We start from the raw sequence: 144,179 nt of genomic DNA, 5'->3' as shown, positions 1-144,179 counted from the left end.
GCAGGCTATTTTCTTCTGTCTGTCTCTCCTTTGGGCCATTGTGATGTAGAGCAAGAGTCTTTCAAGCACTAACATTTTGTTCTGCCAAGGCAATGTGGTGTGTAATTAAGAATTGAAGTACCGAGTATCATTACTACAAAAATTCAAAGAACAGAAAGAATGATGGTCTCTGAAACGACAGGGGAGGAAATGATGAAAGATGGAAGAAGGAGGACTCCAGGTGACTGCAAAATACTTAGTGTTTGGATTTATAACCAGAGTCAACTGTGCCCAACCTGATAATCACCTTTATGTTTTATTTCATATGCCAACAGTGATGCTAGTAATCAGAGCCACTTCCAATCAAATCCATCACCTGTTTCATTAAAGGTGGAGTTTCCAGAGAAATGCAGGACATATGTCTTGTTGGAGAACAATGCACAGACAATGACTTTCTGCCCAACTTATTTTCAAGAGGAAAGTTGCTAGTATTTGAGCTGTCCTTTCTGAAAGAACATTTCTGACAATTTGCTGGAAAAGAATAGGAGTATTTCAAGCAGTTCTTGGCTGTAGAAGAGTTCTAGTTGGGTATTCGACTTGAGTGATTGTGTCTGTCCCCCAGAATTGTGAGCCTCCCCACTTGTAATCAGAGAGTTACACAAAGGAGGGTCTACTGAGAGTGGCGAGGAATGTTTGCTACCCACTGCTGCTCATCATTTTCCTTGACAGATTCAGCTCATCATTAGAGGCAAAGGCAACATTCCCTGTAGTGTTGAGATTTGAATTCATGAGAATAGCTGCTATTGGCAAACATCTTAAGTGTTGAAACAGTTGTCTACTTGCAGTCCCAGAGAAACACACACGCAGGATAGTGATATTAATAAAAGGCAAGGATGTCTTTCCTAGATTCCAGCTCTATATTACTAGAGCACAGAGAAATTCATGTGGTGTGAGAGACAATATGGGAGAGAAAAGTTTAGGTTTTTATCTGACTCCCTAAGGGTAAAGTGCCATAAATGGAAGAGTTGGGAATATATTTTGGTTCTGTTAGAATACTTCAGTCACTTGGATGATGCTAAAGTTTTGATACTAAGAACCACTCCCCTCCCACGTGGATCTGTTCTTGGGGATAGTTGAATTATTTTGTTTTAAAACAAAATTGTATGATTTTTAACCATTTAACAGTTTTCACATGTGTCTTTAACCTTTTCTGGTAGGTTTGCTTGGAGGGTTCTTTATATGGTCAAGGAGTGAAAAATGAAAGCAAATGATGAAAAAAAAGCAGTAAGATAGGAGCCAACTTGTAAACAGTAAACTTGATTAAGTTGGTACACAGGGAGTTGGTACATGGTTAAATCAGTACATTCTCTTTGCAGCAAATAAAAAGCCAAGGATCTTTACTTTTCTGACAATTGGATATGGAAATGAAAAAACAAAAACAACAACAACAGAAACAAAACAAAAACAAATCTGAGTTTCTGTTCTCATGGAAACAAATAAATAGAAGGGAACGTCTGCAGATTTCTTTGAGACATAAATGACACTTAAGTCAATGACAACACTGCTGTCGGGGCTGAGTCTTCAGAAAAGAGAAAGAGTCTGAGGGCAGGAAAAAAAGTACAGGTGTTACAGACACATGGTTTGCACTTGTGGGATCCTAGTTAGATCCCCAGCCCTTTCTCCCCCCACCTACCCCCAACACACACTAGCACCAACGATGGAGCCCTGGAGACTTCTAGCACCTTCGAGCCCCTTCGAGTGTGGCCTTGCTGGGTGGTCCTCAGCAGCAGCAGGATTGGGAAACTTCGCATTCTCTGACTCCTACATTGCATCCTCTAGCCTGTTTGAATGTCATTAGAAGTGACCCCAGAATCTCTGAGCACTTATTTGGAGCATCTCTCTCAAAATAAGGGCTGTCTCACACTAGTAATAGAATAGTAATACTTTTTACAAAAGAATAGAAGATGAAGATTACTTGACTTTAAACATAAAATTCTGACATGAATTACACTTGTAGGATATAATTCATCAATCGTAAACTATTTGCATGGTAAAACATGACCTTCTAAATACATAGGAGGAATAGAGTGACTAATTCAAAGACCTTACTATAAAGAATGTCTGACTGCAGTTCAGGATCCAGAGGGAAGAATTTTCTGTATGATCATAGCATCACAACTACTTTTATGTTCCTTATCTTTCATCTGCTATAGGGAATGTTCCTCTTTAACCATTCAGTAAATTTTTTTATTGAGTGCAAGAGATGTTCTCATAGAATGATGGGGTACTTTTTTGTCATTAGGGAATCCAACGCAAACACTTTGCAAAAATATTTTCGGACAAAATTTCAGATTTGGGGGCCAGAGATATGGTACAGGACAAAAGGCACTTACCTTGCATGTTCTCAAGGCCGGTTCAATCCCTGACACCACATATGATCCCCCAAACACCACTTGAAGAGGCTCCTGACCATAGAGCCAATAGTGATCCCCCAAAGCTAAAAGGTTAAGGCTCCTCTGGCACATCGGTAATTATGTGAAATATCGTTTTAGTTCAGATGATCTTCTTTAGAATAATAAACAAAAACTAAATATGGGTATCAACTTAAAGTTATCCCTTCAGATAGAAACAGTCTTGAAGTGGAAAATATGAAGGCAAAACATTTTTGCTTACTAAAATATTCAAAACATTTTTATCTTAATGGTAAGAGTATTTCACTGTAACACTATATCACTGTCATCCCATTGTTCGTCGATTTACTCGGGCGGGCACCAGTAACGTCTCTATTACACTCAGCCCTGAGATTTTAGCGGCTTCTTCTTACTCATCTTTCCCAATGATTGGAGGCTCTTTCAGGGTCAGAGGAATGAGACCTATCACTACTGTTTTTGGCATATAGAATACGCTACGGGTAGCTTGCCAGGCTCTGCTGTGCGGGCGGGATATTCTTGGTAGCTTGCTGGGCTCTCCAAGAGGTATGTATATATCTGTTACTGTATTTGGGATATGACTATGCCACAGGGAGCTTGCAAGGTTCTCCCGTGCGGGCAATAGGCTCTTGATCGCTTGTCAGGTTTTCCAAGAGAGAGAACTAGGTTATAAGATGTCTGAGATCTTGGTCTTATAGTCTCTGGATGTTGGCCATTGGTGGGATTACACGGTGCCGAGGGCAGTTTGTGGGTGTGGCTGCCAAGCTACTGGCAACTGGGGGGTCTGGGTGGAGAAGGCCCAGTCCCAATCTTAGCAGGCTTGGAGATCTCAGCCCCAGGTCTTGCACACCTGGGTTCCTCTGCCAGTCCCTTCATGCGTGAGGCTCGTCTGAACGTGTGGAGAGTATTTACAGTAAGGGTATTTGCAGATGGAAGTTCATCCATATAAGAATTAATATGTCATTCTCAGAGGCTCTGCTTGGTGTCAGAGAACTAAAAAACAATTGACTTTTTGGGGCAAGATTTAATAGTATACTTACACTATTTGCATTAGTATATGCACATTTTGTAATTGTATATATTATTTTTTTCTAGCTTTGAAAAGCTTTTGTAGAGATTATGGTGTCCCAATAAATCATTTTTCTAATAACTCTATAAGATATAGAGCATGTACTGATCACAGAGAGGAAAGTCTCGAAAACACTTAAAAGGATGGCTTTGTGATTTGCATTGCATATCCTTCCCTTAGCTTCACTCGGTACTTTCGCCATCTCTGGGAGATGTTAATATGCCTTCTCTATTACTTATGTTAAACTTCTGTGTGTACATGAAAGAAAAATTGAGCTGTATTTTCCTTAGTTCTGTTCCTACATAAAACATGTTCCGTGGGTAATTCTGGGGCTACATAGGACAGTTTTCCACAGAGGAAATAAAGCATGGCTTGGGGAAAATGCATTTAGAGGTCCAAACAATTTAAATCAGTAATTTGGCAAAAATATAAACACATAAGCAAGCACACTGCAACAAAATCACTATGCAATATTTTGTCAAACAAACAAGCAAACGGAACCTCTTCTGAATAAAGGATACAGCTGTTAAAGTGAGTTTGAGCAAAAAGCAGAGAGTAAAATGAAATGATTTCTTAAATCTTAAGTTGGCACGTAGGATTGATGAGATGCTGAAAAGGAAACAATGTAGCCAATGTGATCCTGTAGATTTCCCTCCCAAGGCAGGTCAGCGGGGATTGACCACTACCAACATCTGCAATTATTCCTGGGTTTTCATTCACCCACGCCTGGTGTATCTCAGTTCCTCTCGCGTTTGTCTTACCTTATCATTTTCAGAAAAAAAAAATTCAAGTGACATTTTCATTTTCCACCTGGAAAATACCCTGCCAAGGTCTAAATGCATACGATCCAGGGGGTCTTTTTCTTACTCATAAAGAGACAGCTTTGCCAGTTCCTTTCTTGCTGTAAAACACGGGTCGCTGTTTACCTCCAATCCAATCCATTCTTTTTTATTTCTCACTGTTTCCCAAGCGTTTGACAACTAAGTTTCCGACCATTTCCCTGCTCTCAGCTCTGACTATTTTCTTCTTTCCCAATACCAACTATTTTGTTGAAGTTTTAATTTGACAGCATCTCTAGGTACTATGTTCTACACCATGTTGCAATTTCTGTAGAACAAAGCACCCACAACTTAGTGATTTAAAGTTAGCATGCTTTGTTACTGCTCACTTAGTACAGAGGTACTCAGACAATGCTCTGTGATCAGCAAGACCAAGACCCTCTGATCTCTTTATAGATGGTGTTATCTCTTCTCTCTGGCCATCAGAGAGGCATTTCTTTCTCTAGGGTTGCCTGGCTATAGATTACAGTTCTGCTCCACATAGCCCCTTGTCCTCTAAACTAGCTCCGGCCCTTCTCTGGAGAATAAAAGATTTCTTGGAGGGAATACAATCAAGCCCTCCTTCTTGAGTCCTGGGTACAAGCAAGCTGGACTGCTTGGGTCCTGGATTTAGAATAAGTGCGCTGGCTTCCTTTGACTTCTGTTGGCCAGCACGTTTCTTTATTTTTTATTTTATTGAATCACCGTGAGATAGTTACAAGCTTTCATGTTTGGGTTACAATCACACAGTGATCAAACACCCAGCCCTCCACCAGTGCACATTCCCCACCGCCAATAACCCCGGTATACCCCTCCCTTTTCCACCCAACCCCTGCCTCCATGGCAAAGGCCAGGAGGATTGCCCCATAGCCTGCTTCATGAGCAGAGGGGAGAAGGCAGTTGGAATAGAGAAGGGGTCACTAAAAAAATGATGGCTGGAGGAATCAATTGGGATGGGAGACGTGTGCCAAAAGTACATAACGGACCAAACATGATGACCTCTCAGTGTCTGTATTGCAAGCCATGATGCCCAAAAGTAGAGAGAGAGTATGGCCAGCACAATTCTTAAGATCAAACTAAATTAGGGGCTGGAGCAATAGCACAGCGGGTAGGGCGTTTGCCTTGCACGCAGCCCACCCAGGTTCGATTCCCAGTATCCCATATGGTCCCGTGAGCACCGTCAGGGGTAATTCCTGAGTGCAGAGCCAGGAGTAACCCCTGTGCATTGCCAGGTGTGACCCAAAAAGCAAAAAAAAAAAAAGATCAACCTAAATTGAAGCAAAGAAAAAAGTGACTCTCTTTCAAGGGCAAGAGACTGAACCACAGGGATAATGGGAGAAAGTGAAGTCAAGTCAACATTTACCCAGTTTCCTGTTCTGAGGATGAACAAATGAATGAATAAAACATAGAAATGCATGTTCCACCAAGAGTCAGAAAGACCTGTGTCATAATGAGAATGCTCTCTCCATTTGAATGATTAAAATAAGTATGTTTGTGAAAATTCATTACTGCTAAGGGTATTCTGTCTGCATCAACTTTACTCTGTATAGTATGGCTGTTTAAGATGGATGTAATGCTTTCTTTTGTTCTTTTTTTCCCATAAAATATGGTGAGTGAAATAAATGGCAGGAATGAAATTTGAATGTTGCCTGCAAAAGACAGGTGATCTTTTGTTCTTATTTGTGTTTTTGACATTTCATAAAATATAGTTGGTATGCATCTTATTTGAATTCCCTCTTGTTTGAAAATCATAGCATGAGTTTTCCATGACAATATTTCTACTTATTATTTTAAAAATATAATAAAACAAGTGACTAATAGATGGCATATTTCTTGACTAAAAGCAAAGTGAGCAAAGGAGCAACTCTGCTTCTTTAGCGTGTGGAACCTCACAATAGGCCTGTGGTCTTTTTGTATCTTTGTTGTTTTATTGTAAAAAATATTAATTTTGCCAAATTTTATATTATTGCAATCAGTTAAAGGGACATTACTTACAAAGGTGTAGATGTTTACATGTTTTAAGGCTACCATGTTTCTATACCACATGTTCATCCAGAGTGCTAATTTCCCTTCACCTGTCTCCATTGGATCTATTTTTGGCTTTGTTTTGGGCCCACACCCACTTGTGCTCAGGTCTTAATCCTGACTCTGAACTCAGGAACTACTCTTGGTGGTCGTGGGGAACCACACAGGGCTCTGGAGGTTGGACCCAGAACAACACATAGCAAGACAAGAGCCCTGCAGGCTATACTGTCAGTCTGGTCCCTCCATAGGACCTTCCCCCATTGGTGACCTTAGTCTGTCATCAGAGTTTAAGGATTTGCTTTGTACTGTCTTGTCAATTCCCTGACTTTGATTCTTTAAACACCACATATGATCTGATCTGATCTGATTTTCTAGTCATCTTTATCCTCTGACTAATTTCACTTAGCACAAACCCCTCCAGTTCCATTAATATTGTAGCAGAAAACAAGAATCTATCTCTTCTATAGCTGAGAAATATTGCAACATTTTCATTCCTGATATTTTCTTTGTGAGAACCCATCTTCTGTTTTTGAGATGAAATCACACCAGTTTAGAGAAATATCACTTTTTGCTATATGATTAAAAAATAAGAATGGATATCCCATGAAGAGACATATAATCAAATAATTAGAAAGTTAGAGATTGTCTCCATTTTAAGTAACTACAAATTTATTATATTTATTATTAGAAAATAATTGAGAAAATTATTGAGAAAAATTATTGTTAAGAAAATTATTGAGAATTTATAAAAGTATAGGATGATCATGTATGCTTATACTACTTGCTTCAGAAATTTAAGGAGCTCATTCATTTCTTTTAATAGTCAAAGTTTCAAAACCAACATTGACTCATTCTATTGAATAATCCTTGGGGTTTAGTCTTTCTCCATCATTAAGCCACAATTAGAAGTAAGGTACTAGACTGACTGTAAATGCATTTCTACTGTAACCCTCAAGGCACCATCCCTAATAACTTAGCTTGTTGCTTCTCCACCCTGGCTACTAAAGAATAAGCTTCCGGCAAAGTATTCAGGATTGAATTTCCCAAGACTAGCCTATAGAGTATTTTGAGCTGAAGTCAATTGAGGCACTGCAGATTTATGAAAGACTTTTGCCATTCCTTTAAACCTAGAAGAATTAAAAGATGAGGCTGTAAACCAGGATTAGAGTTTTGGCATTTGCCTTGCACGCAGCCGACTCAGGTTTGATTCCTCCATCCTTCTTGGAGAGCCCAGCAAACTACCAAGAGTATCCCGCCCGCACGGCAGAGCCTGGCAATCTACCCATGGAGTATTCTATATGCCAAAAACAGTAACAACAAGTCTCACAATGGAGATGTTACTGGTGCTGCTCAAGCAAATCGTTGAACAATGGGACGCCAGTGCTACAGTGCAGTGCTACGTGAAATTGCATTTCTGTCAGAGAAAACGATCTAATAGCAAGGCAATATCAAATTATGAAGTGTCTAATTTTGTGATGAGACTTTCCCCTTCTCTTGACTTCAAAGTCCAGACCCTTCTCCCATTCCTTAACTTAGGATGTATTCTCGCCCTCCTCATCGCTTTTGGGACCCACAACTATATAAGTTTCCACATGTATTTAAGTACATTTGTGGTTTTTTTTTCTCTCTCTAATATGTTTGATGTTAACTTGATTACCTGACATGTGTGAGCAACCTAGAGGGATGAAGAGAAATTTCCTATCCTCCCTAACACGTCATATTATAATCATATGGGCAGCTTTTAGCAGCTTTCACTCTATGAGAATATTCCCACTAACATTCTGTTTTAATTGGTGTAAGATGAGGCCATCATTATGTTCTAAAATGATCCCTAGGTGATTCAGTTGTTCAGCCCAACTTGAGAATTATGACTAGCCATTACTAGTCTCTCAGTGAATCCTACTTTGATTAAGTTGCAGTTAATATTTTTAAAAACCTTAATTTTGTTTCTGAGTTCACTGACACATTCTGAAACAACATTTCATTCAGAGTTCTCATGTGTGCACAGATCATCTTTTCTGATAATGGGTTATTAAGTTAGGTTATATGAGCTGAGCAACCCCATGACAAAGATGTAAAGGCATTGTATGATAGGATGTGCTTTGCATAAAATTGCTTCAACTAATCATATTTTGAGAGCATAATTAGCAGCCTGGGGAAAAATAAAGATAGCTGTAGGTTCTAATGCAGCATCTTCAGGCCTTAATCTCTCTGCTATGGGAAATCTGAATAAATGTATGCTCCTTTGGGGTTGGTCAAATCAAATAGTGGCATATATTATTATTCAGCACTTTTGATGAGTTACCATATTAATTAAATGTTACAGCTAAAGGACATGCTATGCAAATGAGTGGAATTTTTTAATGTGATTTTTTAATCTGACCATCAAGTTCATAAACAAGAAGTGACTCTTGTTGCTTCCCATTCTAGGTCAATAAAACATTTTCCTGTTAAGTAGAACATGCACCCAGACATCTCTGAAACATGCATGGACAGCAGCAGTAGTTAATTCAGCCCATTAATATTGAACTCCTCTTATGCAGAGTCCCATGAGCCCCTCCAATGGATACACAGAAGAGCTCAGAATACCAGAGTTTCCCCAGTTTCTGATGTCATTGTTGGAAGGGAACATTACTTGAATGTGCCACTAAGAGAAAAAGTTGCAGATTAAAACACAGTTGCTATTGTGGCCAAAAGTCTTGGGAATAGTTTACAGTAATGAAATTTATTCAATGCGTACTATGTACTTGGCATTGTGTCAAATTCTATACATCACAGCAACTTTATGAAGAATCATTAGAATTCCTAATTTATGGAGGGGTGAAGTCACATTTAGAAATTAGGTTAAATCCCTTCCCCCAGTTTCTGTTCTATGTGACTAAAAATCAGGCTCCCAGCATTTATATATTTACTTATTTATTTTTGCAACAGAACACTCTACGGCACAGAGAAAGAACTTTATTTTCAAAACTTTATTTTCAAAATAGTATAAAGTGCCAGGTTTATGGAGGATATCATGGTCCATTGGAAGAAGGGTATTTAGGTCAAACTCTGGGTACTTAGACAGATCTGATGATTTAAGTATCTTTGAGAATCGGTTTTGTCAGAGCATCGTGCTAAACACTTACAAAGACAGTGCTTGCTAATTTGCATGGGTAACTGAATTATGTGAGGAATCTGAAAGTGTTAGAGTGGGGAGAATATTATAAATCCTTTAGCCCAGCTTTTAGAAGAAGGAACAGGGAATCCAGGAAAGTCAGTGTACTTGCTGAAGGTCACAGCAGAAACAGCACAGGGTGACTATCTCAGATCTGCTTTGGACACTGCCATTATTTACAGTTTTTTAACCTGTAAACATTATTTACAGGTTATTAACGTCATGGAAATGGTAACCCAGTATTTAGGCAGAGAAAAGATGCTACTGGAATGTTTATTTTAGGAAGACTTTACTACTGGCCATGTGCAGATTTGGAGCAGAGGGAGAAAGGTCCAGGACTATTATCTATGTCTACTGATCCTGGAGGAAGCAGTTCATCACCAAGACCACACTTAGTAGTACTTAGAGAGATTCGTGATTGTTGGGACTAGGGAAAGCTGCTACTAGCCTCTAGCTTGTGGCTAGAGTCTAGGGGTGAAACCCCCGCAAATAATTATCTGACTAGAATGTCAAAAGCCCGGCGGTTGTCATGAGATCTGAAACATCATTAGTTTCATTAGTTTGGATCTACATTTAGTAATCAAAAATATCATTAAGATCTGGACTAGGGCAGTGGCTGTAAGATGGAGATCAAGTTTCTTCAGTCATTACCTGTGTCTTGGGATCTAGTATTGTGCCAGTAACTAGGACGTAGGCAGAGTCTCTTGCCCCCATGCCTGGCTGTCTTTACTGAGGCCCCTCGGAGGGGGTGGGTTGAGTTTCTCTCCCTGCCCAAGCAGAGCCCCAGCAGCCAAAGACCTCCAGTACCCAGCCACAACCATGCTCAAGGCCCCTCTCCACACATTCGGATGAGCCTCATGTATGAAGGAACCGGCAGAGGAACCCCGGTGTGCCGGACCCGGGGCTGAGATCTCCAAGCCTGCTCGGATCAGGACTGGGCCTCTTCCGCCCATACCCCCAATTTTCCAGTAGGTAGGCAGTCACACCCAGAAACTGCCCCCAGTGCTGTGTAATCTTATCAATGGCCAACATCCAGAGACTATAAAACCAAGCTCCCAGGAAGCATCTTATAGCCTAGTTCTCCCTCTCAGAGAACCTGGCAAGCAATGGAGAGTTTCCTGCCTGCACAGAAGAGCCTGGCAAGCTCCTGGTGGCATATTCATATGCCAAAACCAGTAACAATTATGGGTCTCATTCTCCTGACCCTGAAAGAGCCTCCAATGTGGCACCGTTGGGAAGAACGAGTAAAGAGAGGCTTCTAAAATCTCAGGGCTAGGACAAATGGAGACGTTACTGAGACTGCTCAAGAAAATTGATGATCCGCAGCCAACAGTGAAAAATCTGGGCCAGCGGGCATGGCAAGCTGGAGAATGTTCCAGACCCGAGACCAGGTCAACAACACCGGGGTGCCAGACAGAGAAGGTGCAGCCACCCCGCCTTCTACAGATGGAGTCCTGGCGACACTGAGCTTCTACTAACATGGCTCCAGTATGTGGGACTGGGACTATTTCTCCAAACCTTTCCTGATATAAAAAAAAAGCTGCTCAGGAATGCTCCCCCACCCCTGAATGGCCATTATCCCAGAGGTACAGAAACCAATCTCTAAATGCAATGGCTGCTGGACGATATACTCCTTGACTGTGAACTAAGCTATGGCCCGTACAGCCCCAGGAGGGGAAGGGTGTTTGTCCCTCAGCCTTTTCCCCTTTGCAACAGCATGGAGACCGCCACCTTTCAGAGCCAATTGGACAGAGAGGTAGGAGCTTGCAGTGATCGGACTCATGGGGAATTTCACGATTAGAGGGGCAGAATTGGCCCTGCTCCCAGCCAAAATGAGACCCCGAGCGGCTGCCCACGAACAATTCCTCCGCTTCTGAACAGCCATGATCCCAGAGGCACACAAACCAATCTCGGAATACAGGAGCTGCTGGCAGAAATACCTCTGGACTTCATTACTAAAATACCAGAATCCCAAAACTGGGTGGCCACTTTCGCAACCATATAACATCATATGCTCTTTATTATCAGCAATAGAAAACATATGTTCTAATGATACCATTTTGACAGGTCTAATTGTCAGGGGAAAAACTTTAAATAATAATAGTGGGTTTTCTGTAGAAAATTGAATGCAATCAAACTAAAGAGAGAGTAAAGTGAAAATCATCTGTCACACAGGCAGAGAGGGCATGGGAGGGGGGTATGCTGGGGTTATTGGTGGTGGAACATGTGCACTGGTGAAGGGATGGATGTTTGATGATTGTATGACTGAGACTTGATTCTGAAAGCCCTGTAACTGTTCTCACGGTGATTCAATTAAAAAAATAATTTTTTTTTTAAAAAAATTGACGATCAGGATGATGATGATGATGATGATGATGATGATGATGATGATGATGAACTAGGACGTATTGGTATACAATGATAAAGCTATGGCCAAGGCAGCAAGCCCTGTTGTACCTCGGCTCACAGCATACAGGGAAATCAGTACTTAGTGAATTGAGTGAATTAAGTATAAGATTAAAGGGCTTAAATGGTGGGACTTCATGGAAGTTAATGTGATTTTTAATCTGACCATCCATTTCATAAACAAGAAGTGTTCAATTACAGTCCATCAGAGACACTTCCATTGGATCCCTCACCTCAATGGCACTGCAAGAGGAAGAATGACCATACCCAACTTCCTGGCCTGCCAGGAAGTTTCCTATAAGATACAGTTCCAGACAACAGAGAAGAACTGCCGGGTTCTAGAACACTCAATGCAAAAAGAATGACTCAGAATCAGGAGCATGGAAACCATGGTGGCCTGATCACAGTACATGTGGCCAGTCATGATTTTGTATCCAGTAATGAGAGCGAATTGCCTGGAAGTGTCAATCCGCAATCAAACAACATCCACTGGTCCTAGAGGAAGTGCTGGATGATGTAAACATGACATTAAATGCTGCGATGGTGCTTCCCGTGTGGTGCAGCGTATGATTAGAATTTGGGGTTCATTTACCTCCTTCTTCAGTGCTTGCCATTGTTTATAATGGCATGCACAGACACACACACAAATGCAAATGCACAGCCCCACACTCATATTCAATTATATAATTTATTTACATATCAATAACTTGTTAGAGAATTGACTGTGGCTAAGAATTTATTTATCAAAAGCCTCATACTGAAAGTATTTCTGAATTGGGCATTTAGTTGAACTTGTGTTCTTGTCTAAGAATGTTTAAAATCAAAAATCAGGATTTGTAGCATTTTTAAAAGGAGATTACAGTAACTAAAAGCAGGAAAAAGGGTTTCTCTGAATCAGTCTTATTTCTTAGTGGAAATTGGCTTTGAAGAACAATGTGAGTCCTCTGATTTTATGGTATTTATAAAGATCGCATCTCTCCCAGGGGTAGTAATTAAATAACAGAGGAAAATGAAGATGATCAGGAATTAGTGGTGCACACGGAATATATTTATTTCTCTTCCTTTAGAACACATTTACGAGGTTGACTACAGCTGCTATGTAGTAAGATGGTGAATTGGTGCGGTGTTTAAAATGTTTAATGCACAATTTACCTGTGACATGATTAAACTAACAGCAAATTAACAATGTGTACGGAGAAAGAGAGAAGCAAGATGATGTAGGAGTGAAGAGAAACCCTCTCCCCACCCCTTTGGGTTCTTTCCAGACTAGGCCAGCAATCAAATGTGCATCAAGCAGACTAGGAAGGAAAAAGAACCAGTTGAATGAACTGCTTATGGAGAATTGACTGAGATATATCTGGACTAGAAAATAGAATGGACTGGAGTCATAGCACAGTGGGTAGGGCATTTGCCTTCCCCTACCCATTGTGCTATGGCTGACCCAGTTTCGATCCCTCTGTCCCTCTCAGAGAGCCCGGCAAGCTACCGAGAGTATCCCTCCCACACGGTAGAGCCTGGCAAGCTACCCATGGCATATTCGATATGCCAAAAACAGTAACAACAAGTCTCACAATGAAGATGTTACTGGTTCCCGCTCGAGCAAATCGATGAACAACAGGATGACAGTGCTCCAGTGCTACAGAGAATAGAATAGGGTACTGGGGCTTCAAGAAAAGAAGAGGGGGTTCACTTGGTAAAAGACTCAGAGGATCTCTAATTCTCTGATGGAAACTTGGCTCTGGACACATATGATATTCTCAGTTTTCATTATGGAAGGGAGTGAAGGGGGTGATCCAGGTTCTTCTGGAGCCAAGAAGGTCTTTACACGGTTTCTCTTAGCTGGACACAGTCTACACACCCAAGTGACCATCTCAGGAACCAGCCACTGTGGACATAAGACTCCAGTCACCTGACCTTAAATGTTGGTTTTTGCCTCTTGTACAATGAGCTAGTGTTTGAGGGCAGTTGAAGTTCATTGTGATAGTGTCTGGGATGAATTTAGAGAATGTTTCTGTATTTCCCATAGGGCCTAACAAACTTTATTATAATGTCACTTGCTCTTGTAATGATAGAAAAACAAAGATGATGGCTGCATTTCTAGGGAATTCTGTGGGTAAATATAGACCCGGAGAATATTTTCTAAGTTATGGATTTGCTTCAGTCTTGCCTGAATACTTGGAAGACAAATGCAGATCGAATTCCCCTACTTAATCGAATGATTATGATCCTTTGTTGACGAAAAAGGTGAGTTGACCTGCTATTTAAAATGTGGAAACAAGTATCAAGTCACTTGATACTTCTCTAGCGGACTGGACAAGGGAGAGGGTAATTGAAATCGGGAAAAGCAAGCAATTAATTCTATGGTTCATCAAATCACTAAATCCCCCTCCTATTTTCTCGTTTTTTTAAGATTTTAAAACAAAACCCATGATAATCAAAAGGCTTCCCTCTCGTAAATTAAGCATGTAAAACCACATCTGCTTCTCTAGGATAATTAGTACATTGACATTTAAATCAATTGATGAGAGCGCGAGCTAGTGCTATTAGTTAATTAATAATTTAAGAAAACACACGGTGAGTGCTTATTAAGTCCCAAGAAGCAGACCAAGTGCTGGGTGTTAGCGAATAACACAGAGTCAGGAGCCCACGGGGCCTGTGGTGGGCCCAGACCTATGAGCCGAACCCCCAGATTCTGATTTCCACCTTCTTGGGAAGTGAGCAGTGCACAGCTGTACCTAGAAATGCTGCCACTTCAAGGGACTCGGCAAGGAAAGCTTTAGACACTGAGCACTGTTCCAGCATATCACAGTGTCCCGGTCCAACGCAGCATGTCCTTGGAACAAAGTAAGCAAGAGAAGCAGCTTCTGTTCGGCGCATTCTGCTTTGGAAGCCCGGAGAGAAGAGGGATGTGGCGAGAGTGGAGCGTTGAACCAAGTAGGAGCACGGAGTCTGCGCCAGGGTGAGCCTGGAGCCCCGCAGCAAGACTTAGCTTGACTCCAGCGCAGTCTGGCTGTAGGATTCTGGCTGTGCCGGTCGGGATGCTCCTGAGATGGGGCAGGGAGATGGGCGCCCAGTGATTCTGCAGTTCGGGGTGCAGCAGGCTGGTCTTGGGTTGCTCGGTTGGACCCAGAGACAAGACTTCACTCCTGCTCCACTTTAACCTCCGCAGCTCCTCTTTGGGGTAATTAGCCAAAGGATTCATGCAAGTGGGTACTTGGCTTTGAAAATATGTAAACAAATGGAAGAGAACCATGAGTTGAGTAAGGACTTGGTCTGTTAGTATATGCTATATTATATTAAGTATGCCAAGAAAAATAGCTCAATATAATAAACATAAAAAACACATAAATAGGATAAATGTACATACACATAAATACATATAAACTATATATATAAACAAAAATTAAGTTAATTTTTCTTGAGTGGCTACTTCTCAAGAGACTAGCCCCTCTACATGTGGCCCATTGGCCAAATTATATATATATATATATATTTTTTTGCTTTTTGGGTCACACCCAGAGATACACAGGGGTTACTCCTGGATTACTCAGGAATTACTCCCTGGCGGTGCTCAGGGGACTATATGGGATGCTGGGAATTGAACCCGGGTCAGCCATGTACAAGGCAAGCGCCCTACCTGCTGTTCTATCGCTCCAGCCCCTATAATTCATTTAAGACTCTATTTATCCTGCAAAATGGGGACTATATGGGTATTTGTCTATGGTTGAGAGAATTCACTAAGTGCTTAGGACATAGCTGAGTACTAAGGAAGCTCCCACTCAGGATAAGATTGTCTGCGGGTGACCCAAGATATCTGTGGCATAAAGGAAGATTTGGGTTATTAGAAGATGGATGGAAAGATATCAACATCAATATTGTGGTTTTGATATTTGAATATCGAGTTTGTTATAATGGCAGAGCTTTAGACAGAGAAGCTTTGTGAGTCTCCTCACAAATGAAACTAAAGCTATAATAATTGATAAGTTAATGAGCATAGTAAGTTAAAAGCCACTCTCTTACACTTCAGGATCATTTGCAGCATGGGCTCGTCGGAAAAGGTGAGGAGGGGTAGAAGGTCGCTGAAGGCCGGGCTGTTGGGAAACCTCCATCTCTAAGAATAGCGCAGGGTCTCCTGTTGCAGGAGAGAGCGAGAGATGGATAGTGGTACCAGAGCTGGGCTCTGCATGCTGGCCTTACCTAGGAGGGGACTCACATGCCACATACCCCTGGGAAGTGTCAATGAGGGGAACTGAGTTGTACAAAAAGGAATCAGAGCACTCTCATGGGGATCCATGATGTTATGAGCACCTTATTACCACACCGATGGCATGAGAGTGATACAGAGCATGAGGGGGTAGAAGGAAGCCTCAGTAGGAGTCTTGAAATAGAACCCTGAATCGAAATCCCCCACAGGTGACTGTCAAGAACCATATCCAGAGAGTCCCTTGTCCTCCCCATAAGCAGGCACCCAGGTATAAACTCAGCAGGTGGCCCAGAGAACCATAGAGTAAGACAAGAAGACTGGACATTATCTGTTATGGACATTATTTATCTATCGATTAATTTAATTTGGGAGCCACACCTGCCAGTGCTCAGAGCTAACTCCTAGTTCTATGCTCAGGGATCATGCCTGATTGTGATCAAGAGACCATATGCGGTGTTGATGATCAAACCCTGGTAGGTTGCATGCAAGCAACTAAACCCTAGTACTATCACCCTTGCTCTGAGACTGGCCCTTTTAATAACCATTTTAATGCAGCCCCAGTCCATCACAGGGAAAATAAACCAGTTTGAGGCAGATGTTACTGCAGATTAGTTAGGAACTTCCCCAGATCCTCCACTTAGACTCAAGAACAGAGGTAGTAAAGAGAATTTGCAAGTCTTCTTTTTAAAATAGCAGGCTTCTCAGGAATATGATGGAAGGAAGGAAGCAGGGCTGATGGAGAAATAGCCATGCAGAAGAAATCCAGCATCACTGATACCTTCTCTCAGTGAACCAGAACTCAATATAAAGATGTGGTCTTGAACAAGTAGTGTTACCCCGAGTTTGTTTATTTATAATCATTGTGAGGATTCTCCACTTCCCTTCCATCCATGACTCCTTCTGGGGCCTGAGAGAGAACACAGCGGGTAAGGTGCTTGCCTTGCATATGGATGACCCAGGTTTGATCCCCAGCATCCCATATGGTCCCCTGAGCACTGCCAGGGTCAATCCTCAGTGCAGAGCCAGGAGTAACCCCTCAGCACCATTGGGTGTGACCTCCCCAAAAACAAAAAATTCAACGAAACCAAACACTGATGACTCCTTTTATGAGAGAGGGGCTCCTGAGAAAGTTACAGAACATTAAATAAAAGCCCCTTTTGTCAAACTTTTCATGTTTGATGGGCTCTAATTGGATGCCTGCATAAAGCGTGAGTGCCCATCCTGTTTGGACATGGATTAGCCATTACTTTGAGGTCTCCATGTAGCCTCAAAGGTCCCTCTCAGAGTCTGGATCCTGCTATGTGATATTTCCAACATTGTTTTTGAATACAGAGGCCTTGCACCCAGCATCTTGTCGAAATTATGAGAACTTGGGATTTTATCTCATCTAAGTCCCCCAGGAAGACTACTGTCCTGTGAAAGGAATCAGAAATGGTTCTAACCTTGAATGTTCTTTCTGAGCCCCTAGGCATTTCTCGGAAGTGGCGAGCTTGCTCTTCAGAAACTCCCCTTGGGCAGGTTAGGAGATTGCTAGAACCTTCCTAATTAGAAGGAAACTGAGAAGTCGAATCTGCAGATAAAAATTGAAGGCCAGGGCTGGAGACAGTGCAGATAGTGCTGGCCTTGGACATGGAGGACCCCGACTCTGTATATGGTACTGCATACGGTCCTCTGAGCATCACCATTAGTGATCCCTGAGCACAGAGAGAGGAGAAAGCCTTCACCACAGCTGGGTGTGGCCCAAACACACTTCCACCCCTCCCACCACACAGACTCACAAAATGAAACCTAGATGCACTGAGACATTGGGAGAGCACGGAATAAGCAGCAGGTGAACCTTGAAATAGTCCTCCTGGGGCTGGAGTGATAGTGCAGCAGGTAGGGTATTTGCCTTGCACACGGCCAGCCCAGGTTTGATTCCCAAAATCCCTTATGGTCCCCCGAGCACTTCCAGGAGTAGTTCCTGAGTGCAAAGCCAGAAGTAACCTCTGATTGCCGGGTGTGACCCAAAAAGAAAAGAAAGACAGAAAGAAAGAAAGACAGAAAGAAAGAAAGAAAGAAAGAAAGAAAGAAAGAAAGAAAGAAAGAAAGAAAGAAAGAAAGAAAGAAAGAAAGAAAGAAAGAAAGAAAGAAAGAAAGAAAGAAAGAAAGAAAGAAAGAAAGAAAGAAAGAAAAATAGTCCTCCTGGCTCAGCCTAGAGCCCCCAGAACCACACACTCAGAGGTAGGCAACCATAGGTGGTCTCAAAATACATGCTTTGGGGCAGGATTTCAAATTCACTAATTGGGTCCAACATTCCTTTTATAGACTTCCATTAGAGAGTAATTACAGGGAAATATTGAGCACACATTGTTAGAAAGTGCATGAGTGCACGCAAACATACGTGCACGCACGCGCGCGCGCACACACACACACACACACACACACACACATAATAACAGAAAGGAATTTTGACCAGACTTAACCCCATTGTCTAAGTGCTTGATTTCCTGGGAACACACAGTCACTACTTATCAAGAATCAAGGAGAGGTTTACTCCTGTGGGGATCTGATGAAAATGAAGGCAAGGAATCAAGTTTAGATCTCGTTCCAAAGAGGGAAAGTGATTTGATTGATGGGTTCACAAAAAGCAAACTTTATTGCAGGAGGGAAGTGGCTCCAATTGAGAATTCCAAGGTTTTATTGGAGTTCGGGAAAAGTCGAAGCTATTGATGCTAGAGGTTAATGTCTGTCACAGTCTGGGTATTTTGCAATGACTTTCTTCACAGCATGTTCATTTTAAGAATAAAGAGGTCTTTACGGTTAGTGGAAGTTTAATGAGAATCACAATGGCCCCCCAGATGCTTACAACCCATTTAAATAACCCATAACCTCTATGTTTATCGTGAGGGGGAACGTGCCAATTTAAGGGATTGCAAACATTTTTCTGAAAAAAACTTTACAGTTTCCACAGGCATTTTCGATAATTTTCTTCTGCAATTTATAGATCACAGAGTGTGCGTCACCATGGAAACAACCTCTGCTCTGTCTCTTACTCAAAAACGTGAGTGAGAGACCTCGGGGACTTACCCCTGCCAGCACATAATTTTCAGTCCTGTTTATCCTTCAATATCTCCATCTTTTCTTCACAGTCTAGCTGGAAGGTAGGAGAGAAGGTCTGATGAAGAAGGCAGAGGAGGAATTACCTCAAAAGACCAACGTGTCCTAGAAAGTGAATCAGGAGAGCCTAAAGAATAGGAAGAGTTATAGCGCTGCAGACTCGTTAACTACTCTCAATTGCTTATTTCTTTGCACTTCACCGTTAGCAGGAGGCTTGTTAGACCACACTGCTACTTTCTCCTTTATAGTCTACTGATTCAATAGGCCTGGGGTTGGGCCCCAGAATTTGCTTTCGTAGATTGGCCCAAGGGAAGCTGATTCTGCTGATCCCTAAAGAGAACCACTGGGTTAAGCATCCTGTGAAACATATAAGAGGCGGAGGCTCAAGCAGCCATCACATAATATTGACCATTTTAGCTTGTGTGAGGTGTACAGTTCCATAGCATTAGTGACATTCACATTGGATGACCATCACCTCCATTCATACTCAGGAACTTTGTGATTTTGGTTTGGGATCACACCTAGCATGACTTGGGGCTTCCTTCTGGCTCTGGGCTTGCTTTGTGCTCGGGGAGCACTCCTGGCAGTGCTCTGAGAACCATATGAAGTGCCAACGGTGGAACTTGAGTTGGCTATGCGCAACATAAGTGCCTTACCCCGTCTATGAGCTCTCTGTCCCTGCAGAATTTTATTTCACTTTAGGGGGGTGGGGGTTGCACACCTGGAAGTACTCAGGGCTTACTTCGTGCTCCATGCTCAGGGATTAGTCCTGGCAGTGCTTGGGGATCATAAGGAGTGCCAGGGATAGAACATGGATGCAAGGCAAACTGTATTCTCTCTCTAGCCTCAGCACAAATGGAAACTGCAGCAATAAGGAATAATCACCTTTTTCATGCTCCCCCCCCACCAGTCCTCGAGCCCTGGCATCTAGCATCCGAAACAGTTTTCCTTTCTCAATGAATCGGATGTCTCTTAGATACTTGATAAAATGAAATCCATATTTACCCTTCATGACTGGTTTAGTTCACTTACCACAGATTGTCAAGGTTGATTCATATTATAACAAACTTCTGAATGTTCTTCCTCTTTCAGGTTGTATAATGGCCCGTGTGTGTGTGTTATTGTGTTTATGTGTGTGTGTATGTGTGTACACTGTTTTGCTGATCTATTCATTCTTCCATGGATATTTGATCATTTTAATTTAAATATATGCTTTCAAATCTTTTATATACATAATCAGAAATAGAATTGCTTAGTCTAAGCATTTTACATGCATGGTTGTACTTCACCCTTAGGAAAAATTTACTTGGGGCCAGACCAATCATAAAGTGCATAGGGCACTTGTCTGGCATGTTCCCGACCCAGGTTTTATTCCCTACATGGTATCCTGATACCACTAAGAGTAATCCTAGAGTGCAGAGACATGAGGAACCCCTGAGCATTTCTGGGTATGATCCCCCAAAAACCACCACTGACAAGAACAGAAAAAAAGATTAAAAAATGATTGGTTCGAAGAAAGAAAGAAAGAGAGAGAGGAAGGAAGGAAGGAAGGAAGGAAGGAAGGAAGGAAGGAAGGAAGGAAGGAAGGAAGGAAGGAAGGAAGGAAGGAAGGAAGGAAGGAAGGAGGGAGGGAGGGAAGGAAGGAGAGAAGGAAGGAAGGAAGGAAGGAGGGAGGGAAGGAAGGAGAGAAGGAAGGAAGGAAGGAAGGAAGGAAGGAAGGAAGGAAGGAAGGAAGGAAGGAAGGAAGGAAGGAAGGAGGGAAGGAGGGAAGGAGGGAGGGAGGGAAGGAAGGAAGGGAGGAAGGGAGGAAGGAAGGAAGGAAGGAAGGAAGGAAGGAAGGAAGGAAGGAAGGAAGGAAGGAAGGAAGGAAGGAAGGAAGAGAGGAAGGAAGGAAGGAAGGAAGGGAGGAAGGGAGGAAGGAAGGAAGGAAGGAAGGAAGGAAGGAAGGAAGGAAGGAAGGAAGGAAGGAAGGGAGGGAGAGAGGAAGAAAGGAAGAGAGGGAGGGAGGGAGGGAGAAAGGAGGGAAGGAAGGAAGGAAGGAAGGACGGAAGAGAGGGAGGGAGGGAGGGATAAAGGAGGGAAGGAAGGAAGGGAGGGAGGAAGACTCTTGGACTGGAGTGATAGTACAACAGGTAGGGCACTTGCCTTGAATGTGACTAACCTATGTTCAGTCCCTGGCACCACACATGTTTCCTAGAGCTCACTCTACCCCTGAGCACAGAGCTAGGATTAACCCTGAAGCAACACAGGTGTGACCCAAAAAGAAAAAAGAAAAGATATACTTTGATTGCATTTTATAGATGAAGAAACAGACACAAACATTCACCAAATTTTCCGTAGGTCACAGAGCTGGTAAGGAAAGATGACTGGCTCTCAGACAGGAGCCAGACACGCGGCTGTCTTCTCTACTTGAATAGAGCCTTTTATTTTTCATGGACAAAAGCATTGATGCAGATGTAAATTTTCTACAACATCAGTAATTACCTTTCTAAAATAGTGGTTAGCATGGGATCACACATAAAAGAATATTGTTAGGAGGCAAAGCGAATTTTTCTTACTAGTTTGCTAATTTATGTATTTCTCTTTTGAATTCTTTCTGGAACTAAGTAGGCCAAATTGTTTAAGAAACCTGCCATTTAGGGATCAACATAATTGTCGATTTCCCAAAAAGTTCAACTCTGAGCGGTCCGAGTGACAGGCTGCCTGTGGAGGAGGGTCGCCCTTTGTGGAATCCGAAGAGCAGACTCTGTCCATTTTCATATATTCAGTTTAGTAATTTGACCAACTTATTGAGAAATTTTTGCAGTGAGCTTCCCATCGACTTAAATTAGCAGCACAAAACCACAGTCTGAGGAAGAGTTCTCCACCCAGCACTCAAATGAGACCGGGTATCAATGGACTAGAGCTGAGAAAATATCAGGGCGCCATTTAAGACACCAGTTCTCTGTGTTTCTAGAATTCACCTTTATTCTTTGAGGACTGCCAATTCCATTTCTAAGACTCAACAGGTTCGGTGTGCTCAGAGCATGTGAGGTATGAGGGCTGATGAAGACGGAAGATTAAAATAATTCAAAGGCATGAGGGCATCATTAATTGTGGTTATTTCAAATATGTCAAATTAGAGGCACATTTATCTTTCTGGGATTGGTGGGTTTTAAAACTGAAAAAAAAATTGTGCAGGAAAATAAATATTTCTATTCCTCAGGCTCTGATCGCAGGTGTCATCCTTTTCCTTGCTCACTTCAATGCTTTCAGAACATTGAAGGACTGTTAGAGCATCGCTGCTTTGATAAATTAAAGGCAAAGATTAGGTAAAAGAGACATCAGAGAAGATGAGAGTATATGAGAAAGGCCCTTCCAGCTCTTTGATCTGGTTTCTCAAGCCATAAGATGCTGTAATCATACTAGAAATTTAGCAAAGAGAAGAATTTATGTTACACAAACAATGAAATGATGGGCACCGTGTATGCACGTGACGATCTTGATAGTGTTCCCCCATCTCTAGAGTCGCCAGGTCTTCCAATTGTTCCTTAAATGCGTAAATTTTTTCATCTGATTTGTGTAATTCTAGGACAACTGCCAATGATGGGAGATTCTACCTGTCTTCTAGAAAATACTCGTTTCTTCCCTAAATCACCACAGGCATGGCTTTCCCTTTTATTTTAGTGTGACAATTAGGATTGATATTTCACATATTTGAATATATAAATTATTATTAAATAACAAGGAGTTCTTATAAGAGAGCCCTTATGCTTCTACTTTTACCTAAATGTTCTCTCCATTTCAAAGATCAGTGATAATAAATTAATGCAAAGGGAAAGAAGAAAATTAAAGATATATGCCATATCTTTATTTTTTTAATTTTTTGGAGCATGTTACCCCAGCCCAAGGGAAGTAATCACTTTTCACATTAATTTCTTATATGAAATGGCTTTAAAATATTTTCCTTGTATTTAGCTCTAGACCTAGGGGTTTCCATGCTGCTATTCCAATAGCTTGAGATCCCTTCTTTATATCAACATTTGACTCAATCTTCCTTTCCATACCTAGACATTCTCTTTTAATTGCTAAACTCCAGTGACTCTTTGATCAAAACCTGATTTCACTAAATAACTCTATCTTGAAGTTCTCAAAATATTTAGGATTCTGCAGATGTTTCATACAAGATTCTTAAATATAACTTTTAAAGCTACAGTAATGTCTCTGCTAGGGAATCTTAATTATTTCTTTTTGCTCTTCCTTAAAATATTTGGCTCTTTGAAGTCAAGATGATGCCTGAATATTTATGATGTTCTCTTTCCTATCACTCAAAGTTCTTAGGAACATAGAAAAGACACACATACTGGACTCTTTAGCAAACCAGATCTTTATGGAAAGACAACTAAATAGCTCACAGGTTCCCTTGTATCTAATGATTTAGAATTGGGAGGTCTCCAGAAACACAATGACCCACATTTTCTAACAGAGCCAACTGCATGTTTATTCAGGATCCGAGAGGCCTATTTTGTTCATCCACTGCTTCAGAGATCAGTTCTATCAAGTCCTTACAAACTTTCTATAGGTGACGTCATAGACAAGACATTTCTTGTCTTGAGTTTTTTCCATTTTACAAACAACTTTTAAATTTCACAAGGAGAAAGTATCCCTGGAGCATAGGTTGAATACCCTAAGAAGAACACAGTGCTATAGAGAAACCAATGCCCGCAGGTTAGCTTTAAGTCCTAGATTGGAGAACAGATCTTTGCTCGTCCTTATTATCCAAGTGGACAGTTTCAGTTTTGATTTTATTTAGGCTCCCCAAACCATCCTAGTGGGATGTAATCTTGCTAGGTTATATGTCAGTGTGACTTGTGAGATACGATGTAACCCATCATGGTAACTAAGCCAATTATTCTAATTCTCTGTTAACTATGGTAACTTTCTTTTCTGCCCTATTTTAGCAACTACCATTAACTTCCCCCAAATGAGCTATTCTCAAGTCTTTTCCTTTAGGTTTTTATTTAAGGGAAACCAATGATTAAAATTAAAAAAAAAACACATCTTATTTATCTCATTACTCCTTTTACCTCAGCTTATAACTCAGTCTCCTTCTTTTATTACTATCTTTTGAGCAGTTACTCTAGAGATTGAAGCATGCATTCTTGATTAATTAAAGTCTAATTTAAATTAGTACTTTGGAAAATGAATGAACAATGGGACGACAGTGCTACAGTGCTATATCCTGGTCAATATATTACATTATTTTGTCCAATCAGTGATAACCATTTTTAGAGAAAAAACTTCTCTAAGAAAGGGGAGGATTGTTGTAAAGCTCCACTGCATGTTAAGCAGCGTTGGTGTGTGCCTTGTGTTCCTATAATGACATAAAATGGACAAGGGAACCAGGAAGGTTGAAATTCATCACCAATGTACCACTTATCCAGACACTATTTTTTAAAGCTGTTGACAGGTACCGAGTATTTATGTTAGTCTTGCTATCTGTGTATCACTTTTCTCCCCAATATTTTATTGCTGTATAATACAGCATAAAATTTGCCATACTGTATTCAGTGGTATGCAGTCATTAATGATGTTTTGTAGCACTATCACTTTCCAACTTTATAACTTTTCATTTCATAATACTGAAACTGTATGCCAAATAGTGGCTTACTTCTACCCACACACCAGTTCTCTGTTTTAATTTCTGCTCTCCTGCCTTTACTATCATTTCCCTTTTGCCCAACACCACTTTTATCATTGCATTTGAGAAAGACTGTGGTGACAGATCCACTCAGCTTGCTTTGCCACCATTTTCTGAAGGGTATTTCTATTGGGTATAGACGTTAATGTTGACTTATTTTCTTCTAGCATGTTTGAGAAATAATGAGAAATGTACTTTTTTTCTTTTATTATTTCATGTTGCTAAGTCAGCTACTATTCTTACTGTTCCTGGGATGAAGATAAAACATAATAGTTTCTTGCTGTACTTTAGGAATTTTCTATTTTTGTCCTTTACCAGTGTTGGATGAGGTTTTCTGGTAACTGTTCTGCTAGGGTTCAGAATACTGAGGCTTATGGTTTCTTGTTTTAATTTTGGACAATTATCTGACATTATGCATGCATGTCAGAATTTTAAAGATGCCCAATTATCTTATCTGTGACTTATAGTAATATTTTTATAATAAATTTTACACGCTGCTACATTCTTAGTTCTTTCCTTGTCATCTATTTACTTAATCCCCTTGCAAACTATGTCTAAAACGCCATTATATCCAACCACTCAGAATTAGTTCCAGTTTTGTATTCCTAGAATTTTTACCTTACACTTGGTTAGAATCTCTAGTTCTCTGCCAAACTCTGCACTAGTTACTAATACTTTGAAATGTTTAATTACCATTACTTCAAGGTACATAATTAACATTTTTGTGACTTTTTCTTGGCATCTGTTTTTATTTTGTGAATTTTCATTGGTTCTTCCTTATCTTTTTTATTAAGTGCCAAATTAAATTTTAATGAATTTTATATACTTAATTAAGAATATATAAAAAGGATTTCCTAAGCCTTAGGAGGAACAGCTGGTATGATGAAGCTCACCTTCCTGTAACTGAGAATTGGGTAGGTTTTAAATGGCATCTCTGTATCAGTAAGTGCTAGTTTTTCATTCACCTCCATGTGCCACTGTGTGGAGATTCAGCAACCTAGTGGTCATCCTTATGGATTGGCCAGGACATGTATATTCTGGAAGGGAAACCCCAAACTAGATTTTGCTTCCATCTCATTTGTCTCCCTTTGTCCTATCTTCACTGTATCACTGTCATCCTGTTGCTCACCGATTTGCTCCAGTGGGCACCAGTAACATCTCCATCGCGAGACTTGTTGTTAATGTTTTTGGCATATAGAATACGCCACTGGGAGCTTGCCAGGTTCTGTCATGTGGGCAGGATACTCTTGGTAGCTTGCTGGGCTCTCCGAGAGGGACAGGGGAATTGAACCCGTGTCGGCCATGTACAAGGCAAACACCTTACCTGCTGTGCGATCGCTCCAGCCCTGTGCCACACGGTTGACACACGGACCCTGTCCCATCTTATTTTTTATAAATATATATTTCCTCAGAGGTAGCTAGCTGTGTCTTTGAACAGTTCTGCTTCTTTTGTCCAGTAGTTCTCAGGGCCAGTGATGAGTGTTCCTCTGTCACAAACTAGTCTACAATTACCTAAGCTGAACCTCCCATCCATCAATGGTAAAAACTGAGAGAGATTTGATAGTGTTTACACGCAAGATTTATTAAAAGAATGGCTCTGTGGCTGATTTTGCCTGTTTCCTTAAATCTTACTCCCTTTCCCCAGATAGAGAGCCAGCCTACAGAGTTCATTTGATCTGAGTGTTCTGGCTAAAATGCCTGCTGGATATTGATTCAGAGATCAACAAGGTGATAATAACTTCCATTTTTGCAAGTGTTGTTTGCTGACAATTAAGGTGTTCTTTGTTTAGAGTAAAATAATTTTGCTTCCAAATGGTAGAGGAAATGTGGATAGTAAAGATAGTAAAAATTTACAGTAAGAATTGGCAAAACTGCAGAGCGGGAGACTAGATAAAGCACCATGAGATTGCTGGAAGATGGAAAAAAAATGAACAAATATAATTGCTATAATATTTTCATAGAGTATATTAACTTGCCTTTGGGGAGAAATAGTGTTATTGCACAGAACCAAGGACATTCTCCCCCTACCAAATAAACAGATAAATATTAAAACAAAATAAAGCCAAATCAAAGCAAACTCACACAGGTGCAGTCCAAATTTTAAGTTGTAGCTCACTTAAATTTTCAGGGAAAAAATATGTGTCGAAACTTATATATTTTAAGGAGCTATAATAGAAATGCTCAGATCAGGACTGGGTCTCTTCTACTCAGATCCCCCATTTTCCAGTAGCTAGGTAGTCACACCCAGAAACTGCCTCGGCACTGTGTAATCCTGTCAATGGCCAACATCCAGAGTCTATAAAACCAAGCTCCCGGGAGAGAGCCACTCAGACTCTCTTGCCCCCATGCCTGGCTGTCTTTACTGGGGCCCCTCAGAGGGGGTGGGTTGTTTCCCTTTCCGCCCTGAGCAGAGCCCCTGCAGCCAAAGACCTCTGAAACCCAGCCACAGCCATGCTCAAGGCCCCTCTCCACAAGTTCGGACAAGCCTCACACATGAAGGAACCAGCAGAGGAATCCAGGTGTGCCGGACCCGGGGCTGAGATCTCCAAGCCTGCTAGAATTGGGAATGGCCTCTTCTGCCCAGATACCCCATTTTCCAGTAGCTAGACAGGCACACCCAGAAACTGCCCTCGGTGCTGTGTAATTCCATCAACAGCCAACATCCAGAGACTATAAAGTCAAGCTCCTGGACATCTTTTAGCCTAGTGCTCCCTCTCAGAGAACCTGGCAAGCTACAGAGAGTTTTCTGCCTGCATGGGAGAGCCTGGCAAGCTCCCGGTGGCATATTCATATGCCAAAACCAGTAACGATGATGGGTCTCATTCCTCTGACCCTGAAAGAGCCTCCAATGCGGCACAGTGGGAGGAATGAGTAAAGAGAGGCTTCTAAAATCTCAGGGCTAGGACAAATAGAGATGTTATTGAGACCGCTCGAGAAAATTGACAATCAACAGGATGATGATGAATAAAAATCAAAGAAAATGGGATCGATGTGAAAGAACAGCAGGTAGGCATTTGCATTGCATGTGGCCACCCAGGTCCTGTCTCTGACACCCTGTATGGTCTTCTGAGCACAGTCAGGAGGAACCTGACTTGGCTAAGTGTGGCCCCAAACAAAAACAAAACAAAGCAATAAAAGAAGTCAAAGAAAATTAATTTCCTTATTAAAATTGTGTTTGTGGAGTGGATCTGATGTGTTCACTCACACTCTGAATTTTTTGGCAGGCAGATAAACAAGAAAAGACAAAAGAACACTGTAGGGTGTCGAATTCCCACAATCAGAACTCATGCTGGCTTCCATCTTGTCTTTCTCCAGAAACCCAGGTCATATATTAGTTATTCCATGTAACAATAAAAAGATGTTAGCTATTAAGTGATGGCAAAATACCAACATCCAATGTGTTCTATTGAGAAAATTAAGATTATAATCAGTCTTAACTTTGAAGAAGATGAAAAAGAAAGAAATCCTGGAAAGAAAAAAAGAGAACTTCTTTTCTGGTGACCCATAAAGCAAAGAGCCAGGAAGAAAAATAAAAATTCTATTTATATGTAGAGACACAAAAATTTGTGATTTGGTTTGATTGATTATAAATTAATAATTTTATTCAGATAAATTGAAAGGGTTATTAGAGACTATTAATTTTGTTAGATATTTGCAAAATTTTATAAGGATACAAAAGGATACATTTGAATTAAACACACAAATGCAACTACTTACCTTTGTTAAAACTAAAACATTATCAGGACTTCAAAAATACCTGATTAGTTTCTCCTGGCTATAACTCGGGCCAAAAATAACCATCATCTAGGTTTCTAATTCCATTGATTAGCTTTTACAGTTTTAAATCCATATTAATGTGCAAATCAATATATTCTTAACTTGTGCCTATATGATGTGTATGAGACTTATTTATAGTTGCTTCTTATAATATAAATGAAATAATTTCTATTTGTGCATATTATTGCATTATATAGCTATACTATAAATTATCTATCCTACATTCAGTAAGTATTTGGTATTAGAGTTATTATCAGTCACATAAACATAATTTTACATTTTTTTTCTTTTTTTTTTTTTGCTTTTTGGGTCACACCTGGCGATGCACAAGGGTCACTCCTGGCTCTGCACTCAGGAATTACCCCTGGCGGTGCTCAGGGGACCATATGGGATGCTGGGAATCGAACCCAGGTTGGCCACGTGCAAGGCAAACGCCCTACCCGCTGTGCTATCACTCCAGCCCCAATTTTACATTTTTAATCTAGATATTCTGTGCATTTCTGTTGATTCACTTACTAGTTGAAATTACATGTGTTTTGTAATATTTAAGATTAACATTTGGTGTATGGGGCCAAATAATTGTTCAATGTGCTAGCAACCAATTCCTTCTAGAGGCAGAATGTTCTTCTATTATTATGCTCTCCTACATTCTCTCCAATGAGTCTCCATCTCTCCAATTTCCTCAATATTAGTTGTAAGGCAATTTGCATTTCTGGATGATTAATGATGAAGATCATCTTCTTATTTACTAATTGGCTTACTTGTTGCTCTAATTTGTGAAGTGTGATTTATTAAGATTGTTGATCTATTTTGGATGAGTCCTTTGTTACATATTGCAGATAAATTCTATTCTCTGAATTGCCTTTATAATCTCTGTATCTTCTTGGTATGTGAATGCATGTGATATTCTACTTATCCATCCTTTCCTGCTTTCATGCTTTTATCTCAAAATTCCCTATTTTCTAAATTAAAGTAATTTTGATTGATAAGATTATATATGAGCCAGGTATGCAGTATATTGCTACCAAGAGTCTCCACTCCGCCTTCCACTGTGACATTGGCCACCTGCTTCTACTATTTCCATATCCCAACTCCTTTTTCTTTATATAATGTAGGAGCACTGCTATTTATTCAGCCATTGATTAAGCCAATTGAATTGGGCATAAGCTCCACATTACTTTTAATTTTTAATTTAACAATAGCACAGCGGGTAGGGCATTTGCCTTGCACGCCACCAACCCAGGTTCAATTCCTCAGTCCCTCTCAAAGAGCCTGGCAAGCTACAGAGAGTATCCCGCCCACACAGCAGAGCCTGGAAAGCTATCCGTGGCGTATTCGATATGCCAAAAACAGTAACAAAAAGTCTCACAATGGAGACGTTACTGGTGCCCACTTGAGCAAATCGATGAACAATGGGAAGACAGTGCTACAGTGCTAATTTTATAAGCTAGTTCACAATGTTTGATTACATTCAATATTCAAACACCAATCCCACCACCAATCTACCTTCCCACCACTAAATTCAGGATTATTTCCATCCCAAACTCCAATCCCTGTCCCAAAACACAACGAAATAATATATTTTGTATTGTCTGTTATGAAGACTTGCTGAACATGCTTACAAAAAAGTGTTCATATAGGAAACAGTGTGAAGATTGTTCTATTTTAGCAGGAGCCATTAAGACATTCTATAGGATATGACTAACATCTTGTTAAAGTTTGGGTGATATGCGCTTTGGTATATATATCTGAAAATATGTATATCATACTGTCATACTGTTATCCTGTTGCTCATTGATTTGTTCGAGCGGGCACCAGTAACATCTCTCATTGAGAGACTTATTGTTACTGTTTTTGGCATATCCAATACGCACGGGTAGCTTGCCAGGCTTTGCCGCATGGGCTCGATACTCTCGGTAGCTTGCCGGGCTCTCCGAGAGGGGCAGAGGAATCAAACTCGGGTCAGCCGCGTGAAAGGCGAACACCCAACCGCTGTGCTATCGCTCCAGCCCATGATTTGTTGTCTACTATCTGAACCCCATCAAGGGGTGGTAATTATGGAGAATGGGTAGGGAGTGCTTTATGACGTGTTGCATAGCCACAAAAGTGGCTGTATGGTCCAGGAATATGTTTACTCATATGTGAGGCTCGGCTTGAGTGCATGGGGAGCAGCCTTGAGAGTGGCAGCAGTTGGGTTGTGGGGGGTTTTGGCTGTCGGGGCTGGGTCCCTTGGGGTGGGGAGGGTTCTCACCCACCCCCCTCTGGGGCACCCCATGTGAAACAGCCTGGTGCGGAATCTGGTGACATGGTTATGGGGACCTCATGTTATGCTCCCTTTGGGGAGAAGCAGCTGTGTGATCTGGATGGTGGCCGATGGTGAGATTATCTGGTGCCAGCAGGAGGTGGCTTATGGGCATGACCCCTGGGTCACCAGAGACTTGGGAAAGTGGGCAGAGGATCTCCACTCCTGGTCCCATTGAGCCCAGAACCCAAGGTCACAAAGTTCTGCATCACCTGGGTTCAGTAGGACTTCACTCATGCATGAGGCTCAGCCCGAGTGCATGGGGAGCTGTCTTGAGCATGGCGGTGGTTCGGTTGCGGAAGTTTTTGGCTGCCAGAGCTGGGCCCCTTGGGGCAGGGAGGGCTCTCTACTCACCCCCTTCTGGGGCACCCCTGTGAAGACAGCCTGGCACGGGGTCAGGACATTTTGCAGTGCTTTCTTTCTAGAGTTTTAGTTTATAGTCCCTGGGTCTTGGCTGTTGATGAGATTACATGGCACTGGGGGCAGTTTGTGGGTATGACTGCCAAGCTACTGGAAAACTGGGGACCTGGTGGGAGGAGGCCCAGTCCCAATTCAAGTGGGCCTGGAGTTCTCAGTCACAAGTTTCCGCCTACATCTGCGCTACAGGCCCTGACTGCTTCCTTTTATCTCTTTTGAGATTTAATGGTCTCTGAAATAAGGCCAATAAATAAGCTTGTATAGCTGAGCCAGAGGTGGTTTGTGGGTGTGTCTTCCACATACCTAACTTTTGGCCATTTAATTTCTTGGTAAACTTGGCCCTAAGTTGTTGGGTTCTGGCCAAAGGCACAGTAGCAATTTTGGGGTATCTGGAAGTCTGAGAGCACCATCAGGCTGCTGATGCACTCACCCTGCAGGTACAGGTTGACCTTCTGGCAGCACCATACCCCCATCCCAACTCCTCTGTGCTATGGTAAGCTCTGGTAACAAGCAACCTCTTCTCTGCATCTAAGCATTAAAACAGTTGTTATAGTTTAGTGTTGAGTTGACACTTATGATATTGGTATAAGCATTTGTTTATGTTTTGATTAATTTGTTTGTATCTTCTACATAGGGGAGAAATCATAGAGATTCATCTTTTTCTTGTATATATTTAAGGCATTCATCATGTTACTTTGCCATACACCTATAGCATGAAATTGTTACCATGTTCAAGTTCCCAGCTTGATTGTTCCCTGATAACAATCATTTTACTCCCTGTTTCTATGTGTCCAATAGGTCCAAAGGCCAAGAGAGCAGAACAATGTAAGGGTTTATTAGCAGGTAAATGGGTTAAGAAATTATATATGCATAAATAGACAGTTGTAATAAATGCTATTCAACCTTGAAGAAGAAAGGTATCTTTCCATTTGCAATAACGGGGGCGAATTTGGAAGTACTGCTCTTTGGATTGAATTGAAGAAAATTTAACCTGTTCCAAAGTCATAAAGGAACTTCTTACCTATTAAAGGGCTCTGTGACAATTTTCTCATGTGTCCTCCACTCTTTTGCTATAGACCACAGTTTTCAACTTTTTTTTCAGCTTATTTCGAACTATGGATGATCATTATTTCTAATGTTTAATTTGAACTAAAAGTCTTTGCTCAACTCTTAATTAAAAAAAAAATAGATGTTGTACTTTTTGCATGCAAACATGTAGAGAAGCTAGAATATAGTGCTGAGAACTGGGTTCTCCAGAGAACTCGGTAACTAGGTTAAATTTCCTGCAGAGTTAAGGGAGACATCACTATGTGAGCAGGGTTTACACAGTCTCCCATGTGGATTTGGCTTTGTTATCAGACCTGATCCATTATCTGGTCATTGCTCCTACCGGTTGTTTATTAGGATTCCTTCCTTCTCAGTGGACTCAGATTGTTTTTCTCTTTCTTGTGTTGTGAACTGATGAAACTCTGATGCTCCTCTTAGATATTTCAGAGGCAGTCGCTACTTAACCTCTCGCCCTATGACAAAAACTTGCAGTTAGAACTTGAAGCAGGGTTGCAGCTCTGTGCCTCTTCCCTTTCCTTTAGGACTTGTCCCCTCAAGTCGGCTGCCTTCACAGGTGGGATACCCTTCTGGGGGAACTCCCCAGTGCAAGGCTGTCAGGAACGCTGCCTAGTTGCTATTTTCTGCTCTGCTTGTGTCCAGCTATTCTACACTCCTCGCACCCCTTCCAAGGCTGTATAACAATCTGCAAATCCCACACTAGGGCTGTCTTGTCGAATGTTGCACTCGCTTCTCTTGCATCTTCCTTCTCTCCATATTTTTGGCTCCACGAGTTTTAACTGCCTTTATAGCTCCCTGGTACCTGCAAAAATGTGTTTTTTATTGCATCTACCTTTTCTTGGCGTATGATTTGGTCAGCTGCAAACTAATCCATCATAGCCAGAAGCAGAAATCTCCAATTACCACACTCTTGAGTCCAAAAATAAAGCCCTAAGCGTGAAAGAGAATGATTGATGGAATAAAATTACCATCCATCTAAAATATTTAAGTAAGTGTATGGCCATATTTCAAATGAGATTATTTGCTGATTTGATCATTCAAATGACTCATGAAGTTTCATTCATTTGATCCCTCAAATTTCCAATAGGTAAGATGCCATCTGAAAAGCATTAGTATATATTTAATCCAATCTAGTATATGTTTATTTCACTTAAAAGAAATTCTAATGAATAACACATCTTGCCATGACATGCACTTTCTTGACTAACTCAATCCATAGCTGGTATTTATTATGCACAGACACTTTAATCCATGTTTTCATTAAATACAACTTGTGAAATATACAATAGGATTACTACTAAAGGAATAGAGGAACTTCTTCAAAGAGAACTTGTTCAAAAGATTCATATGGTATTTGACCCAGCAACACCACCACTGGGAATATATCCCAGAGAAGCTAAAAAGTATAGTCGAAATGACATCTGCACTTATATGTTCATTGCAGCACTGTTTACAATAGCCAGAATCTGGAAAAAACCCGAGTGCCCTAGAACAGATGACTGGTTGAAGAAACTTTGGCACATCTATACAATGGAATACTATGCAGCTGTTAGAAAAAAGGAGGTCATGAAATTTGCATATAAGTGGATCGTCATGGAAAGTATCATGCTAAGTGAAATGAGTCAGAAAGAGAGAGACAGACATAGAAAGATTGCACTCATCTGTGGAATATAGAATAACAGAGTAGGAGACTAACACCCAAGAATAGAAGAATAGTAGAAATAAGTACCAGGAGGTTAACTCCATGGCTTGGAAGCTGGCCTCACATTCTGGGGAGTGGGCAACTCAGAGAAGGGATCACCAAGTATAATGCGGTTGGAGGCCATGCGGGGGAAGGCTGATGCGGGCTAAATGTGGTCTAGAGTCTGAACACAGTGGCCACTCAACACCTCTATTGCGAACCACAACACCTAATGAGAGAGAGAACAAAAGGAAATGCCCTGCCACAGTGGCAGGGTGGGGTGGGGGGAGATGGGATTGGGGATGGTAGGAGGGATGTTTGGTGTACCGGTGGTGGAGAATGGGCACTGGTGAAGGGATGGGTTCTCAAACTTTGTATGGGGGAAACATGAGCACAAAAATGTATAAATCTATAACTGTACCCTCATGGTGATTCACTAATTAAAAATAAATAAATTTAAAAAAAAGATCCATATGGTAACCAGACAAGCCAAAACTCTAAGTACATTTGATTCTACTGACCAAGTATCTACCCATTGTCCATCTTAATAAATTTAACTTGAGTTATAAATGGAAGGGAAGATTACTGGGTATGAATAGAAATTGAAACAGGAATAGAAATAGATGTATAGGGTGTTCAGAAAGGAGAAATGAAGCAAATGTTTTCACCTCTGCTCATCAGATTCTCAGTCTATTATAGTCCTTTAATCATCTGAAATCTCTGCTGGGAAAGTCAGCTCTGATGACTTCAGCTTCCGGAACTCCAGCTGCCCCTGTGTAATACTGCTTGTTAGTTCAATAACATGGAAGTTATGATGAAGGGTGAGGGGGTCCCTGTGATGATCATATTGTTGGACCTGGGAATGTTATTAACAATTTGCAATATAAGCAAGTTGTTTGCAGGTGGGGAGAACACGGAGTGATCATACCTAATCAATGGAAGCATGGAACATTGGAAAACACAGATGTTGATATTAAGAATCAGCCATTAGCCTACCATTGGCCTGATGGCCCTCACATTCAAGGTCAGGAAGAATGGCCTCAGTTTATTTTCTGATTCTTTGCCTCCATTTTCACTAAATATGGGCAGAGCTTGAAAATCTTTATATGTGAATGTGTGAATATAAAGAGTGTTTGTTTTGTTCTTGTGCTTACATAGTAATTGGATGCTAAAAAAAATCTTGGTTTTTTGTTTAATGTTTAATATTTTTTTAATTTAAAAATTTTTTAGTTATTAAAGAGTCGTGATTTACAAAGTTATGGATAGTTGCGTTTTAAGCCTACAATAATTTGATGCCAATTCCTCCACCAGTGTCAACTTCCTCCAACAGTGTTCCCAGATTCCCTCCCCATCCCAACCCCTCCCCCACCCCGTCTGTCAACTTGACAGGTACGTTACAAAGATTCAGTGGTTGCCATTTAGGTCTCATGTTATGTTGAGTCTGTGTTTTGGGGATATGGCTACATCCCTTACTCATATCACTGGAATAACTGAAGCCCCGATGCCTATTCACCCATTACTTCTTATTCTCTTCTCCACCCTCCTTGATTTCTTTCCTTCTCTGTCCATCTCCTCTCTAAAAGCTGGATTCAAGGATGTTCTAAGCATCTCCCTTCTACTACATTTCCCAACCTTTATTCTACACTCCACAGATAAATGAGATCATCCTGTGTTTGTCTTTCTTCTCTTGACTCTCTTCATCCAACATATCTTCCACTTCCAACTATGTTGCATCAAATTGCATGATTTCATCGTTCCTTGCAGCTGCATAGTTGAATGCTAAAAAATTCTGAGTCTGATTTTTTTTTGTTTTCATCAAAAGTTTCTTTAAATTGCATCCGTGTTTTTCAACTTTTCTCTGACTGTAGCCCCTCCTGACTTTGTTTTCTTCCTGTGCTCCCCTCCTCCAGCCGGAGGGTATCCTGATTTCATGTGGTGACACATACTTAATAGGAATTCGTGGGACTTAGAGATTATGCAGACTGACCTAAAAGATACTGGGGGGAAAGGAAAGAAATCAGTACTCACACAGTGCATTAATGATGTGAGAGCATTCGGGGGATATCTTTATAAAACTCTCTCTTCAGCTCTTTCAATGTGTTATCTCTCAAATTATATGTTGTATGCACCACCACCCCCATCCCAATGTCTAGTAACCAACGAATTCTACATAAAATGGGACTTAAGGATTTTTGAATAGACAAGAAGATTGGGGATATAAAAGGACTTAGCAATACAGAAGACTTCAGCTCCAGTAGCTGTAGTCTCTAGTGTAAAATGAAAACCGTATTTCATTGAATTTGCTTTTGTTTTGTCTCAGTGGGATGGTTTCCTGGCTTATTGTTCCAGTGAGATACTTTTGAGGGGTCTTCAAACTATATTCTCACTTCATACACATATAAAGATTGTCTTTATTTGTATAACAAATTCAAAGTGAATGAGAAATGATTCACTAAAAGCAAATACAAAATAATCTTTAAGAATAACTACAGGCCCACTTCTGGTTCACAGGAGTTTACTGCTGAGAGATATGTATTTTATTTCCTAAAATGAAAATAAATGTTTGACTATTTACAAGGAAAAATAGCCAGATTCTTTATTAGACCAGTCGAGCAATGCTACATTTTACTATCAATGCTACATTTTGCTTATAAACAGCAGGACCATTCTATGAATATGTAATTGGGACAAACACAATGATATCAAGTCAATTTTCCAGTGCCCCAGTATTAGTTTTCTTAATAGACAGTTCCCAAAACTAAATGGACTATGAGGGAAACCAGGGCTAGATTTTATTTGTGATGTGCCTGACCTATGCTTTGGAATCCACCTGCATCCACCTATACCCTGATCATTTGGATTTCAGTGAGAAACACCACGATTAAAATTACTTTTAATTTTTTTATTTTAATCAAAATTTTAATTTCAACACCCATATACAATTAATAGCTTCAACCTAGGATAATACAGGAAGAAATAGTCTAAATAATACAATTAATTGACTTTTCCTTGTTTATTATAAAGGCCAGACTGCTATTTATTCATCATCATCATCATCATCATCCGGTTGATAGTCAAATTTCCCGAGCGGTCTCAGTAACGTCTCCATTCATCCTAGCCCTGAGATTTTATGTTTTACTTATTTTTTTAACTTATTTTTTTAATTGAGTCACCGTGAGAACAGTTACAGGGCTTTTAGGATCGAGTCTCAGTCATACTATGCTCAAACACCCATCCTTTCACCAGTGCACGTAACATTACTTTTTAGATCTTACTGGTTAACAATGGGGAAATCTTAGGACATAGGAATATAGTTAAATTCCAGGTGTACTTATAAAAATTGAATGCTAGAAAAATCTGAGTATGATTCTATTTGTTTTCATCAAGGCAACATTAATTACATTAGTGTTTCTCAACCTTTCTCTGACCATGGTCTCCTGATGTTGTTTCCTTCCTGTGCCAAGCCTCCCCCCAACACACATACCTCCAACTCTCTAGCCACTGTCTCCAGCTGGTTGATCTCCTAGTTTTATGCTAGGGGCCCAATTTATGCAATTTTCACCTGTGGCCCTCTTGGGGCAATACGAGACGTGGTTGAGAATAGCTCGTCTACACAGCTCTATGTGGTTGAGGGGTGCTATTTTGAGCTGCTTTAGAATATACGCCCCTCCTCTGTCACACCACCAAATTATCAACATTCCTTCAGCCCATCCTTTGGACCCCACTTCTCTTAGGTAACCTCAGCTCTGCTGTCTGAGTCTAGAGGTTTATTTACATTTAGTTTTGTCTATTCTCTCCCTTTGCTTCTTGGTTATAGCCCAGAGAGATCATCTGAAGTTTGACTTTCTCTTGATTTGTTTCGCTGAGCACAGAGGTTCCCATACTTATTTGGTATAATGCCCCCTCTTCAGAAAAAAAAAAAAATCACCCAGCACCTCCGAAGTCTGTTCTCTTTAATAAGTTGACCGTTTCATGTTCCACTGGTGGCTCACTTGAATGTGGTTTAATTAACACAAATCGAAGCTCCTACAACACTGTGTTAAGTAACAAACAGAAGGTGCACTCCCATCTCCCAATCATACCCTAGGTCTTGGGGCTGGAGCGATAACACAGTGGGTAGGGCATTTGCCTTCCATGCGGCCAACCCAGGTTCCATTTCCAGCTCCCATATATCCCTTGAGAACCGCCAGAGGTAATTCCTGAGTGCAGAGCCAGGAGTGACCCAAAAATAGAACAACAGCAACAACAACAACAACAACAAAAGCATACCCTGAGTCTTCCTGGCTCATTCTAGCAAGCCCTCCATATCCCCCACCCTGCCCCCGCCCTTGCCTGGGATCTGTATCACACACGCTTGGAAGATACTGAATTGCTATGAAACCAGCATGATAAAACTCTTCATCATTGTTCCAAGACTGGGTAATATATTTGATTGGTTATCGGTTGAGTTTAAAAGAGTGTCATTGCATAGAGGGATTTGGGCATTTACAGACTCAACTGGAGGGAGCTGAAGGGACCGCTTCTGGTCTGACCTTCTTGATGAATTCTCAAAAAGTTTCCTCGTGACAATGCAGGGCAGTATTGGAACTTGAGGTGCCATGGCACTCCCTCAGGTCGTTGGTTGAAAAGCCACATGTGTGCGGAGCCATCAGTTCCTGATTTCGTGATTTGGGTGAGAGCAGCAGTAGGTGTGCCTCCCGGGAGGGGGGGGGCTCCTGTTTTCTCCACAATTGCAGAAACGCACAGAGGCAAAGTCCTCTGGAGGCTGCCCCACACCCCGGATGGACAGAGGAGGCTGCTGGCCCCGGGCATGACTGCAGCTGCCCCACGACACTGCCACACTGAGAACTGGCAATGAAACCTGGATTCCACTGAAGTATGGTAGCAGGTGCTGCCTTTGCGGCCACTGGAAGACCAGGTTTCGAGCTTGTGGACATGATAAACTTTCCCAAGGGGGCCATGGTGCTGGGCGACAGCTTTCAGTAGATTCTATACACTGGTCTGTCTCTATTTTCAGCCTAGGAAGAACATAGAAAGATGGTTAAGTGGCTTATTTCAGATTTACCTGCAGAGCAGATATTATTATTATTATTATCCTAAAAGAACAGGGACATCTCTGTTCCTTCTGGGTTTTCCAACTGGGTGGATTATAGAATTGGAAGTGAACATTTCAAATTGTTGCTTGATCTCCTTTCTTTCTCACTGGGTTTTGTTTTAATGAATTCTTTATATTTTTGAGGGGAAAATCAGACCTACAAAAATGTCAGCATTTCTTTGAGCTCTCATACCTGTCTTCATCCGGATCATCTATCATTACCGTTGTTAACTTTGCTTTCTATCTTCTTTCTATTCAACATTATTTTCGTGCTGGTAGAACATTTGAGAGTAAGTGGTAAGATCAAGACCTTTCCCCATTAAATAAGTCAGCATGATTTTCCAATGAACACAGACATCTCTTTTATAATCATAGTGAAGATGATCAAGTTTAGGAAGTGTAACATAAATTCAAATGCTATTATTATTCCTCCATATCCAAACTTTGCCAATTCCCAATATATTATCTGTACAGCAACTTCTTCTTTTATCCTAACCCAAAGTCCAGCTTAGGTCATACATTTAATTGTTTCATCTCTTTCTGGGGTCAAGGGAGGGGAAATTAACTGGGACACTTTTCAGACTTTGATTTGATAACATTGACATTTAGGGGGCATCCAGATTGATTATATTAACAGTTTGTCTTAGGGTTTAATGAACTCTCTCCCCATGTTACAATTTAAATGCATATTTTGGCAGAGTGCTAGAACAGGAGGTGATATTTCTCTTTCTTAGTGAATGGTACCAGGGTGCATCTGAAGTCACTTTATCCTTTGGTATTCACACACACACACACACACGCACACACACATATGCACACGCACACGCACGCAAGCACACACGTGCGCTTTTTTCTTTCCTTATTGGTAAGTTCTCTGTGGTCAGAAATGTTGAAACTACATAAACATCTTGTTCTGAAAACAACTTTATCCAATGCATTTAACCACCACGGATGACTGTTTCTGCCTTGGTCATTTCTTTCGAGTTTCAAATGGGTGTTTTCTCTAGGGTCCTACATTTACAGATATGGCATTCTATAAATAGAGACTTTCTTCCCCTCCTTTTTGTTGACTGATATTGTTTACTACCTCAAAGAATTCTTTGGTAGAAAGGATCTAATATTATGCCAACAAAGATTTAAAATATGAAATAACACCAATTACATTTGATGCCACTCTTTAGGGAAATGCAACTCAAGTGCCCGAGCCATGCATGGTCTGCTTGAGAAGAAGTGGCAGAAAATTCTCTTTCTTGATCCATGTTGGACTGGCACGTGGAAGGAGAGCTCCATGATTGCCAGCTCTTGAAACATTTTCATGCATGCAAGGAACATATCAGAAACATGGACAGATAGGGAAATTCAGCTGTGACTCTCTGGATCCAGAATAGTTTCTGTTTTTTGGGGGGAGATGCGCTAGGTCTGTAGCAAGTGACATGTTTTTCTTTCCAGTGCTGAGCAGTTACTGCTTCATTTTAAATATGCAAATATACATACAGAAGATCATTACGTCTATTTAGAAGCTCAGATTCTTAGATTCTTTGGCTTACAACTTTGTAGATTTATAGACGACTTTGAATAGTGACATCTGAGTTATTAGCAAAGTGTAAGTAAATGATTATAATGATTACAACAACAGCATGCCCATTTTGTGATTTGCACACATACAACTGACCTTAAACTCTAAAATACCTAGAGCAATGGGATTCTGGTTTCAATCTATTAAATGGCAAGCTCTGTGTTCAGTTTTACTGTGTGATTACTATTTTCTTCCCTACCTGCTGCTTTTTTTGGGTCCATACCAACTGTGCCAAGGGCTTACTTCTAGCTCTATATTCAGGGCTTACTCAGGGGATCATATGGGTGCCAGAGATCGAAGCTGGGTGACTTGTGTACCAATTAAGCAACTTACTTGCTGTACTACTGCTCTAGCCCACGAGTAGTATTTTCCTTCATCATATAGGATGAATATTCATTACCATACCACACTAAAAAGTAACCTAGGTTATAAATACAACAATTTCTCTTCCCCATTCCTTTGGTTACCCGTATGATTACCCAGGGTGGTACATACTTGGTTGTGTGTCTCACACACTTTTGGTTACAGTGTGCTTGGAGATTACACTTTGTTGTGTAGTCCTGGGGACCACAAATGTCAGGATCATCCACATCACACTTGGCATGTAGATGGCCCCAGGGACAGCATTCCTGGCCTCATGAATGTGAGGCAGGACTCTGCCACTGTGCCACATCCAGAGGCACAAAGGTGGTTTTTACTTGTGTGTGCCACATCTGCCTGTCTGGGAGGAGGTCATCAGGGCTGTTGGGAGCGTTCAGGGCGCCACGCCGTATTGGGGATCTAACCCAGGATCCTACGCATCCAAGGCACATTCTACTGCTTGGACCACTACCCTGACCCGCTAAAGTTCTTTTTTTTTAATGTTACTAAACACACCTACACTGGATTGTGCTGACTTTATCAAGAAAGGTAGATAAGATGGTCTTTAAAACCAGCAAGGGAGGGTTTTAATGGCTTTTAGATGGTTATTTGGTTTAACTTTGGTTTTCAGTTTTGTTGTATTCCCCCCCCCCCTTAAAATAGTTCTGGGGCTTCATCTGATATTATTGCAGGGATCTGAGAGATGGTTCAGTGAGGAAGGTGCTTGCCTTGCATGTTGCTGATCTGGGTTTGGTCCCTGGCACCCCAGAGGGTCCCCCGAGCCTGCCAGGCATGATCTCTGAGTATAAAGCTAGGAGTAAGACCCAAGCACAGCCAGTTGTAGCCCCCAAACAAGCAAGCAAGCGAAAAAAAAAAGATAGCTCTGTGGTCTAGAAATATGCAACATAAAAGCCATCTTCTTTTAGCCTTGAAACTTCAGTACAGACATATGCATGTAGTTAAAAGACACAATAATACAACAAGGGAGCAAACTGAATCGAAGGCAAGAAATGAACCGGATCCAATTTAAGACAAACTATGGAGATGTTGATGAGTTGTGTTATGAACACAACCCCCCTGCCCCCCGCACGACCAGCCTTTGATTAGCACTCTCTTGTTACATACATCAACTCTGAATCGCTTTCCGAGTCAACAATGTCCATGAGAAGAAAAAAAAAAAAGAAGTACGCTTATACAGCAATTTGGTTTGGGCAGTATTTTTCTCTTCAAACTACTTGCATAGTAAATTCCATACAGAACAGAGGACAAGGCAAATGAAAGGAGAAGTTCACATCTTAGAGTCCTTCAATCCTTGTTTTTTTTGACTATTATGGGAACAAAAGGGGACACTTGTCTGGTGCAGTTTAGTTTCTTGCATGACAGAAACTATTTCATCAGGAAAATTCATAAATTTGTTATAGCCATGACAGATCATTTGCTACAGTTTCATTAATCAATCACTCTGGAGAAACTCAGCCACATGATCTGTTTCTTAAAAGTTTAAAAAATTTTATTGAATCAAAATAGCTTTTCTCCAGGTAAAATCAAGGTAATATTGTTTTTCAACACTGTGGCATGGTAGGAGCATGGGCTTAAACTCCTTCAAATGTTTGCCTCCCCTCCACCCAGTATCAAATCCCCCTATGACTGGCAAGTGGACCACCCCATTTTGCTCCACCCCGCACTGTCCGGCAGCCTTAATCCTGGTGTAAAAATATAAGGCTTCTCTTTAGTCTGTTCATTTGCTTTGGCCTTTCAGATTCTGAGGATGAGCTGAATCATCTAGCATATGCCTTTCTTTTTTATTTTTCAGTTAACATAATTCCCACAAGTTCTATCCATGTTGTCACAGATGACATGATCTTGCCTTTTTCTTCTAATAGCCACATAGTATTCCATGGTGTGTGTGTATGTGAGCATGTGTGTGTATATGTGTGTGTTCGAATTTTGGCTATTGTACATAGTGTAGCCCTACACATAAAGGTGCGTGTATTTTTTTTTAATTTAGTGTGAGAGATTCCTAGAAGTGGAATTGTTAAATCACATGGCAGATCAATTTTTAATATTTTGAGGGTCCTACATAGATTCTCACCCAAGGTAAACAAAGGCTCCGTTTTCTCCACACCATTCCCAACACTCGCTTTCCGTCTTCTTTATATAGGCCATTGTCATAGGTGTGAGAAACAAAGATGGCTGTGATTTACATTCTCTTATAATAAGTAATAACCAGCTGGGTTTTTATTTATCTATGGACCATTTCATGATCTCTTTTGGAGAAATGTCTATTCAGATTGACCCATTTTTTAATTAGATTTTTGTTTCTTTGTTTTTGAATTGTTGAGTCAAATGAACTCTTTATATGTCTTGGATATATCAATCCCTTGTACGATGCATGACACATAAATATATGGTCTCCCGTTTAGTAGGATGTCTTTTTGATGAAACTTCTGCATGTTTTATTTTGCTGTGTGGATGCTTTTTAGTTTGATGTAGTCCCAATTGTTTCATTTTGCTTTTCTTTCCCTTGGAATAACTCAGCTGTAAATCTTATTGTGTGTAAATACAGTCTTGGGCAAGTCTCAAGCAGTCAAAATCTTCCAGAGGCAACATCTTCTATGTAACCTCAAGATGCAAATTGAAACTTACAGCTGCTTATCTCCAAATGAAAATAAAACAAATCAGTTTTGTCAATTTTCCAAATATAGTCTTCCCGGCAAGCTACTGAGAATATCCCACCCGCATGGCAGAGCCTGGCAAGCTCCCTGTGGCGTATTTGATATGCCAAAAACAGTAACAAGTCTCACAATGGAGACATTACTGGTGCCCACTCAAGCAAATCGATGAACAATGGGATGACAGTGCTACAGTGCAGTGCAGTCTTCTAGAGTATTGATTGTTAGAGTGCATTTGATTCCATGGTGATATCCTGATGTTACAGAATTATAGTAATAACAACAGCAAAAAGTATTTTCCTATATACTTGGCTTATTTGTATTTATATATATTTATATTTTTGGTTATATTATTTATTATATATGATATACATTGTTATTTATATTATTTATATTATTTTCCTATATACTTGGCTTTTTGCTAATCTTTCTGGAGAGGAGGAATTTATGCATTTCTCCACAAAACTCTTAGTTGAGTCTATATTGCAAGCAGATGAATTTGGGGTTTTAAAAAGCTGGGTTATACCCAAGATCATTCAGGAAAATTCAAGTTTCACATCTGAACCTCTAGGGTAACATTAAGTACATGAAATTAATAAGCATTTATTTCTTCATTTTTCTTAACCTATTCACTTTGTCATACCATGGAATTATTTTTCATTTGACGACAGCTTGAAAAATAGAAGGAAAATTTACTACCAATGTTAAGAGTTCTGTGATATGTGATCATGGACAGAACTCTCAAATATCATTGTTTGGTAAAGAAACAATCTAGTATTTCTATAAAATGTTTTTAAATGATAACAGTAGCCATGAAATCAGATTTGCTGCCATGAGTTTTCAAACAAATCATAATCCAGGTGTTTCTCAACCTTTTCCCAGTTGGGTCCCCCTTTCTAACCCTGTGTGCACCCTCTCCTATCCCTCCAATTGTACCCCCCACCTGTGCCATGGCCCTATTTATGCATTTTTACCTGTGCCCCCCTTGGAATATCCTGGGGACCCTCGTGTGGGTGACATATGGCCTCTAGTTGAGAAATGCTGATCTGAATGTCAGTTCAAGAATTTGGTCTTTTATTTTCTAACATAATTCTTTAAAGCTGAAATGTGTTAAGGTTTTATGTAGTACAAATTATTTTAGTTGTTTTTGTTTCATTTAAAACATGTGTTCCTGGTGATTTTTCTATGATGGGGCATAGGTGTAAATATGTACAGGAACAAAATAGAAAAGTATAACTAAGTGGACACCTGTAAATGGAAAATAGATGTTTATCAAGGGAAGATACAAAAAACCTCTATCTTTTACTCCTTTGTTGTGTGCCAGTTAGAATGAACTTTGGTTGAAACTGATTTTTGACTTAATTTCTTCACAAAAGAATACTTTTTGGGGCGCTAACATATTTGAGAAGTCACTTGTCTGCGCGGCTGTGCATGAGTGTTCTTCACAAGTTCTTGTTTCATTTCTGTGAAGCTTCTACATTTGCCTTTTTTAAAATTAAGAACGTTGAGATAGTCGGCCTCTTTTTTTGAGATTTTTTTCTCTTTTGCCAGTTCGTGAATTAAGATTCAAACATTGAGATTACGGAGGAAAAGAAAAGAAAGTGGGCAGAGCACATGCCGTCTTTCAGCAAGGATGCTGTAGGAGTGTGGCGAGGAGATTATTGGGAAAACACTGGCGCTTGGGAGGGGAGGTTACTGGTGTAATGTTCCTTTAGGAGGAATGCTCTTCTTTTAAATTTACAAGTCATTTCCTTCATTAAGGAAACTGGGAATGTACGAGTTTTAGGTGAATTTCATCAGAAAACAGAACATTTGACACCCACACTATAATGTGCGACACCCCTCCCATCTTTGTGCATCTGAATGTTCTCTTCTATGAGCCCGACAAAGGGAACTGTTTGTCATCTCTCAAGTTATTTCTATTCCAGATCCATCAAGCAGCTGAGAATTGCAGACATTGATTCATCAATGACTTTATCAATTACACAATACTTTGGGATAGTTAGTTTCCACGGTCAGACCTGCCTTTAATCTTTTTTTCCCCCTTAATCTTTTAGAGAGAAGGTTTTTTTTCTGTCTCCAGAAGAGGCATTTCTATTTTTCATATGTCTCACCTTCCTCTCTCTCATCCCGGTCATGAATGATCACAAAGAACGAGCAACCAATCTAGGAGACCCAACCTTGTGGCCCCTCTTTGTGCTATGAACTCGCTTGAGGATAACCACAGCAAATTCACCCGCAGAGAAGATAATGATATCTGTGCAGCGAGAGACCCATGGCTTTAGAGGGACAGGAGACTCAGAGCCACCTCTGTCCCCAGAATAACCTATCCTTCCAAGCACAAACCAGGAAATATTTTTTATTTTGTTCTTAGATTTTGTAGGCGCTCTTTCTCATACAGCTTTTATTTCACCATATGCAATTTGGGTTATATTGGGGTCATCCTTTCAGTAAAATGAAAATAAAGCCCTCAAAATTTTCCTTGCTGAATTTCTAGACCAGTAAACCAAAATCTGTTGGAAAATAAAATGTCCAAGCATCGTTTATTCATTGAACACACTTTTGATGTAAAAATATGAGTCACACATGTAGTCTAGACCTTTTCTGGGAGTTGTTTATAATTGAAAGAATGCTGGAAACAACGCAGAGTCATTCAGAGGGTGAATGAAAAACACTGAAGACATCTGAATAGTAGTCCTGAGTCTTAGGAAATACAACCCTTAGCTGAATCACAAAGGCACGCAAGGGAAACAGAGCCTTGCATGCATTGGAGAAAATGTAGAAACCTACTTGGGTTTCTAAATTTTCAGTTGTCTTCTTGGTTATGCTTCTCATATCGGGTGATAGTAGAACAATGACTTAATAGGCTAGAGTTTCTTCATGCAAATTTATTGTAAGGATTATAGGATTTATTTCAATTTGGGGTGTAGAAATTTAGAACTCAGTGGCTTCTACCACTGAATTTCAGAGATCTCGAGGCTCACTTGATTGAGAAGCAAAACAAAACTTTTTCTCATTCGGAATTAACTCATGGCAGAAGACAAGGAGCTTGAAGAGAGGGACTGGGACTGATGTCCCCATGGGTTGCTTCATTTGCCTTCAGTGCCGGAACAGAGGGCAGGAATGGGTGATAGTGATGCCAGTACCATGTGACAAGACTGCAGGTTGCCGGCCTTCTCTTTTCTGGCCTTCTTCATCAGATGGAAGATTTGTCTCTACTCACTCTGAAACATATCTTCCAATGTTAGGAAGGACTTCTTGTCCTCAGTTCAAATGACCACCATATGAACTTTTCCTCGTCCAGTCTCCTGAAAGTGACATCATTAAAGGTGGGGTAAAGTGAAGAAACCTTTCCATAAAATATGGGGGATTATTCCTATCAGAGGAGAGTATTTAGAAGACCTTAAAACAGGGAGTTATCCAAGCATCTGGGTTTCCGGAAGATGGTTATGAGCTAGCCACCATTAAACATAAAATTTAATGTGTATTCTTCAATTTTATGGTGAGATTATCCTTTTCAAAGGAAATAAGATTAAATAGCTCTGGTATTTTTTTCACTGCATAGCCTGAAGTAAAGCCAAAGTTGAGAAAAGATCTCCCTTGATTGCTAGAAATGGACCAGAGTTTGCATTTTCCCATATGAAAAGGCAAGTGAGGTATCTAGGGTAATAAGTACCATACATTACTTTTCTTTTTAAATTTATGGTGGTATGTGGTATATTTGCATAGAGTAAAACTCAGGGATTTTTACATATATAGCACTGTAGCACTGTTGTCCCATTGTTCATTGATTTGCTCAAGTGGGCGCCAGTAACGTCTTCGTTGTGAGACTTGTTGTTACTGTTTTTGGCATATCGAATATGCCATGGGTAGCTTGCCAGGCTCTGCCGTGCGGGCGGCATACTCTCAATAGCTTGCCGGGCTCTCTGAGAGGGGCAGAGGAATCAAATCAGGATCAGTCATCAAGGCAAATGCCCTACCCACTGTGCTATCCTATAGCCACATAACACCACCACAATAAAGAAGTAGTGACATAATCCTTACAGCTTTAGTCATAGTCCATGCCCTCTCTCTACTTTCTTGGCAAACACCCAGCTGATTTCTGGCTGCCTCAAAAACATGTTTTCCAGAATGTTAAGTTAATGGAAAGTTATAGCATGTAGCCTCTCACTTACCAGCATGCTCTGAGCTTCCACAATGGGTTGCTTGCCTCAAAAGTGAATTTCTCCACATCACCAAGTATAGGCATACTTGAATTTTTCCATTCATCCATTAAAAAGCCTGGGTTGTTTCCAGCTTTTTGACAATTACAAATAAAACTGCATCCAATATTTATGTAAGGTTTTCATATGGACTTAGATCATTTCCCTTGGATAAAGACCTAAGTGTGATATTGGTTGCTCATCTGTCAAAACCCTTTACAAAGGACTATACCAATTTGCATTCCCACCAATAATCTGTGAGAGTTTTATAGACTTCACATTTTTAAACAAGGACTTTCTATCAGAAAATTAGAATAAAAACATAAATCTTTGTGGCTATAATAAGTAAAATTAATTTGAAAGAGCATCTATATGTAGAGAATAAAACCAAGATTTTATACATAACTTTTATTCTGCAAATGAGACTGCATGGTAATTATTGTCTAATTATTAGAATGTATAATGTCAGATTGGGAAAGTCAAGAGATGGCTTTGTTTGTCCTGATTTTCCTTAAGTTTCTACCAGGGTGGAATGAAACCCCTTATTTTTAATTTCTATAGGTAACAGGTGGGCTGGAGCAATAGCACAGCGGGTAGGGCATTTGCCTTGCACACAACCAACCCAGGTTCGATTCCTCTGTCCCTCTTGGCGAGCCTGCCAAGCTACCAAGAGTATCTCACCCACACGGCAGAGCCTGGCAAACTACCTGTGGCATATTCAATATGCCAAAAACAGTAACAACAAGTCTCACAATGGAGACATTACTGGTGCCCATTTGAGCAAATCGATGAGCAACGGGATGACAGTGACAGTAACAGTGATAGATACCAGGAGAATATGGGACACTTGAGCTTTAAGAATTCTAAAAATACAAATTTATTTCACTTTGGGCAAAATTTACCTATCTAGTCCTTAGATTAAGAAACACATATGAAGCTTGTTGACAGAGATTTCTCGTATTTTGATGACTTTTCCTACTGAAGGAGAGAGTACATTAAGTCGTCCTTTCCCTCCTTTATTCCTGAGCATTAATTGAAGTCCTTCTCTTTGTAAAGGACTATGAGCATCTTGGTGGCAGGAAGTGCTCGCTCCCAGAGGAGATCCCTATTTCACACCTCTGATGCATAATTACTTCTGTCCTTTCTAAGTTTTCAGGGAAGAATAATGGATAGCTTTTGCCACTGAAGATCTTCATGTAAGCAGGAACTATTTTGAGTCCTTGCTAATAGAAATTCTTCCTTGAGCAGCAGAGGACATATGGTGGAGAATATCAAACAGATTCCTGAGGAATGAGCTTCTGTCTTGTCTTGTTTCATCCCGCTGCCAATGATGTTTGTATTTAGTCTCTTAGGAATTTCATGTTATTATCACATTTTTTTGCTCCCTTTTTCCCCCAGATTTCTTTCTCATTCCCTTAAAGCGGCTTTCTGTTCTGTCTCAGGAAGAATAGATTATAACCATTTCCTAAAACATGCTTGTGTTTCATATGAGAAAATTATTTCAATGAAGGATCTATTTCCAGTGAGATAAAAGATAGTGCTTCAAGATGTTTCTTGTTTAAACACTTCTCATTCAAAATGCCTCAAACTTGATTTTTTTTAATCTTGCCCTACATTTCATTAATTTCCAGATGATAGGTGTTGAGTGGCATTGAGGGAATAACTATTTCCATCTGTTATATCTGCTGTGGGAATATTCAGCATCTTAGTTACCATCTTCAACAATAAACACAATGACTTTTAAAAGAAGTAAGTTGCATATGATAGATTTTAATAAGGTTTCAATTCCATGTCATGTAGAACCAGTAGTTTTCAACTACCAGTCCATGAACTGGTACAAATCCATTGCAAAAGGTTGACAACAATTTGTCTATATATTACTGCCTATCTGTGGGCTGGTATGCAGGAAGATGCCAGCCTACAGGTGTGAAAAGGTTGAAGAACCCTGATGTAGACTATGTCAAGTAGGCAAAGGCACTGATTCTTATATTACATGTTGGTTCTTATTTTTTAATGACATTTTAAAATCTAATTCAGGATGTCAAACCTTGCATACTGCAGATATGGGACTATCCAACTTATTTTTCTTTTCTTTATACCCCATTCAGAAGGAGAAAAACCAAACCAAATCATAGATAAAGGGAAAGTCTCTAGAGCTTAGAAAATATGGTTCTTGGTGCTAACCCTACCACTTCAATTTGTGCTTTTGAATTCTTTAACTTATCTGGGGTTGGATTTCCAATTTGGTAAAGTCAAAATATACCCAATGCTTATGGTAAGTGAGACATCAGTGAGTTAATATGGAAAACATTTGTTTTCCTTGCGCATGGCAAGCTCTGCATGGTTGTCAGCCTTCTGTCCCCTTCCACGTTGAGTGATTCGACTCTTTACACTCTTAGAATTCTGTCAACATCCAAGACCTAGATTCTCTTCTTCATCCCTGAGGACATATGAAATATTTTATAAACCAGCAACACTTCCTTCCAAAGAGAAATTCTGATGTTAAAGCATCAGAGAACACATGAATCCCATATTAAGAAGCATTTCTGTCTTCCATGATGCTCACCAAAGTGACATAGGAACCCCACGGGGGGCTGGGGGAGGTGTGTCATCCTCATAGTGCTGAGGGGAGCCATGAGGTGCTGAAGATGGAGCCCAGGGCCTGTCACACACCAGGCATGTGCTCCATCGCTTTAGCCACATCCCTGGCCCACAAACAATATTTCTTCTCATGTATTTTTATTTGTTACTAAAAACAACTGACAAAATGTGGTTGATGTAAGGAGAGTGAGAAAGACCCTATTGGCAACTAATGATTAGGACCCAGGTATCGAATCCTTCCCTCCCTCCGTCCTTCCCTTCTCTTCTTCCTTCACTCCCTCCCTCCCTCCTTTCCTTCCTTCCTTCCATCCTTCTCTCTTTCCCTGCTTCCTTCCTTCCTTCCCTCCTTCCTTCCTTCCCTCCCTCCCTCCCTCTTTCCTTCCTTCCTTCCTTTCTTTCTTTTCTTTCTTTCCTTCTTCCTTCCTTCCTTCCTTCCTCCCTCCCTCCCTCCCTTCCTTCCTCCCTCCCTCCCTCCCTCCCTCCCTCCCTTCCTTCCTTCCTTCCTTCCTTCCTTCCTTCCTTCCTTCCTTCCTTCCTTCCTTCCTTCCTTCCTTCCTTCCTTCCTTCCTTCCTCCTTCCTTCTTCCTTTCTTTTTCTTCCTTTCTTTTTCTTTCTTTCTTTCTTTCTTTCTTTCTTTCTTTCTTTCTTTCTTTCTTTCTTTCTTCGTTTCTTTCTTTCTTTTCTTTCTTCATTTCTTTCTTTCTTTCTTTCTACTAATATTCTCTGCTTGATATAATTTTGTGGCAAGTTTTATATGAGTCCATGTTCTCCAGATTTTAGTACATTGGGTTAATACAGCATCTTGAGTTGTTAGTGGCCCTGGAGTGGTAAGGTAGGGTATAGTTTGACTGCAAATGATTCTGGGTCTTAGCTTAATCCATTGGCTCCCAGAGGGTAATCTCTTTGGAAGCCATCAAAACTCATATGAACATTTTGTCTAAGGATTAAATAGGTGTTGGTGAGGACAGTGTACAGTGTACAGTGGAGTACAGTGGATAGGTGACTTGCTTTGCATGTGGCTGATTTGGGTTCAATCCCTGGCACACTATATGGTCCCCTGAGTCCTACCAGAAGTAATTCCTGACAGCACAGGTAGGGGTAAGCCCTGATCATTGCAGGGTGTGAAGCAAAAAAAATAAATAAATAAAGGCGGGGGTGGGGTGTTTGTGTCAGGGAGATAGTGAGCTCTAGATCTTCAAGGGCTGGGCAGTTCAGGAGCCAAGCCCAAGGCAGGCACATGCAAGGCCTTGAGTTCAAACCTGAGTACCATGTGACCTCCTTTCTTCTTCCCAGCACTGTAAGGCATGACCCTGGTGCTCCCCAACATTCCTGGAGGCGGCCTCTAAAAAACACATTAAAATGCCCTATTTGCGTGCCAGGTGAAGAATGAAATGTTATCCACAAAAATATTAGGAAAATGAAGCATTTGCAGGTTGATTGTATAATTGCTTCAGCTCCTCACTCTGCCGCGGATTCCTTGGAGCTAACAGATGTAATTCACACCTGGCTCAGGTTTGAGTCTTGAGCAGCCAGGGAAAACGGTGGAGGTCATGGAGCCAGAGATCATCCTTGGCCAGCGCTACTATTCTTCCCGGCAGATGGTGCAGCCTGAGCAGAGGCAGGATGGAAGCGAAAGGAACAAAGGAAACAATGATCCACAGCAAGAGTAAGCGTCGGGGATGGACTCGTGCAAAATCAACTGATGAATTTGTTCTCACCTACAAAAAAAGGACTACTGATTCTTAGACGCCCACGCGCGCGCGCACCCACACACATGCACACATACACACACACACACATACACACACACACACACACATACACATGGTGTTTATTTTAATGAGTCTTCTGGTCACTTGGGGTTTGGATGATCCAAGCTGGGTTCAGCCAAGCAGCTGTGCTTTCATCTCTAGTTCTAATCTGTTCCATGCATCTTGCATCCTTCTTGGATGATGGTCTCTAGAGCTTGTTCCCCTCCTACACAAAGCTGAAACAAAAAAAGATCAGTGAAATTGCACAAGGCTTCTTTCAAAACCTAAGTCTGTCTAACTCACCTTTCTGCCAATGTATCGTGACCAAAGATTTTAACTGTAGACCAGCTATCACTTTGCTATAGCCTTTGCCATCATGAACCCAATTCCTTCCTGCCCCAAAGGAGCCCATAATGACACTCTGTAATGAGACTCATGAAAATGGCCAGCAAACCACTGTAGGAATTGTCTTTAGCCCTAAAATCACTCAGCGCCCAAATTCTCATCCCATGGCTGCACCTTGCACACTTCAACTTCCACCTTATTTCCTTTTCCTCAGCACTGTCACAAATACTGAGCATTTAGTGGACGGAAACTTTTTGCTATCTCAGGTGAATATTAGCAATGCTTCCAGGAATGCATCTAGCAAAACAATTCTTTCTGAATTGTGTTAGATAAGATCTTGAGCAAAGATTCTGATTCGCGCATTAGCCACTTTAAAATGTGGTTGACAATGTTGAGTTCATCTTTGCAGAAGGAATTTCAAAGTAGAAATCCAAAAAAAATTGGAGCTATTTTTAAAGTGCCTTTTCTATTCCATCTGATTTTTCATCCTTGTTATTGGCTCTAAAATGATGTCATATGCAATCCACGTCCTACAAGTGTAAATATAAATGAAACCTCATGAAATTTAGCATGGCTCATTGAGCCACAAGTAAATGGCTTTTCTCTTTTTGGTATTATAACAAATTAATTGTCAGTCATTTGCCTAAAATATCTTCTCTATTTTAATTCACGAGTGATTCATTTTTTCCCCGTGTCTTTTTTAGCTGCTTTATGTTCATGGTGTTTATTACAAGTATAATTGGTGGCCTTCCAAGTCCCCCGTGGTGCCTCCCCTCCCTAAAGCACTCCAGGTTCTGGGCCCTCATGCTTCATGTATATCACTCCTCTCCGGGAATTGCCACAGCTCATGTTGCAGTTTCTCTTGGGGAGTTAATTCTCTTCTTCTCCATCACCGTCTAGTGTCTTGCCATGTTGAATATTCAGCGTAACATCACTTTGCTCCATTATAATGATGACCTCGGCATGAATCTTTTGAGCAAAAAGAAACAAATACACTCAGTACCCTGACAGCGGGAGATAAACACCACAAAGATTCAGGCAATTGCCAGCACATCTCCTGAAAATAGAAGAAAATTGCTGTATATTGCATCTTTTCCAACCAGCATGATCGATATCTTCAGGTTTTGCATACTCCAGACCTGGGGATAATGCTCTGACCTATGGGTTCTGGAGAAGATTTTGAAAATTGAGAGTGGTCCCAAGGCCAAGAGGGGTAGCCGGAGCAGACCTCAGCGGAGGCACACGCAGCTCTCTTTACAGTAGAGGTATCTCTAAGAGAAACAGACATTGGATGGTAGTTCTGGGAAGACACAGAATCGAGTTACTGTACTGGCAATCACTGGGAAGATTACACTGCTGCTGTCTTCAGGGGGCAGAGAAAAACACACATGGCATTTTCTGTGGTATTTTCTGTGCCAGGTTTTATTTCTCAATGCCATTTTCTGCCTGATGACAGATCAGACAGGGTTATTAAGACTTGACACACTAGAGAAAACAACTGGTCTACCAGACCAGCCAGTCAGACTAGTGAAAGGGCTGTTGGATGAGAGGAGAGTTTCTATCAGGGGAGGTAGGAGAGGGAGAGGGTGACCCCGTGGAGCTCTGAATTCATCTCTAGCAATAGTTAACTGTAGTCTATGCCTGTGTTTTCCCACCACTGGTCTATAAGCTCGTGCCAGAAAAGATGTTAAAAAGTTGAAGAAAGGTCAGCTCTCCTACTTTCTCCCAAACATTTCTCTACCAGCAGCCTGACAGCCTTGGTGATCTTGGAGACCCTGTCCCAGGAGGGAAGGAAGACTCTGTAAGAGAGCAGTAGAGCTTGGTGGGCCAAATTGTGCCTTTTCTGATTCCATTGTCCCTCTGAATCACCTTTAGTCTTTTTGCTGCTTTGAGAGAGTATAGTAGTTGACAACTGTTTCCCTATTGGAGGGTCAGGGCAGATCTTTTACCTCACAGTGTGCAATAGCCATGTGAAGGGGGTTCCCATTGTGCCTCGGTGGGATCTGTGTAGGCTGGAGTTTGCCCAAAATTGTGTCCTTGCTTGCTTCTTTGTTACTCTTCAGCCTGAAAGCCTGTAGCTCTAGGATACCCAAGAGAATAGCTGATTTTGATTTTGTTAGCTGACTTGTTCTCTTGCAAGGGAGGGCTATATACTTTGTGTATTTGTGTGTGAGATCCCAGAGGTTGAACCCAGGGACCCATACCTGCAAAGCACATGTGTTATCTCTGAGCAACTTCTCTGACCAAGAGCCACATAATTTTACTAAACTTTTAATTGTGAAATAAATTGAGATTTACATACACGTTGCAATGATAGCGGTGAACATTTCCCACAGCTTTTACCTAAATTTCCAATTACCATAGTACATTTTTTTTAAAACCTAGGAAATTAACTTTGTTACGGTACTATTAGGCTACAGATTATTTTTATTTTGCCATCTTTAATTTTTGTTTATTTGGAGGGGGCACACCCAACGGTCCTTGGGGGTTACTTCTGGCTCAGAACTCAGGGATCAATCCTTGCAAGTCTTGGGGGCCATGTGTGGAATTAAACTGGGATAGGCAGCACGCAAGATTAGCATTTTAAACCTTTAACCAGCCCCGTCTGGATTCTTAGATTCTCTAGTTTTTAAGAACTCTTCATTTCTAAAAAGAAGAATTCTCTCCCAGTTAAACTGGGGTTCTTTTGGAGAAAACATACAAAAATGAGATGATCTCATTGAATCATCTCAGGTGTGTGTGATATCAACATGACTTTTCAGAGGTTATATTGATCTTGAACAATGCCAGATTACTTTCTTCACTGCAAAATTTCTTTTTTTCCCCCATTTCATACCTTGTTCTCTGGAAGCTAGTGATTAAAATCAGACCACACTCAGTGGGAGGGAACATGTCATACCTGGAGGAGGTGTAACCTCCCCTGGTTGAGAAGAATCGTTTGGAATTCTTTACAGAAAATTTAACCTTCTCTCAGGTTTGTTTTCTCATTTATTTATATCAAACTTTGATCACAATTTGATATAGTAATTTGCGTTGTTTATAATTTCCCAGTGTCTGTCGTTGGGTATTCTTTATGATTGACACTTAAGATTTTTTGTTATTTTCCTTTAGCAATTCCTTACTTTCTGACATCACTCAATTCCATAGGATTATTTTTATTTCCTATCCTCCTCCAAGACAAAGAAGCAAGGGTGCCTAAGGCTAGTTTTACCAGGATTCCAGAAAATATGCCAAACAAGAGCTAATATTTTGTGTTTTCTTTTGAGTGAGTATCTGGATATGAACATCATTTTATGCTCTGATATTGCTCAGTGACCACTGAGAATAGTTTGTTATGGTTTTAATCTTAATTTTACTTCATTATGATAATGTACTCGTTATTCCTTACTCAGTTAGAGTTAGTAGCTTAAATAGTTAAAACCGAAGGCATGGACAGAGCATTAAGTAACTGCTCCTTGGTCCCTGGTGACTTTTGATTATTGGGCTCAAAAAAAAAACAAAACATTTTCTTGGGACACCAAACAGGGACACTTAGTACAGCAAAGGGAAAGTTCACACCTCTTCCTTTTTAGTGGGTTTGTTATTATCTATTACATTTGCTGACTGGGTTTTCTGACCCATGATAAAACTGTGATGACCTACTTAGACAGTTCCTAGTTGAGAAACCAGGGATTGGAAAGAAAATTTCTAGTGATTTTCTCTTGCTAGACCAAGTTTCATGTATAAAGAACTTAATGAACAATTCAAGCTAAAACATATTTTAATGAGAGACTTTGCAATTCATTTACAAGTCTTACCTGTTGTTTGCCCTCTCTGCAGGAATTGCTTCATTGTCAAACTCACACATTTTCTTGAATATATTATGCAAATGAGAGAACTGATAATTTGTTGAAAAGCTTTAGACTTGGTGAGAATTTTTGAATACAGACAGTTGGAATTTTCAAATACTTGCATTAATAATTGTTGGGTATGCTAATTTATTTCTAAAACAGGGACAATTTATCTGAAAATGGACTCATCTCCAGCATGGCTTACTATTTAATTAATTTCCTAAAGATAGAACTTTATGCCACCACTATTATGAATGCAGAGAAAATGCTTCTGTTAAATTAAAAGAAGTCAAAATGCAAAGCTTAATTAGTAGAATATATTTACCAGTAAGAAATAATTAAATATACATTAATCAATGAAAATAAATATAGCAATATTATCCTTTTTTTAGAGTCATATTCATTGAGTTTTGTGTCATTAAAATGTTTTCTGTGCCTTCCTACTTCTTGGTTTCTTTCTTCTTATGAACTTTGAATGTTACTTTGTTCTAAGAAACTGTGTTTTTTTTTTCTTTTTGGGTCACACCCTGCGACTCTACGATGCTCAAGGGTTACTTCTGGCATTGCTTGGGGGACAATATGGGATGCTGGGGATTGAACCCAGGTCAGCCATGTGCAAGGCAAACGCCCTCCCTGCTGTACTATCCCTCTGGCCCTGAGTTCAGTTTTTATTCCCATCTAAATATTTTCTCTTTAGAATCTATTCAAATTACTGCCTTAATGTATACATACACACATGAATTCATATATGTGTGTATACTCATACACACACATTCATGGCTTTTGATTTCAGAGCTTGACAATCTCTTACCCAACTGCCTGCAAGTCTACTCTCTATACCTCTAGCTCTTGGACCTCTCCATGGCATTACATGGGTCTAACATTCACCTTGTCTCTTTGACCAAGTATGAAAAGTTATCTATGATCTTCACTTTCTGTTATTACCAATATCTGATCCATTGGTTTAATTCCAAAATACTTCTGGAATTATCCACTTCTATGTAGTTATTTTTTTCTCCCAGCCAGTTCTTTTAACTTAGCACTATTATTGCGCCTTACTCGTGCTGTAATATATACATCAGTAATTTGTTCCTTGTTATGGCTGAGGTTTTCCATAAGTATTGTTCCATGAACATCCAATGGATACTTCTTTATCCATTCAGTTGAAAGACTTTCTAATCGCTTCCACTTTTTAACAGTTAAAAAAAAATGTTCATGCTATGAATATTTGCATGAAAATCTTATGTGGGAATATTTTATCTCTTTATTAAGGTTGATTTCTAGGAGTAGAATTTTGGAGTCTTACAGTTGTTTGGGGCCATGCCCTGCTCCGCTTACTTCCCACTCAGTACTTGCCATGCCCTGCTCCGGTTACTTCCCACTCAGTACTTGCAGATCAGTCTTGGCAATGCTTGGAGGACTGACGGGTAGAGACCAAACCTAAGCCTTCTGCGCACAAAGTAAGTGCTCCAGCTCCTTGAGGCATCTCCTTATCCAAGTCTTTGTTTAAAATACATTTTTCACTTTCTTTTGGTTTCCCCTCAAAAATGAAAAAACAGCTTATTTTTATATTCTTATACTTTTAGTCTCTGTAAGTCTCTACTTAAGAAGTGAGTCTCCTAGAATCAGCATACAGCTCTACCTTGTTTTTGAATCTATTATGTCACTTTCTCCATTGGAAAATTTTATTTAAAATACATTTAAAGCAATTACTGCTAGGTATGTACTTATTGTCATATTGTTTGCTTTCTATTTTGTGGTTCTACTCCTTAGCTTTCTCCTCCAGCTCTCTTTCATTTCAGTGTAAGATCTTTCTTTAGTAATATGCTTAGATTCCTTTACCATTATGCAGACAGTTAACTAAATTTCAATGTGACATTTCTAGCAACACAAATGGTCTTTAAAATAATGAGTACTGCTCCTCTTTAACGAGCACTTACTATGTTCCTACATGCTATGCCAAATGCCTACATTAAAATTTAATCCTTTCATTCTTTGAATAAATGTATTTACTCCCATTTTACAATGAGAACTAAACTACAACAAAGTTGAACAATTTGTCCAAGATCACTTGACCTTTAAGTGCTTGATCTCAGATTTTAATCTTGGCATGTCCCAGTCTATAGTTTGATAGCATAGTCATGATGCTCGTCTATCTTCTTCCTACTTCCCCACAGGAATAGACTGTACTGGAGTCTCCAATACTCACTGTCCCCAGACACTGAGTTCACAAAGATCTTTGCTTTTTAGAGAACTTCTTGTTAAAACTCCTTCTTGGGACAACACCTAGACCTGGAAGGATGATTCAAGTTAGAAAAGAGAATAGATGTTTGGTTGACATCGTTTAAAGGAAGTAGCACAGAAACCAGGTTGGCCATGTGCAAGGCAAACATCCTACCCACTTTGCTATTGCTCAAGTCCCACGACTAATATTATTAAGAAGTAGAATTATGGTTAATGTTTACTCTGCCAAGATGTGACCCGGTGGCCACACGTTTGTGCGGCAACTCTGCTGCTGATTGACCACGATCCAGAAGCCAGCTAGACTAATTTTGGTACCAGCAACTGCTTCCAGCACTGTCTCTGGACTGTGAACTAAGCCATAGCCTCACGCCGGCCGAGGAGGGGAAAGATCTTTCTCGCGTTTTTTTCCCTTTTTTTTGGAAAAGCGGCATGGCCACACAACTTTATATCTCTTCATTCTTAGCAATGGAAAACTAATTATCAAATGCTTCCTTGTCAGCCAGGATATTTTTTTGGGGAAAACTCCAACAACAATAGTGAATTTTGTGTTGAAATATGGAATGTAATCAAGGTAAAGAGAAAATGAAGTGAAATTTATCAGCTACGCAGGCAGAGGTGGGGGCTCGGGGGGTGGGAGGTATACTGGGGTTTTTGGTGGTGGAATATGGGCATTGGTGAAGGGACGGGCGTTCAAGCATTGTTTAACTGAGACATAAGCCAGAAAACTTTGTAACGTTCCACATGGTGATTTAATAAAATAAATAAATTAAAAAATAAAAATAAAAATAAAGGAAGTAGCACATTTAGAGCTTAGCACAGTATCTGATCTAAAAAGCATCTCGACTTTTTGTGCCATAATAGCTAAATTTTTCTCCCATTGACTAATCTAGAAGACACAAATTACCAGATTATTATAGAATGCTTGCATTTCTAGAGATCATGCAAACATCTAGAGATCTCTTGCATTTCTAGAGAACTACAAAACTGAGCTACAACAAAAGAAATTAACTTTCAGTATATTTCTGGTTCACCAGCATATACCTGAAGTTCTTGAATAATTGATGTAGCAATAGTACAAAATTGAGATTTATGAATACCATGTATTCTTCACAAAAATATATTTCTTAGCAAGATATTAATTGAGGTAATTATAAGTGACATTTTCCTATTGGTCTGAGTCATTTGGGATTTTTTGTGGCATTTCTATGTAAGTTGATATCCCAGAATGACTCTGGCCCACAACCTCCCCAAGCCCACCAAGAAGTGTCCCTGAGCCTAGAGCCAGGAGTAAGCCCTAAGCACTCTGAGTATGGCCCCAAACCAAATGAATAATGACAATCACATCATCTTCTCTTATTAAAACTCCCCTGTCTTTTGTAAAACCTCTTTTCAAATAGCACTGGAAATTTCGTTTCTAAAGAACCATTTCAGTTAAATCTCTGACCCAGTTTTAATATAATTTGAGAGCATGCATCATTTTCTCTATAATATTATGGAACAGATATCTACAAATTATTTTGTATAAACTTTTCTAATAAAGATAAATTGTTAACTTCTAGGGGAGGGAAACATTAAATTGTCTAAGTTTCAGAGTAAAGCAGTGAATTTCAGCAGCTGGAGAAATTATTCAAAGTTCTTTAATTATTGCTATCATGTGCACAAAATCAATTAGGTCAAAAACTATTTGAGCTGTTTGCAGAGCATGACACAATTAAAGTCTAATTTGCTCTGAATATTATTCATAAAACTCTAATATGTTTACAGGAAAGTGTTCCTTCAAGAGAGAGTGGATGTATGGATAGATGGATAACGGTATGTTGGTATATGACTATCTAAATTCATTTATTCATTCATCATCCCGTTGGTCATCGAATTTCTCAAGCAGTCTCAGTAACATCTCCATTCGTCCTATCCCTGAGATTTTAGAAGCCCCTCTCTACTCGGCCTTCCCAATGATGCCGCATTGGAGGCTCTTTCAGGGGCAGGGGAATGAGACCCGGCTTGTTACTGGCTTTGGCATATGAATACACCATGGGAAGCTTTCGAGGCTCTCCCATGTGGGCAGGAAACTCTCAGTAGCTTGCCAGTTTCTCCCAGAGGTAGAAGTAGGTTATAAGATACCCCACGGCTGCAAAGCAGCCTTGCACTTCTGGGAGCTTGCTTTTAAGTCTCTGGATGTTGGCCGTTGATGGGATTACACACACCTGGGTTCCTCTGTCGGTACCTTCATGCGTGAGGCTAGTCTGAACATGTGGAGAGGGGCCTTGAACATGGCTGTGGCTAGGTTCTGGAGGTCTTCGGCTGCCAGGAGCTCTGTTCGGGGCGGGGAGGGAAGGTGGAGCCCATCCCCTCCGAGGGGCCCTGGGGAAGACAGCCAGATGCATGGGCAAGAGACTTTATTAATGTGGCTATATAAATATGTATATATAGTTCCCATAGCTGTGAAGGTCAATGAAGAATGCCATTTGAAAACCTTGCCATTTAAATGCCATCAAAATACTTTTCTGATCTCAGGTTTGATATAAATCAGAAAGAATAGTGATGTAGTTGTAATACATGATGTAGTTGTAATATAGACCCTTCATTGAGTGACATCAGTAGATACTAGTGATTCTATGAAATCTCCCAGGCTTTTATGAAATCTCCTAGGCTTGTATGAAATCTCCTAGGCTTGTATGTTAAAAAAATCTCCTAGGCTTATAGTGCTCAAACAGCATCTTTTACACACATCATCTAAGTATTTGTGTAGGTTGCTTCCACTGGTGACCATACTCTCAAAGTTCCATTTTTTGTTATATAATTCCCCTCATGAAAACAGAACTAAATTCTTAATCATATAATCAAGCATATAACAGTTTAAATGGTGATATTAGTAGTATATTATTATTTAGGTAAGATAAATACAATATGCAAGCTTTAAGAATGAATACTTCCTCCTTGAGGCAATGTTTCCTGTCCTTGGCATCGCTGGGTATTCAATTAATACTCTTTATCTTGAAAAGAGTAATCTTTTACATATGCAGGTACACGCATAGACACAGATACACACACACATACACATACATACCTCTATTTAAAGATCAAATATAGAAAAAGGGAGAAGGAATGCTGACCTCCCTCCCTCTGGAATCTCCAAATCATGTAGTATTTAAAATCTTTGAGAAACACAACAATATTCATAGTCTGGCTGCCAGGCAGTCTAAAAAGAAGCCTTGCTGGACTGGAGAAATGGCACAGTGGTCAGGGCACTTGCCTTGTATATGGCTAACCCAGCTTTGGCCCTTGACCCTTGACAGCCCCTATGGTCCCCTGAGCACTATAAGGTAAGCAACAATATGGGTAATATTCCTCCCCTCAAGTAAAAAGTAGAAGAAGAAGAAGGCTTGCTTTCTTAAATACCAGTCAGAAATTTCCTGGGGGTATTTTTGGTCAGATGGGCACTGAAGAATAGAGATAACTCATGGGAAATTAATGCAAATTTATATTAAAAAAGAGGTACCAGATTCTTGCCCTTGATTTGCTCCTAGAAAACTATGTCCAATAAAATATAAACCTTCTTTCCTGATCCTTGCATTTCACAACTTAAAAGAAACATTCCTACAAAAGCCCTCTCCACTGCAAATCCTATGGTTTATTAAGTAACACATCTTTGTATTGATATAGAACAGATATCAGGTTTTGTGGGATCTGAACATTCTTATCTAGTTCTTTCAATATTATTCTGTCCCCAAATAATTTTCTTGACCACAAAGTAAATATAACAGCTTTTCTCATACAGTGAGCTGTTAAGCCAAAGTGTGAAGTGAAATAGGACAAGTGAGAAAAGTTTCTTTTATTTCACTCCGTGGTTTTTATTTATTTGATCCCCTTTGCCCCAATATCCCAACACACATGATCCAACATACATTCCTAAGTTTTATATCTCTGCCCTATTTTATTGTAAGATGAGGTGGCTTGGGGACTGCATCCAGGCTGCTCAGCAGTTACTCCTGGATCTGTCTTAGGAATTAATCCTGGTGAGGCTTAAGGGACCAAATATGATGGTCCTCATACAAGGACCTCATACAAAACAAATGCCTTACTCACTGTACTGTTGGGTTGACATCATACAAGATAAATGCCTTGCCCACTCTACTATTCCTTTGGCCCCATCTCTGCTTTCTCTTTCTTTTCTTTTTTTCCTACTCTTCCCACTGAATCTATAGAGGTTTGTGGCAGAACCTAGAGGGCCATGAGAATTGTTTGGAAACTTCCAACATTAGGTCCCTAGATCTGACTTTAATATAGAAGTTTTCTTTTCAGAATCATCGTATACATATACACCACTTGTGTTCATACATTTTAATAATCCTCTCCTTTCAAAGTTATGTTTAGAACATAGAAGTCATCACAGTTTATTTTAAAAGTCTAATACCTATTTATTGTCTCCTTTACCCAACATATTATGAATCATAAAATTTGAGGTGATTGCTTTTGTGAGAAGTATATGACAAACATTTATTGTTGAAAAGTAACATGATTTCCTCCACCAAAACCTGAATAAATACAAGATAATGAGGATCTGAGGAAATAGAAGCGAGAACAAAACCTTTGCATTCATTTATAAAATACATAGGAAAACAATAAATAAAAGGGTAGGTCCTCTCCTGAATGAACAGACCCCAGTCTCCTAGGAAACATTCTGAACAGTCCTTATTATTTTAGGAACAAAATAAACCATTTAATCTTTTCCCCCTAATTCAAAATGCCTCTAGTTTCATTAGTTCTGTTTTGGATGTTCTATTTTTGGAGTTGTGATGAGAATGAATTCACATCTTTAAGAAGTGGAAGTGCAGAAATAACGGGATCTCTACACCCCAGATAATTTAAAATGGAAATCCAAGTGGCAGTTCAGGGAGTGATAAAGAGAAGCCATATGCACAGATAAACTCTCTTGAGCCCCAACAAACTTTTCAGTCTTGGAAAGCACTGAAAGTAGAGTCTTTTTTTCCCAGTAAAACTACACTACAGCTTGAATCAATTTAATTTCATTCTTGAATAAACTAGAGAAAACCACACATACACACACACACACACACACATGTACATGCTCACATATGGATCTACTGGATTCTGATCTTTGTCATTCTGATATGGTGCCACTGATGAATGACTGTCTAAAGACATAGCTTTGTTTATTTAAGACCTCTCCCCATGAGTGAAAGCAGAAGGTGGTTCACTCAGTTTTTGAGCCTACATGACACGGATGGCGATAGTGGGATCCTTGTCAACAGCAATTGTCAATGTCATGGTTGGCTCAGCACGGGAAGCAGAGAGGATGCCCTGAGTGCCTCTGTGATGCTGTTGCTTGGGAAGAGGCACTAAAACCATGATCACCCACCCTATAGAGGTTCTTGCCAACATAACCAGAGCCCACAGGCAGGAATAGAGGCGTGGACCAAGGAACTAGCAGCATTTCCAAACAAAACTGACCATGTTGATCCTTTGCAGGAATCCTCCATCACCACTGGAGACTTCCTCTGGGTCACTAGTCCCCACAGCAATGCCTCCTAGTGCTCTGGGGTTCCCTTTTCCCAGAAGTCTGAATACTCATTCTCTCTTAGAAACACGGCAGGCTCAACTTCCCAAACTTATGTCTAAGGCCAACATCATAAATCCTGTATTAAAACATTAAAACTCCCTGGGAGCTGGAGCGATAGCACAGTGGGTAGGGCGTTTGTCTTGCACGTGGCCAACCTGGGTTCGATTCCCAGCATCCTATATGGTCCCCCCAAGCACCACCAGGAGTGATTCCTGAGTGCATGAGACAGGAGTAACCCCTGTGCATCGCTGGGTGTGACCCAAAAGTAAATAAATAAATAAATAAATAAATAAATAAATAAATAAATAAATAAATAAATAAATAAATAAAACAATTACACTCCTAATTTCACATTTCTTTTCCCATGCTCCCACTCCCTGATGGGAGAGTTCCATGGCATCACTGTATACCTCGTGTGCACTGAAATCTGTGTGTCACTGTTCAGTAAGCAGCCCACAGATCAAATGAATTAACTTGTTTTCAAGTATCCGAAGTGAAGTATTATCTAAGAGATTGAAGGATGGTAGGCCTCGGAATTCCCATTCCCAGAATCATGGCCACCTTGCAGAAGAGCTAAAGCCAATGTCATCATCTGAGGTCATTACTCCTGGGAACGGAACCATGGTCACTATGCCTCAGTCAACACACACAGGAAATGGTGCTCCTGCAAGCCCAACTGTTCCATGGTTGTCCCCTGTCCTAGAACTATCAAATACGGCTGGTGCATGTTGCCTTCAGACACACAGATCAATCCACTGGCACCTCCATCTCAGCCCAGATGAGGCTGGATGTGTTTGAACACAGAGGTGAAATCTAGCTGCTAGCTGAAGAAAAAGATAAAGAGGGAAGAAAAACTCCAGCTCTCTTCAACTCGCATCAGCACCCCAGATGATTGTGTGGTTGAACCTTCTCTGTTAAACTGCATTGGCTTGTTTTCAACCTCAGAGAATTCCATAGCTTCCATCAGAGGAAGAAATCATCGTACTCAGAGAAAAGAGAAAGCGGAGTACAGTTAAACTGGTTCACGTTGAGGTCCCAGTGAAATATCATAGTTGCTCTTCTTGAAATTTTAATTTCCTGAGCAGCAGGTTTCTGGGTAAGACTGCTATTATTACTACTAGTAGGTTCCCTCTTGTGCTTCTTCTGTTTGGCCTTCAATTATTTGCTCATGGAACCTGAGTTATAGAAAAATCATAACAGATGTGTTATTTCACTGAACCTCAAATTTACCTTAAGATACTTAACACTAAAGACTTCCTTCTCTCTTTCTCTCTTTTTGTGTCTTATCTGTAAGAGAGATATATAAGACACATTCCTATTCACCACTATAAAAGAATGAAAACAGCAAAATGCCAGAGGGCTGGATATGATTAAATTTAAACCATTTGAGACGAATATAATTCTGATCATCAAAAGTTTCCCGATGGACTCACTAATATTTATGATCTGAAAACATGATGTTTTTCAAAAGAGATAGATATTCTCTGTTACTAAATTTTAGGTGAATCACCTATGGAAGTTTTAGTCACCAGCTCCACTGTACCTGTCAATGGGGAAGGTAGCATGACAGGTGACAAAGATGGAACCCTAAAGAAAGAGGTTAAGAGGTGGTCAGAATTGGGGTTCATAGAGGAATTCTCAGATACTTATGATCATGACCCCTTCCTTTTTTTTTTTTTTTTTGCTTTATGGATCACACCTAGTGATGATCAGGGGTTACCCCCGACTTTGCACTCAGGAATCACTCTTGGCAGTGCTGGGGGATAATATAACTCCCACCTCAATGCCCCTTATTTGTTAATCCCATTTCTATTGTTCTTCACCTACAAATATGTAGTGTGGCATACACAATAGTATTTTAACAGGAAATTCAGTGCCTTTAAAAATGTATAGCATTTTGAAATGGCAAGATCTTTAGAGTTATTTTACATCCTTCAGAGTTGAAATTAAACAAAACCATACATTTGAATTTCTGATGTATATTTAAAACATAATGCACTGTAGCACTGTAGCACTATCTTCCCGTTGTTCATCGATTTGCTTGAGCGGGCACCAGTAACATCTCCATTGTGAGACTTGTTACTGTTTTTGGCATATTGAATATGCCAGGGGTAGCTTGCAAGGCTCTGCCATGCGGACAGGATACTACTCTCTGTAGCTTGCCGGGCTCTCCGAGAGGGATGGAGGAATTGAACCCAGGTTGGCCATGTACAAGGCAAATGCCCTACCCGCTGTGCTATTGCTCCATTTACCGGCTGTGCATCATATATCGCTCCATATATGATGCACTAATATATAAATTATTTTATAAAGTTGTTAGCCAACTCCAAAAGCAGTATCCAGTTGGCATTATGTGTATATTCATATATGTATGTATATATAGATATATACTGAAAATAATGATATTCTTATGTACATATGTATCACAATTTTAAAAAGTGTATATCATAAAAACGCACTTATAGTGATTCTGGTACTAGTATTGTGTTGAAATGTTTTAGTTCTCTATATTGTAATACATAATGCTTTATAATATATGGATTTCAAAAATAAACATTTATTTGAGAAAAATATGTATAGCAGAGGGACCAGAGAGATAGTATAGTGGGTCACTGTCACTGTCATCCCGTTGTTTGTTGATTTACTCGAGTGGGCACCAGTAACGTCTCTATTGCACTCAGCCCTGAGATTTTAGCAGCCTCTCCTTACTGGTCTTTCCCAACAATTGGAGGCTCTTTCAGGGTCAGGGGAATGAGACCTATCGTTACTATTTTTGGAATATCGAATATGCTATCGGTAGCTTGCCAGGCTCTGCCGTGTGGGTGGGATACTCTTGGTAGCTTGCTGGTCTCTCTGAGAGGTATGTATATATCTATTATTGTATTTGGGATATGAATATGCCATGGAGAGCTTGCAAGGCTCTCCCGTGCAGGCAGTAGACTCTTGGTAGCTTGTCAGGTTCTTTGAGAGGGAGAACAAGACTAATAGATATCCTGGAGTTTGGTCCAATAGTCTCTGGATGTTGGTCGTTGGTGGGATTACATGGTTTGGGGGCAGCTTGTGGGGGTGGCTGCCAAGCTACTGGAAAATAGGGGGTCTGGGTGGAGAAGGCCCAGTCCCAATCCGAGCAGGCTTGGAGATCTCAGCCCTGCGTCCCGCACACCTGGGTTCCTCTGCCGGTCACTTCATGCGTGAGGCTCCTCCGAATAGTGGGTAAGTCTTGCTATTTATGCAGCTGACTCCGGTTCACTCCCTGGCTTCCTGTAAGAGCCCCTGAGCTCCACCGGACTGATCCCTGAGCAATCAATTAGCCCGAAGCATAGCCAAGAGCAGCCCCAAAACACCAAAAATACTTACAAAGGAATACACATACCAGAGGATGTTGTGTTTTATTGTACTTTCACACTTCTTAGCTAGGCATCTTCCTTGAGCGTGTCCTTTTACCTCTAAGTTATTATAAGTGATTAAAAATTTGGTAATAAACTCCCCATCCATAAAAAAAGCCATGGAAATGAGAAATGTTGGTTAATCATGACTTTACACTAATAATGTAAAACATGAAAAGTTCTTGCTTTCAGTTGTGTCCGTTTTACATCCAGGGACATTTATCTTCATGGATCATAATGTGTAGTCAGAGTCCTGTGAACATAGCATTTCTCAACCAGGGTCTACATCCTCTTGCTATGAGTCCCCAAAATATTCCAAGGAGACTTCAGGTGAAAACTGCATAAGTATGGGGCCAGACCATGAGACTAGGGGAGCAGCCAGCAGGATGGGGGAATGGGGGGAACACAGGAAGGAAATGAGGTGAGAAGAGATCCATGGTCAGAAAAAGGTTGAGAAACAGTAACAGTGTACTGGATTATTTGTTAACCCTAGAGAAAAGTCTGATGGGAAGGAAAGCACATATTCCAACAGGACAGACCTGTGATGCTTTCATCTAGATCCATTTAGATTTGCCACCTGCTAATCAGTTTGTGTGTTCTTTCAATTACGCTCAATTTCTGAAGAGAACCTAGTTAATTACAATGCGAATTGTGTTTAACTTCTCTAAAGGTTTCTTATAATATAAACAAAATATGATTGTCGATAATGATTCCCCTGTTTCCCAGGCACATCTAATTATAATATTGCAAAAAAAAATGAAAGGAGAAAAAACAGTATAGACTCTTTTAATATGCATCTTGAATCAGGGACTGCATTGTTTGCAAGTACCTTAAAGACAACAAAGAAACTGGAGATAACACATCGGAGAGATGTCTTCCAGTGGCACTTGCTTCTTACTAACACCCTTGCACAAATGTAAAATAAAGATCATGGACAAATAATCAAATCTTTGAGCAAACCACAGCAATGTGTTCTAGCATTATGTTTAATTTTACTTTAAGGATAGCTTTTGTTTTCCCTCCTGGGATAAAATTAGCTGGGAACTTAGCAATGCTTTTGTGGCTTGAAATTCCATCCTTGTTTGCTCTTGGTACTTATTTCTATAGTGGTGGTTCGAGTCTAGATTATTTTTCTTTCTATAAGGAATAGTAAAAAAACAAGCAAACAAAACAAGCTGTAAGAAACTGTGCGTCGGGGATTTTTACAAGGACAAGTGAGCCTCTTTGAGTAAACACTTTATTAGGAGAGAAAGTTTCCATCAAAGTGTTAAATCACAGAAGACCTTGGCTAGAAGCCATTGACATCTTTCCCGTAGATTCCTCACAGCAAATGAAGGTCACCAGAACCGATGATATGTACAGAATCTTCTGATAGAAAATGAAATGCTTTCCTTCTCATAGTTCACTGTGAGTGTGAAAATGTTAACCGGTATTTATGAAAGCAAAAAAAAAAAAGTGGTTGGAAACATTATCAACACTTTGTCCAAGCTCCACTTTGGTGCCATCAGATGCACTGTGGAACAAAGCCACCAGCATCAAGGAAGGTGGCACTGCTGTCACTCTTCAAAAGACTGCTTGTTCTATTTGAGAAATGAGTTTATAGTGACAAGCTATTTGCTACACTATCTTTATTTGCTGGGACTACAAAGTTGCTAGTCCATTTTTAAATGGCGTCACAGCAACGTTTTGAGTCTAGCATTGTTACAGTTAGGAAGAGCCCAGGATGCTTTCTCCACTCTACTTTGGAGTGTAAGGCACCAAGTACTATTCAGGGATCAAGCAGAAGATCTTTATGCAATTTCCTCTTTCAATGACCATCTCAGTCACTGAAGACTTGGGATCAGACGTCTTCAAGTGATCATAAGGCATAATTTCATGAGCACAACATAAATGGCATGTGGAGAGCGCATCAACTGTTTTCTGCTGGAAAGAGCATTTGGTACAAATCTATTTTAGATCGACGTGCAAAAACAAAACACAAAAAAAAAGAAACGAGAAAAGAAAAAGAAAACAATGCACTAAAGTGCTTCTTAATATCTCATATACCAAACTATACAATGACAATTTTGTAGAATCAGTTCTCTCTGCTGCCCTATGTATTTTTTTTTACAGAAATGGTGGTCTACTGTCCACAAACAATGGAGAAGCAAATGTTTTTATCTTTCCAAAAGCCCTTTCTTCTTGGTTTTATTCTGTTTTGATAGACACACAACATAACACAACACACACATATACACACACACACCAGACTTTGTTATTTTAGTGAATAAATCTAAAGTGCTGTGGAGTCGACTAAAATAATCTGAAGTTTGTTCTACCAAATCAACTGCAGTAAAAACAGAGAAAGCCACATTTCTCAGCGTTTTATGGGATTTTGCTTGGGTTGCAGCATTTGATCATAGTCTCTATCCTCTGCAGGCCAGCACAACTTCTGACACGTTAACAACACATTTACAGAATATATGGATGGTTCCCTAATCTCCTCGATGAACTGTAGTTCTTTCACTTTGAGACACTGTTCAGATCTCTTCTACCTCATTTTCATCTTAATCAGACTTAGATCTCCTGGCGCTCTTGTTAGGAGCTTGTTGAAAGACTGCTTTACCGGGCCTGTGACATATTTTCCAATCTGCACATGGCTGGTTTGAGGCACCTCTGCTGAGCAGACAGAAGGGAGATACAGGAGCGGAACCAACCAGAGACCCTGAGCGCTTTCAATGAAACTCTTCCTTCACGAGTGTAGGCCCAGAGGCTATTCTCCAACACATGGGTGCTAGGAAAACACTTCAATACATTCTTTTGTGTAATTTTTCACATTAGCTCAAATTGGCTGCATAGGAGAACTGGCGAATATCAGCAAATGAAATTATTTAGTCGAGATTGCACGTCAAGCTATAATAACAGCCCCTTGCCCAATTTCACCTGGTTGAAGGTTCACAACAAGCACCCAAATGTGCAAAAGGGCAGGGTTTCTTTTTTTAAATGTTTTAGGAAATCATACAGGACAAAATAAGAATGCCTACAGTTTATTTAATAATAAAGATGCCTGTCTATGACTTCTGGATAAGTTTAGTTTCCTTATGCACAGACCCTGAATTTCTTGAATCAGAAGACCTGAGAAATTATTGAAGCGATCAGACATGAGAAATTATTAAAGAACATAGAAATAAGATTTTTTTTCCTTTGGGGATAAAGAAAATACATCACAAGTATAAAATTAGCCTAAAGGTGATCATTTTACTAAATTATGAAGCATACTCCTTTCATAAATGGGAGCCTTCATTATCTGTTGTTGGGCCAGTTGAATGTTCTGTTATCATTTATGAGGTTGGGGGGTGGGAGGAATGGGTAGTCTGGTGCCTGAGCTCTAACCCAGTGCCTCAAGCATGAATGCCAAGCAAGCACTGTACACTGAGTAACCCACCTCCCACCCATTTTTTTTTTTTTGCATGTAAGTAGCGATGCATAGCACGTTAATTTAAGCAGAGCTATAAAGCCAGTGCAAATGTTCAGTAGCCTCAAGGAGCTGACTTCCAAGTCTTCTGGGACAGGCCAACACAGTACAGAGAAACTTCATTTCTTTGGGAGCAACTCAGTTTAGCACTTAGTTATCTTTGCAATTTGCGGGAAGTTTGACAGATGCATTAGTCCCCTAGCTTCTTACACGGTGGCCTCGTGTAACTAGAGGTAAAGGCTTGTGAATCAAAATGGCAATCGTGGGTGTTTTTCCAGTGTGCTCCACCAAAACATCAGCCACATCAGGAATTCAAGATGTTTCATAAAGTGGTCCCACTGTTACTTTTCTCTGGCAAGGAGGGGTCATGAATGGGGAAAGGTTAGGAACTTTATATTGGTCAATGCGGGCTGCCAAAATAAAATACTGTGACCTGATGGCTTAAACTACAAACCCTACTTCCTAAGGTTCTGGAAGCCAGAGTCTGAGATCGGGGTCAGCTTGGTCCTGCTCTGTGCTGGTTTGCAGAAGGTCCCTCTCTTGCTATGTCTTCATACAAATTTTCCTTGATTTATGAGTACAGAGAGAGTTAGTTCATGTTCTCATCTTTCTTTTTATTTAAATGCCCCACCCCATTATTTTTTATTGCCAAAGACAGTGCAACTTTTGCTTCTGAAATGTATTGCATCAATATTGGTTTCCAACAATCTCTAGAGCCCAGAGGCACCGTTCAGCATCTGTCAATGCTGCATTGGGATCTCCACCCAAAAGTGCAGTTTCCATAATGTGGCACCAAACAGTTGATCCATTTGGTCTGTCTTACCCACTTCTGTCCCTTACTCTCCGGCTACCACCATTCTGTTAAAATCCCAAGGTTTGGAAGCCAGAGAGATAGTATAGAGGTGAAGACTATTGCCATACATATGGCTATGCTGGTCGATTGAAGTTTCGTCCCTGGCATCACATAAAGTATACTGAGCACTGCTAGGGGTCACTCCTAGGCACAAACCCAGAAATAGCTCCTGAGAACTGCCAGGTGTGGCACCGAAACAAAATTAAGACTTTAGGGTTTTTTTTCTTTTACTTGCTTATTATCTATGAATGGAAGCATTCATATATTATTATGAATAAATGATATGATGAATGAATAATAATAATTAATAGATTATTATTATCTATGAATGGAAGCATAGAATTTATCTATTTCTAAATGACGTATTTCACTTACATCATCCCCTCAAGGTCTATTCATGCTGTCACAATGACAAAATTTCATCTTTTCATGGCTCAGTAATATTCTGTTGCATGTTTATATCTTCTTTATCCATTCTTCTGCTGGTGGGCACTTAAGGTTGTTTCTTTATATTCTCTATTGTGATAATATAACATACAAAGCGCTGAACTCTTTAAATTAGAGTTTCAAATTTTTTAGATAGATACTTGAAAGTAAAATAGAAGTCACCTGGTATTCATTTTTTTCTGAATAAGTTTTTGAAAACTAGTCATACTATTTTCTATACCAATTTATATAACTGCCAGGAATATACAAATGTTATCTTTCTGTACATCTTGCCCAACACTAGATGCTTCTTTTTTTCTTCTTTTTTTTTGATAATAGTTATTTTAATTCACAAATATATTTAGCCTACCACCACTCAACACCTTCTGAAATTTTACCTTCTTTTATTTTTTATTTGTTCTTGGACCACACTGGGCAATGCTCAGAGATTACTCCTGGCTCTGCTCTCAGGGATCACTCCTGGAGGGCTTGAAGGACCATACGTGGTGCCAGGGATTGAACCCAGGTCAGATGCATGCAAGGAAGAGCCGTTCCCACTGTACTACCATTGCAGCCCTTGGAATTTTACATTCTTTAAATCAACAGAAAAAAAAATCCCTCATTGCACCCAAAGCTGCTATTGCACTGCCCCTCCCAGACTGGTTTTGTCCACTTTTGAAAGGACTAGCTTGTGTGGGGCAGTATCTCATATTTTGACATGATTTTCCCTTTGAACTGAGCATGGGCAACTTACCCATGCGCCATTAGAACGTGAGTGTCATTTTTGATGAAACGTCCTTTTTGATCCTCTGTCCACCTTTTATTCCATCCTTGGGGTTCCTCCAAACTGTGCTCAATGAACCCTGGGGCCAGTCCCCATGATGCCCTGCAAGCTGAACAGTCCAATGCTTGGGTTCAAAAGTATCAGCGGCTACCAGGGCTAAACCTGGCGGTGCTTAGGGAGCCAGATTTGCTCGTACTATTATTCCAAATTATTAAAGATATATTTTAACAGTTCCCCCTCCTCTCCTGATAATTTTCTTTAGAAACTATCAGCACTTATGAATATGGTTCAGCGCTTTCATAAAATATAGCTCAACACACGATTGAGAGCACTCGTGAATGTTGAATCATTTACGCAAATCTGCCTAGTTTTGATATATTCAGAAAATAACAAGTGTATTATAATATTTTATACAGATTACATAAAAACAAAGGAAGAAATCTGGAGAAGAAGCCTGCCAGACATTAAAAGTGAACAAAGACTTCACATCAGCTTTATTATTTCTAAGCCACCATAGTAGACTGGCTTCTAGATAGAGCAATCATTGCTATAAATATTGATCACCGAGCAGTAGATCACAATTTTGGTTGTGTGGGCTGAACAAAGCCTTGCTATTTCTCCAAATCCTAGCCAATATGCATTGTAACGATGATTTGGAGAATGGCCGTACTTCATGGCAGGAGGTGATTCTCAACGGAGTTTTGATCTGCATTTCCCTGCTGGTTGCTGGTACTGAGCATATTTTCTTATACCTGTCAACCACTTATATATCATCTTTGGAGACTGTCTCTTCACAGGCTCATTGTTAAAATTAGGTGTTTTTCTAATTATTATCATTATTTTTTCACTGAATCACTGAGAGATACACAATGACAAAGTTGTTCTCACCTGGGTTTCAGTCATAATGTTCCAACACCCATCCCTTCACCATTGTCCGTTTTGCTCCCCCAATGTCCCTAGTTTCCCTCCTCCCACAACCCCACCCCTAGCCTCTATGGCAGCCCTTTCTCCCTCTCCCCCACCCCCCTCCTCCCTCTCCCTTTCTCCTTCTCCTTCCCTTTGGGCATTCTGGTTTGCAATACACTAAAATACCTTGTTAATCATGGCTATCCCTTTACCTACTTCCAACACTCAGCTCTTATAAAAGTCAGCTTCTTAGCCTGTTTTGTGTTTGTGACTGAGTAGTTTGGAGATGTATCTCCTCCCGTTCCAGAGCTCGCCCACTCCTCTCCTTTGCTGGGCAGCAGGTTTTTCACTTGGTGTCCAGCAACTTCTCTGTTTCTGCATTGGTTGTCTGAGCCACAGATTAAATGCAGACTAATGCCATTATGGGAAGCAGAAGGAATATTTCTGTATGTTATTTTTTTCTTTTGGGGGTGGGGCTCCAGAGGAGTGCTCAGGAGGTCCAGGGGTTTCTCCAAACTATTCTCAGCCATTTGGGTCTATTTTCTTTTTCTTTTTTCCCAAAGCAAGGACCTAAAAATGAAGTGCTGCTTGGGGACTGTGGGCCTGGGATGGCACCGGGCCATCCCAGGGGTGCCCTGTGCTCTCCAGGGCTGCACTCAGCAATGCTCAGGGAACCATGTGGTGCCAGAGACAGAATAAACATTGGATGCTTGTGAGGTATATGCAATAACCCCTGTACTATCTCTCTGGCCCAATATTCAAGTGATAAGTAGGACTACTCTATGACCCGACAATCATTCTGCTGTGTTTTTATCAAAAAAATTGAAATGAGAATCTCAAAGGGCTTGGGTACTGTAATGTTCAGGAAAGCACCGTGCACAGTGACCCAGAGACAGAAACAATGTGAATACCTACAATGAATGCATAAAAAAAATGGGCTAGCCACACAGTGGAATAGTACTCAGCCTTAACGGGAAATGTGAATGCCACCATTTGTGACATAGGTTAACCTGGAGACTCTTTTTTTTTTTTTTGCTTTTTGGGTCACACCTGGTGATGCACAGGGGTTAGTTACTCCTGGCTTATGCACTCAGGAATCACTCCTGCAGTGCTCAGGGGACCATATGGGATGCTGGGAATCGAACCCGGGTCAACCATGTGCAAGGCAAACACCCTACCTGCTGTACTATATCACTCCAGCCCCAAACCTGGAGACTCTTAAGCTGTGTGAAACAAGCCATTCCTAGAAGTTCAAAACTTGCATGATTCTATTTACATATGGTCTTTAAAACAGTCAAAGTCATTGAAGAAGAGGAAAATGGTGACTGTCAGGGCTGGAGGTAGAACTGGGAAGATGTGCATCATTGGACTTAAAATTCCACAAATGCGTAATGAGTAACTTGTACAGATCTGTTCATCGCTGCCCCTCTAGTTTCACTGAATAATCACTAAAGAGTAGATTTCGGAGCTGGAGATATGGCACAATCGATAAGGACTTGTCTTGCATGTAACAAACCCATGTTTGCTCCCCAGCACTCCATGGTCTCCGTAAGGGGTGATCCCTGAGCACAGAGCCTGGAGGAAGCCTGAACATAGTTGGGCACAGCCCCAAAACAAACGAACAAAAAAAGAGGGTAGATCTCATGATAATTGTTCATGCCACAATCAAAGATTAAAAGTAGCAGTTAGTGGGCTAAGACTTTGAACATGACCTTGAAGAAAAAAATAAATACATCAGCGCAGAAAAGAGAGAATTCATTGTCTAATTAGTGGCTTCAGAAGCTTTTATTTTCTGTAACAATACTACTGCTCAAATACCCCCACATTAAGTTGGCAAGATCAGGGAGGAGGATGGCAAATGAGCCTTCCCAGTTTGGCTCTGCATACTTTTCAAATGATAAAATCTTTTCAAAGTATCTATCCAAGCATGGCTTGCGGAAAGGAGATAAAAAGCTGAAAACAGGGGGGAAAAAAGGCCTTACATTATGCAGAACTCATTTGAATGATTTATTTTAAAATGTTACTGAAGAAAAGAAAGATTCTGTATACTGAAGAATTTTCTCTGAAATCCTTTGGGGAGAGACAAATTTATTTTGATCACATAATCTGGGCAATAAAATTATGGCATAATCATACAAACACTTTATAAAATAATGCCTGGGAACTGAGTAATGCAAATCACGAGGCAATTTCCGGATCTCCATATTATTTGCATATTTCGACCAGGCTATCTCTAGAAATCTATTTTGCAGAGGACAAGGATGTGTGCTCAAAGCAAACTAATACTGAGAGTTATGTGATTACCTTGCCTGGGCTTTTTGAGAAAGATCGGTTTCTACTGCGAAGGGGAAAACCTTTTTCCTTCTCCCTGTTTAGATTGTTTCTAGCTTGTCTGATAATTAAATTGACAAGATAAAGTTAACAAGAAAAAAACATATTGAATTTGGTATATATGGGAGTCCCATCCAAACATATGAGCTCAAAGACAGGCAGGCAATGGAGGCTGATAACCTCACTGAGAAAGAGGAGGTGTAGAAGGTCTGGCACTTCCAAGGGGAAAGCACAGTTCATGGAAGAGATGGTGTTTGGGCAACAGGTCTTTGACCGTCTTGCAAGTGTTCTGACCTAAGAAGTTTTTTGGGATGCTTTTTCTGGTATAGACTGGATCGATATCACAGCGGGTAGGGCATTTGCCTTGCACGCGGCTGATCTGGGTTTGGTTCCTCCGTCCTTCTTGGAGAGCCCAGCAAGCTACCGAGAGTATCCCGCCTGCACGGCAGAGCCTGGCAAGCTCCCCATGGCATATTTGATATGCCAAAAGCAGCAACAACAAGTCTCACAATGGAGACGTTACTGGTGCCCGTTTGAGCAAATCGATGAACAAGGGAACAACAGTGCTACAGTGCTACTTCCTGTTCCTTAAATAATCTCAGGCCATTAAGAGAGAATCACAACCTCTCTGGGAGACTTTGATTGCCATATAGATTATTTTGGGGTATTTGCAGTTCACTCCTCCTCTCTCCACTAGGGACCTCAGTAAATGATTCTCAGGGAAAGCATGACCAGGAGAGAGGAAAGGCAAGCCCTTGGCTGGACCCTGGTGTCTAGATATGACTCCTCCAAAAGAAAAAGATTTGGATTTTTCTTCCCAAATTTAAAAATTATACAGCAAATTAAGACTTGGCATGCAGTGCTTGGAGTAAGGGTAAATCATCCTAGACTTGATTTTGAGAGATTTAAAAAATAATGTGGACCAGAGAGATAGTTCAGGAGTTAAGGCACTTACCTTGCATGTGGCCGAACCTGGTTAGATCGCTTGCACTACATGTGGTCTCCTGAACATAGAGCTAGAAAGAGCTCCTAAGTACCACTGGGTGTTGTGAAGCCATCCACCCCCTCCATCCCCCATTCATACCATCACCCCCCACCCCCACCCCCTGCCATTTAAAAGGGCTAGGAGGATTGCTCCATAGTTGAAAGTCTGCCTCATGGGCGGGGGGTTGAAGGCAGCTGGGAAAGAGAGGGACCACAAAGTCAATGATGGTTGGAGGGATCACTCAGAAGGGAAATGTGTGCTGTAAGTAGATAAAGGACTGGACGTGATGGCCTCTCAGTTCTCAGTATCTGTATTGCAAACTATAATGCCCAAAGGCAGAGTGAGAGAGAGAGAGAGACAGAGAGAGAGAGAGAGAGAGAGAGAGAGAGAGAGAGAGAGAGAGAGAGAAGGAAAGTGCTTGCAATAAAATGGGTTGGGTGAGGTGGAGGTTGTAGGAAGGATAATGGGTACATGGGTAGTGGGAAATATACACTGGTGGAGGGCTGGGTGTTCAATCATTTTATGACTGGAACTCAATCATGAAAGCGTTGTAACTGTAGCTCACAGTGATTCAATCAAATTTTTTTTTAATTTAAAAAAAATATTCCTGCCAAGAGAAAATTTCACCAGGGGACAGGTAAAAGGTGAGGATAAACTGGGAAAGTTGTGTCATCAAGCATCAAGGACAGTTGGATTTCCCATGTTTAAGGTGATCTACTAGTCTCTTATGAATACTGGACAAAGAAGCATGATTTCAGACAATTATCTTATAGAGTATTATTATCTTCATTATTTATTCAGAAATTATTTTATGATTCAAGAGAGAAGTCAGAAATTGGTCTCCCTGGGAGGAAATAGAGCTGTGTGTGAACTTGTCTTTCTTCCTGAAGCTCTAAGGGAGAATCTGCCGGCTCTCCATGCTCCCACTCAAAGTATTTCACCGCAAATATATTCACTGTAACTAACCAGCCATAGGCAACATAGCCTACAAGAGCAAAGAGCCAACTGGCTGTCAGTTTGGTGTCATTTCTCCATTGATGAGCCGAGAAACCAACTCTTAGCAAAATGGTACCTTTTTATTTCCTAGTACAGCAGTGTATAATCTGCCCTTATGATCTCTGATTCCACACTTCCAGGGAGCTTAATCACTGAGAAACAAAAATATATAATATCACACACAAACAAAGTCTTGGAAGTTAGGTGCTTTGGTATGATAACTAAATCCTTTCATTGCAAAATTAGTGCCATGAATCTACATATGTTTTAATGATGTGTTTGATTAACTGGTGTTATTCACAACCCATTTTTGCTCAAATACTTTGTATTTTAAATTTTGTTAAGGTTTCATGTTTCATGAAGTCCTTTTGAATGCCCTCTCTAATCCTCCATTCTTTTCTCTTCTATGGCAAGACAGCCTTGTGGCTATTTAGTTATTTGGCAAAAATATTAGCATTGAAACTAACAAACCTCAAGTCTCCTTGGGGAAAATCTGTGTCTTTGTCATTCTCCACTTCTTGACTTGGGAATCCCTTCATTGTGATGGATGGTGCCCTCTGACCTTCTGAGGTCTCAGCTCTTCTAACTTTGATATTTTCTCTCTCCCACCTTCCCTTTTAACACGTTGACAACAGCCTGTGGCTCACACTTGAACGTGGTCCTATTGACACAACTTGCAGCACTGAAAATGCACCGTCAGTGTGTTAAGGTCAGCAGTGCAAATGCACATCCTAAGTGTGTCACGAAGATTCCTTCTGACCAGGAATGCCCCCTTCTCTAGTTTGTGTGTCTTATGCAACTTGGGTTGATTTGTCATTGGCTTACAATACTGTGTAGTCTCAGGACAGTCCTGGTACTGTACATTGTCAAAGTCACCTTCTCTATTCACTTTTGCCCTTCCTTTGGGTTACCATATTTTTCAGTCTCAGACATTTTGGTTTTTGTTTTTTTTTTGCTTTTTGGGTCACACCCAGCAATGCACAGGGGTCACTCCTGGCTCATGCACTCAGGAATCACCCCTGGCGGTGCTCAGGGGACCATATGGGATGCTGGGATTTGAACCCGGGTCGGCCGCGTGCAAGGCGAACGCCCTACCCACTGTGCTATCACTCCAGCCCCCAGTCTCAGACATTTTGCCATGACCTTCTGTTTGCTTTGATTTTTTGTTCTCTGCCTATGAGTGAAACTATCCCATAATTGACTTTCACTTCTTGAATTTTCTGTGTGTTATAATCTCTTCCTCTTTCAGCCATGTCATCAGAAAAGGCAATGTTTCACCCTTTTAAAAATTCATCATTTATTTATTTTGAATTGTTATTATTATAGTTGTAGTAATATGATTATAACGGTGTTAAAGTTTGTGGTATTGATGTCCAAATTTCCTGAACCCTACAACCACAAAAGCGCCCATGATTACTGATAAGAGCAGTGAATACAGGGAAATTTTTATCTTTTAAAAAAACCCGAATCACCATGAATTACAGCTACAAATTTATTCATTATTAAGTTTCAAGTCATAGAATGTCCCAACACTAATTCCCTTCATCAGTGTCCACTTCCCACCACCAGTGTCCCTAGTTTCCCTGCTGACCTTCAGTGTGCCTCTGGGACACTTCCCCTCCCCCTCTGTCTAGGTGTTCCCTTCCCTAACTTATGCCCCCCTACTCCCACTTCAATGACAAGTGTATTACTGAAGACCAGTTCTCCTCTTCCTTTCTATTGCCTTTTGGTCTTGTTATATCCCTACAGAGGATGTGTTTTTGGTCTTCTTACTGCCCGATGAAGGATATCTGTCTAACTAACCCTAACTTCACTCAACATAATACTCTCCAGATCCATCCATGTAGCTTCACCTTTTCTTATGGCCAACTTGTATTCCATTGGTTATATGTACTATTGTTTCATTAGCCAGTCATCTGTTCTTGGACACTCGGGTTGCTTCCAGATTAGGGCTATCATGAATAGTGTTGCAATGAACACAGATATGCAGAAGGCTTTTGTGGTTTGTGCTTTGGGGCCCTTAGGATATATTCCAAGTAGTGAAATTGCTGTGTTATGTGGAAGTTCAGTTGCTGTCACTGTCACTGTCATCCTGTTGCTCATCGATTTGCTCGAGTGGGCACCAGTAACGTCTCCATTGTGAGATTTGTTGTTACTATGTTTGGCATATCGGATATGCCACAGGTATCTTGCCAGGCTCTGCCATGGGGGTAAGATACTCTCAGTACCTTACCAGGCTCTCCGAGAGTGGTGGAGGAATTGAACCCGGGTGCAAGGCAAACGCCCTACCACTGTGCTATTACTCCAGCCCAACTTTAAAAAACAAACAAACAAACAAACAAACTGTATAGTATTCCATTGAATGCATATACCACAACTTCTTTATCCAATCACCTGTTCATGGCAAAATATATCATTAACCTAAATGCTATGGTGAATATTGTTGCTATGAGCACAGAGTTGTAAGTATCCTTTTGAATTAGTGGTTTTCACGTTTCTGTTTTTTCTTAGCAGAGACATCTCTTTGCCTCCTTTCTCCTTAGAAGTTCTCCCCTCCCCACCTCCACCCCTGCCCCCATTCCTTGCTTTGGAAGCTCTGTTATGGTCAGGTTGATTTCTGAGGAGTAGATGAAACTAATTTTTTATGGAGACTTGCTGTGATTATGAGTGTGTATGCACAATTTCTCCTTTCTTCTTCTTTGGTCATCTTGACCCTGCCCTTCTGAACCTGTGTACTTTTTATACGAAAACTCATTTTAAGCATTTAATTCCAATGTTAGCCTGCTTGATCATGCATAAAATTCCTCCTAATATAAGAAATACTGTAAGAATACTCTTTTTACAGTATTTCTTATATCCATTCAGCTTCTATCCTGTGTCCTATGTCTCTCTCTCTCTCTCTCTCTCTCTCTCTCTCGCTTGCTTGCTCTCGCTCTTTCAGTAGTTACTAATTTTACTTCCTTTATTTTTTATTCACAATTCTTTTTTACCTTGATTTGTTGATTGGAATTCTATCTGAACTGTCACTAGCATTCTGTAGTCTGACTTCTTTTTGGAGTTGGAAATAGAAATGCTTATTGGAAAGTAGAAAAGGAAGGAAACACCACACTGAGGAGGAACTTAGTATAGACTAAACTCTATAGCTTGACAATTCCATAAGTTGAAGCCACAATTCTTTTTTTTTTTTTAATTTTAATGAATCACTGTGAGATACAGTTACAGACTTGTAAGCTTTTGGGATTACATCTCAATCAAACAATGTTCGAGTACCCCTCCCTCTACCAGTGCCCATTCTCTACCACCAATGTTTCTAGTGTCCCTCCCACAACCCCCACCCCTTCCCACCCCTGCCTCTGTGGCAGATACATCCCCTCTTACTCTGTCTCTCCTTTTGGGTGTTGTGGTTTGCAATAAAGGTACTAAGCAGTCATCATGTTTGGTCCATAGCCTACTTTCAGCATGCATCTACCATCCCGAGCAATCCTTCCAACCATCATTTACTTAGTGGTCTCTTCTCCATCCCCCTTGCCCATTCGCCCAGCATATGAGGTTGGCTTCCAAGCCCTGGAGCGATCCTCCTGGTCCTTATCTCCACTATCATTAGGTGTTATTCTCTTATTATGTTACTTCATATTTCACAAATGAGTACAGTCATTCTATGTCTGTCCCTCTCTTTCTGACTCATTTCACTTAGCATGCTACTCTTCATGTTGATCCACTTATATGTAAATTTAATGGTTTCATCTTTTCTAACAGCTGCATAGTATTCCATTGTTTACATATACCAAAGTTTCTTTAACCAGTCATCTGTTCTTGGGCATTTGGGTTTTTTCCAGTTTCTGGCTATTGTAAAAAGTGCTGCAATAAACATACAAGTGCAGATGTCATTTCTTGTAGGGAGCCATTTTACCTTACTGATCTTATCCTGTCAGTATTTGTTTAATCACTAGCTAACCCCATGCCACACCTAGCAAAGGTTGCCACTCCTAATCTTACTTATCTTATCCTATCAGCATTTGTTTATTACTAGCTAAATCCCGTGCCACACCCTGCATTTCTATTGGGGGTCCCGGCACCACCTCCTCCCAGCAGGGAGGTATAAATACTGTAACTGCCATAGAATAAAGGCCTTTTCTCCCTCCTCCGGGCTCTGCATCTGTTCATTCGGCTGCCCTACGAGGGGTTCTCCCTGATGAACAGAACAAGACCTCCACATCGACTTCCACACCTGGCGCCCAATGTGGGGTTATTTGCCATTCCTTGGGGTAAAACCTTCCATTGAAAACGTTGCATGGGCTCTTTATAATTAATAGCTGGCAAACTAAAGGCAAAACGGGGGCGATCATCAGGATGCAAGGGAATTGAGAAGAAGCAGTCTTTTAAATCAAGTACTATCTTATACATTTCTGAAGGAATGGCTGCTGGGGACGGCAGTCCAGGTTGAAGCGCCCCGAAAATGACCATGGTTTTATTTACTGCTCGTAGATCCTGTAGCAGTCGCCAATTTCTACTGTACTTTTTCGCATCTCTGGGATATATTCCCAGAAGTGGTATTGCTGGGTCAAATGGGAGCTCAATTTCTAGTTTTTTGAGAAACTAGAGTCCATATTGTTTTCAGAAAAGGCTGGACCAGTCAGCATTCCCACCAGTGGTGAAGGAGAGTCCCTTTTTCCCCACATCCACACCAACACTGACTGCTTTTGTTCTTCTGGATGTGTGCCAGTCTCTGTGGTGTGAGATGACATCTCATTGTTGTTCTGATCTGCAGCTCTCTGATGTGAATGCACAATTTTTTGTTGTTATTGTTGTTGTTGTTTTTAATTGAATTGCCTGAGCTACACTTACAAAGCTCTTATATTTGAGTTTCAGTCAAATTATGATCAAACACCCATCCCTCCACCAGTGTACATTTTCCACCACCAATGTCCCCAGTATCTCTACCCCCACCCCACCCCAACCCCCACCTGCTTCTATAGCAGAGAGTTTCCCTCTTACTGTCTGCCTACTTATGGGCATTTTGGTTTGCAACACAGATAATGAGAGGCCATCATGTTTGGTCCTTCATCTACTTTTCCTCCAGAACAATCCCTCCAACCACCAGTGACTTAGTGATCCCTTCCCTGTCCCAGCTGCCTACTCCCCCAGCTTGTGAGGCAGGCTTCCAACTGTGAAGCAATCTTCCTGGCCCTCTCGCTATTGTCCTTGGGTGTTAGTCTCATATTATGATATTTCGTATTCCACAAATGAGTGCAGTCATTCAATGTCTGTCCCTCTCTTTCAGACTCATTTCACTTAGCATGATACTCTCCATGACTATCCACTTAGAAGCAAATGTCATGACTTCATCTTTCCTACCAGCTGCATAGTATTCCATTGTTTGTTTATATTGTTTGTTTACATATACCAAAGTTTCTTTAACCAGTTGTCTCTTCTCGGGCACTCGAGTTGTTTCCAGATTCTGGCTATTGTGAACAGTGCTACAATGAACATACAGGTGCAGATGTCATTTCTGCTGTGCCTTTTTGCACCCTAGGGATATATTCACAGAAGTGGTATTGCTGGGTTATAAGGAAGCTCAATTTCTAGTTTTTAAAGTAATTTTCATATTGTTTTTCAAATAGGATGGACAAGTTGTCATTCCCACCAACAATGAAAGTGAGTCCCTTTTTCCCCATATCTGCGCCAGCACTGGTTGTTCTTGTTCTTTTTAAATGTCAGTGCCAGTGTCTGTGGTGTGAGATGATATCTCATTGTTGTTTTGATTTGCATCTCTCTGATGATTAGCTATGTAGAACATTTTTTCACATGCCTTTTGGCCATTTGTATTTCTTTTTTGAAGAAGCTTCTGTTCATTTCTTCTCTTAATTTTTTGATAGGGTTGGAGTTTTTTGGGTTTTTTTTCTTGTACAGTTCTACTAGTGTTTTATATATCCTGGATACTAACCTTTTATCAGATGGGCACTGGGAATCCACAATTCTTACTCAAATATTCTTCTTAATAGTAAAGTTTTCAGTGTGATATAAAACATGTTTTCTATTATTTTAATTATTTTTGGTAATAGAGACTTGAAGAAAATAAGTCTTGGTCAATTAACGTTTTAGTTTTTATCTTATTTGAAACTGACAAAGGTATTTAATGACTATGCATCACTTAATAACACTCTAAGGTTTCAAGTTACTGTTGGTTTTTTTTTTTTTTTTGCTTTTTGGGTCACACCTGGAGATGCACAGGGGTTATTCCTGGTTCATGCAGTCAGGAATTACTCCTGGCGGTGCCCAGGGGACCATACGGGATGCTAGGAATCGAAACCGGGTCGGCCACATGTAAGGCAAACGCCCTACCCGCTGTGCTATCGCTCCAGCCCCTCAAGTTACTGTTTTGAGAGAATATTTAATTTGGCCACACACTAAAAAAGCTAGCCATGATATTATTTTTTTCTTTTTGAAATATTTCAAAATATTTTCTTATATTTCATAACAGAAATTACTTATTTGGTGAGTATCACAACAATAAACACATGCTGACACATGAGCCCTTCCTGGGTTCAATTCTTGGTGATACACGGTGCCCTGCTCACTACCAGTATGGTTCAGTAATCCCCAGCATCAGCACCGCTGGCCCAAGCAACATCACATCATCTGCTCTAACATTGGCTGAGAATTACCAAGGGGGTCCCTCCCTGCTGCCTCACTTTCAAAGATAAAGATGATGAATATTAAAGAAAGTGTGAACATGTTTGGGCAAAAATCAGTTCAAATCCGGCAGCATCTGACCAAGCAGATAGAAAGGAGTTCAAAGCAGCTATACACTGTGATTTTTAGAGTCAGAGGGTTGTGGGAACAAGGAGGTGGTCCAAGGAGGAGCTGCTATTTTCAGGTGACTTTCTTGGAGGGAATGGCAGAGATCTATCAGGAAGATAACTAGCTGGCTCTATTAAGCAATCCCTGAGGGTTGATTTAAGATTCCATTGCTTAATTTACTCTCCCCTGGCATGGTAACATTGACTCAGCAGAACTGATTCCATTTGAGGCCCATTGTCATGTCTTTAATGCCAGTTAACTCAGATTGACATGCCTATTTTTAAATAAACCAACACACTGAACTAGCTTTTATTTATTCACCATTTTCCTAGGTCACTTTAAATTCATTTAAAAAATATTTCTGAGGCTGTGCTTCAATTATGCAGCACGTATTTACAAATTAATTTTAACAATACCTATCCAGAGGTAGAAAAAGATCCAGGACATATAGACAGATGGGAACAGAGATCTTAGAGCCTTTGTTTGAAAATTTGAGCCATGAGCAGATATGTTTATACAACTGTTTATAAAAGAACATTTTTATCTCAATTACTGTAGTAGATGGAGGAAGGTAAGGCTATCTGTATAGAGATGGTTTAAACTTTTGGAGAGATTTTAAAGATTTTTTATCTACCTAGTTTCCATATAACCTGCCCCACCCTCCTTTTTTTCTGATAAGAATAGCTTCCCTGAAGTTTGCATTTCAAAGAAAAGACAGAAATAAGAGTTCCCTGGAGTCTTCCTTGAGGACTTTTCCTTCTCAAAGGTAAAAGAATGCAAGTTCTTTCAAGAAGGACTTTTGTTCCCTATTGCTAAATCTTTTATAATCAGCAAGTGTTGGAAATGAATAGAAAGGCATTGAATTCTGTCTGGAGACACATCTATGTTCTTGTGGAGGCTATATTTGCTTGTTTTGGGTTTATTAAATAGTTCCCTTGCAATCCGACTGATATAAAGGCTGAAACCCCATTCACCTACACCATCCTTGATTATCTTTACATCATGTAGACTCCCACTTGATATCCTGGTGGAGATATCCCACTAGGATGGAATTCCCAAGATTCCTTTGTTCCACATTTAGCACTGTGTGTTTCTGGAATTTTTCTTTCCCCAAAGGTACATGGTTTCATTAAGTTCATTATGGATGAAGGTCTAAACATTCCCATCAAACTCTGAATAACCTCTTTCGATTCAGTCTCCTGCTGAACACAGAGCTACTTAAAACAAACAAACAGCAAAAAATCCATTTAAATACCAATGCAGGAACAGTCAGGGCAGATCTCTGTATGGTCCCGTGGTTCTTCAATATTTTCTGGAATGAAAATATTGAGTAAAACATGAGCTGGAAAGTAGAAAAGTTAATTGGGGAATAAAAGAGAAAGGAAAAGGTACTCCCCAGGTGAGGAGGAACTTAGGATAGGACTAAATTAACTTTGGTTCTTTTTATTTTTTTATTTTTGGTGGGTTTTTGTTTTGTAGGAAAACTAGCTTTATATTATAGAGAATGCAGTGAAATTAAAGTTTTTTTTAATGTGACCCTTTTAATTGGGTTCTTTGCATTTCTTATTGACAAGATTAATTATAATGTTGAAGAGAATGCAAGAATCAAATAGATTCTTGTCTGGCCCATTATTTTAGCCTCCTGGTGAGTCTAGACTCTGGGGCAGCATATTATGCTGTACAGTGGTTAACTGCCTGCTTATCAAGGCGAGCCCAGTAAGTCAAAAATGTAGAATGGGGGCACTCAAGTATGGAAGCGCTTACAGCTAATGGCAAGGGGAAACTGAGGCTTCCTTTTTTAATACCTGAGTATTTTTCACCAAAGACAAAAAGTCTTGAACAATGCCTGGGACTCAAGAAGTGTCCCAAAGAGAGTACAAAGGACATCATCCTCCCGAGATCCAGAGCCACTTCTAAGGCAGGTGAGGCAGACACGGCAGGCGGTGGTCTCTGTGTTTGTTTACTTGTGATTCCACATCTAAAGATGCTCAGACTCAGAACTGGAAAGTAGAAAAGTTTATTGGAAAGGAGGAGAGAAAAGAAAAGGACCTTCACAAGTGGGGAGGAACTTAGTATAGGACTAAGTTAGCCCTGGCTCTTTTTGTGAGAGTTTTATAGGCAAACCCGGTCTTTGGGTTACAGAGAATGCAGGGAACCTACAGCGTGGTCTGGCTGCTTTGTCTTTCTGGTCACCTGCCCTGGGTATTGTTCATTTTCTTAGTCGTGTGACTCCTAGTTCTCGGACAGAAGAAAACGGTCCTGGGGAAACTCCAGAAATGTTATAACTAGGGGCTAGGAATGAGGTGTGGTTGGTTGATGAGAAGTGGAAATGCTTCTGAGGGGAAAGTGTGAGCTCCCTGTTGGCCGAGGGAAACTGAGGCTTCCTCTTTCACTTCCAAGGATGATCCAATGAAAGAAACCCTGAGATCTGACAACAGCAGGTATCCAGCTACAGATCTCATCTTGGTTGCCAAAAACTGTCGCAGTAGGAAAAGAAATTCCAGGGGCTGAAGAGATAGTGCATTGGATAAGGTGCTTGCCTTGTAGACAACCATCTTGGCTTCAGTTTCCAATACCATCTATGGGACCCTGGCTCCTGCTAGGAGTGACCTAGCGGGCAAGCCCTGAGCACAGCCGGGCAAGGCCCCCAAACCCAGTACCCCACCCCCATAAAAGAAACTTCTGTTTACTTTTAATGAAACGAGCTTGAGAGGAACATTTTTCTCTAAGGCAGGGATAGTTAAACGTTTTTTCACTCATGACCTATTTATGCCAGATAAATTTTTACATGATTTTGGGTACATAGATATATAAACTAGGTACACAAGTCAAACATTTATTGTACATTGATTTAAAGACAAATTTTTAAGTTGTTCATGACATGGACATTCAGTTATGTGACCCCTCCCCCCCCACACACAAACAATTTAGAAGCACATCTCCAGGATGCTTACTCTCTATCTAAATGGTTGTGCTTATCTAGGTTAAAATTTCTCCACTGTGCATCGGCAATTCAAAATTATTTTTGGTCAGACTAACCTGCTTTTTCAGCCTACAATATCTTTTTTACTCACCTGAGACCTTACCTAGGAATTCCAGAGGTGACAAGAAAACAGATCTCGAGGGATTCCAAAGATCCCTTCATCACTTGCTTCTACTTCTGGGACCCCTTTTGGTAGTAAAGGGAGGAGGATCATTTTCCTGATTTCTCATCTGACACCAGAACTGTTAAGGTATTTAATATGCCTCAGTTTATCTCTTAAGAATTCAAGCAAAAATCAATTAGAATAAGGCAGCAACAAATCAGAAATATTTAGAAGCACTTCCCTGACAAGAACTTCGGGAGAGACATTTAAAGAGAGAAGCCAGAAACAAAGTAAAAAAGCTATTGATTTGGTATAGCTTAAAGCCTAATTAGCTCTTTGTGATTTCTGTCCTTCATATTTTTAATTTGTAACCTTGAGACATAGGCACGTATAGATTTAGATTCTGGTTAGCTTGCATAGGCTCCCACGTAATTAGAGACAGGTCAGTTTAATGGCCTGCTGGTTTAATTTGACATGTTAATGTCATCTACTGCTAAGGGTAATATTTTAGAATATTTGTGAGATCTCTGAAACAATTCTTACTAATGTAGGACAGAGAACACTTCCCTCTTCACAGGAGTTTGTGTGGGGTGAGTATGTGTGTATATGTGTGTGTGTACTTATATGTACTTTCTTTACCAAGATTGCTGGTAGCTCTAATCACAGGTTCTGGATATCTAAATGCAACAGTGATGACAGTGTAGGTGAATAAACATCTAAAACATTTCATGGTAAATAGAAATATGGAATTTGAGGACTGGAGGATTGGACCAATGAAAATTATATATTGAGCTTGAATTGGATCCTAAGTCTTATTAAGTTGCCAAATTTCAAGCGAAGCATTTCACCTAGAGTATTAGGAAAGGGTGATTAAGAAAGTAGATATTTTTGCATGATTTGTATGGAATAGTTGTAGAATACCAATTGTAAAGTCATCATAGAATAATAGTTATAACATTATAAAATAAGTTACATGGTTGTGTAATAATTGTAGAAAGTAATTTCTATAATCTACTGGAGATCACAGAACTCTTGCCAATGGCCTAAGTTTGCAGAATCCTCATAATGAGTCTTAAGAGACAACACAAGAAAAATTTTCCCAGATAAAAGAATGACTGACTAGCACCAAATCAGTGTTTTTGTCGTTATTGGGCTCATTATAGGAAATCCAGGACCAAAGTTCCATGTAAACTGGCAGAAGAAGCAAATTCAACACAAATAACTTGAAGGTCAAAAGTCAGGAGCTCAGGCTGAGAGACCAGGCTCAATGCCATGCTTCAGTGAAGATAGCATTAGATGGCGATGATGGTTTATTTTATGCTGTTCAGTGTTTGACAGTCACTTAATCACTTATTAGCGGTGCTTATGGTTCCATGTTGGAAGGATGCAGACTTAAAATTAAACATTTGACTTTGATGATTTTCATGCAGCAAACTTGGGAGCAAAGTGATGAGGGCTGGTTTGACCTAAATATAGTGTGCGTGAAAATTCGAGGTGTCCATAAAAGAATAATGATGTCTAAAACAGGTCTGATGGCCCAGCGGGTGAATTTTCACTGTCCGCATGTTAAACAGGATATGCTATTACCTTCCACAGCTTTATTTCCTTTGTGCACAAAATGAAGACAATGCTCATATTTATGAAGATTAAATGTGATCCTATATTTAAAATATGCCATGTAACTTGGACAGTATTGATGCCCATTTGGTGTTCACTGGATTAAGTTGCATTTCTGCTCTTTCTACCAACATTCTCTGTCATCTTTTGGTTAAAGGTAAAAACGGTTGGGTGGACAGAGTCAGCTAAAGAAAAGACAAAAGGCCCAGAAGTGTTGGAGTGGCCAGAGATAGGATGTGACACAAATTTGGACTGTCAACCCCAAGACTTTTGTATGTAAAAGGGGAAACACATCTTATCCAAAGAGAGAGGCCTATAAGTCAGTGGTTTTACTACCCTAACTGCAAACTGATGCTCCTTGTAGGTGTCAAAGGGTTGAAAGGCGCTGCTCTAGCTCCTGTGAGGAAGAGGTGCCTCACCACGGTAGCCCAGAGAAGAGGGAAGTGAGAAGGAGGCAGCAGTCAAGCTCTTAACACATCCAGCTGCCTCCACAGCTCCAATCCTGACATCAGAGGTGTGGGGGCGAGACTCCTTTCTTTTTTTTTTTTAATTCTTTTATTGATTCACCATGTGGAAAGTTACAAAGCTTTCAGGTTTAAGTCTCAGTTATACAATGCTCAAACACCCATCCCTTCACCAGTGCACATATTCCACCACCAAGAATCACGATATACCTCCCCTCTTCCCCCCACCTCCCCAGCCCCCCACCCCGCATGTGTAACTGGTAACCGCATGTGTTACTTTCACTTTACTTTGATTACATTCAATATTTAAACAAAAAAATTCACTATTATTGATTTGGAGTTTCTCCCCCCTAAAGTCGATCTGCTGAAAAGAAAGCATTTGGTAATTTGTTTTCCATTGCTGAGAATAAAGTGATATGAGGTCAGGAGGCCGCACTAGCAGCAGCATAGTTTTGGATTTCTGTATTTTAGTATTTTAGTAACTAAGTCCAGAGAAATGTCTGCCAGGAATCGCAACATTGTAAGCTTGTACCTCTCAGCTACTTTATATTCCACATATGAGTGCGATCTTTCTATATCTGTTTCTTTCTTTCTGACTCATTTCACTCAGCATGATACTTTCCATGTTGATCCACTTATATGCAAATTTCATGACTTCATGTTTTCTGACTGCTACATAGTATTCCATTGTGTAAATATACCAGAGTTTCTTTAGCCAATCATCTGTTTTCGGGCACTCTGGTTTTTTCCATATTGTGGCTATTGTGAACAGAGCGGCAATGAACATGGAAATGCAGATGTCATCTCTACTATACCTTTTTGCCTCTCCGGGATATATTCCCAGGAGTGGTATTGCTGGGTCAAATGGGAGCTCAATTTCTAACTTTTTGAGAATCGTTCATATTGTTTTCCAAAAGGGCTGAACCAGTCGGCATTCCCACCAACAGTGAAGGAGAGTCCCTTTCTCCCCACATCCACGCCAACACTGGTTGCTTTTGTTTTTTAGGATGTGGGCCAGTCTCTGTGGTGTGAGATGATATCTCATTGTTGTTTTGATCTGCATCTTCCTGATGATTAGTGATGTTGAACATTTTCTCATGTGCCTCTCAGCCATTCGGATTTCTTCTTTGGAAAAGTTTCTGTTCATTTCATCACCCCATTTTTTGATCGGGTTGGCAGTTTTCTTCTTGTGGAGTTCAACCAGTGCATTGTATATCCTTGTTATCAACCCTTTATCGAATGGGTACTGCATAAATATTCTTTCCCATTCTGGAGATTGTCTTTGTATTATGGTCACTGTTTCTTTTGAGTTGCAGAAGCTTCTTAGTTTGAGATAGTCCCATTTATTTATCTTTGTTTTCACTTGCTTGGCCAGTGGCATGGCAGCTTTGAAGATAACTTTGGCTTCAATGTCGTGGAGGGTTTTGCCGACCTTATCTTCAATGTACCTTAGGGATTCTGGTCTGATGTTGAGGTCTTTAATCCAATTTGATCTGATTTTTGTACATGGTGATAGATGGAGGTCTAAGCCCATTTTTTTGCATGTAGCCGTCCAGTTTTGCCAGCACAATTTGTTAAACATGCTTTCCTTGCTCCACTTCACATTTCTTGCTCCCTTATGAAAGATTAGATGATCATATATTTGGGGGTGTATGTCAGAGTATTCAACCCTGTTCCATTGGTCTGCAGCTCTGCCTTTGTTCCAGTACCATGCTGTTTTAATGACTACCGCTTTGTAGTAGAGTTGGAAGTTGGGGAGGTTGATTCCTCCCATTTTCTTTTTCCCAAGGATTTCTTTAGCTATTCGTGGGGGCTTATTGTTCCATATGAATTTCAGGAGCGCTTGCTCCATTTCTTTGAAGAATGTCAAGGGTATCCCTATAGGGATCGCATTGAATTTGTACAATACTTTGGGGAGAATTGCCATTTTGACAATATTAATTCTTCCAATCCATGAGCAGGGGATGTCTTTCCATTTCCTTGTGTCCTCTTTTATTTCCTGAAGTAGTGTTTTATAGTTTTCATTATACAAGTCCTTTACCTACTTTGTTAAGCTGATTCCGAGGTACTTGATTTTTTGAGGCGCAATTGTGAATGGGATTGCTTTTCTCAGGTCACTTTCTTCTCTCTCATTATTTGCATATAGGAAAGCCATGAACTTTTGGGTATTGATTCTATAGCCTGCAACTTTACTATACGAGTCTATTGTTTCTAGGAGTTTCTTGGTAGAGGTTTTAAGGTTCTCTAGGTATAGTATCATATCATCTGCGAATAGTGAGAGCTTGATTTCTTCCTTTCCTACCTGAATGCCCTTAATATCTTTTTTCTTGCCTAATCGCTATTGCAAGTACTTCCAGTACTATATAGAACAGAAGTGGAGAGAGTGGGCATCCTTGTCTCGTCCCTGTTCTCAGAGGGAAGGCTCTTAGTTTTTCCCCATTGAAGACAATGCTTGCCATAGGCTTGTGATAAATGGCTTTAACTATATTGAGGAAGGTCCCTTCTATAACCATTTTGGCGAGTGTTTTCATCATAAACGGGTGCTGGATCTTGTCAAATGCTTTCTCTGCATCTATTGATATGATTATATGGTTTTTATCTTTTCTTTTGTTGATATGATGGATTATGTTGATTGATTTCTGGATGTTAAACCATCCTTGCATCCCCGGGATGAATCCCACTTGGTCGTGGTGTATGATCTTTTTGATGAGTTGTTGAATTCTATTTGCTAATATTTTGTTGAGAATCTTTGCATCTGTGTTCATCAGGGATATTGGCCTGTAGTTTTCTTTTTTTGTGGTGTCTTTGTTTGCTTTTGGTATTAGGGAGATATGAGCTTCATAGAAACTGTTTGGGAGGGTTTCTGTTTCTTCAATTTCCTGGAAAAGCTTGAGAAGGACTGGTAAAAGGTCCTCTTTAAATGTTTGGAAGAACTCGCTAGTGAATCCATCTGGACCTGGGCTTTTGTTTTTGGGAAGACTTTTGATTACATTTCAATTTCCTTGATGTTAATTGGACTATTCAGGTACTCCAGGTCTTCTTGGTTCAGCCTTGGGAGATTATAGGAGTCGAGGAATTTATCCATTTCTTCTAGGTTCTCTTGTTTCATGGCATAGAGATTTTCAAAGTAGTCTCTGAAGATCTTTTGAATTTCATTGGTTTCTGTTGTGATGTCCCCCTTTTCATTTCTGATTCATCTTGTAAGGGTTCTCTCTCTTTCTTTGTGAGTCTTGCTAGTGGTTTATCAATCTTGTTTATTTTCTTGAAGAACCAGCTCTTGGTTTCATTGATCTTTCGAATTGTCTTTTGGGTTTCCATGTCGTTAATTTCTGCTCTAAGTTTTATTATCTCTTTCTTTCTGCCTGCTTTGGGCTCCTTTTGTTGGTCCTTTTCTAAGGTCTTGAGTTGTGAAGTCCAGTTATTTATGTGGGCCCTTTCTTCCTTCCTGAGATATGCTTGCAGAGCTATAAATTTTCCCCTTAAAACGGCTTTAGCTGCGTCCCACAGGTTCTGGTAGCTCGTGTCTTCATTCTCATTTGTTTCTAGGTACCTTTTGATTTCTTCCTTGATTTCCTTCCTAACCCACTCATTGTTCAATATCGAGCTATTTAATTTCCAGGTGTTTGATTTGGTTTTCTGCATCTGTCCACGATTAAGTTTTATATTCAGTGCATCATGGTCTGAAAAGATAGCTGGTACAATGTCTATCTTGTTGATTCTGTTGAGCTATGCTGTGTGGCCCAGCGCATGGTCTATTCTGGAAAATGTTCCATGTGCACTGGAAAAGAATGTGTATTCCTTTTTGGGGGATATAAAGCCCTATATAGATTTATTAGCCCTCTCTCTCTTCTATTTATTCCTTCAAAGCCAGTATTTCCTTGGTGAGTTTTAATCTTCTTGATCTGTCCAGAGGAGACAGTGCGGTGTTGAAGTCTCCAACTACTATTGTGTTGCTTGAGATGTCCTTCTTATGGTCTCTTAGCAGCTGTTGTAGGTATTTAGCTGGTCCCTCATTGGGTGAGTAGACATTTAGGAGTGTTATTTCTTCCTGATGTACACATCCCGTGATTAATAAAAAGTGGCCTTCACTATCCCTTCTAATCTTTTTCAACCTGAAGTCTATGTTGTCCGATACTAGTAAAGCCACCCCAGCTTTCTTGAGGGAGTTGTTTGCTTGCAGGATTGTTTTCCATCCTTTGACTTTGAGTCTGTGTTTGTTCTGGCTATTCAGATGTGTTTCTTGCAGGCAGCAGAATGTTGGGTTCAGTCTTTGAATCCATTTTGCCAGTCTGTGTCTCTTAATTGGTGAATTCAGACCATTGACATTAAGGGAGATTATTGTTATGGGATTTTGTGCCGTCTTTGTGCAAGGGTTTGTTGTGCTTGTAGGGGTTGTTCTTGTCTTACAATAGTCCCTTTAGTGCTTCTTTTAGGTTTGGTTTTGAGTCTATGAAGCTCCTGAGCTGTTGTTTATCCCCAAAATAGTGTATAATTCCTTCTAGTTTGAATGAGAGTTTAGCCGGATAAAGTATTCTTGGTGAAGCATTGATTTCATTGAGTTTTTTCACTATATCCCACCATTGCCTTCGAGCTTGGAGGGTTTCCTCTGATAGATCTGCTGTGAGTCTAAGGGGTGCTCCTTTGTATGCGATTTCCTTCTTGGACCTTGCTGCTTGCAGTATTGTGTCTCTCTGGATGACGTCCATCATTGTAACTATGATATGTCTTGGGGTTTTTCTGTTAGGATCTCTTTTAGCTGGCACTCTTCGGGCGCCTTGAATCTGGATGCCCACATTGTCCAGCTGTGGGCAGTTTTCCGCAATGATTTGTTTGACTGTGTCTTTTTTGTTGGGGTTGGTTCCCTGTGGTTCTGGTAGTCCAATGATTCTAATGTTGTTCCTCTTGAAATCATCCCCTAGGACTCTGATTCTGGCTAGAGCTATTTTGAGGTCTCTTGCCATGGTTTGTTGTTGCCTGTAGGCCTCTTGCAGCTCATCTTCAAGCATACTGATTCTGTCTTCGGCTGCAGTCATCCTATTGTTGAGGGCAGCCAGAGAGGTTTTGATTTCATTTACTGAATCCTTCATTTCTTTTTGAAGGTTTTTTTATTTCTGCTCTCATTTCTTCCCGTATTTTGTCGGCTGTCTGTTGTATTGTTTCTGCCAGGTTTTCCTTGAAGTTGTCCATCTTTGCATTGAGTTCATTGAACATGTTGAGGATTTCAACTCTGAATTCTTTATCAGAGAGGTTAAGTTTGTAGGAAACGCCCATTGAGGTTTCCGGACTCCTTTGATCGTCCTCTGCTTGCAATGGGGATTTTCGCTGTTTCTTCATGTTGTTGTGGTGGTATGAAAGAGGGCCCTTGAAGATGAGTATTCCTGTTTCCTTTTGTTGCGAAAAAGGATTGTGGATAGGCTCAGTTAATAGTGGTTGCCATTTTACTTGCCGGTTGTAGAACCTGGTCTCCTACTGAGATGTTTCCTTTAATCCTTATGTGAAGTCTTGTGTTTTATTGTCCTACTGCTTTCGAATAGCTAGGATGTTAGTCTTGGATAGGATGTCGAGGAAACTATCTGCCGCCGCGTTAGCGTTGGCCACGCCCACTTTTCTTAGGCCACGCCCCTGACGGTTAGGCCACGCCCCTTTCTCACAACCCGACAGTGGTCAACGGGCTGGGGTCGGACAGCTGTCCGGAGGGGAGGGAAGCCCGGGTTGCTCCGAGACTCCTTTCTTTAGGGATGATGGTTTCAGTCATTCCAAGGGACCCTGAAGAGAGTATATTCCAGTCGAGATATAAATGAGAGATATAAATGTGAGAGTTTGCCTGCTTGTGGTTTAAATTTCTCCTGATATTCAGTCACATGTTCCTATTTAATACAAAAATGGCCAGCATGTTTATTTACTTTTAAATTTTTATGCACCGAATATAGATGTACGCATATAATGTACACATATTGTTTGGGATGTATGTTTACACGTTTCACTTTAAAACCCGAAAACAATGGGGCCTCACTGCATGTTAATAAACTTGAAATTATTACAAGCAGAATTTAAGTGCTTCAGTTAATTTAAAAATAAAATGAAGGCTGTTTTTTTTAAGCAAATACTTTTTAAAGAATAAATACTTGTGCATACAAATTTTAGTTATTGATTCTTCCTAAATTTTGTTGTCATAATCTGGTGGATATGATTACTGCAGACATTTTATTTAGGCATTATGATTTAGTGGGATTTTAATGTTTAATTCCGAAGTGTGTTCGGAATCCTCTGGGCAATAACAATATATGCTACAGATCCATGAGGGGAAAAGAGAAAAGCTATTAGTGTTAAAAGTTGATGGTCATTTAAATTCTTCACACATCACTGGTAGAATAGATTTCTTAGTACTGGGAAGCACATTGTCTACTTGCATATTATGGATTTGTGATTAAATTAAAACTTCAAATTTCACTTAAAACTTGTACAATTAAATGCTTTAGCAAATCATCTTCGTGCATTAAGTAAATCTTTATAGTTTTTTCTGATGATCTTTGTAATGACCTTATCCTCGAACATTACATGGTATTGAGTTTTGAAATGGCAGTGAAGGAACATGTTCCTCAAAAATCAATTCAGAACTGATTTCCATTCATGCAGATGCACTCAGTTTTACACTGGTGGATATTCTTCCAAGTAGATTGGAGTTAGACTGAAGACCAGCTTTAATGCCGCCCAATTCAATTTCCTGCCCATGTTTCCAAGATTGTCTTAGAATATTCTTAAACAACATTGACTCTGTCAAATGAATTGTCCTTTTTCTCTAAAAATTTGAGCATAGCTATAATAAAGTCAGCACTCTTAATGACAAGCCAGAAATACAAATTTGAGAACTGATAATGAAAGAAACATTTACGGTGCACGAGACAGTAAAATGTGACACCTTTATTGACTATAAAGTCATTACTTAGACTTAAAGATTTATGAAGATATATGCCAATTTCTAATCCATATAGACTATTAAAGAGAAATGCAGGTCGATGCGTGGATTTACGCTTCCTTGGTGTTCCTATAAAGCCACCACCATCTGTCTTGTACAGAGCTGCAGTCACATCAGGACACCTCACTCTCAGATTTTTAATGATCTGTGACCCTGATGAGTCAATATCTTTTGATTATTTACTACTGTATGTAAATAACTTCAAAGTATATATTTTTATGTCGCAGACATTTTTGCTAAGCAGCACAATTGTTTACTAAATTAATGTGTTCTCTTTGCCAGGGAGAAAGGCACATGACCAACTCTAAATCAAGGTTTCCATGCAGCTTGCCACTTTCCCCAAAGTCCTTCGACTGCCCCTGGTTTCTACTGCTTAGTGAGTGGTATTGCTACTCCTCTCATCGGCCTCTCGGAGGAATCTGGGATACCCCAGACTCCACCCAAATCTGAATTCTCCATCATTTACATTTGACTTTCAGTAACTTCTATGAATTCCAATCCTCTTTATTATCTTTCCAATTATTTTCTTTCTCATCCTTGTCTGTTTTGCTCTAATAAATTTGTATCAGTCATCCCTGCCTCCCATCATGTTTCCTTTTATTTTATTCTTCATAATTTTAGGATAATCCTGGAAAATTTAGATCTGGTATTGCTAGTCATTCTCACTGCTTTCCATCTCTTCATTAGTCAAAACTCCTTAACCAATTTTCCTTAGGAGTCAGAAAAAAATATATTAAGATAAAAGAAGAAAAGTACTATTTAAATTTGGCTGATAAAAAGTGTAACTTGCCATCTTTTATCCTCGTTTATGAAATATTAAAACTTTATGTGATTAACTTTATGGATTACTAGTTTCTCAAATGATACATCTTGGGTGAAAATCCGTTGCCTTTTGTTCCTGGCACTAGGACTCATTTCTTCAACTCTTAGAACTCTAAACTGATAATAAAGAAGATGGAAACCAAAAAGTGAGTCTGAGGATAATTTAATGGAAAAAAGATAAACCTGGAGCTCTGCTAGGCTTTCCTGGATCCAGAAGGAAACATTCACAAAGATTTTATAGTTGATTCCCAACTGTGCAAGTACGTCTTCATTATCCTTTCTAGTCATCTCTGTTACATCATCGTAACAACTCAAATGTCAGAATATAAATGCTTAGCTATAAAAGTGGTGATAAAGTATTTTGATGTTTGTCCTTTGAAAGTATTTATCTTCTTGATATTTCAGAGAGAACAGAAAAATCTAGTCAAGCAAGGTCCTATAGGTGAGTCCATGTGATTTAAATAAAACCACACCTCTGCTTGCATGGTCCACAGAAAATTAGATGAGACGACTCAAGACCTTGCCCCGTGTTGAAGGAGAACCACTTTTACCTCTAGACAAAGGCAACTTTGATCTCAGACTGAGGCCATGAGCATTTGGGCATTTTGAGCACCAAAACTGTGATGGAAGGAATTTTATTGAAAACAAAAGTAGGGGCACATCCTATTATACTCTGTATACTATGTAGTGTACTACATTCAGGGCTTATTCTTGGCTTTGCACGTTTGCACTCAGGAATCACTCCTGGCAATGCTTAAGGAACCATATGGGGTGAGAGGGGGCCTAGAACCCAGGTCAGCTGCCTGCAAGTGAAGCATGCTACCATCTGTACTAACTTTCCAGCACCAGAAAACAATTTTTCCTCCCATTTGGGAGCCACATCCAGAAGTGCTCAGGGCTTACTCCTGGCTCTGAACTCAAGGGGTCAAATGGGTTGCCAGGGATTAAACCCTGGTTGGCTGCATGCAAGGCAAACACCCCATTTGCTATATTATTGCTTTGCCCCCAAACCCCAGAATACATTTGTTTTACAGGCAGCCATGACTAGAGGGACATCCTGCAGATGGGGACAGAGGAACCCTCCTTCCTTTGCTCTCTAAAGGAACAGCTGCTAGGCAGGAGCTAGGTGCCACTGAGAGCTCTGACAAGCTGATGAGCTCCACAAACCCCACTGGGAGATGCAGCAGACAGAGGCGGATGGAGAGTGACACGCGGAGGAGGCTGCCTGGGGGAGGGTGACATGGCGGGCCGCCTGTGCACAAAGGTCATGGTGACTCCCAAGAGGTGTGTGGGGGGGAGGGTGGGGGGTTCATGGCCTTGCCACATGAAGCCCAGAGGATGTGAGATGCTGCACACAGGCTAGGATCCTCGACACAAGGGCAACAGATGGGTGCTGACCCCCATGTATATAGGGAGATCAAATTTTTATTGCTCAAAAAAAAATTTAAGGGGGGGCTGGAGCGATAGCACAGAGGGTAGGGCATTTGCCTTACACACGCCGACCAGGGTTCAATTCCCAGCATCCCATATGGTCCCCTCAGCACTGCCAGGAGTAATTCCTGAGTGCAAAGTCATGAGCACCCCTGTACATCGCCAGGTGTGACCCAAAAGGCAAAAAAATAATTAATTAATACAACCCACATGGGATTGTTACCCATACTTTAAGAAATGAGGCTGTAGATAGGGGCTTCTTAAAGGATTCTGTTTGGGGGCCATACCTTGCTGTGTCAGGGGCTACTTGTAACTTGTTTTGCTCCAGGAGAGGTTTCTTAATCTTTTTACAGGGTGGACCCACCCCTTCCGCCTGCAAGAGAGGCAACTCCAGCGAGCAAGGCAGAAATGCCTCAGATTCATGATGGGGTTGATTCTGAATCACTGTTTGGTGGTTGTGCATTCAGAAAGCTTTTACTGTTGCCAAATTTCCTGCAATCCTCACGTTCAGTTCTGTGACCCCTGATGAGACTCTAACCCTGGGTACAGAGGCTGAGGTTTAAGCTCCAAGCCCTTTCCCACCTCATGGATTCACAAGGGTGCTGGGCAGTGTGCTAATAACAGAGGAAAAGTCGAATGTCAGACTTGGACTCCCAAAGAGAAAGGAGCACAGTCTTAAACCAGATTTGAATCAGACCCCCTCCCCCCAGTGCTCCTCAACTATGCTGGCATCCAGCGTCTCCCCTTCCCCTTGCCAAACCCCCATTCTAAGACATCAGCAACTTTTCCATCCCTGCCCTTCTTGCCCTGGGCATATTCCTAAATCTGCAGTAAACTAAATAAAATCATAACACCACCTGCTGAAAAAGATCAGCTATCAATGGCCAATTTGGGATCATTTCTAGAAATCACCAAAGTATGGAATTACTTCAGAGGTTGTAAACAAGCCTGATGGGCAGACAGAGCACTGGCGGCAGACAGCTACATATTTTCAAAGTAATATGACAGTCCAGAGAAAGAGGTCTCTTCAGAGTGCAAAGTCAGAGACATAGAATCCTATGAACTTTGGGAGAAGGATTCACAGTAGATGTAAGGCAGCAGAAAGGGGAGAGGAGGGCTGGAATTCAATGAGCTAGAGCCTGTTTCCCAAGCAGAGAACCAGTTCCTTTATCTTGGAACTGGACTCTCCGCAAGAGAAACAAAACCAAAGATAAACAAATGGGAATAGCTTAAACAACTAAGTTTCTAAGCAGGAAAAGGAACTATCATTAAAACAAAAATCATACTGAATACATGAATGGGAGAAAATCTATGTCCACTGTAATTCTTAAAAGACATGTATTTCCATGATACATCGACAACTATAAATGACAGAATATGAACAACTTGAGTAAAAATCATTGGGCAGATCTGAATATAAACTTCTTCACTGAAGACATTTAGATGGACAAGAAACATGTGAAAAGACCTTTGTCGCCTCTTTATTGGGAAAATGCCAATGAAGACGATAAGATATTGTCTCACTCCTAGTAGAATGGATATTATCCCCGAGAGAGAAAGTTTTGGAAAGGGTTCGAGAAGAGAAGCTTTGCATACCTGCTGGTGGGAATGCAAATTGGTGCACCTGTTCTATAACTTGTTGTATAGAGATTTCTTTAAAAACTTAAATACAAATTCCATATGATCCATATGATTCTACTATTGGAAAATTTCTGGATAATTATATTAACTGCTCAAAGAAGACACAACCATTGCTTTGAGGAAATAATACATACACCACCACATTCATGGAGAATTATTCACAATAGCCAAGAATTGGAAACAATCTGAGTTTCCAATTTGATGGATAAAGATGTTGTGTATATACACAATTGGATATCACTATTAAAAAAAGAATATGCTGCCATTTACTACGTGGATGAAACTAGACAATATTATGCTTAGTGCAATAAATCAGATGGAGAAGAATGAACACTATAATTTCATTCAAAAATTATATATTAATTGTATATAAATTGTATATGTTTATATGTCCAGAAAGGGGCTGGAGCAATAGCACAGCAGGTAGGATGTTCACCTTGCATGTGGCCGACCCGGGTTCGATTCCTCTGTCCCTCTCAGAGAGCCCGGCAAGCTACCGAGAGTGTCCTACCCGCACAGCAGAGCCTGGCAAACTACCTGTGGTGTATTCAATATGCCAAAAACAGTAACAAGTCTCACAATGGAGATGTTACTAGTGCCCACTAGAGCAAATCGATGAACAATAGGATGACAGTGCTACTGACAATGCTACAGTGCCATGTCCAGAAAGATAGTTCAAAGGGCTATAAGGCAGGAGACCTAGACTCTTTCTTGGAACTACATGATCTCCCACACTCTAGGCAGTGCCTTTAAGCAGTGCCTGGTTTGATAAAACAGATGGACAAAACATAAGCTAAATAATACAAGAACCACTCTAGACAAGAAGTGAGTGTGAATACCACTCCTGGGAATATACCCCAGAGAGGCAAAAAGGTATAGTAGAAATAACATCTGCATTTCTATGATCATTGCAGCACTATTTACAATAGTCAAAATCTGGAAAATATTGGAGTGCCCAAAAACAGATGACTGGTTAAAGAAACTTTGGTACATCTACACAATGGAATACTATGCAGCTGTTAGAAAAGATGAAGTCATGAAATTTGCCTATAAGTGGATCAACATGGAGAGTGTAATGTTGAGTGAAATGAGTCAGAAAGAAAGAGACAGACATAGATCGCACTCATATGTGGAACATAAAGTAGCAGAATGAGACACTAACACCCAAGAGTAGTAGAGATAAGGACCAGGAGGTCTGCCTCACAGATTGGAAACTAGCCTCACATGCTGGGAGAAAAGGCAGCAGAGACAGAGAAGGGAACACCTAGTAGAGAATGTTGGGAGGACCCACTCGGGTTGAAAGCCGCATACCAAAAGTGGACTATAGACCGAACATGATGGCCACTCAATACCTCTATTGCAAACTACAACATCCAACAGGAGAGAGAACAAAAGGGAATGCCCTGCCACAGAGGCAGGGTGGGGTGGTGGGGGCTGGGGTGGGGGTGGTGGGAGGGATACTGGGAACATTGGTGGAGGAGAATGGGCACTGGTTGAGGGATGTAAACCAAATGCAAGCATGAAAGTTCATAAGTTAAAAAAATAATAAAATGGTAAAAAAACTTAGTGTGATATGTATATATATAATATTATATATAGTAACCTTTCAGTATCTGTATTGCAAACCAAATGCCCAAAAAGAGAGAGAAAGGGAGAGGAAGAGAGAAAGAGAGAGAGAGAGGAGGAGATGGAGGAGGAGGAGGAAGGAGGAAAGAAGAAGGAAGAAGGAAGAAGAAGAAGGAGGAGGAAGAGGGAAGAAGGAGAAGGAGAAGAGGAGGAATGTCTGCCATGGGAGGGGGCGGAGGAGGCAGGGCAAAAGGACATTGGTGGTGGGAAATAAACACAGGTTAAGGGACAGGTGTTAAGCATTGTGTGATTGAAACCCAATCTTGAACAACTTTGTAACTATGTATCTCATTGTGATTCAATAAAAAAATAAAAATAAATGGCAGCAGAGGACTAGAGAGGTAGTACAGGGAAAGATGTGTGCCTTGTATGTAAAGAAAATAAAATATCCAAAAAACAAACTTTATCAAGAATAAAGTTTGAATTGTAAGAGCAAATGATAGCAGTTATCATTTGCTTAGTTAAAGTTAAAGAAGGATGAGGAGTGAGGGGGTTCAATTCAGGTAAAAGGGATTCACTGATGAAGGAAAAAACAGGACTCTCCGTGGCTAATATCATGCAGCATGTAGAGAGAAATGCTGATTTATAATTGCACAATTCAGAATCCTGGTTGTTAAATAACGAATGTTACTTCAATAAAAATAAAATATAAAGATCACCATTAAAAATGGAGAAATCTATTCTGAACTTGCAGGGAATAAGCATCAATTAAGTAGACTTGCAGTGTAAATCAGAGCCTCTCAACCTTGCCACTATTGACATTTAAAGAAAGATAAATCTTTGTCGTGGGGAACTGTCCTGCACATTATAGAATGTTTAGAAGCATCGTTAGCTTCTACTCACCAAATGTCAATAGCTCTTCTCCCGGTTTCTCCCAATCAACAAGTTTATACAGATGTTGCCATGTGTGCAGATTGTCCTGACAAAAATCACTGCTATAGAAGGAATATATGTATATGTTTAAGTATCAAATTTCTAAGCTACGTTTCAACAGATCAAGTACATATTCATTCTTTCCCCATAGTATGGAGCTGTTTCTTAGATTTCTTAGATTTCAAATAACAAAATAATATGGAGACAGTGGTATTCTCTGCTCGAGGAATAAACATTTTCTATTGCATCCTTGAGTAGGAAGATTTCAATAGCAAGGCTTGTTTTCTATTGTTTAGCCCTTCATGATAATCTGGAGGAAGCACAATATAAACATATTAACTGAACATTAAGGGCTAATGATTAAAATAGAAATAGAAATAGAAAATGAGTTATCCTTGAGGAATAAAGAGATGAAAAAGAGAGGACAAGTCTGGACAAGAAAAATCAAATACCTTGTACTTTTACTGTACTCATACATCTAATTGAACATTATATTTTTTTGCCATGGACCAGGAATTTCTAATAGCAAATATTAAACTCATATCATGTAATCTTCCTCCTAAGTCAATGAGTTTGATGATGCTATTGACAATTCCTTTTCTTCTCCCAGTTGTGGAAACAGAGACTCATAGAAGTGAAGTGACTTAAAGCAAATTTCCAAAGCCAGTGATGGCCAGATCCTAAGTGCGGGGCACGCTGTGCTCACAGAGGAGCGGGGCCAGGCGGCTGAGATCAGAGACTTCACAAAGACACCCTCGGAGTGCCCCAGGCTCCTACACTACACAGGGACAGGACCACAGACGCACCATCTTTCTTTGCCTACGAGGAAATCTTACTCTCCTTGTGCAAGGCCGGCGCATCAGCACCAGCCCACCCCAAAGCACGTCCACGGTACACAGAGGCACCACGGACAGGTCCAGATTCTCCACAGATCTTACACAGTGACGAAAACCACAAAAGAGGGCATCGTCCAGCTTAAATGCATTTGATGAACATCCTGCCTTCATTATAGCAACGCACTGCCCAATCTTTTAGACTCACCCAGACACGCATATTTTTATCTCAATTATTAATAATCCTCCTCTGTTCATCTGACGAACATTTCACAAAGAGGAAAGAACATTCATCTAATTATAGCCTAGTCTCCACAGCGTTGTGGAAGCAAAGACTGCTCCACGTTTAAGAAAATCAACTTTAGGCTTGAATAGTCAAGCTTAAGGAAGAAAAGAATAAACATTTTAAAATGTGCTATAGTCATTGTAGATAAACATTATAATTACTGGGGACTGGAAAGATAGTGCAGGGGTTAAGGCAATTGCCTTACATAGGGATGACCCCAGTTCAATCCCAGGGATCACATATGCAGTCCACCAAGCTCTGCCAGGAGTGACCCCTGAGCACAAGACCAGGAGTAAGCCCTGAGCAGTTGAGCAGTGTGTGGTGTTACAACCCCCCACCCCCGGTCCCTGCAACTCAATTACAGTTATAGTCATTGTTAGAGAAATGGAAGTGTATGAAGTTACCTTCTGATAGTGGATCTTGACTGTCTACGCTATGCGGTTACCAAATGTTAGAAGAATGAATAATAAACTGTACCCTACTGGTTATCTGGGACCAGTAACTGTTAGTGTGGCTGAGGTCTATTGCATTTTTTCTTTTGCTTTTTGGGTCACACCCAGCAATGCTCAGGGGTTAGTCCTGGCTTTGCACTCAGGAATTACTCCTGGCAGTGCTTGGGGGACCATATGGGATGCCGGGGATCGAACCCGGGTCGGCCGAGTGCAAGGCAAACGCCCTACCCGCTGTGCTATCGCTCCGGCCCCGGTCTATTGCATTTTAATCATTCATTTGCTCACTCGTTCATTCAACAAATGGTTGTCCTATTATGGACAGAACACTGTCTTAAATGTGGTAAGAGATATAGGCATGAAGATGAAGGGGTCAAATGCACATCTCAGAAAGCTTATCCATAAACTTTGGTCCTAGGCTACTTCACAAAATACAACATAATATAGTACCATGCCATGCTCAGAATATAATTAGGCCACAGAGTTCTAAATGTTCTTGCATTTCTGTACAATTGACACCTGCAGATAATCCCATTGGAAAAACTTAATGCTTCTAACTGAGACATAAAAGTCAACCCCAATTAAAGAGATCATTTGAATATTAAAATACTTTTTACATTCCTCTTTTTTACTGACTTGATTTCACATGTTAAAAATTTTAAAAATAAGTCCATGACACCTGTTAGTCTTTATTCATGCACTTTAGCATTTAGCACATGCTTTTAGCTCTCTCAAGGTAGTTGGAAAAACAAAATAATGCTCCGTACTAATGAATAACTGTTTCAAATAAAAGTTACTGCACTTTCAGAATTCCCAATGATCTCCCCTTTTATTTCAAAGAGAATATAGCATAATGAAAAATATTTATGCCCTTTTTTCAATATCAGCATTTTAGTCATTTGGGATGGGTCTTCATTAAGATAAGATGTTAATTTGTTCTGATTCAAAAATGAAGTAAAGCAAAATTGTGCAGCTCTCAGTGGAAAAGTTAATTTCAACACAACCAAACACGCGAATACTCTTAAAGTACTTTATAGAGGAGAGGGCAGAGCCAGTTAAAAAAAAAAAAAAAGGAAAGGAGGGAGGGAAATAGTAGGCACCGAGAGCGACCCACTTTCCAGGTTGCTTAAATGGGGATGTTGCTATAAGTCAAGCAGAAGCCCAGGTTGATTTGCCTACACTTACTGCTGGTAGCATTTAATATTGTCGAGTTTCCTTCTGAAAGTTCAACAGTTGACAATTCCAGCAGCAAGAGTGACAGAAATTGGGTCAGCATTTTTAAAAAACTCTTGATGATGTGCTTTCCTTTTCACTGCATTTCATTTGTTTGCTAGGGAGAATTCTATTTTATGTAAAAAGAACCATGCTGAGTCTTTTTTAGGGAAAGTGTGTAAGAATATTGTTTGTTCCCAGTCACAGTATGCTTTTTATAGGATAATATAAACTAGTCCTTCTGTCCATGAAGTGGAACAAGAGAAATAGCTTTAGTGCATAATTTATTTCGCTGGCACACTCTCGCCACACTGACTATCAGTGTTATCCCCTAGACACATGATTAGTTTCTTTAGATTTTTGTTTTACTTCGGATCATTAAGCAATTCAGTCAGCATTTTCCCTGGGCAACAGACTATCACGTGAGCATCTAAGCTCAGTTTATGTGAACATGTGAACATACAAATGATCTTTAGAAGGGCAATTCAAAAGTCAGATTTAAACATTGCTGAATGTCCTATTGGACAAATAGAAGCTTTTATTTAATTAGAGGGCCAGATGATCAGCTGTGTGTTTCTGTGGCAGTGTAGCATGGGAAGGATTCATCACAGCTAGCAGTACAATCTTTTGGGGAAGAATACATATTTTTTTAAATAGGAGCCCTTCCTGGGCTTACTTTCAATAATGTAAACCTGATGATTTGGGGGCAGAGCTTGTGGAGGTTCTGGGGTCACTGAGGCTACCACCAGTGATAGTTGGGGACCATGCAGTGCCAGGTAGCAGATCCAGAGCCTTGCATACCCTCGACTACTTGACCTACCCTCAGGGCACCTGAGAAATATATAATTGTGAATCACCCAAACCTTTTCAGATGGGCATTTCATTAAATCTGCCTCTTGATACTGAGTCCACAGTGATAAGAGTGTTAAGTCCTCTCTAGTCTGATTCTGGAAATGATCCACATATCAGTGTTTGAAACCAAGTTTTAAGACTGCTATGTTAGGGGCTGGAGCAATAGCACAGCGGGTAGGGCATTTGCCTTGCACTGCGGCCGACCCGGGTTCGATTCCCAGCATCCCATATGGTCCCCTGAGCACCGCCAGGGGTAATTCCTGAGTACAGAACCAGGAATGACCCCTGTGCATCGCCAGGTGTGACCCAAAAAGCAAAAAAAAAAAAAAAAAAAGACTGCTATGTTAACATGTACCAACAGATCTCTCAAATTCTGAGAACTTCAGAGGGACGCATAGAAATCCCGGGATGTAGCTCAGTGGTGGAGCATTTTTATGTGTAAGGTGCTACCTTCGAGCCCTGGTACTGAGAAAAGCAAACAATCTAAATTCAAAAGAAAAAGATTCAGTCAACCACAAACCAACAAAACCAGCAAACTCAGGGCCCAGAGGAATACTGCAGGAGCTTCGGGCACCTACCTGGCAAGCATATAGTCAGGACTCCAAATTCCTGGCACCCAACATCATGTGCCCACGCACAATCGGGGTAGCTCTCTGCCATCTGCAGTCCCTGATATTGCAAGTGACCGTCTTCCAGCTACTACGGCCAGGAATGCGCACACAGCACAAGCACCCTCAGCGAGCACCAAGACTGAGAAGGTGTGTGAGGAAGTGGGACCCCTGGAAAGCACGTCTGAGCACTGCCGAGATGCCAGGGAGCACCGTGACCCATAGCCTGGTGCATCTTCGAAGAGGGCTCACCCAGGTTAGCATGTGAGCGAGCACTGCAAGAGAGGGAAGCACAGCTTGGTGAGCACCAAAGCCTAATGTACAAATTTTGGGGAGACCCACAGCTAAATGTGGGAGCACCACAGCCAGGAGCCTGTGCAAGCCCCATGACTGCAACATCATTCCGATGACAACGAAAGGAAGAGGTGGATTGGCTAAAAATAAAGGGCTGCAGATGCTTTGCTAACTCATCCCATGGGCATTTATATTTTATTATTTAAAAATATATTTTTAATTGAGTCACAATGAGATACACAGCTACAAAGTTGTTCACAATTGGGTTTCAGTCATATAATGTCCCAATGCCTGCCCCTTCACCAGGGCACATTTCCCACCACCAATGTCCCCAGTATCCCTCCCATCCCATCCCCGCCTCTATGGCAGACACTTTTCCTTTCTCCCTCTCCCTCTCCCTCTCCCTCTCCCTCCCCCCCTCCCTCTCCCTCTCTCTTCCCCTCCTTCTCTCCCCTATGGTTTGCAATACAGATACTGAGAGGTTATCAGGTATATCCCATTACCTACTTTCAACGTTCAGTTCCTATCCAAAGTGATCATTTCCAACTATTGTCCTAACTGGCCTTTTCTCCTAACTGCCCTTCATCGCCCACACACTTGTGGCAAGTTCTAACCATTGACCAGTCCTCCTGGCCCCAATCCCCCTGGACTTGGATATTAGTCTCATACTATTGTTATTTATTTTTCAAAGGATGCTAGAGAAGAGCTGAAGAGAGCAACTGAGAGCCATCCAACATGCATGCTAGTAGGCTCTGTGCTGGGTGATTGGCAGAGGTGAGCACGGCGACACCAGCAAATATTCTTAAAAAGCATTTTTATCCCCACATTAAAGATGACGACAAAACTAGACCTAGATGATCCATAACAAAACTGGGAAGAAAAACACCAAGCAATTAGAAGATTAGAATTCAGACTTAAACTTGTCAACTGAAAAGTATTTCCCATTTCTGTAACGCCCCTCATTTGGTTAGAATAATGCAACGTACCTTTTTAAAAAACAAAACAACAACAACAAAATCCCACTCTTTCTAAAAAACCAAAAACAATCCAAATAGTCTCTAGAGCCTAGATAAAAAGGATTCTCTGTTCCTCACTAAGTACAATGGAGTGTATGGAATTCAGTTTTCTAACTTAATTGCCTATTCCCTAATTACTAGAAACCTGTTAGATTCTGAGTTATATATACCACAGGAAGTCATCAGATTCTAGGTGGAGGTTGTTCATTTGTTAACTATCCTGAGATCCTGCTATCTGTGGTGAATTGTGTCAGACTTGGAATATTCAAGTGACTCTAGTGACTCTGACCTTATAAATCTTTTCAAATATATTGTGATATTGTGTGACTTAAGTTCGGATCCCTCGCCTTGCATTACAATCAATCACAGAATCAGCAAAGCAAAAATAATGAGGTTTCCCCCCCCTCTTTTAATTAAAACTGGCCTAGACAGAAACCCGGTGAACAATTTTAGAATTGGGGGCCAAGAGTAGACTTTCTAAATATGGTGCCAGAGAGCTCAAGACCAGGAAGGGAAAAGATTGAGTGCTTTGACTTTGTGCCAGCTAAAAATATCTATGTGAGAACAGAACCACCATAAAAATTCTATGAAATGTGGAAAAATCAAGAAAGATATTTATACCTGCTAAGAGACAAATGAATTTTTAAAATGAGACAAAACAGGGCAGAGAACATGGAGCTATTTCAAAAGGTAAATTTGGGGCCAGAGAAATAGCTCAAGGGTCAAATGAGCATAACTAGTATGTGAGGGGCACCAAGTTTGATCCCTGGTGCCTGACGACCCAAGCCTTGCTGAGTGCAGCTAACCCCCCTCTGAGCAGTGCATCACGCCCAGGTCCCAGCATTGAGCTCTGGTCTGGGTGGGTTAAATATGATCGGGGCGGATGACCCCCAGCTTCCTCATCTCAGCTTGGGAGACTCCCACCAAAAATAAATAAACAAATAATGGATGGAAAATGCCATTAAACCCACTCCCCTTCATTAATAAGCCAGAACAGGTGAATGAAGCAAAGGACACGGATCTCTGTCCCGCAGATGCCATGTAGAGAAAAAGGTGGTATTCGACATGGCAGAGTAAGAGGAATAAATGCTTCCTGTAGGAAAGTAACTTTGAGGTCATTTTGAGGTCATTTCCTTTCTTCCTTGAAGTCCACCTCAGACAGTCACCTCTATAAGCAAGACATGTTTTGGGTAGTCCGTAAAATCTCAGATCCTGTTTGTGTCTGCGTGATCAGTTCTGAAAGAGGAGGAAGTTACACCACTCTTTGCAAACCAGCTCCCAACATTCATTTTCTGTGTCCCTAGAATATACATGTTGGCAGAGACAGGGGGATTATTAAATTATTATGTATAATTATGTAAATTTATACACACCTAAATATTTAAATAATCCAGGAGACCTTTCTCCTTTTTTTTTTTCTCCCCTCTCATCAGTAGCACAATTTTGTGGTCACAAAACTAATCTCAAACAAGGTCATGCAAATCAACATTGTTTAAAGCAATTGATTATAAACTTCTTTCAACACTGACATCTAACAACTTTTTAAGACTACGTTCGTGTCTTCTGTTCAACAGAAATCTTTGTTATTGAAGTTATCGTCATCGGCATCAGGCCACTATTCAAGGCATCTTGTCAAGGTATCTTTAGCTTCTTCCTTTCTGTTATGAAAAGCACAGCTCTGGTTATCACAGTCTGAGGTCATGCGGTTTGAAAAGCTACTCGCTATATTATGATCATTTCAGCCAGAAGGGGCAAAGCCTTCTTTTCAACGTATCTGCTACCCAATGCTCAAAGGTGCAATTAATTAGGAGAAGGGAAGAATGTAGAGGAATACTTTTCAAAGATAAATCTAATCATCAAGCAGTTCAGCATATCTTATCATTTTCCTATTTCTATAGCAACTGCCAAACTCATGCCTGCTGACAAATTTTGGTACAGAAGTTATCACAGAAGAGGAATTTAAGAAATCTTGCAGCACGTCATAAAGAATATCTGACATTTGCTGATGTGTTGTAATGTGTCAAAAAGCTTTGGCGATATCGCTGGACTTGGTGTTGTGAAACCTCTTACAGGGTTCCCACACATTACAGCTCCCAAGGAAACTGAGGGGAGACAGGACCCTTCCCTCATGGGTCCAGAGCTCATCCTAAATTTAGTCATCACAGAAGAACACACTTGAACTGAAAATGCATTTTCTGTTTCCCCTGTATAATTTAATATTGCATTCTTGGGTATTCAGGAGCAAAACCCTGGAATTGAGTATTTTTCTCATTTTCCATTGATTTAGGTTCCATCCATAGTGCCTCCTGCAGAAAAGCTAAATACAACCAGGTGACCACCTGTGTTCCATGCAGCCTCTGTCAAACCACCAAAGCATCTGACCTGGCTTAGGGCAACCAATTGACTAGATTCATGAGAGCGTGAGAGAGAGAGGGGAGGGGGGAGAGGAGAAAGATAGAGAGGAGAGAAGAGAAGAGAAGAGAAGAGAAGAGAAGAGAAGAGAAGAGAAGAGAAGAGAAGAGAAGAGAAGAGAAGAGAAGAGAAGAGAAGAGAAGAGAAGAGAAGAGAAGAGAAGAGAAGAGAAGAGAAGAGAAGAGAAGAGAAGAGAAGAGAAGAGAAGAGAAGAGAAGAGAAGAGAAGAGAGAGAAGAGAAGAGAAGAGAAGAGAAGAGGGGAGGGAGAGGGGGATGGGGAGGGGAGGGGGATGGGGAGGGGAGGGGAGGGGGATGGGGAGGGGAGGGGAGAGGAGAGGAGGGGAGGGGAGAGGAGAGGGGAGAGGAGAGGAGGAGAGGGGAGGGGAGGGGAGGGGAGGGGAGGGGAGTGGAGGGGAGGGGAGGAGGGGAGGGGAGAGGGACAGAGAGACAGAGAGAAGATCTTCAAAGATGCTTTAGAAGCAAAAAATGGATCCTATCTCCTTCACATCTAAGACTACGAGTGTGGTCCCTGTCACTTTCCTACTTTTTCCCTTTTCTGATTGTGGAATAGACAGAACTTTCCTACCAGTCTTTAAACCAAGTTCAGCTTCTTCCCAATTTAGCACTTTCTTTTTTCTCTCTGCCAAGAATCTATTCTTCCTAAACATTCATTCATGTGACTTACATTCAACACTGAGGTTTTGGCTGAAACTGTCTTTAATTTATCATCCTATCTTTATCCAAGTTAGCATTATCCTGCTCTCCTACCTTAACCAATCACCTGCTCTCCTCCTCCCCCCTCCCACCCTCTGTGCAGACATCACGGTTTAAACTTCTGGATCCAAAGATTCCTTTATTTAAATCTATCCTCTTGTACTCACAAACTATAAATAAGAAAACTTCTTATCCTCTCCTCTCCCTGGCTATGCTTTGGTTTCTGTTGCTTGCATACATGTGGTTATGATGCAAAATTATGATTTTTTCTGAGTGAGGTGTGTGTGTGTGTGTATGTGTGTGTGTGTGTTGCACAGAACCCAGCTGTGCTTGGTACAGTTCTAAGACCAGCAGCATACTTGGAAAGCAACTTAATCTCTATTCTCTCTCTTGCTCCAAGAAGGGAATCTTCTGGAACATTAAAGAGTTTATTTACCTCTATGAATGTCTATCTAGTATGATTTATAGTGATGCAATGTATCTTTAGTCTTTGACACTTGTTTGCAGGTGGTTTTCTCTAACAAATTTATTAAATGACTGATTTAATGGTACTTATTAATCCACTGGAAACTCGCTGGCTGAAATAAATTCAGATTAATTAATAATATCTGTGCAAACATTGCACATACTATTTTACTGAAGACTGAGAAAGAAGGGAAAAATCATGCTAAATACATGTGGTTCCTATTTCAAATAGTTTCTCCAATAAAATATTTTCATGATTAAAGACGTGGAAAAGGTGATCTTCAATGTAATTCTAACAGACAAAGTTCAATTTCATCAGTAAAAATAATTGTAAATACTGATGATAAATCTCTCATAGGAATTTGATTATTCAATACTGTGAGGCAACTAGTGTTCTGCCCTCAATTTTATTTTTATTGTTTTTGAATGATTAATATACAGGCATTGACTAATAATTTCTTTTGCAGAATTGAATTGCTATGTTATTGATGGATCTCAAAATGGGACTTGAAGATATATTATCATAACTATAGAGCTTAAAACATTAAGTCAATGGGGCCAAAAAAAGAACCTGTAAGAAAATCTAAGACTCAACTTCAAAACAAGAATTATGTATGACTATTTTGACAACAAATGACAGATCCTTATTGGTAGTGGTGCTTGGGCATTTATAAAAGTTTCATCCAACTGGAAAAATAGAAGAGATATAAACTACAACCAGATCCTCTTTTATGGGCTCTCAATTTTCCAAACAAATTGGGTGTAAGGCAAATGATGGGAGTAATGTTGCCTTTAATAAAAGATTGATTTTAAATAGATTTTCTGGTACAATTCCAAATATAGAGACATATCATAGAGACATAGAAAGCCTAGTGCCTTGGGCTCCAAAAGAATTCTTGGGGTTTCTGCACTAAGCAAAAGAATATTTCAAAGAATAGTTAAGATTATGTTAGAGATTTTCCTAAATTCAAGGTAAGTTTAGAAGTTGAAGTGACTTGTGTCTCTTCGGAGAAGCTCACTAAGATTTTATAGAATAGGTGTTGATGATGAAGTTTTTCCTGAAAATAAATGAGTATTCACTCGCATTATTTTGCTGTGGCATCAGATGATACTCTATAGAAAGTGAGAAAGATGCAATTAATAATGATATTAAGAATCTGTTGCAATTATCTCACCTTTTATCCCAGGGGAGAGGTGACTTCAGCAGAAGGCAAGGGACATGCTGTTTAATGTTTGTGCTTGGACATAACCCAACCACCATTAATGCAGCCCAGACAATTTTTTTCCCCTTTGAATTCTCCATCATGGTGAAGCAAAATGATTTCAAGAAAGAGGATCATCTCAAGGTCACAGGGCCAGATCAGAACTCAGCAACTGGAACTCCAGCACCAAGAACTCTATAAGTCATTCATTCAAATTCCTTCCGGGTCACCTTTTTTTTTTCCATGGTAAAACACGAAGTTGATGAATTATTTTCTAATAGCCTTTTTGTTCTAACAGCTGCCTGATTCTGTAATCTGTACACAGCACTGAAAGACCATTGCATAAATAGAACCCAGAGAAATATTGCATTCCAAAGCAATTCCAACACATTTGTGTTGCAAGCAAATAAAAAAGCTATAACATAAAATGTAAGGGTTTAAACAACAGGAAGTTAGCTGCTCTTATTTCTAGAATTTTTCAACTTTCAATTCTGGTAATGGGTATGCTGCTGCCTGCTTTTTCCCTATTTTCCCCTCCCCATTTTACTTGTTTACTCAAGACTAAAAATTAATATTCTAAAATCCTGACCTGTTGAAATGCTAGATGAACTGAAGATGGTTTTCACTTGCATATGACACTATTTGACAGTAATATATATGCACCATGCATGTTTGTTTGTAGGGATTTTTGACTAATAAGTTAGCTCAAGGAAAATGTTCATTTTTCATGTACTCTAGGAAAGGTACTATGAACTGACCCAATTCATAAAATAAGATAAACTGACCCAACTCATATGCATCAGAGTTTTATCAATCTTTTTTTTTAGATGCTAATTCAATAGCCATTATTAAGACTTAAATGTCTACCTTCTTTATTTTATTTATACATTTATTTTGGCTTAGGGGCTACACCTGACAGTGCTCATGGACTACTCCAAGCTCTGTGTTTGGCGGGGGAGACAGGGGGATTTCACTCCTAGTGGGTCTCCAGAAACCATACAAAGCCAGGATTGAACCCAGATGTCCCACATGCAAAGAATGTACTCTGGTACATGTGCTATTTCCCAAGGCCAGATCTATCCTTTTCAATTGAAGAGTGACATTCTTAACATATCACTTATAAAAACAAACAACAAGCGCATATGCTGCCTGAGCCCATGAGCTGCTTGTGCCCAAGTGGCCGAGCACATGTGGTGCCCAAGCACATGTGTCGCCCGCATCTCCTCCCTTGAGATGTGTATTTCATGCTTTCATGTCCAGTCTAGGATGTGTGTAGAGCTTCCTCCACCCTTGGAGAAGCCCGAGTTCTCTCTTGAGCGCGTTCCTCCTACTGTTCTTCTTTCCCATTTGTCCTTCCTCTTTCCCTCAAAATAAAATCTGCTACTAAAAAAAAAAAAAAACAACAACAACAAGGTAACTGATCCAATTTGCCTACACTCTTGTTCATTTACCTATTTACAAATAAACATTTAAAATTCCTACCACTTGAGATTATTAAGAATGGGCTAGTTCAATAGTCTCAAAGAATGTTTCTCATTAATTCTAGAAAGAAGTACAATAAGAGATATATAGCAGAAGTACATGTTAGACTCTGCTGTAACCAGTTGGTCAAGTTTACTTTTGCCAACAGCAAAACACAGGGACATTAATCCTTCTCACTGAGAGGAAAAACCCACTGTCCCCAGGGTGTTTCTCTCCAAAGCACCAAATGGGAATTGAGTCAGAAGAAAAGGTCAGATACATTTGAATGACAGGGCTATGTACTTCTATCCCCAAATTCTAAATTTATGGAAATCATACAGCTGATGAATTCTCGCAGATTAAATAATGATAAATAAACCTCAAGAAATCCAACGTGGGGCAGGGTGTGAAATGGGGAAATAAAAAAAGACAGGAAGTATTCGATTAGAATCTAAAAAGAAAATAAAGAAAGATCTGAGTGCGCTTAGAGAAAGAAAAGTCACCCAGCACCCTTCCTGCTTAGTTTTTTCATATAGCACACAGCTGGGCCCACCGTACCATATCTTGGTTGATACCAACTTTATCAACTTTTCCATTATAGCCAAATTGGACTTAGTACAATTAATGATGGATGGTCTATATGCCAAGTATATCCCGTGTATAACCGACTGTATCATGGCTGAGGCTGAGAAATTGGGGCAAAAGTAATGAGTAGCTCTCAGGATTGCCAAGGATCCAAGATTTGAACGGTTCTCATGCACACAAAGAAACCTATGCAGATGACTGCTTAGTACAAAGAGCAGCACTGCCGTCCAGTTCAGTTCATCGATTTGCTCAAGCGGGCACCAGTAGCGTCTCCATTGTGAGACTTGTTGTTACTGATTTTAGCATACCAAATATGCCACGGTAGCTTGCCAGGCTCTGCCGTGCGGGCAGGATACTCTCAGTAGCTTGCAGGGCTCTTTGAGAGGGATGGAGGAATCAAACCCGGGTCGGCCGCATGCAAGGCAAATGCCCTACCCGCTGTGCTATGGCTCCAGTCCAGTACAAAGAGTAACTCAGCACAAATGGAACATTGTGGCCACTGTTGGCTGACCTTAGAAGGAATTGAAGGATCTCTGCAGTCCTCATCGTGCACATTTCTAATCATAGGGACAACTCTGAGCTGGTGCCAGATGGTTCTAGTTCTTGGACACAAAAGCTCTGCTGCCTTCAACTTTCTCTGTTGCTAGTTCACTACACATACACTAGCCTGTGTAAGAATTATCATTCCACTCACCCACTTGCTCTGTCATCAGCTGAGAATAATTAAGTACATTCATTTTTTGATGTTCTAAAAATGGTATTTTGGGGGCCAGAGTGATAGTACAATTGGGTAGCACATTTGCCTTGTAGGCGGCCAAGGTAGCTTTGATTCATGGTCCTCCCAGCCCGCCAGAAATGATCCCTAGGTACAGAGACAGGAGTAAGTCTTGAGAACAGCAGGTGTGGCCTAAGAACAAAGAACACAATTAAATTGATATCTTGTATCATTAAAAAAGAAAAGAACCCGGGTTCGATTCCCAGTAGACCATATGGTCCCCTGACCACAGCCAGGAGTAATTCCTGAGTGTAGAGCCAGGACTAACCCCTATGCAATGCCGGGTATAACCCAAAAAGGAAAAAAAAGAAAAGAAAGAAAAGAAAAGAAATGCAATGCATATCCTGAATGAAATCCTGGGCTAAGACTAATAACCAAATTGGGATTTAAGGGGTCAGAGGAATAGTACAGAAGGCACGGTGCTTATTTTGCAAGCAGCAGACTTGGGTTCAATCCCTGGTACTTCATATGGTTCCCCAAATCCACCAGGAATGATCCCTGTGCTCAGAGCCAGGAGTAAGCCCTGAGTACCGCTGAGTGTGGCCCCCAAAACAAACAAACAAATAAAATGAAAATTTGGTGAAAGTTTGATTATAGGATTAAATAATATTCCATTAATATTAAATGTCCTTATTTCACATGCAGATGGAGATACATATCTAATTATATGTGACAGATCTTTTATTTATATCAGAGGAACACACTTATCTTATGGTTATTTACCAGTATATGCTTATACTTAGAAAATAGATGGACATAAGCAATCATGATTACACCCTGTTCTCTCTAAACAGTTAAAAGATGAAGCAAAAAATATGTGTATCTGTGCTGTGTTTCATGTGTGACGAGACAGGGCAGGGGAGAGGGAGGGAGGTAGATAGGGAGAATATGATAAAGCAAATGAATCAAAATTTAATAATTCCTAAATTTAACTCAATAGCCACTTATTAATTTTTGCCACTTTTTAAACATTTGAAATGTTTAAAATATTTTTTAAAATGTTTAAAATCTACCAAGAGTATCCCGCCCACACAACAGAGCCTGGCAAGCTACCTGTGGCGTATTCGATATGCCAAAAACAGTAACAAGTCTCACAATGGAGACGTTACTGGTGCCCGCTCGAGCAAATCAATGAACAACAGGACAACAGTGCTACAGTGCAGTTTAAAATCAGGGGCCAGATATAGTACAGCTGGTAGGTCACTTGTCTTGCAAGCAGCTGATGTGGTCAATCCTTAGCATCTACTATGGTCCTCCGAGCACCACCAGAAATAATTCCTGAGTGCAGGCCAGGAGTAAGCTGTGTGTGGCTCAAAATTTTTGAAAAAATTGAAATAAAAATTTTTCTAAGAAATCTTTCTTTTAATCTCTTTTCTTGAGAAAGATAGTAGACAATGCTGGTCCCTAAAATAATTTCAAGAAACTCGATCCCCTTCTCAACAATAAACAGACCAAACTCTTCACAAAAATAAGAGTGGGCAATCCTACTCCATTGTGTCAGATAATAGACACAATCTGATAGAAACTCTTGAAAAAAGAAAAATAAGCTCAAGGTTGTTTTGAAAAGGCAACTTATATAGGAAGAAATAACACATTTAATGCATAAAAAGTAAGTTTCTGAGATTTGAATTCCAGGGAGCCCTTGTCTCCTCCGCATTCCTCATACCCATCCCTTACTATACAACCACCGTTCTAGCACAGTTATGTTCTGAGTGGGAAAAATAAGTTTTTGAGAACCTGGGAGTTTCTTTATTTCATGCACAGAACTCATAAATGAGAAATCAAATGACTGAAAATAAAATAGGAGGTGGACAGAGAGAAGTTGTACTTTGTCTTTAAGTAAAGACCATATCTACACATGCTAGCACATGTCAGCCTCAAAGAATAGTCCTTGATTCTCCCCCTACCACCATAGTAGTGTAGATCTGTCAGAATAAAGAGGATCTAGAATTTAGCGTGAGAATCGTTTAGTTAGAATGCATGTTTTTCCTACATTCTTTGGCAATAGACTTCCGAGAATAGACCTGAGATCGCTCTGCTATGAAATCTGCACAATAGCAACTAGCTTGCAGCCTTGCAACAGTCGAAGCAAATCATACATTTCCTTTCCTGGACATCTACCTGCACTGCTCTCATTAATGTGCACAGATAATCTCATGCTCAGTGAGCGACCTCCCCATCGGACGGGGTCTCTTAGGACTCTCCACAGGATGAGTTAAATATTTCGTCCCAAGTCACAGGTATATTAAAAAGAATAAGGTGTTGGGGCTGGAGCAATAGCATAGCGGGTAGGGCATTTGCCTTGCACGCGGCCGACCCAGGTTCGATTCCCAGCATCCCATATGGTCCCCTGAGCACCTCCAGGAATGATTCCTGAGTGCAGAGCCAGGAGTAACCCCTGTGCATCACCAGGTGTGACCCAAAAAGCAAAAAAAAAAAAAAAAAAGAATAAGGTGTCAACTATCCACCAAAAAGAATGTGGGTCCAAAGCATCCATGTAGACCAGTAGTTAGGATTCTTCGTTTCATAGAGCTGTGTGAGGTTAGGGTCTTTGCCTTGCACTTGGCTCACCCCAGTTCAATCCCTGACACTGCATGGTCCCCCAAGCACAGAGCTGTGAGTAGCCCCCAGCACCAACTTCCCAAGTCCTTCCCCCCCAAAACAAATTTGTGCTTCCAGGGTCCAAATTATTACTTGAGCCTTTTGTAGTGTATTGAGCAAGTCATTTACCTAGTCACTTCGGTTTCTTCCTAGTGATAATAACAGAAGAAGTTATATTTCCTATGAAGTCAATATGTAAGTATATATTAAGATATATACACATATTATATATACACATCTAAGGTATGTATCCTATATAATAGAGTATTAGTCTTAAACATAACTTGCTTTTATATAAAACATATCATCTCATATATATAATGTATATCATAAATAATAGAATATTAGTTTTAAACATAACTAATTCAAGTTTTACATATAATATCAAACTCATTGACAGAATTAGAACAGACTTTGGTGTGATATAAGAGTCTCATAAGAGTTGTGTATTATTTTATGTAAAATACATGACACCTGATACATTCTCAAAACAGTGCTATTGTGTATAATATTATAATAAATTCAATTGAGGACAACCACCTAAATATTTTAAGTTCTAGAAGTCTGGGAGAAACCCTTGTAGCTATGAAGAGAATACTACATAGATTTACATTATTCCAGTGCATTAATTTAACATCTATTGAACTAAACGCAACGACTCTAACATACAAGACTGAGCCTGTGTTTAAATAAAAGGTACAATAGACAGTAATTGTTTTGAATGCCTTGTGATGCTTCAAGAGCTCTTTAAATGTACCGAACCACAGCACAGTAATTTTAAATGATCAACTCTTACAGAGTAATGCGAGCATAGTTTTAACTCACTTAGTATTACTTACATAGCTAAAGGCTTCCACATCAGCTAAGCATACAGACTTTTATGGAGCTATTTTGTAGATACTCAGGAATTTTCTCTTTAATACCTCTCTATAATTATAATTAGTTCAGAAGGCCCAGTAACACTTTGAGATAATTGTGCATAAATTAATTGCTAAAGGGCACAATTAACTTTTTATTAACGTTTCAAATAATAAACATTCAACTCGGTTTCTAATATTTCATAAATTATATTCCATATTTTAATTGCTCCTATATTAAGTTTTATTACTTAATGTCCTTGAATATTTGCCTTGGGGACCAAGGCAAGCACAGTAACGGACTTAATCCAAGAGGAAACCTGCATTTGATTAGACAACGTGAGCCAAACAAGACAATGTCTCATCACCAAATGTTCTAAGTTTCCTCCACCAGAAACTCTTCTGGGGGAAGACCAGTCTTGGACAAAGTAATACAGTGGTACCATTTACCTCAGTGAGTAACTGATCTTTTTTAAATTTAATTTTTGTTTGTTGGGGGACCACACCCAGTGGTGCTCGGGACTTACTCTTGGCTGTGTGCTCAGGGAACACTCCAGGTGGGGTTGCAGCTCTAACCAGGATTGGCTACCTGCGAGGAAGCTCCCTAACCACTGTACTTTCTCCACTCCCCAAGCTCGGATCTTATTTTATAGCTTGGGGAGGGGGGGTCACACCTGGAGGTGCTCAGAGTGTGCTTGTGGCTCTGCACTCAGGGACCACAGCTGGCTGGGCTCAGGGGACTTAATGGGATGCCAGGAATCAAACCTGGGTCAAGAGAGGATCCCCAAACTCTGATTTTTTTCTTTTTCTTTTTTGGGTCATACCTGGCGATGCTCAGGGGTTACTCCTGGTTCTGCATTCAGGAATTACTCCTGACGGTGCTTGGGGGACCATATGGGATGCTGGGGATTGAACCCAGGTCGACCAAGTGCAAGGCAAACGCCCTATCCTCTATACTATGTCTCCGGCTCCCAGAACTCTGATTTTATACCATAGAAATCAAGCATCTCTTCCAGTTCAGTTTGTGCCAGGGTGACTGAGGATCTGAGGAAGGAGCAGGCCTGGGCTGCCAACAATCTATGTCAGTTCTCAGAAAGGAAACGTGCGTCATTTCTCAGGAGAAAACCTCCAATCTGTCTGCTTTGAGGGGCGCTATCTGACTCGAGAATACCGAGAGGACAGGGAACCGGGGCCTGGGAGTGGGTGGAGAGAAGGGGAGTTTCTATGCTTCGTTTACAGACGTTTCCCATAATCCAGCTATTTTCAGTAAATCCCTTCACATCATTTTCTACCCAATGTTTCCGAATCCCAAGTCTCTCTTGAATGCTCGAAGTGCTTAGAAACAAATCCTCGGGAGCAGAAGGCCCTTCTGTGATTGGCTGGTCTGATGGATTGCTTCTTGGGCACGTGGAACCTCTCTTCCCCGGGCCTTTATTTGAAGGTTTCTTAAGCTTGGTGGCCACCCCCGCCCCCTCCCCGATGTGACGCTGCAGAGCTTCTAAGACCGTTCTTAGAGCTGTAGTCAGAGCCAGAAAGGAAGGATTCATGGGATTGCTCACATTGCCACTTGGGCTTAAGGCTAGCCACCTGGAGCTGACCGCTCTGAACCCGGAGGAGGGCAGAGGAGCTGGACCCCTGGGGGGTCGCTGCAGAGGGAGAGACATGTCAGGTGAGGGGTGGGGGCAGCGGAACTCCATCAGCAAATCAGTAAGTAGGATCCAGACTCCAGTCATCCCAACAGATGCCAAAAAAGTATTGCGCGGTGCCCTGGCCAACTTCCTGGACTTCATTATAGTTAAGGGGGGGGGGGGTCAGAACACAAAGACAAAATGTGTATGCTTGTAAAAAGTTTTCCATATATATATCCTTTTTTAAAAAAAGAAAAGAAGTTGCGAAAGTCTATAGATATTCTGTCCCTTTTGTCTTAGGAAACAGTTTACAATTGTATCTAGGCAGGTGTATTTTTAAATAAAACAGAAATGCCTTAACTTTCAGGTTGGAGAAAGAGACAGTTATAAAAAAAGCTTTCATGTTGCTTAATTATTTTTAAACTTTGGACAGCATTGGTTACTCCATTTCATTCCCCAAAACCATTTCTGTGCAAGAGAAATATGCATACTTGAATCCACATGAGTAATTTTAAATTTGTAATAAGCACATTATAAAGAAATGAGGGAAATTAATATAGTATAAGTTCTTTAACCTTATATATCAAATGTATCATGTTCCTATGCAATCAGGTAATGTAAAATTACAGAGTTGCTATACCTGATTTAGCTCCATTGTGTACTTGCAACATATCTCCGTTGGGATTAGCCAATATTTCAAGTGTTCAATACCGTCATGTGGCGAGCAGCCATCAGATTGGACAATTCAATTTCCTACTATCTAAATTATCACCATGAGTGTGTATTTGCATAAAGAGATATTAATAAAAACCCATACTGAAAATGACGGTGTCCAAGTAAACTTGCTAAATTTCCTAACTCCCCTCCTTCTTTCTCTTGATAGGAATTAATCTGAAGCAGATCACATCTCGTTTAATTATCTCTTTTAGCTAATCAGAGCAGATCCCCTTTCTCCTCAAGCTTTAAACCACCTTGATACCAAATACCAGTATCGCTTTCAATCTCTTTCAACTTAAGTAAGTGCCTGATTCCATAAACATGCACGGTTACTCATTAATATTGATAAATATTGAAGAAGGAAATAAATCACAGTGCCTGCGCTTTGGAAAGAGCATGCAGGGGGAAAATGCGACCATCTCCAGGAGACACGAGGCAAATTGCACTGTTATTAGCAGGAGCAATGCTAGGGCACTGAGGAAGAAAATTTGCTGGTCCCAGACCGAGATAGAAAATGTGCCATGGGCGGAACGTGGGCCAGATCCGGGCAGAAAGTTGACATGACAGAGTGATGAGTAAGTGGGTTCTCACTTGCCGAAGAGGCAGTTAATCTCACTGTCGATAAAAGAGAAACTCCTTCGTGTTCTGCCCTGAATGTTAAACAAGAGCAAATGTACTTTCACTGGACTGGCCTTTCTGTGAGTTTAGTCTCCAGAGTCCCAAAATGCAGGAAAAAAAGTTTCCGGCGTGACCGTTTCTGCAGGTTCCCAGAGCAGTTGGGTCGTGCGGTTCTGTAAGGAGCAGCCGCCTTCTTCCTAAGACTCCCTCCTGTCGGCAGCCCAGCAGACCCGGGGGAGCCGGGTGGAGACAGGTTTCCCAGGTCCTTTCAAAGAGGCCCATGGACTTGGTTCAAACTTGGTTCCAAAATGAAAGCCCGGCAGTTGTCTGGATCACCGCGAGAGAAGAAAGAATTCCAATCCTTTGGAGTTTGGGCAGCCACGGCATCATCTCTGTTGAGCTTCGTTTGGGTCATCAAAAGGACAGCAGGGGACCCCCTATGCCACACTCACACACTCACACACTCCCCAAGGGGTAATGCACATGCGCATTCATGCACGCCTAGTCTACACTAAACAATGTGTACCAGAACCCCCCCCCCCAAATAGTTTCCATGGATATTAAGTATTACATTTAAATGATATTGCTGGTTTATTGAGTCATTTTCTTTGTAAACTTAAGATTGGTGTTTATTCAGTGTTCAACACACATTGGTGGGGTAGGAGTGGGGGTTTAACTCACACCTGGCAATGCTTGGGACTATTGCTACATTGTACCCAAGGGACCACATGGTATGGCTCAGGCTTAAACTGGGTCAACTACGTGCAAAGTCTTGTCTCCTGTTACCTATCTGGCTAAGTAAGACATGTTTTTAAAAATACTGTATTAAAATGGTAATTGTTTATGTATCCCTTTATTCCTTTTTCTTCTTTTTTGGGTAATACTTAACGTAGGCTTTTAGTTTTGCTCTCTTGCTATCCAAATTGTTCTATTGTCCTGTGCATGCATAATTGCTAGGAAGAGGCAGTGATTTCAGTCTTCAAAATATTTTAGCATATTTTTTCTGATAGTTCAGTTAAAAAGTTACAGTCCTAAGCACCTTTTAAAATTGTCTTACTGATGGGGCTGGAGCAATAGCACAGTGAGTAGGGTGTTTGCCTTACACTCGACCGACCGGGTTCGATCCCCAGCATCCCATATGGTCCTCTGAGCACCACCAGGAGTAATTCCTGAGTGCAGAGCCAGGAATAACCCCTGTGCATCGCCGGGTGACCCAAAAAAGAAAAAAATTGTCTTACTGAGAGCCTGAAGATAGTACAGCAGGTAGGGCGCTTGCTTTGCACATGGCCAACCCAGATATGGTCCCAAAGCACCACCAGGAAAAAATTCTTGAGTACAGAGCCAGGAGTAACCCCTGAGTATTACTTAGTGTGATCCCAAAACCCAGGCAATGTTATCCTAATAAATTTGGCTTTGCCTTTCTCATGTATAGAAGTAAAGTTATTTTGTAAGAATCTTAAAAGGGTAGCAATGATAGAATTTTATATGTAACATCATAAAGATAAACCAACATCATCAACTATATATATATTACATATATCAAATCTAAAAAAATTTCTTCTAGTCAACTTTGCTCACAAGCTGGAGGCACTGCTATTTCTTCTTTCACTTTTCAGGAGTAAAGGAGAAAATACATCTGTTCTTAACTTGCACATCAAAACTTTCTTTCAAGTGACTTTAACAACGTTAGGTCTTGTTGACATGCAAGGACTCTTTGATCCTCCTGAAAGAAGCTACTTTATTTGTGAACATGGGAAGACTTGCAGAAAATAGTACAACACAAGCCAACTAGAAGCAGTGCGTGAACAACATGACACTTTTGTGCATTTGTGTTTAAACGTGACATGCATCAAATTGGAAGTTCTCTGTGTGTTGTTGTCTTCACCCAATATTCCCTTGGATCCGCAAAGGACTCAGCCAGAACTATGTGCTTCTCTCTTTCTGCTGTACCTTTCAGGACAATTTTATTTTACTGAGATTTTCCCTCTGCTACACCAACCCCAGTCAATGGATAGTTTCCTGTTTCTGTGTCATCTCTTCTATATCTTGCCCCAGATTTCTGCTTCAAAGAGTTAAGAGTGCAGAACTGTAATGAATTATCACTTATGCAAGGAGATGGACCTTCTGTTTGGATAGGTATGTTGGTACCTATGTTCTTAGGAGTTTCATTTTTCCTGTTTTAAACAGAAACCTTTGCCAGATTTATATTTTCACTGTATCACTGTATCACTGTCATCCCATTGCTCATCAATTTGCTTGAGCGGGCCCGAGTAATGCCTCCATTGTGAGACTTGTTACTGTTTTTGAAATATTGAATACGCCACAAGGAGCTTGCCAGGCTTTTCCGTGCAGGTGGGATACTCTCAGTAGCTTGCAGGGCTCTCTGAGAGGGATGGAGGAATTGAACCCAGGTCAGCCACATGCAAGGCAAACACCCTACCCACTGTGCTGTTGCTTCATCTTACACCTACATATATTGTTAGGGAGTACACTAGTCCTGCAAAGCTATATAATGCTATAAACAATGTTATTTTGATAAAAAATAATTCATTCAAGGAAAATTGAAATGTTCATGGAAAAACCAGCTTTACAGGCACTCTCTCCAGTGAATCAACAATTTACCTGATGAAAAGTTAAAAAAAAATCACTTTAAGTCTCTGGACATTGTCTTAAGAACATATAATAGAGAAAAAAACTAAAGATCAGCACAGGGCAAAGCCTTACTGGCACAATAGGCTTAAACACAAATTCTGACCAAATATTGACTGAACGGCATGCAGCACGCCCCAGAGGGAACTTCTAGGAATCAGGTTTAAGAATTAAAGTATATTTGTTCCTGGAAGTCTGTAGGACTGTGTGAATGCATACACCTAGGTCCTGTCAAAGTAATCATAAAGAGAACTTGCAGGTTAGTAAACCCTAACAGAAGAAATATGAAAATGCATTCTTCAGTTTGTGGCAGATACATAATATGAGCAATGACATACAAAAAAAGGGAGCATATTGGGGCTGGAGCGATAGCACAGCGGGTAGGGCGTTTGCCTTGCACTCGGCCAATCCGGGTTCAATTCCCAGCATCCCATATGGTCCCCTGAGCACCGCCAGGGGTAATTTCTGAATGCAAAGCCAGGAAGTAACCCCTGTGCATTGCCAGGTGTGACCCAAAAAGCAAAATAAATAAATAAATAAATAAAAGAGGGACCATATTGAGACTTTTAGGAATGAAGTTTCTATATTCACTGAAATGAATGCAAATATGAAGTATTTATCCCCCCCCTTTTCCTTCAAAGAAAGCTCTGGGGCATGGTTTTATCAGAGAACTAATTCTGTTTATGAAGGTTCTGATTACAGAACCTGACCACCTCGCAGTGGTCCAGCTTCCCAAGATCATCAGCCCTGGAGCTGAGGATTTCAGCCTATAACAACAATCAGATACTCAGGTCATTCCCAGCACTGCTCACTTGTGGGGTGGTCCTGCCCTGTAAGCTTAGTGAGTCATGGAATCAATGAGTGTGCTTAATGGAAACCATGAGGCAATTTGAGACTCTCTTCTTGAACATTCCCACACCCCTGGGACCTAATAAAGGCCTTCTCCCTAGAGCTTCCTGCTCCCAAATCAGACCCCGAAATGCTGCTTTTTTCCTTCCCAGAATGACCTAGAAGCACAGTCATCAGAACCCTTTCCAGTAGTCAGCATTTAGGAGACTGCTTGGGTGTGCCAAGGCCAATGGCCAGTTCTTTATCCCTAAAAAAGACAGCAGAGAGGGTGGACCTTCCACACTGAGGAACTCAACAAGACAGATGAGATGATGAAGAGAAGGGCCCTTTCCAGGCTCTCTGCTTACATGGCCTTCACAGAAGGCTGGTCATACTTCCTCCACCTCAGAATCCACGTCAAAGTATCACTTCTTCTCCTTTAAGATTTTTATGTGTTGGTGGCAGAAAACCAGCTCTGTGAAATGGTCTCAGAAATGCCCGACGAGTAATGTGCACAAATGTTTAACTTTTCTTAAGACAGAAATTCTGGCAAGAATGAATGAGCTCGCAGGAAGGAGGAGGCTTAGCCACGTATGTTGGTGCCTGACCGTGTCTGCCTGACGTTGTATTTCTCTGAGTCACCTATCCTTTCTGCTGAAATACCAGAATTTTCTGGTATCTTCTCTAAAAGATGCAACTGTAACTAATCACGCTTTCAGGATGCACCCTGGTACTCAATTTACTTTGTGCAAAATTGAAAATTTCTATCCTAGAAGGATGGAAGCCTCGGTGCCAAAAAGAAATGAGCTAGCAGGTTTTTAGAACACATGGAATAAGGCTAAATTCCGATTACTAAGGGACAGGAGCCAATCCAAAGAGGCTACAGAAAGTATAATTCCAAAGATATGAGCTTATGAAAAAGGCACACTATAAAGACAATAAAAATGTCATTGGTTCCCAGGAGTTAGTGAAGTCAGGGGAAAGATTGGAAGAGAGTAAAACTATTTTATGCTATAGCAATAGACACATGTCACTATACATTTGTTCAAATCATACAATGTGCAACACCAAGAATGAACTCTAAAATCAGCTGGGGACTGTGGGGATTGATATGTGTTCATATGAGACCATCATTTGTGACATGGGATGGGGGATATTGATGCTGGGACAGACTATTCTATGTGGGGAACAGGGGAAATCTTTATCCTCTCTCAATTTTACTGTGAACCTAAAACTTCTCAGTTAAAAAAAAAATCAATCACCTTTCAATACTTTATTTACTTCAAGGGGAGAAAGATGATTTTGGCAGCTACTTTTTAATTTTTTGGGGGGGGCAGGAGAAAGTTTTCTTTATGATGTTCAACAAAGAATATGTGTTCATTCTTATAGTGACAACTTAGTATCCAAAGCATAAATCTTGTACTTGGCACAAGCAGAAATACTTAAGCTTCTGAGCTAACTTCCTTGGGCAAACATTCAATCTATGACTCCTACTCTATTTCTTAAGTTTTCCAGGTGAGCCAAAAAGGAAAGTGAAAAAGAATGACCGAAATTTCATTTCAGAAGTAGCTCAGAGGAAGCAGAAAGTCCCATATATGGAGGGGGATCACGCTTCTGTCTGTGAAGTAACATCCGGGTGACCGTCTGGATGCCAGTGGCCATTCCTACCTGGCTGGCCACTCTCTCCTGAGAGCCACATGGAGGATGCTAACCATCAACTGATGTCTCCTGCAGGTGTTGGGCATTCATGAATCTGAACCTCATAAATGTTTTGGATTAAAAATTAGGAAAAGAAAACATTTTAGGGGCCGGAGCGATAGCACAGCGGGTAGGGTGTTTGCCTTGCATGCGGCCGACCCGGGTTCAATCCCCGGCATCCCATATGGTCCCCTGAGCACTGCCAGGAGTAATTCCTGAGTGCAAAGCCAGGAGTAACCCCTGAGCATCGCTGGGTGTGACCCCCCCAAAAAAAAGCAAAAAAAAAAGAAAAGAAAACATTTTAATTCTATATTGTTGTGTATCAATGCATGTGTGTATAAATGTGTATAATATATATGTACATACTTTATTCATATGTATGTAAATATAATGTACATGCACATACACAGGGTAATGAAGAAGAAAATGTCTAATGAGTCCCTTAAATCATGTGGTGGATCGAAGTCTCCTTCAGTTACAAGAAAGCTACCTACACCCCTCTTTTGAGACTTTTAGATCTCTTTGGCACACCGAGCTGAAATCCTAACATTTTCTTTTTGCTCAATGCTTAAGGCCAGTTTCTCTGGTCTATTAACTGACTTGCAGAAAGGAAAAGTAAATTGTCCTTGACTACACAAACACCCCTGGTTTTTTTTTTCCCCATGAATACAAATGGAGGATTTTTCAAGTTTAGCAGTATGCCAAGACATGACTCCCAAGACAAATTAAAGATCACGAAGCCTTTTTTTCCCCCTAAATAAACCTTGATTTTGGGGGATGTAACCTTGGTTGTAATTATGATTCTGACACTGTTTGGCAATCTTCAGTAAGGCAAATAAGCTCTCTAGACAGATTTTTTTATTGATTAAAAAAAGTGCGAAGTTGATGTAGAAAGGGTAAATCAGATGACCTCAAAGACGCAATTTCAACAACTGAAGATTTTGTAATTTAATATGCATAGACTTATTCTTCCCCTCTGTCTGCTAGGCGCTCCCTGACCACGTGACACCCCCACCTTCTGATCTCCCAGTGAGTTATCCGTTGTAACCATTACTTGATTGTACTGAATTTCTCTCTCATCTGTTTATCATCCCTGTCACTCATTAGCTCCATAAGACTATGGTCTGTGTCTGTTTCATTTCCTCTTTGTATTCCATGCTCCATACATGTAGCTTAGCATAGAGTGATTTTTAAATATGAACTTATTACATGAACTGAAAGAACTTATAAAATTAATTGATAGTTACACTATTAAATTTTACCTGTGGTTCTTAATTTTCGAGCTCTGCATCAGGCTTGACCTTCTGAAGATAATAAGCAGTCACTGAGGACACAGGCAGAGCAGATGGGCAAGCTTTCATATCTCAGGATGTTCTCTCGCAAGCCTGAGAGTTTCCCAAAATATTCATGGAAATGTTGCATAAAGTCTTCTGTCCGCAGGAGAGTTGAGACTTAGCCTGAACTGACTAGCCGGGGGATAGAGAGAAGTGGATGGATTCAGGAGGTAAAAGGAATGGAATTTAATAACCATAGAATTGGAGAAGGAAAAGAAAAAAGAAGTGTTAAAGAAGGGTTGAGAAAGAACTGGAGACCAGCCCAGTGAATTTTTAATACCGTTTGTTGAAGTGGAAATAGGACCAGAAAAGTCAGTCTCTCAAAGACACTGGAGAATTTAGTTTTGGACATTTGACTTGACACGCGAAAGACAGTGGAATAACTGGGCAGGAAAAGACAGGTCTGGGCTGCCGAGGGCGGCTGGAGGTGGGGGCGATGGGATTCTTGGGGAAGCATACCCAGCTCCTTTAACTTCCTTTAGCTACAGTGCTCTTTTGCTTTGGTTTGTAAATCAGCAAGATTCATTGACGAAATTTCTAATGAAACTTGTATTCAGTCCATGCTTGGGATGAGACCGGGGAGACTTAGAGATCTGAGCAGCTGTGCCTGGGACGGACTACACAGAGGCATGAGACCGTGGCTGAAACCAAGAAGAACAGAAGGGGGTGGGGGAGGGTCCCCTGAACAGGAGGTGAGAAGGGGTCAAAGTGGTTCGACAGCTGCTCTGCCGAAAGTTCCTGCGGATTTAAGGGATGAGCGTTGGATCAAACACTCCCAGGCTTACTGACATACAATCCGCCCCTCAGTCTAACAGGCAACGCGCAGACATGGTAGACATGAGAAACACGGGGAAAACCAGCCTCCCGCCATGAAGAGCCAGGTAGGAAGTGTCTCAGCGTTGCTGGCTGGAGGTCTCTGTGGCCAATCCCCAGGGCAGCACGAAAGCTGCCCCAAGTGGCATATGCGGGAGAGATGGGCCACGTCCCCACTGAGCACCGCTGACAGGGGCAGAGGGCTGGTGTGGCCTCCTGGGCTGCCACTGGTGAACAGCCAATACATAAGACGTCCAAAAACCACAACCCCCAAAGAAGGACTTCCACAAACCTTCATACAGACACCGTATCTATCTGCAACACAAGGGGCCACACCAAGAAACGAACACTGGACAACAGTGTCCCCTTTGCCCCCTGCTGCCTTTAATTCTACAGTGCCAGCAAGTTAACCACAGGTCTGTTTCACTTACTTAATTTATTTTATTTTATTTATTTGTGGGGAATTCTAGGGGCTGGTGGTGCTGAGGGGTCAATCCTGGCTCTGTACTCAGGTTCACTCCTAGCGGTGCTCAGGGACCCTCTGGGGCGCCAGGGATCTGACCCTGATTGGCAGTATGCAAGGCAAGTGGCCCACCCCTGTACTCTCTCTCTCCCTTCCAGTAGTTAAGGACCAGGGAGAAAAGCCAGCGGGCTGAGCACATACTGTGCCGACAGGCTGATAGGAGCCCTGGGTTTGATTTTCGGGAACCACATGGTCCCCAAGCACTGCTGGGAGTGACCCCTGAGTACTGAGCTAGGTATGGCCCCCCAATCAAAAATATATATAAAACCACTGTATCTGGGGGCTGGAGCGATAGCACAGCGGGTAGGGCGTTTGCCTTGCACGTGGCCGACCCGGGTTCGAATCCCAGCATCCCATATGGTCCCCTGAGCACTGCCAGGGGTGATTCCTGAGTGCATGAGCCAGGAGTGACCCCTGTGCATCGCCAGGTGTGACCCAAAAAGCAAAAAAAAACAAAAACAAAAAACCACTGTATCACTGTATCACTGCCATCCTGTTGCTCATCGATTTGCTCGAGTGGACACCAGTAACATCTCCATTGTGAGACTTGCTACTGTTTTCAGCATATCGAATACGCCACAGGGAGCTTACCAGGCTCTGCCATGCAGGCGGGTAGCTTGCCAGGCTCTCGGAGAGAGACAGAGGAATTGAACCTGGGTCAGCTGCATGCAAGGCAAATGCCCTACCCGCTGTTCTATCACTCCAGCCCTGTATAGAAAATAAACTATAAAACAAAACATTTTAGCAGTTTTCCCACTTATATACATTTTCCTTGAAGATCGAATGCTGAATCCTACAATGTTGGTCTCCCCCTCCCCTCTGTCCACAGCTGCCTTTGTTTCTCCTTGTCTTTCAGAACCTGCTGTACTTATCCATGACTTTGGAGGCGTCTCTTGGTCTGGGCCCATCTGACGGTTTCCCATCCTTAAGTGGAGGTTTGGCTTGTGGAGTGGGAAGCCACCAGGGACGCGTCTGTGCCAGCTCTGTTCCTCACGCCTAGGGAGCTTCGCTGTGTCTCCTCCTCCTGCCCCCTCACGTTCACTCCATCACTCACCTAATGCATTTCTCAAACCAGCGGTGTTCACGTGCCTTCTGTCATAGTACACAGGGGCAACACGTTGGCATCGCATATAAAATACATTTCTCCTCCGATTACATCACATGTAAAAACTCATTTCTCAGGGCCAGGGTGATAGTGCCCTGGGTTGGGCACTGGTCTTGCACACAGCCAACTCGGGTCCGACCCCTGGCATCCCATATGGTCCCTCGAGCAGCACAAGGAGTAATTCCTGAGTGCAGAGCCAGGAGTGACCCTTGGGCATCGTTGGCTGTGGCCCCCAAACCAAAACTAAACAAAACTAAACTAAACACTCATCTCTCCTTCAGCTCTCCGTCATGTTTGTGTCCATCAGTCCGGCCTGCTGGAAAGTGTAGGTTCTCTTACAATTGTGGCATTTGCAACTTTGCTCAGAAGTTAAAGGCGGGGTAAGGGGCCCAGAGAGAAGAGGCAGGGTAAAAGCTCAGGCCTTGACTCAGCAAACACATGTTTGATCCCCAGCACCACACATGACCCCCCAAATGATCTCAGCCGATCAGAAGTGATTCCTCAGCACAGAGCCAGGAGTAAGGCCTGAGCACTGCCAGATGTGGGTCCCAAACAAATGAAATTAAAATTAAAAACAGGGCAAAGATGAGCCCTCCCAGCCCCGCCTCCCGCCCCCCCCTACCCTGCCCCTGATTCCCTGTAGGCACCAGGACAGAAAGTGCAGGTGGAGGCAGGTCCGGGATGCGGCCAGCACCACTGAGATATACAGGAGCACACAGCGGTGGGGACACTGTGACAATGCCAGGCAGAGCAACAGCCACAGCGACAGTGAGTCACACAGACTGGCCTCGGCCAAGGTCACGGCCATCTGCCTAAGCCAGACCCCAGGGAGCTTCCCCTTCTCCTCCACTCCTCGCTGCCTTTTATCTCGGTGCCCAGTGCCTCTGGGGTCCCCATGCAACCTCTGAAAGCAGAGGTGGTGGCAGGGGATGGCACCCTGGGCTCTGAGGCCATGGCGACAGGCTGCATCTGCCAGGCCCCAGCTAAAGCTGCCTTGGAAAAGGACCTCGCGCTCCTGCACTCTCAGAAAGGTGCTCTCTGCCTGCAGTCGGGCGGCTGCAGAGGCTGCCTTGCCGTGAGGCTGCCCCAGGATGCGGTGTGCCCACCGCCAGGCCCCGGCAGGCAACTCAGAATCACCCTGATGACATGTGCCACCTGGTACTTTCCATTCCTGAAAGCCAAGAGACAGAAGCTAGAGACTGAGAGAGACACACAGAGAAATGAAGAGATAGAGAGAAAGGGAGAGTCAGAGACACAGAGAGAAAGAGAGAGTCTGAGATAGAGAGAGAAAGGGAGAGACACAGAGAGAAAGAGACAGAGTCTGAGATAGAGAGAGAAAGGGAGAGACAGAGAGAGATAGAGACAGAGAGGTAGACAGAGATAGAGATGGAGAGACACAGAGAGAGGGAGAGACAGAGATAGAGACAGAGACTACAAGAGACACACAGAGAAAAGAAGAGACAGAGAGAAAAGGAGAGACAGACACAGAGAGAAAGAAATAGAGATTGAGATAGAGAGAGAAAGGGAGAGACAGAGAAATAGAGACAGAAACAGAGACTGAGAGGTAGACAGAGATAGAGATGAAGAGACACAGAGAGAGGAAGAGACAGAGACTGACAGAGACAAAGACAGAGACTGAGAAAGAGAGCTCCCATGTTGCTTTGAGTATGACTCTATCACTGTCATCCTGCTGCTCATCAATTTGCTCGAGCGGGCACCAGTAACGTCTCCATTGTGAGACTTATTGTTACTGTTTTTGGCATGTCGAATACGCCACCAGGATCTTGCCAGGCTCTGCCGTGCTCTGAGTAAGAATACATATTTGATCAATATACGTGGCCTCTGGGGGAGGTCCTTTTTGTCCTCTTTAGTTTTCTCTGGTAGCCACGGATACCTGTGACATGAGCACTAAATTCAAGAGAATTTTAAAGGCTGTGTCGGGAGCGATTGGATGTGGGAGTGGAAGAGGTCAAGAGCCTCAAACTCTCCCGCCCAGGCTAATGCAGGAGGGAGGAGGCGGGAGAGACGGCACAGAGGGGAGCTGCTCGCCTCGCACCTGCCAGCTGGGCTCCCTAGCCAGCACCCCATATGGTCCCCCGGGCCCCGCCAGGATTGATTTCTGAGTGCAGAGCCAGGAGGAAAGCCCCGAGCATCACCAGGTGTGGCCCCCAAACAAACAAATAAACAAACAAAAGAGTAGGAGGGGTGGGTCTGGGGGCAGGGTAAAGGGCAATGGACTCGCCTGGCTTCACACAGTCCCTGTGTGGCTTCACACTGTCCCTGCCAACCTGCAGGGGGCACTCTGGAGCACAGAGCCATGAGTCATTCCTGAGCACTGCTGGGTGTGGGTAACCCCCAAGTTAAACAAAGCAGGAGGGGAAAGTGTGTCCTCTTCCTGTCCTTTAGAATCTTCAGGGTCACGACTGCATCCCTAGTCTGTAGGACAGAAGGAGGAGCCCCAGGGTGTCTATTTGTGGGAGTTTGCAAGTAAAACTGGTTCCCTAGAATCGGGAAAGCAGAGGAGGGGGTCTGCCCTCCTCATCTCCTCTTTCCTTCTAATCTTCCCCCGCCCCAAAACCCACACACATCATCCATGTGCCATAATGAAGGGAAGTGGATAATTTTAAGTATTAAATTGGGGTGTATTATAGACTTAAGTAACATAAGTACGATAGACATAAGTATTGTAAACTTAAAATGATCAGTTTTAAGACACAGAGTTTTCATTTAAGTAGTCCTTTTGGCTTTGGAGGAAAAAAGTAAGAAAAATAGAATGGGGAAATTTCATTATGGGGTTTGTGGGTTTGTTTGTATGTGTGTGCTGTGGCTAATGAATGTGGGAAAATCATGCCACCCTCATTTCAGCTATCCACCACTTGAAAGGGCAAACTGCAAACTGTCCAATCTTTGTGGAGGCTAAACTGTCCGTTGGATCACGTGAGTCCAGGAAATAGAAGGACCCACATGGTTTTGTTCCTGAAAATGCACGGTCACGCAATCAGCCTAGCCTGATCCTCTGGACCACCACCACAGAATTCTCCGTAGCAAAGAACTTTCTATTCCTGGGGTTCTGGAATCATTAGTCCAGCCATTAGTCCAGCTTTGGGTTTTTCCTTTATGATTTCTGTTACACCCTCTAAACTAGCGTTTCTTAGTCAACAGCAATACGGTTCCCATGGGTGCAAAGGATTTTCTGGGGTGAGGGCCCGGGAAGAAGATACAGTGGCGTGATAGTACATTAGGGTCCAGCACCAACCTGTAGGTGTGGGGGGGTTGTGATGTGGAGGGGCCCCATGGTCATCATTTAACCTGAACCAAACAAAAGGAATTTCAGGAGTAGAAAGAAAAGCAGCACTTTCCCAAGACTTGCATATTAAAAATTCTCATCCAACAGATGTGAGTCACACTGGTTCTTTCAGATACCCTCTTCTCTGATGAAAATATTATATTTCTACTTCCCCACCAATGGCATTATTAATAATTTTAATATTGTCATGATATTTAAATCTCGAATGATGATGGATTATACTCAGGTTGAACTTACAAGATAGCTCCTCAAAGACTTGGAAATTAGGGTGGGGAGGGAAAACTCAAAGTGATTAATCTTTGCCTAGTATCTGAAATTTACAAGTCATTTTCTCGAACATTCCATTCATCAGGGAAACCTAATGAAAAGACCAACAAAGCAGATTTCTAAGTGCCCCAAACCTCAGTCCTGGCTACTTCCCAGTGTAAATTCCTGATTTGCACAGTATGGGCACTGCCATGTTTAATGTCACCGAAAATAGATTTCCCCCCGCCTATAATTTTCCAAAGATCTAACAATAAAAACAGTAAATTACATTCAACTTCAAAAACGATTTTTTAACAATTTATCATATGTGCTCTCTGAGTTGGGTTTTAGAGTCTTGATTTTCAGTTTTTAGTGTGGGAAACTGTGAGCTCCAAAGAAGTCAAAAGAAAATGGGACTTCTACTATCCATGATTCAGTAGTTTGGCTTATATATCTATTTGCTGCTATGATTAACTTCTCACCATGTGACCAGCAAAAGGAGGATTCTGACATATTGGCATGTAGAAGTTCTTTCAAGAAAAACTACCTGGGGAATAAAGTCATGATCCAACCTTGCTAGGTAGGGTAACTTCTTAGAAAATATCAATTAATTTTATGGTGCTGGGGTATCCCAAAGAATCCTATCCCAAAGAATTCAGATATGCTTTTATGAGGTGGTTTGTACATCTTGAGGGTGTGAATAGATCCGCAAAAGATGCATGCTGACTATAGCCTTATTTTAAAATGAGTATAACACTAAGCTCATGTTATTCTCTGTAAGAGTGTTGTGAAATTTGTAATCCAGAACAAGTTGGGTTATTGAACAGGTCATACTCTCACTTAATGATTGATGTTTTCAACAAACAGTTATAAGGTCTGATGCTTTTTACCACATATGGACAAGTGCACATGTACATGTACTTGGGTAGAAAATGTACACACGTTTGACAATGTACTTATTCTGCAGTTGGGAAGTTCTATTATTTACATTTCTTTGTGGAGCCCTACATTACATTTTTAAGAAACGTCGTATCTAGATAAAGGATCTATGTGTCATAGAAAAGCAAAGTGTGTAGCTTTCTCATTGACACAATTCAGAGGGAACTCAGAGATAATTTTCATCCATTTAGTCTCTGTAGGGTGTTTTTAAATATTTTAAAATTCATGGGAATAATCAACACTCAGAAGAGGTATGTCTTTGGCAATGAAAAACACATTGAGAGGTTTCAGAGTCTTTGCAAACTGCCACTCGCCTTATTATTTATGAACTCTTTGCTCTTTAAAATCGAGAACAGAGCAATTAACTACAATTTCACACCTTCACGAAGACGAAGAACACAGTCTGCCATCTATTGTAAATTCCAAAGTGCATTCTTTCACTGAAATTTATCGTTCCTTTGCGTAGAAATTTCCCTCTTATTCAAAAGAAAGTTCAAAAGTGGATCTTTTCTTTGGTTCAAATGGGCAATGCAGATCAATATTATTCTTCAGAAAACAAGTTTCTTCGACCCCACTGCTAGCACAAACATCAGGCCAGTAATGAAGGAGACCAGCCCACAGACCACCCAGAGGACAATGTGCCAACTGCTCCAGAATCTGAAAACCAGGACCCAGAAAGCAGCACGCTCCATTTGCCTATCAGGAAATGCGCATGAGCGCCCACTACTGTTAGAAACTGTATCTGCGCTTAGTCCACACTGACCTTCCAACTTCCTTAAACATGACCTCCCAGGCACTAATTAGGAGGATTGAGGCGGGACCAATGAATTCTCAGTACAGAACAGGAAGGCGGGGCTTGAATGTAGGCAGAGAAAGAATAACTTGAGCTCCTTCTACTGGGAGCTTCTCAAACCCAAACATGAATGTCAACGCAAAGAGGAGCACAAGGGCTTGATGTCAACTTCCTGTGAACAGTACAGGTTCTGAGGACACCGAGGAAAGGCTATTCCTTCTGATGTCAAGACCCAAAGAGACAATCGCTTGATTTGCACACAATACAGCTGCACAGAGGAGTCTGAATGGACCTTCCATTCCCTCATTCAGCCTTCTCAACTTATTCATAACTGCAGATGGGCCATTGTCCTGCAAACTGGTCCGTGGACCAGCAGTGGAAAACAAGGTGGTAGACCAGTGGGCTCCAAACATTTTCCACCCCCAGACAGGCAGGTGTCCATAGACAGCGGCTGAATTAAAAGTGGGTCATAAATCTTGAAATCAACCAGAACTTATAAAATACATTGAGGAAAATAAAGGCAAAATGCTCTAAATTTTGGACCTCAAAGGCATCTTCAATGATACAATGCAAAGGAAACAGAATCAAAAATAAGCAAATGGGACTACATAGAATTAATGAGCTTCTGCATGGCAAAAGAAACTTGGGCTAGAACTAAAAGACACTAACTGAATGGGAGAGATGTTGGGAAATGTTGTGGCCAACATATCAGATAAAGGGTTGATGTCCAGGATATAAAAAGTACTCACAAAAATCAACAGCAGCAGCAGCAACAACAATAATAAAAAAAAACCCCAAACACCAAAAATGGGGAGAGAAATGAACAGGGACTTCTTTGAGGAAGACCAAAAGATGGCCAACAGGCATATGAAAAATTGCTAACCATCAATTATTATTAGGGAAATCTGAATCAAGGCAACAATGAGATACCATCTCATACCAGTGAGAATGGCACATGTCAACAATAATGGGAACGATCTGTGTTGGTGGGAGTGTGGTGAAAAAGGAATTCTCATCCATTGCTACAGGAACGCAATGCGTCTGTCTCAAGCCCTTATGGAAAACACTATGGCGAGTTCTCAGTAAACTTAAAACTGAGTTATCCTATGACCCAGCAATTCCATTTTGGGGTATCTACCCTGAGGACAGAAAAACATTCATTCAAAAGGATGCTGCACACCACTATTTATTTCAGCATTCAGATCAATAGCTAAGATTTGGAATCAACCTAGATGTTCAACAACAGATCAGTAGATCATGAAGATGTGGTATACATACACAATGGAATACTACACAGTTGTAAGGAATGATAAAATCATGCATGGATGGAACTGGAAGATACGTTAAATTAAGTAAGCCAGGAGAAGAAGGACAAACACAGGATAATATCACTTACATGTGGTATTTAGAGTAACTGGATGAGGAAATGCAATGGCTTAAGGGGGGGATGCCCAGATAACCCTTGTTTTAGCGTATAGGGAGGAGAAGGAAAGAAAGAGTGAGGGGGAGAGGGAGAAGAGACAGATGAGAAGCAACAGGAGTAGGGCCCAAGGGGACCCAGGTACATTGGTGATGTTAAGAAATGACAGAGATAAATATCCAAACCACAGAGTCAACAACGTTGAAATTGCAAGACCAAACTTTAATAATCAAATTCAAATGATGCCTATCAAGATGGCAGGCTGGGGCTGGTGGTGGGGGTAGGAGGGGGAACCCGGGGAACTGGTGGAAGTTGGAGGTTGACACTGGAGGTGGGATTGCTGACAAAACATTGTATGTCAAAAAACCCAACTATGAATAACTGTAATTCATGGTGTTTTAATATAATAAAATTTTTAAAAATCGGTAAAAAGTCTGAGCAATTTTTTTAAAGACTACTCCAATTGTGGGCTGGAGTGATAGCACAGCAGGTATGGTGTTTGCCTTGCACGTGGCTGACCCAGGTTTGATTCCTCCATCCTTCTCGGAGTACCCAGCAAGCTACCGAGAGTATCTCACCCGCATGGCAGAGACTGGCAAGCTACCCGTGGCATAGTCGATATCCCCAAAACAGTAACAACATGTCTCACAATGGAGACATTACTGGTGCCCACTCGAGCAAATCGATGAACAATTTGCGGGACGACAGTGCTCCAGTGCTCCAGTGCTAAGTGCAATTGTAAAGAATTCCTCATAGGAGATGACCTACTTTTTACATCTACTGATTGGGAGATACAAACATGTTGAAATATTTTACTTTGGAATAATAAAGTCTACATTAATTTTAAAAATAATCTATTGCTTTTCAGTCTTCCTTCTGACTGTGACTCCTTTTCAACTTTCCTGCCCTCCTGCGACCCACCCCCTCATCCTGATAGTTGCTCCCCTATTCTCTTATAGTCCCCAATGACGTGATTTTCACTCTTGAACCACCCTGCAGGACCAGAATTGAGAAACAGTGTTTTAGAGCCCAACATCCTGAGTTCTTTCTCCCCACTGCAGGATTAGACCCTTGGAGCTAGTATATTAGACACCGTATCATCCTTTCTCTTTCATCCTCCTGTTCAGTAACATTTTCTCAGAGCAATTCATCATTTGATAAGTCCTTTTCCCCTCAGAAATCCTTGACACTGTATAACTTTTCTCCATATTTATATTTTCCCCTTATATCTCTGATGATGTTTTCTCTCTAAAACTAAATTATTGTTGATTTACTTTTTACCTTTTAACTCCTCCAACCCACCACTTTTACCAAATGGCTTTTCAATGCCCTGCCCCGGAAAAGTTTCAACACAATCTGTTAAGCCTCAATTTCCTCCACTGTAGCATGGAGGTAAAAGTACAAAAACAATAGGCTGTTAAGACATCCAAAGAAAGCAATTAGCACCTGACAGGACAACTAATAATTCCTTGGTTTGCCAGACAAGATGCCAGGTTCTGGGCTGATAATGTAAGAGGAGATACATCCCTGCCCTGACAGATATCGCTGGGCCACGGGACAGGGAATCGTGTAGGTAGAAAACAACAAGAGAATACAGAAAAGACGGTGAGAGGGTACGATGGAAAAGTCTTTCCGTTCAAGATGAATTGAAGTTGGCTGTCTCATAAAAGAGGAAGCTGTTGACTTGTGCCGTGACAAATCAGCATATGACATGCTGCGGGAGAAAAACCCTGGGTGGTTCATGTCACAGTGTCAATCACACGGAATTAGATGATCAAACTTAGCAATTCTGTGGAGTGCAGCTGTTCTTCCTATGTCCAATGCGTTGCAACTGGAGTTACGGTGAGGAAACCCAATCAAATGAGAGCGGTCGGTTCTTGCTGCCCACAGCAGCCAGTTGGTGGCACCATGTTGAAACGGATCCCGCTTACTTCCCACAGGGGGAAACTGATCACCATGCCGGGACCACATCTGTTTGCAATAAAATGCATGAGTGACCACCAACAGCAAATGGCCCTGCCTTCCCATTTCGCTACATATAAAAATAATTGAACAGGTGCTGGTGTGTTTAAGAACTGATTATCACAGTGTCGGGGAGAAAAAAAATTCACACATGCATCTCTTCCCCATAGAGTGTTAAAAAAATGTATCTGGGGGCAGGGGGGGGGTAGTGTTCTTTAAAAAAAAATGGATGGGAGGGTGTTCTGATTTGCCATTGTAATTTTTTTCAAGTAATTTTAATTTCTTTTAAAATAGCAAATAGAGATCTGTTGTTAGCCCAGGCAGATGTAAATGAGTTTAAGAAAGTTCAGAACATGTGGAGCAGTAAAATAAAATCACTAAGTGGGTTCATTTTAGCTGTGCGCCAGATCACTTCAAACTTAGTAGCCTAAGACAGCCTATATGTATTTCCTCAGATTTCCTGGGTCCAAGACCCGGGCCTAGTGGTGCCCTGCCTCACAGGGCTGAGATAAAGGTGACTGCTAAATTCCATTCTCATCTGGAGACTTAGATGGGGAAGAACCTAATTCCAAGTTAATCTGGGTTGTTGTTACAATTCAATACTTCTGGCTAGGTGAGAGGCTGGCTTTGTGCAGCTATTGGCTGGAGGCTGCCTTGGGTTCGAGAGACTGATTATACAGGTCCAGGAGCCCTCTGCAGCTTCTTACTGTAGTTGCTCCCAAATGTTCACTTGGTACATTAGGTGCACACCGGGAGTTTCCGGCTCCATTCTGCTGGGTCACTGTCTTAGAAAACTATGTCATCAGAGAATGGCATTCCTTGTGTTGGCTTGTTTCGTCAGTTCAAAGCATGTCACAGGTTCTCTCTGCCCTCAGTGAGGGGAACTGCACTAAGGGGTGAACTTCAATGGTTGAGGAACAGTGGAGATAAGCAGAGGATCTGTCTGCCACAGTAAGCCACGTGGATAAAGTATAACCTCCATTTGTATAAAGTATAAATCAATGCTTAAATGAAGGTGTTCAAAGAAATAACTGGTAACCTAGAGTTCATTAACATTAACAGTTTCTCTGTGACAGTGTGAAGGAAATCAGAAGTCACAGACAGGAGAATATCTATGGAAAACATCAGAAGCAAGATATTGTAGCCAAAAATAGATGAAGAACTCTTAAAACTAAACAATGTAGAAAACAAAAGATACTGAAGACCCTAACATATACCTTGCCAAAGATTAGCACATTAACAGATAATGAATATGTATAATATATGTGTAATATATATGTGTATACATATGTGTATAATGATCATAGGACATTGAGGAAAGGTGAATGAAAATTAAAACCTGATACAACTACATAACTCCGAAAACAACAAAAATCTAGAACACTAACAATCAATGTTGAAAAAGATGCAGAGCATCTTTGTTGGAAATGCAAAACAGTATAGCCACTTTAGAAGACAGTTGGGCAAATGTTTACAAAACTAGACATACTCTTATGATATGACCCAGCAATAACACTTATTGGTATTACCTTTCGAAGAGTTAAGAGTTGAGCTGAAAATGAATGCGCACATAAAGACCTATACATGGGTGTTTATAATAGCTTGTAGATATGAATAAATTATGGTAAAGTTAGGCAATGGAGTATCATTTTGTGCTTTAAAAATTTAGCTTTCAAGCCATGAAAACACATGGTAGGATTTCAAATGTATATTCTGTAACTGAAATAAACTAATACGGAAAATCAACATATTTTATGATTCTAACTTTACAGCCTTTTTAGAGAAAGAGAAAACTATGAAGACAGTATTAGTGGTTGTCTGCAGTTGAAAGGATGGATGAGGAATAGAGAAATAGGTAGAACACAGTAGATTTTCAGGGTAGTGAAAATATTCTGTTTGATTCCCTAATGGATATTTACATCATACATTTGTCCAAATTCATAAAAAGGCACAACACCAACACTGAACTCTAGCATAAACTGTGTAATTATGACACAACAATGTCAGTCATGACAAATATTATCAGTTATTTTTAAAATGTGCCATTTTAGTAAGAGGTGTTGATAACTAGAGGCACTCTACAAATAGGGTTGGAATATTTGTGAAATCTCTGTACCTCCCCCTCAATTTCACTAATAACTCAGATTGTTCTAGCAAAATACTCTTTCAAAAACAGATAGGGCTGGGGTGGAAGGGATGCTGGGGTCATCCTGGAGGAGAATGGGCACTGGTGGAGGGATGGGTACTCAAGCATTGTATAACTGAAACACAAGCACGAAAGTATGTAAATCTATTGTAACTTCAGGGAGATTCATTAATAATAAAAAAAACAGACAAACAGATAGGGCTGATCAAGATTTATTCAGAATACTACCTCAAATCTTCCATGTCACCATATAAGTATGATTTAAACTTTTTTTTTTTTTTGCTTTTTGGGTCACACCTGGCCATGCACAGGGGTTACTCCTGACTCATGCACTCAGGAATTACCCCTGGCAGTGCTGGGGGGAGAGAGGGGGACCATATGGGATGCTGGGAATGGAATCGGCCACATGCAAGGCAAATGCCCCACCCGCTGTGCTATCACTCCAGCCCCAAATTTAAATTCTTAAATCAGAGATCCTGGGATAAAGAGATTTTAGACATTATGGAAAATTTCATAATTGAAGAAATAATATATCCCTGATTATTTTATCGGGACATTCTCTCCAAGAGTTAATCTAAAAATTATGCAAAAGAAAACTGACTTTCTTGAACCACTTTTTTCTAATTTTCCTGTAGAGAATAAAATAAAAATCATGTGTGATAAACAAAAATATAACCATAGCCTTTTCTATAGGAGAGAGCCAGCTGCAGAAAATTTAATTTTAACCTGCAGCCAACATTGATATTTGAATGTCAGGGACTCACGTGGGAAGTGAGTAAGTAAACAGTGCATCGAGTGATTGCAAATTAATATTTAAAAAAAATCTTCCAACATAACTTGAGTTCTATATAAAGGCTTACATATTTAGATTTAAAAAAATAAGAAAATGCTGCCTACTCAATAGGATTTAAAAACCAGGCATTATTACATGTGTTGGATTTGTATAAATTGCCTATTGGTATCTAACAAACTTACCCCCAAACTGACCAGCTGGAAACAAACAAACA

The 144,179-nt window shown here is 40.9% G+C and overlaps 1 pseudogene; it reads left to right on the top strand.

The window, feature by feature from the left end:
* The first annotated feature begins 52,164 nt into the window (after positions 1 to 52,164).
* LOC129406777 (rRNA-processing protein FCF1 homolog) lies at positions 52,165 to 116,940 on the top strand (annotated as a pseudogene).
* Positions 116,941 to 144,179: the final 27,239 nt, after the last annotated feature.

Source organism: Sorex araneus, chromosome 8 (assembly GCF_027595985.1).
Source record: "Sorex araneus isolate mSorAra2 chromosome 8, mSorAra2.pri, whole genome shotgun sequence".
NCBI classification, from domain to species: Eukaryota; Metazoa; Chordata; class Mammalia; order Eulipotyphla; family Soricidae; genus Sorex; species Sorex araneus.
Note: the sequence above shows the minus strand (reverse complement) of the source record. Positions and strands in the feature narration are given on the sequence as shown.